This window comes from Aythya fuligula, chromosome 8, assembly GCF_009819795.1.
Source record: "Aythya fuligula isolate bAytFul2 chromosome 8, bAytFul2.pri, whole genome shotgun sequence".
Classification (NCBI taxonomy): Eukaryota; Metazoa; Chordata; class Aves; order Anseriformes; family Anatidae; genus Aythya; species Aythya fuligula.
In genome coordinates, this window is record NC_045566.1 from 16,319,416 (window position 1) to 16,441,311 (window position 121,896).

A 121,896-nucleotide genomic window follows, 5' to 3' on the forward strand; every position below is an offset into this window, starting at 1 on the left:
GGCTGCAGGGGTGGGCTCGCTCCTTCCCCACTTCCTGCAAGGGAAGGTGGGATCCTGGGCAGGGATGTAAGGGGGCAAAGAGCATGTTAGCAGGCGTCTTCCAAAGGCAGACTTCATTTGCTTTGAAGAATTGTTCTCCATTTTCTGTTAAGGCATATGGCTAACAGGGATATTGGCTGCATTGTGTCCAGGATCCATGTGGATGTTATTTTTCCTGATGCCACTAAGCATTCAAAGCAGCGTATAGCTCCCTGTAATGTGGTCTGATAGGGCATCTTCAATTTGCCACTGTAGATGAGTTTCTTTGATTGCTCTGTGACTAGTGCAATTGGAAACATATTCCAAACACAATGATGGGAAGAAAGGGAGGCCTGAATTTCCCTTCAGTGCTCCCCATGTGATTATCTGTACTCATGCAGCTTTCTGTGGTTCTTTTGCATACGGTTACTCAGAGTGAAGTAAGTCTCCCTGCTTTTTTGACATAAGAGTAGCCACTCTTTCAAACCATTTTTTTTTTTTTTTTGGTGGATTTTGCTGTACTTTTGGTCTCTTCTAGCTGAGCTGAATGGAAAGACCCTCTGCTCTCACTCCTCCTGTTCTCTGCAAGCCCAAAAGGAGGAGGTGAGGCTCAGGCCACCCCCTGTGTGAAGGCAAATGAAATGGGGGAGGAGAGCACCCTCCCTAACTTGTGTCTCCCACAGCCCTGGCACCAGCACCCTGCCTTGTCCTTCCCCTCCCCAGGCCCAGCAGCCCAGCCCATCAGTCTGAGGCACTGCGCTGCTCAACCAGACCTAGGAACTGCACATGGGAAGAGCAAGTACAAAAAGAATGCAACACGGCTGAGTTGAAGGGATCTTCAGCTTCCCCCACACCAGTTTCTCGAGTTGGGGCTTCATCCCAGACCATTACATGCTTAACCAGGCATAGTGCAGATCGGCTCTTCCTTCCTGTTCATGCAGGCCTGGGCAAAGAGGCTGCACGTTGTTCAGAAGAATAAACAGCAACCAGCATCATGGGCAGCTCATTTCTACCGTCATCACTGATCTCGATCTGTCAACTGCTTTTGCTGCTTCTTATTTCTTGGCAAAGACAGTCAAGCCAAAGGTCCTTTGGGAGATGCAAAGACAATAGAAGGAAGCATTTGCCTGATGTCTGATGTTACCGCAAAGAGCTGGCCAGCGGACATGAAAATATTGAATTTATGATGGAAAAATTCATGGGAAAAATGCAGGGATAAGACCTGCATTTCTAAGGACCTATCTGCTTCCTGATGCATGCTCCAGGTCTGACTGGAATTGGCCTTTATTGGAAAAGCTCCCACCTCTAAAGCTGCATGGCTTTGGGCTCAGGTAGGGCAGGGTATTCATTGCAGCAGCCCCCCAACTCATTCTCTGTTTTGTACTCCAGTGTGTCATTCAGATTTCTGAGAAGTGGACATTCTGAAGTGGAGTGCAATTTAAACCCAAGGCACTGTCTGTCACATCCTTCCTGGGGCTCTTCCTTCAGTGCATTTTGGCTCTTGCTCCAGAAGCACCCTTGTTCAGACACAAGTGGTGACTGCTCCGTGCATCTGCTGCTTGTTAGTGTGTTAGATCCTTTTGTATCAAAAGAGATCCTGTGAAATGAAAGGAAATGAAACCCATTTATAAAAGAACTGGAAAATGTGGATTCTCTGGGGCTAGGAACAAGGTTGTGGGACTGTCTCACACGCTGGGGGATTCATTTCTGTTTCAGTAAACAAGCTCTAAGTGGGAAATGCTGCCTGGAGGAGCCAGCTCCTCCTGCAAGAAGTAATGCCCTGAGACTCAGCATGTGTGAAGGTCACACCTCTGGGAAATACAGTTAGGGAGCACCGTCAGTACAGGAAACCTACCAAATGTTGCATGCCCAGCTGGTGAGAGTTGGAAATCCAAACTTTTTTCAGTGGATTTACTGTAGATTTAGTAAGGTTTTGTTGGTGTTTATATATATTCAGGTTCACTGATTTGAGTTCCAAGCAAAGGAGTTTGCAACGGAAGCAAATGCAGATCAGGACTAGGTATCTGGGTACCAGCAGAGCTCACTTCACACCAACCCTAAGCGTAGGGTTATGACATTTTGAAGTGTGGGTACCTATCTCGCACTTTCTATTGCACTAACTTTATTTTTTAATTTTTATTTATTTATTTATTTATTTTTGTAGATGAGCACATACAGGAAAGGTCTGTGTGGCTGTTTTTGAAGAGGAAGGAAGAAAATCTTGTTGGTAGCACGAGGACAAAGGTGGCAACACACTAGAAAGGGTGTGCAACAAGAATTTAAAAATGGGTTCAACAACAGATATTCAAACATGAAGAAGAAATTCAGCAGTAAGTGCAGGTAAGACAACCTGTTCTGTATAGGGAAAATCTATGGGAAAATGGGAGTTGAGAGTAACAGCACAGAAATAGACATTTATATATTTCCCAGAGATTTGGAAATAAAAGAAAGACATTTGGTTTAGCAAAAAAAATAGGAATATAGAGTTTTCAGTCCCTTCCAGGCCAGCATCACCACAAAATGTCATTTGGAAACTGGACAGATACCAAAAGTTCTCAAATACTAGGAATTGGGAAAGAGATGGTCATAAAGCTTATTTCAAACGTATTTGGGATACTGTTCAGTGGGCAGTGAGAATAGAGAGCTGGAAACCTGGAGCCCAAATCTATGGGTAACACAGCAGCACAGTGTACAAAAAGCACCTAAAACAACACTGTGAGCAGGCTTAAAAAAGACTTAGTAATTGACCTATCATGGGGTCCCAAAGTGTCGCTACAAAATAATGAAGTGCTATCTCACTTCTGCTGACTTGAGAACACACATGCAAACTTCTCCAGGCTGTGTTAACAAGCACACGTAGACCTGGGACTACAGCAACACATAACGCAGCTAAGCTAGCAGTCAAATGGGGGCTCAAGGAATGGCAGGAAGACTCCTGGGCACAATAGGTTATGAGATTTTCTTATTGTAACAAAATTGGGAAGCACAGGAAAACTGCTAGTGTTTTGCTGAGTTCTCAGATCTAAGCCTGCTAAATTAATGTTTTAAGTAAAATAACAAGATTTTATAATGTTTCTAACTAGTCATTTGACAGCTTTCTGCAGATGGCCTGAAGTATGCATGAAAATATAACACAAATGGAAAATTCCTTGTCTAATTTTACAGCATCCTTAAGTGCTCTCTCTCACGTGCACATGTGCACACATTCTGTCCTGCAGAAACAGTCTAAAAGTAGTGATCCCATGACCACTGGTGGTGTGAGGTGGTGATGTTTCCCAGTAAGGAAACAGAGTGGAAATGCAAGCGATGTACAAGGGGACCAGTGAAGGCTGTGTTAGCAGTACTCAGCTTATCTGGGAGAGGTTAGAGGCTGGCTGAGATGCAAGATGCACAGACACCCATCGGGAGCAGGGGCCAGCAGGGCTGTGGGTGCTAGCTGTAGCCCTTGAGGTGGAGAGGAGTCTCCAGAAAGTGCCCGGGACAATGTCTGGGTCCTTCGCATGGGAGGAAGGAGAGGGCAGAGACTCCCAGGTGGAGAGGGCACAGAGGGAGGGAAGGAGAAAGAGTGTGCCTGGGGTGGCAGGGAGGGAGCTGGGGGACCTGGTCCGAGGGGCTGTGTGCAGGGGGAGAAGTTGGCAGAGCAGAGAAACCATTCAGAGAGACGTGAGGGAATCGTAACATGCCTTTCTTGGAGAGCTTGGTGAAGGAGCCTGGAGGGAGGTGAGGATTCAGAGGAGAGGATGGAATAAGGCTGGAGGTATGAGCTATTAGGAGGTGAGAAGAGAGGCAGTTTTGGGGGGCAGCTGCATAGACGAGAGCAAGTGAGAGATGCTGCTGACAGCGTGAGGGCGCAGGAGGACAGCCTGGCTCACTGAGGGGGCTGATGGCCGTGCCCCTCACAGGGGTGGCACCGGGGCACAGATGTGTGAGCAGCGGAGGGGTGAAGGGGCAGCAAAGGGCACCGCGGTGCAAGTAGGATTTGTGCGGCTGAGGGCTGCAGCACAGAGGGGGCTGGCACTCAGAAGGGGCCACGGGCTTTGGGCAGAAGCGGCCTTCTGGCGGCGCTTTCCCCCCGCCTCGGTTCCCGTCTCCCGTGGCCGCCCTGCAGCGCTGCTGGCAGCCGGCCGGCAGCAGGGGGAGCTCGGCGAGAGCCGCTGCAGGCCGCGGCGCTCCTCCGGGCCGCGCTGCTACGCCGGGCCGCGGCGGGGCAGCAGCCGGGCAGCCCTGCGGCGGCAGAAATGGAGGGGTATTGAAATAATCGACGGGAAAAGCCCCGGCAGTCCGTCTCCCGAGGGTTAAGACCGTCAGGGTGCAAGCGTCACACAGGCCAGGCTGCGCTGCCTTCCCCCCTTCTTCTTTTTTCTTCCTCAAGGAGAATGCTGCGTGCTGAGTGAGCGCTGTTCTCCAGTCAGATTAATCTCAGAAAGTTCCGGTGACATTTTGGGAAACTAGGGTCGTGAATTCACACCAAAATCAAAGCCATGCAGTGCCTGTGCCCTGTGGCTGTGTAAATGCACCCACGCTGGAAGACAGTGAGTCCTGCCACATGCGGAACGGCAGCAACACCAGTCAGCCCGTCACAGCTCCTGCAAGGCCAGCGCGTGGCGATGACTCCCTAGCCACAGAGAGCCGAGCAGGAAAATAAATACTTTGGTCTTTACATCGCCTGTTTCCCGTGGTCCTGGGCACAGCACACGAGCCCTCATGATTCATCCCACAGTCTCTGGGCGACCCAAGGGAAAACCGCCTGCTAATTTCAGTTCCTGCTGTCGGAAAGCATAATTGCTATGACAAAGCAAAATGTTGTTTTGCATTAAGGCACAATCAGACCTACCTGCTCCCGCTACCTTTTTATGTTTGGCGATAAAATAAACTGGAGGTGTTTGCAGGTATATGTGTAGTTGTTTTCTGGTGGCTACACTGTGTTGGCAGTGAATCTAGTGCCATGCAGTACATAACAACACGGTCAGTGCTTTCTCCAATTAACTTATGTTCTGAAGGCAAACGCAGAGAAGATTTGGTGAGGCAGTAACCCGCTTGCCTGTCACAGCACATACGTGCAGTACTCCTCTCTCAGATGTATGTTTTTGAATGAGGAGATGAAGCAGGTTGTAAATGAGTGTGCTAGCTGGCATGGAGGCTGTGGATGGAAATCACAGGAGTACCTGGGATGTGTAAGGTGCATCGTGTTGGAGAAGAGTGAATAGTGTGATGCTGAATTGACAGTGGGTATCTACCTGGAGAAGCTTTAGGGACTTCAAGTACTTTGGTTTCATTGTATTTGAAAAAGTATTGTGAAGAAGATTTCAGAGCTGTAATTATATCTGTTGTTGCTATGTTTTCCCTTGGGTAGAGTCTCTAGAATGGAGCAATTGATTTTGTTTGATCTATAATATGTACAAGTAGCTAGCAGGAGGTGCTGCAGTGAAAGCAAAAAGATTAATCTAGCCATTTCAGGCAAAATCAACTCCTCTTAGTGTTGTGCTGGCAAGCCTGCCTTTTGCAGGCTCCTGAGCACACACAAAGCAGCCTTGTTTCAATTGTTGAGGTGGGAAAAGAGCCCCAAGACCCTCTAGGTCCCTGCTGAAGGACCCCTGCTTTTAAATATGCTTTCTCTCCTCTCCTTCTACAGAATGACTCAAGGTTTCTTTGCCCCATGGAAACATAGAAAGACAGAGAGAAAGAAGATGCAGCATGTAAGAAATAATATACTATTCCTGTCCCCCTTTTTTCTGCTGTTTTTGCCTGGTCTTTCTCAGCTCTTTTTCTTTTTTTTTTTTTTTTTTTTTTTTAAATGGTCCAGCTAGGTGAATCCTTAACCTCCAGCCATTTGAATGACTGAAGTCAGTCATTTGCAGACTCTGAGCACTTTGGCCCCACATATGTTCTTTCTTTTTCTTCATGCTGTTCAGAAAGCTCTTCCCAGCTGCGCACCTCATTATGCCCCTTTGGCTAGGCTATTTTAGGAAAAGTTCTTGTAAAGAAATAACAAAACCAACATGCTCTAACTATTGTAACTCTGGAGCTGGGGAAGTAAAGGCTAAGTGCTAGCACAGGTATAGCTAAGCACTCTGAAGACAACTGGCTTGCTGTTTCTTTAAAGACCGCTGTTTTCCTACATCCAGGTAGGGCACTTAGGCTTTGTGTTGTGTCATTTGTACGCAGTGCCACAGCCATTTTACAGAGAAAGCCAATTGCAATCTGAAGAGGGAAGAAAGGTTTTCAGGCATGATTTGAAGAAAGAAATAAAAGGCTGAAATATCTGGGGGGAAGCAGGGGAATAGCTCTAGCAAGGAGGGCTATGCCAGCTGAAAGCTTTCTTTGGTCTTACCCTGCCAACTCTGCCTATCCTGGGTTTTTAATTTTTATTTCCTATTCAGTCTCCATGGTCAGTGTCTAGTATTTGTGGAAACAAGGGTGAGCATGAGCAGCAGAGGTCATAGAAAGGGTTAAGTGCAAACTTAAGAAAATAGGAAGAGCTAAGTAGATTCAGCCTAATCCAGCCTGTTGGTCACAGGCTAACCCCCTCCAGTCCTCTGGTGCCCAAGAACTCTGAAAAGTTCTTGTCACCTTAGTGGAGGTACCTGGTGGCTGCTGACTCGGGAAGTGAGAGGAGCATGAAGATGCCACAATAACATGCTTATGGTTGACTCTGACACGGACTCTGTCATGGGTTGACCAAGCAATGTGCAACATTATTATTTTTTCTGCCAAGTCAAAGCCCTGCTCACGCAAGCAACAGGGCTGAAGGGCAGGTGATGGTGTTTACCTGTGGCAGAGCTTCCTGCTTTTCTGCCATGCCTCCTTTCAACTGAGATGACTGTGTGCTTTGTGGATTTATAGTCCTTTATTGATAAGCACCAGAATGAGGGAAACGGGCCATCTGGTGGTGTGTCCACTGGATGAAAAGTGAAAACACACACAGATTTTCTGCACAATCCAGAGAAGCAAGTGTAAATTGTTCAATTTTTCCTGCCTTCACTTGAAAAACTTTTCTGGACTGCAGTATGACAACACATGCTGCTTATCATGCATGCATTCACAGTTGCTCCTCTTTTTTCAAAATATGAAGGCTGTGGTAGCTGTTAAGAATGAGGCCTCATACCCCAGATCTTCATTCCATTTCAGGTAGCTGTATTGCACACTGAGTGAATGACTTTTTACTATCTCAAATGAAACAGAAGAATCGGTGAGCACATTGTGGCATTCTGGAAGTATTTAGAAGGGGAAGAAAATGCTTTTTATCTACAACAGTCATTCTCACGTTGCAGAACAGAGACTCCTCCTCTTTTCAGCACAAACTGCAGGTAAGGAGAGTGTCTTTTTCCAACCAGGAAGTTCTGAAGCAAGGAACAAGTCACACGCCGGGCACAACACACGCTTTGCAAGGCCTTTAAAGGTGGCTGGGCTTTTAACAGAGCTGTATCCTCACTTGCTGACTGTGTGCTGGGTGTTTGAAGACATGCACAGCAGTGAAGTGTCTTCAGAAAGAGTGGTAACGTGGATCTGGACAATTATATACAATGGGGTTATAAAGTAGAAAAAAGAAAAAAAAAAGAGAACCTGCCTACTATGATAGGAACAAAGTTTTGCAGCACTTTTTACAGTGGAAAAATATGTTTCTCTGGTTTGCTTGGATATCCTTGGGACTGCCAGTAAAGCTGTAGTTGAAGAGGTGACTAACTTATGCCAGCCTTTCGGAAGCTCGGACGCTGCCCGGGTGGCAGGGCACACTGTGCTGCAGAGGCCTGATGCTCCTGGGCTGGCTCTCCACACAGCAGCCTCTCCGCAGCCAGCTGCAGGCACAGGCAAAGTGAGCCCTTGCCAACGTTGTTAGACTGCAGGGCAATAAAACAGCTGCCAGTGCATTGCCTAATTTTGCCTGGAAAGTCAGACTCACCGCAGCCACTGCGGGAGGGCCCGGGGCACGGCAGTGGCAGGATCGGCTGGGCGGGTGGCAGGTGGCACAGCGGGGCTGGTGAGCATGATGGCACTGGCTATCTGCAGCCCCACTGGCTTCCTGCCCACCTGGCCTGGATCACACACTGAACTGTTTAGGACCTACAAACCCCTTTTTCCTGGGAAATGGTGGCCTGCATCCAATTCAAGTGACTCATATGCCTCCTCTGCCTTGTTTAAGCAGGAGTCTTCCCCTTTGAGCTTTGTATGTTCCATGAGGGCAAATTACTGTACTTCTGGAGAGGGGAAATCCAGTTCCCTGCCCTCTCTTCTATGCTACCGTCTGTATCTCTTCACAAATAACTACCTCATCCACTACTTTAAAGTCGTAATATTCCCCTTCCTCTTAAATCTGTCTTGGGAGAAAAATCGGCCAGCCTGCGCAAAGCCAGGACTGAAATATTGCCCAGTGTGGAGTTTCCTCATTGCTTTCCGAGGAGCCACTGGCACTCCCCACTTTTGGCACCTTCTCTTCCTTATGCTCACCTTCTGCTGGTGCCTCCCCAGCATGTGCCCACCTCGGACTGAGCGAGGACAGCTGTGGGGGCATAGCAGAGTTGTGTTGCATGGCTGTTCTGAAAGCAGCTCCCGCATCTGAATTCAGAGCTCTGAGCCATGGATCAGAACAGCAATAGGAATGTTTTTCAGATGTGAAGGGCCAACACCAGGCCTGTGCAAGTGGAAAGATGCCATTTTCTCTCCACTGTCTGTGTCTTTCTGGCCTCTGTTGTGATATGGAGCAACTTGCAGCTGGCTAACTTGTTCTTCTGCTGAAACAACCCTATAGACTGCAGTAGGAACACAGACCAGCTATGGCATCGATTCCCCCAACCAGGTTGTTATCCCCTCCTCTTTCCTGGACCACACATAAGCAGGTTCCTGAAGGGCAGGGCCACAACCAGCGATGCAGAGAGATGCCCAGGAGCACCCTGACCTGGTCCCAGAGGAGACCAAGCCTGAGACAGGGGGAGAAGACTCTCCACTTGAAAAGGAGGGAAAGAGAGAGTTTTAAATTATCAAAAAATTGAGTTACCTTTACGTATGTATCACAACAAGGGGAAAAAAATAATCCACCCAACCCAGCAGATGTTCTGTAGGAGGTAAGACTTTCACACTTGTGCTTGCCCGTCAGAAATGGCCTCTAATTGGATCTAGATCTGCCCAGCCTCCGGGTGTCTTCTGCCTCCTGTCCCCGGAGTTATGCGTTTGTTTTGCTGCTGCGTGTCCGCTCGGCGAGGTGTCTGTGATTGCCAAGTGAATGTGGATTCAGCTGGCTCTGACCAACTCTGGCATTTGAAAAAATCCTTTTTCTTCTGCTTGAATTTCCCTGCCAGCTGCCTGCGAGTCAGGACTTCCCAGCCAGCAGCTCTTGCTATTATCTGTTTTCACTTGCCTTGATGTTTACCAGATTGTAGTGCTTTTATCTCTATTAATCCTACCTCGGCCTGGAGCCCTGCTACTGCAGACCCTATGTGGCCTGGGCACTGGGTCAGAGCAAAAATAAATAGATGGATAGATAGATAACAAGTTCGCCCTACTGAGGAAACAGCAAGGTCTAAAACGCTGGCCAAAAATAATGCAAGTGTTGATGATCTCAGAGAAGAAAATAACTAAAAGCCCAGATGAAGGTATTGAAAATCAAAGCTTAAAATAAATGACAACTCATTAGACTAAATCTGAACTCTGCTGAAATTCTCTGCCAGATGAAAACGTTGGTATGAAAATAGTGCTGAGCAGCTGGGAGCAGGACAAGCTGCCCTGATTTTCTGGTCTGGGAAACTAAGTGCTGCTAAGAAGTGCTTTCATTTGTGATCTTCGATACATCTTGCCGTCAGTTAGAGGAGAAGGTCTGATTAAAAACGCAGCTAAAATCGTGGAGATTCTCAGTCTTTGAAGGGACAGAAAGCTATTCCAAACAAGCATCTAGTGATTGTTTCTCTTCCCCTCCAGTACCTACAAGTCATGGAGGAAGAAGGAAAATTTGGCATAAGCTTTTTTTTTTTTTTTTTCTGCTTTTAAATTCTACTTTTGATCAAGTGCAACAATTTCAAAAGGAAGAAGTCACATCCAGTTCTAGTTGAAGTATTTATCTACAGGCAGTTCTGGTCAGTTGTCAGCACCCAGCGAAGAGTTCGGAAGAGGGGTGCCCCTGCAGTGCAAGGAGGGTAGGAAGGAGGGTAAGGAGGTTTTGGGGCGAGCCTGGTTTGGTGCCAGCTCCCCCTCAGGCGCTGGTTTCCGTGTGTGGCGGCGCCGTGCGTGGCGCACCCCCGCCACCCGGCCGGTCGGATCCCAGAGAAGCACCCGTTTAATTTTATTTAATTTTACTTTCACAGAGCGCCTCAGCAATGAAAGCGCGGGCTTGCGGCCGCCACGGGGGGACAGGGAACACCTCAGCGCCCACTCGGCCGGGCCCGGCTCCCCGCCGGCACCTGAGAGCAGGGGCCGGGCGGCGCGGGCGGGGCCGGCCCTCACATGCGCGGCGCCGCGGGGGCCATTGGCCGCTGCCGGGCGGCGGGCGGTGCTCCGGGACGCGGGACCGGCCCCCGCCGGCTGCCGGTGCCGTCCGTGCCGCCGAGCCATGCGGGTGCGCGCCGCATGCGGAGAGCGCGCTGCAGGGCGCCGCTAGGAGCCGAGCTCCGCCCGGCCCGGCCCGGCCCGGCTCGGCCCGGCCGCCCCCCTCGCCGCATGGCAGCGCCGCGGGAGTGAGCGACCGCGGAGAAGGAAGGTGCGTGTGGCCCCTCGGCGCGCCCCTGCCCCGGGGGGGGGGGAGCCGGCACGGGCAGCCCCTCGCCGCCCCTGTCGCTGCGCTGCCCGGCTCCCCTCCTTCCCTCGGTCCTGCGGGCAGCCCACCCCAGGCGCTGCCGAGTCCCGGGGGCGCAGCCGCCCCCCGGCGCTCGCCCCCCGTCTCCCGGTTTCGCCTGGCGGGGGCCGGCCCCCGGCGCGCAGGGGCCGCGCGGCAGGTTGCTGGGGCTGGAAAATGGAGGGCGGCGGCGGTGAGCAGCCCGGCGTGCGGGGCGGCGGGGCTCGGCGGGACTTCCTGTAATGGTGGTGCTGAACGCCGGGCGCTGCCGGGCCCGAGCCGCCGTGGGGAGCCCCCCCCCCCCAGCCCCGTCGTGCCGGCTGCTCGGCGGCGGTGTCGGCTTTAAAAAAAAAAAAAAAAAAAAAAAAAAAAAAAGCAGTGTTTATTTATTTATTTTCTTCAACGTGTCTGCCCGCGGTGGTGGGGAAGGACCGGCTTCCTTGCCTCGCAGACCGAAGGTGGGGGATGGCTGTGCCCCCCGCATGGGGAGGGGGCGTTAGGATGCGGGCGGTGGGCAGGAGCGGCGATGGCATTTCGGTCCCGCAGAGCGGGGCTGCCGCAAAGCACCCTCATCCCAGGCGGGTAGGTAAGTCCCTTTCTGCCTCCCTCCTCCTCTTCCCCCGGAGAAAGCAAAGAAAAACACCTCTCTTCACGTCTCCTCGGCTTTGGAGCAAGGACTGGTGGTGTAGATGGTTGGTGTTATGTTATTTGCCCTTGATTGCCATCTTAAATTAATTCAGCCAGCCTTGCTCCGAGGCCAGGATCGTGTTCGGTCTTTGTGATTTATAAATCCCCTGTAAACCTCGTGTTGTTAGTTGAAACTGATTTATGAGGTCTTGACCCAGGAATATGCTCCTCTGGTTATATTTTCTGTGCCGTACACCATTTTCTCCCATGCTTCTGAGGAAGCGCTGCCTTTCTAGTAAACTCAGTTGGTGCCTTGCCTGTATCTTGCTTAGTGTGAAAACCACTTGTCTGTCATGTCTGCTGCCGCCGGGTTCTCGCACACAATAGCGGTATCAATTTAAACATTCCTCGTTTATTTGCAAGCGAGGTTACTGTGGTAAAGATCCAAAGTTTACAAAGTCTGGATGAGGTAAGGCGGAGAAGGGAGCTGCAGCAAGCAGCAGTTAGCGCTGTGAGATGCAGATGTGCTCAGTAGATACCCGCACCGGTCCTGGCACCTCCGGGGGGATGGCAGGCAACCCGTGCGGCGTGTTCAGACCTGGGGAAGGCATTCTGGAGCAGCAGCACCAGCAGCTGAGGAAGTCTGTGAGCTGCTGTCACGGGAGGTAATTAGTAATGGGAGCAAACCGGTGCGATAGCCCTGCAAGGAGGGTGACAGCACTTAAGTGCTTGCTGTGAAGATTAACAAGCGTGCGTTGCACTAATGCACCTGAATGTGTGAAAGGCAGTTCCCGACTTCCAGCTCTTTCTCAGCCCTGCCTTCTGTCACCTCAGAAAAGCCTCCCTCTCTCCTGTACCAGCAGGCAGGGAGTGCCGTGGAGATACCACGGCTGTACGTCCTGTGCGTGGGCATCTTTTCTGACAGCACACCCAGAGGGTGAGGAAAAAGCAAATGCTGTTGGAGATACGTTGCAATAGGTCCTGCTAGTGACAGGATGGGTGGAAAATAAATGCCACAGGAGAAAATGGTACACGCGTTCCTGTGGTCAGAAGCACTTGCGACCACGTGTGCTGTGGCTTGCTGCAGCTCTATGAGAAGTGACTGCGCTGAGCCTTCCTGCCTCAAAGCCAGTTCTTGCTTCCCCAGCTCTTCTCGTTCCTTCGTGCAGTGTGTCGAGGTCCTGTTCGAAGCCAGTGGCTGTCAATGGATTTTGAATCGGGTCCTGTGTTGCTGGCTGAGGCTTTTTGCCCTGCATGCTGCCAGTTCCTCCTGTCACTCGCTGACGGCTTCTCTGGGACCTCCGGAGGCAGAGTGCTGAGTCGGTGCCTCGGCTTCTTCCTGCACCTCTGATAGCAGAGGGCTTGGTGGGGAAACTGACTAATGTGTGGAAACTGGCTGATCACGAAGGGTTAATTAGTGTCCTGAGGCTTAAACCTTTTTATCAGTGGGGCTGGTGATGGCTGTTTTGCTGAAAAGTAGCTTGAGTCACAAATGGTGTCACGGGGGAAGCCAGTAAGCTATTTTCTCAACTAGAGGCAGACAGAAAGGAGTTCCACATAGTTAGCGCTGCTTTTGCCAAGCAGTGAACTTGAAAGGTTTTTCTCTTCTGTTCAAAAGAACAATCTGTATCTTCCAGTGAATTCATAAAAATACTGTGGATTCCTAAATATTCATAAAACATAACTAGCGGTATTTACCTGATGTTCAAATGTTACTATATAATGTAAAAAGAATAAAGCATGTTAAGCTCCTGCTGTTTAAATTTCTCCTTTTTTTTTGTCAGCATCAGAACTAGACTGCACTAGTTCTCCTTTTTTTTTTTTTTTTTGTCTCTTGGCTGTGGAGAGATTATAACCTAGCAAAAAAATAATAATAATGCTATTGATATATTAAGAAAAATGGAAATAGTTTTCCCCAGAAGCTTTGCATTTAGATAAAGAGTTGTCTGTGCTTTTGCATAACTGACATCTTAAACGTTTTTTTTCTAACAAGCAGTGAAAAGTCTGTGGACTTCACCATGCAAAGACTTGTGCATATGACTAATTATCTGCACGTGTATGGTCTCATGAGCATGCATGCATGCAAAAGGCTCTCTGGGGCCACAGCAGTGGTGCTTGATTTTGCAAGTATTTATTCTTGGCTGTGATGTTGAGCTGCTGTGGGCCTGTACCTGTAAGTATTTGCCAGAAAAGGGCTGAAATACAGAGGAGGATGTTTGTGAAATACAGTTTTCTAGCAGCTTCCAAAAAAAGCCAACGGTAGGTATTGTTTTAAAGCAGTTCCACACCTCATACCTCGAGAACACTTTGAGCCGTGTTTTTTCCAAGTTTGACTTGCCTGCATTGGGGACGGGTTTGGCTCACAATCTTTTGGTCTAAGCAAATTGAGTGCAATTTTCTTTTAACCATATAACAAAGAATAGGTACTGATTGCTTGCCAAATAATTTTTCCCCTCAGATATTCCAAACAAATTTAGGAAAGAACAAAGCCAGCATTTCTAGTGTTTGACTTGTTGAGAATCATCTTGGGGTTTGGCATGTTAAAAAGCAAAGTGCGTCACGAGTCAAGTTGGCGCTTTCTAATACCATCAGTAATACTAATTTCCACATCATTAATTTTAACTGACACTGCTTCTATCTTTCTGTTGACACAACTTTCTTTAATTAAAAGAATCAAGGTTCTTTTCAGTTATTTTTGTATTCTTTTCAACTGTGCTCTTCCAGTCTTGGAACAGTGGGTTGCTGGCCCCCTCCAGGAAGCAGATAAGGAAGACAACTCAAATGCCCTCGTGTAGCAGCTCCCCAAGTGGTGAGGGAAACATCCTTTCAAGAAGGAAGCTTGTTTGCTTGGACTCAGCCAGCAGAACGCTTCTTTTGCTCACACTTGGAGGAAAGCAGTGGTATGGGAAGAGGGCATGGCTGCACCAAGGACCTGTTTTTTGGCACTTCTCTAAAAGAAGTACCTCCCCTTTTCTTCCTCCTTTTCGTGTACAATCTAGGCTGTGAAAACCTGTTGTTCATGTAGTCTCAGAACTGTTGCTACCTACAGTTTTCCTTCTTTCTACTCGAGCCACTTTCCTCAGAAGTGGTTTGCTCTAAGGCTGGAATAGTCATGATGCTCAGGATTTCAGAAACAATCACGTTACAGTGACCTTAGGGAAGGAGAAAAGTTATCTGTTGCTCAGATGTTTTTCTCTTTTGAGACCTCTTTTTTTGGTGAATGTAGCTCTGATGAAGAAGCAGAAAAAATAACCAGGCTGAGAGCGTATGGCATCTAGCAGTGAGTGAGGATAGCAGTCACCTTTATTCCCCATGGTCTTGCATTTTGTGTTGTGTGATCAGCAGAGGAAATGGTCCAGTTCTTGTGACCTATCTTGCTCCTTCATAGTGTTAAGAACGAACACTTTCCCTATGTGGTCTCTCTGTTAAAAGTTGTGCATCTTGGCTGTTCTGCCTTACAGAGGTCTCGCTTGAAGGCCAGGAAGCTGCAGTGGAAGATTTCCCAGATGCAGGGGGTAGGTATAACAGCTAATGAAGCGTTACTTCTTTCTGTTATTGTCATATCTCTTCAAACTGATTGCCTAGTATTTAAATTTGAAAAAGCTGCACACTTCCCAGACCAGGGTTCTAAACAGTCTTAATATAAATCCCTCTCTCCTCACTTGCTCAGGATTTTTCTGCCTGGGTTGTGTCTCCTGATTTTCCCGTGTTGAGGTTAAGGTTGGGGGCTGCCTGAATGCTGTGTTATGTGTCTTACCTACAACTCCCATTGAGCTGGCAAGTATGAGGAGACCTGCAGCAGACTGTGTCCCTGAGCATCTGCTGGACCCCTCCCCTATTCTATTCAGTGGAGATAGACACAGAAAGGAAAAAGCACAGATGTGGAAGCTCTTCATAGCCTTTCCAACGAAGCAGCAGGGCAGGCTCCTACCCACCCCCATGCAACCAAATGGCTGCAAAGCCCCAGCCAAGATGCCTTTTTTTTTTTTTCCCTTGGACTTCATTCTTAACAAGTTAGCACTGAGATAAGTTTCTCTATAAAAGATGTTCTTGATTGCCCTTGGGTTCTGCAGAAGACAGGACTGCCACACCTTTGGTGTTTTTCAAGCCTGGCTGATGCCACAGATACCAACATGCCTGCTAAAAGCAGTGTGTTTTTTTTTTTCTGGGTGGGCTTCATTTGACAAACTTCATTCTTGCTGCAGTGATTTTTCCCATCTTCCGATTATAGCTGTAAGGAGAAAACAAATGCATGTGGTATGTATATAAATATGGTGACTGAATAATCTATCTGTTCCTCAGCCATCACAGGATAGGAAAGAAAGGGAACTTTTACTCTTCCAGTTGGTGTGAGATCTCGTATGAAGAACACCGGAATAACCGTGGTGCGGGCTGCGGGAGCTGTGTGCTAGGGACAGAGGTGGTTCTGTAACCTTGCAGTACTTAAGGTTAAGACAGGCTGGTAACACCAAGGAGATCTTTTGTGTACCTTGATATGTGTACCTACAAAGTTGATTTTGTCTTTTGTTAATAGAAAGTATGGGTTGTCTGTCTCGAATACAGTGATTTTTTTTTAAAAAAAAAAAAAAAACAGGCTTATACAACAGTGACTTGCTAATCATAGAAAATAACCTTTCAGTTCAAAAGCTCCCTCTGTGAATATTAATATTTTATACAGAAGTATTATGTAATAGACATTTTGTCGCCTTTGCAGTCTTCACAGAGGAACACGTTCTCAGGATTGTGTCGTTCTGATTGTTCAGTAGAAATTCGTGCACTAAACCAATGCAAATGTCAGTGAACAATTTCAAAAAGTCCATCCTGCATATCTGTACATGGTGCTTTGTGTACAGATCATGGAAAAGGAGGATGGGAATGAGAATCTGGCGGTCATTGCATGAAAACTTGAATAAGAAGTGTGAAAGGTAGCGTGTTGTCCTGCTCTGTTCCCCAGCTCCGATACGGTTACCGACCCTTTCCACATGTATTAGCAATTGCCCTCATCAAAGGTGCACAGAGGAACCAGACTTCACACTTAATCTGACTGGCGTTTAAAAATACAGACTCACAAATCTACATACAGAGTTTCTCTCAGTGGCTGTCATCCAAAAACTTTCATGTGCTTGCTTTCTGTCTAATTAAATTAAGAAATAAAGCCTAAACTGCCTCAGCCGAGAAGAACTGACAAAAGGGACATGAAGTTTTTTTATGCATATGACTTTTTTTTAAGTAATGTTTGCTGTTTTATAATCCGTACTAAATTTCTTCACTGTTTTACCTCATTGGCATTGTTAGTAGAGGGAAAGGGAAGGCAGTTGATAGTTTTGCTTCCCACCTTTCCTATCCCTCTGACAACAAACCATCGGCCCTTGGAACAAGGAAGCAGAGGAATGTGGAGACACAGGGCTCCTTGTGCTGCAGAGCCAAGCGTGCTCAGGGCGAGTGCCCCAGTGGGGAAGCAGGCAGGAGGGTGTCTAATACGAATAATGGAAGAAGAGCAGCTCTTGGAAACGAGAGTAAACTGAGAATGAGGAAGAAATGTACTGATGAAAAAAAAACACACGAGAAATGAAGCGATTTGGACAAGACTCTATTTCCAGCGGTTAAAATTCATTGTTAGAATTGATATTTGTTTGTTTTTAGTGTAATTTGATTTAAGATGTACCTAGATTGAAAGGTAAAGTTATGAGGGTCCTTATTAGCATCAGTCAGTTTAAAGAAATTGCTGAGCAAATCTTGCAGAAGAACAAAAATGGTAATGCATACAGTGAAGCCATGAAATAGAACCGCTAAAGAGGCATGCAAAAATACAAAAAAAAAAAAAAAATAGTAACAGCATGGCAAAGGCAAGGAGGTAACAGGGTTGTTGAGAAAAGTATGAGTAAATATAAAATAAGATCTGAATGTACTAGATGACATGTGCTGTTCTGTGCCCAGGAAGTGTGTGCATCGGCTGGCGTGATGAGGGTGGTCTCTCTCCAGATGCAGGGCATGCACAATCCTTGTCCCCATGGCCAGCTTCTCCTGGGTGAAAACCAGTTTAGAAGCACCTTCTGAAGTGATACAGACCAATGTGTAGTTCTAGACATCTGTTACAGCAAATTTAACTGGCTCCTCAAGGCTTCCAGGCTGGACTGGGAAGAGCCTGGCCTTGCACCTGCAGAGCTGTCCACGTGGGCGAGGCCGTAGTGCTGCTTCTCCGCTCCCTCCTCTGCGGGTAGTAGCTGCCACTGTCACCCCTCCATCGGGGGCTTCTTCAGCCTCTGATGGTTTACCTGCTCACTGCCTGAGCTCGTGAGATCCTGAATTTGGCTTGCTGTCTGGTAAAGAATATAATAGCAGCTTCTGCTCTTGCTGCCTGTGGGTCAAAGAGCGGGTTGCCGGCAGCACCAGGACGCCCTGCCTGTAGGGAGCCCTGTCGGGACCCCGGGGCTCCGTGAAGCGGGAGCAGTGCCTAAGGCGTTTTCCAGAGGCAAGGCGGTTCCAGGCCTGGCTGGAGCAGACCCACTCTGCCCTCCTGCCCACTTCTCCCACGCAGCTGGGGACAGGGCTGGGGCCTTTGAAGCTCCCGGGTGGCCTCCAGTCAGCTGGAGCCGATTGTGAAACCTTGCTCGGAGATAGCAGCAAAATCTGGTATTTATCTGGTTAGGTCGCATGCTGCTTTTGACAATACTTCTGTAGTAGGTTTCCGTGCTGGCTTGGGGGTTTTCTTCTCTCTTGGTAGCATGACATTTTTCTTCTGTGGTGGGTTGTTGTTTGTCTTTCTCATGCAGCAGCAAGGGAGGAAGATGGCATTTTAACCAAAGCGATTGTCAAATGTCGGCGGCTGGTTGCGCTCTTGGAAATGTATGTGTGTGGAACTGAGAATTACTTGGTTGTGCTGAAACTAAGCCTCTTTATGAGTGAAACTGCTTCATTTATAGTTAATTTATTAACTGAGTTCTCCCCCCTCCCCCGAAGATCTCTGCTTCTTCTGCAAAATACTGGGATTTCTCTGCATTCTCCTCTTTTTACAGAACTCACAATAATTTGCTTTGCAAATGTCATCTGATTTCTTTATTTCATTCTGTTAGCGATGATTGTTTCCATGCTAATTGCAGCAGAAATAGTATTTTTAGTAGTGGAAAAAATGTTTGATTGAGTGACTGCACCGACGAAGGCAGCCACACGTAGGCTACGGCATACAGGATGTGGCGTTTGGAGGTTGCATGTGTTTTGCCAGATGTGCCAAGTGCCTGGCCTGATGCCATCACACCAGTGTATGTAGGGTGTAAGGCTTTCCCTGTGCTGAGCAGCCTGAAAGCACAGCAAAAGACTAGGGGGAACAAGAGCTGGAGGAGAGACGAGGTTATAGAAATGGTACGAGTGCTCCCTGTTTAACCTCCTTCACACCAGCTATCCCACGTGCTCGTGCTGTAGAAGAGTGGGTGTATAATCTTGTATTGGAGCAGATGTTCCTGTAAATAGGACGTTGCTTTGTTTTGGTAAATTGAAGCTGTCACCTCAAAAATGAGAGGGGGAAGCCACTTGGAAGAATTCTTCAAACGGGGCTTGGAACAGAATCCAGAGGAATTTCTGTGCAAGGACTGCAGGGAAAATTCCTTTGCTGGCCTTGTCTCAGCACAGGCATTTCCTTACACACTGATATGGTTTATACAAGAATCTCTACTTTAATATTATTATTTTTTAACCAAAATTGGATTCTTGAGTGCTTTATTTGTCATTTGTTTCCCTCAGCCTCTCCTCCAGGTATGTTCTAGTTCCTGTGCTTGGTCTGCCCTGGCAAGGGGAGAGTGGTGGTGGACCTCAGCAGGCTTTCAGACTGAGATAGTGCCTTTGAAGACAATATGTCCTTTCCTTCCACGCCTCACCAGTGTGGTGGTGGTGTTTGGCCTCTCTGGACACCTCTCCTTAAAGGCTGATGCATTTTCCAAAAAAAAAAAAAAAAAAAAAAAAATCATTCCTCTTGCTTTGGCAGCGTTAGCTGCCTTTGCCTTCTGTTCTCAAATGCTAGCTGTTGACTTTGGGATGGCTGCAAGGGAGAGGCTGAGGCACGGCAAACCCTGCCCCAGCCCTTGTGTGGTTCTGTGACCTCGCAAGGGGAGGTTATGGAAACAGCCAAGGTGAATGGCCCTGCGGCTATCGGAGCATTTTCTGTCAGGGATCAAGTACGCTCCAAAGGTCTCTCCTGAAACCTGCTCACAGCAGACCTTTGTAAAGTACCCAGTCAGGGCTTTTTTTCCTCCCCATGCATTTAAAGACTGCAAGCAGGCTCTGAAGCCTCAGATTTCAGTGCTGCGGCCTGTGAAGTGATTGAGCGCTCCTAAGAGACCTCTTGACCACTGCTTTGCAATCCCCTGACCCTTCTTAAGGAGGAAAAAGGAAAACCCCTTTACTTTAAGATGCACTTCTTGTTTGCGTGTTCAGCAGCGCCTTCCCCATCTGCTGGCCCCGGTCTCCCCGCTGTGGAGGTGGCAGGCGCGTGGTGGCAGGTCCTGCTGGGGGCAGCGGGAGAGCCGCGGCCATGACAGGGTTTGGGCTCTGCAGTGGCATCGGTGCGCCCAGCGGCTCGCCCTGTTTGTTGATTGGAGGCAATTACTGTGAAATACTTGATTTGTAACGAGGCATACTTCACAAGCAGCAAACTAAAATAAATACTCATGAGCAACCTGTCGGCACGTGGCTCTTGGCTTTGCTGAGCCGCTGCTTTCCGTCTGCAGGCTGAGCACTGCCTGGGTGGCTGGAGGCGAGGGGAGGCATGCAGGACTGCAGCTGGGGGAGAGCCCCGTTTCTTCTCCATGTTATTGTCCCAGGGATACGGGCGTGAGGTTTCCAGGCAGCCTGCGGGTTGCTTGTCCAGCACGCGGCTGTAAGGCAGCAGTCTGGGTGGGATCAGCGTGTAGCTGGTCTGGACTGGCTCCTACAGCATTGGGGGGGTGGCAGTGTGGAAATAGCGGTGCGCTCGGTTGAGTGTGGTGGGGGAGCTCGTGTTTAATAAAATATGGGGGAAATGGCAAGTTGCTAGTTCGAGGGATCTTGGCTCTTTAAGACAACTCGTTTAGAGTGTTTCTGGAATTATTAAAATAAGGGTGTGCTCAGCCTTCCCCCAGAGACCAGGCGCTGGTGGTAAGAGGATGACTAACTCTGCTTCCGTGTCGCAGAGCGGCGCTTCTCTGACACCCCCACAAGTGCCAATACTTCACTTGGCTGGTTTGATTCACAGCAGTTTGTTTTTATACAGGAAGCGTCCGAGGCACTTACCAAAATGAGACAGTGACCACCAGCACCTGGCTTGGTGTTCTCATCACCGGAGCCTCCTGGAGCCAGAGCTCAGCTCAGCTGCAGCCAGAGGAGGAAGGAGGAGAAGCACAGCCTGATCAGGTACTGAGCCAGGAGCAGGACAAGTCCTCTGGTGCTGAGTAACGTGGAATTGTGAATGACTGTTGATTTAGAAAAATAAAAATAGAACTGTTTCTTAAGAAGTGTTGTGTGCATGCATGATGCGCCTGTGGTCTGGGAATGATATCTTCATCCCTTGTGTGCCCAGCGTGGGTACGTGGTGTAAGCTACTATTCTGTACTAGACCTGAGGTGAACGTAAATGCATGCAGCTCTTGTGTTTTTGGGGGTATTTGATTTAGACATTGAGTTCTGATACAGCTCAGTGCTTGCAAGTACCTAGGCTCCACGTGGATTGGAAAAAATTGGCTAAGAATACTCTTAATTAGTGTTTGAGTGTTGAATAGCAATTTGATGTCTTAAAGGACAGATATTTTTCTTTGTTCTTATTTGGAGTCTTAAATGCCAGCTTTTCAAGAAGCATGTTACATAGTACAGAAAGGTAGCAGACTGGTGAATTGTAGGACAAAACCAACCGTCAGCTTGCTAACCGTGTTATTTGCTGAGATTCCTGTAACTGTTCCTGGAAACTGATATTTATTCTTGTATGCACATCTTTGGTTGTTAGGCTCATTTTAGATGAAGACAGCCAGAGAAGTTCAAGGTTTTGCTTTATTGTATTAGGTTTGTTTTTTTTTTCCTTACATAACTGTACTTTTCAGTTGATGTGGAACTCGTGCTCTGAGGACCATGTTCTGAAAAGACTTGTGCATATTTTCTGTGCATCTTAAAAAATCCTTAAGAATTTACCACTATGTTTGTTCATACAGTGCTTGGGATGACAGCAGCCCACAATTTACTTCTGGAGGGAAGTCTCTTTGGAGACATATTTTTCACCTGGAATGATGCTTTGTCTTCAGAAATATCAGCATCTGTCCCTTAGGTTGTCTGAATTTATTCCAGTCACATTTTGATGCTTTTATTTATTGACCCAGGTGGAAAAAAGTGGGTTTTTGTTTAGATGATCTATTATGAAAAATATTAATGATTTGGGGGTAATTTCCAGCTCAATCTGATTTTATCTTTCCTTTTGTAGTTAGGAAAAGGGATGTCTTTTTCTAGCATGCATTTCTAGTATAGCCTTTACTATTTTGCCCTGGGGAAAAAAAAATCAGCATTTATTTGATTCAACAACTGGCTTCCTGCTTCACAGGAAGAAGAGGTAGTGGCTCATTTGCCTGCAAACATCCCTCCTGCAGAGAGTCCTTTGTCAGGGAGTTAGAGGAAAGCTAGTAGTGACTGTTGAAATAGCCACATAGCAGGATGAAGAGGGATTACTGAAGCATTACTAGAAAATGTATGGCTATGTGCAAGACCTCATGTACTCCACAGACAGGCTGACCTGAATTTTGCAGCCAGGCCGTACTGGCTTCTGCATTGATGTGATGTGGCAGGCTGCATAACCTGCAGCAGATCGTGTTTTTTTTTAAAAAAAAAAAAAAAGGAGGGAGGGGAACACAGATTTATATTTGAATAGAAACACATACAGGGCTGTCTTTATGACTCTGCTTAACCCATCTAAAGCTTTTTTGTTGTTTCTTAACCAGTAGCTGTCTACTCAATTTTGTGTACTTTTCATGTAGTCAAAATAAGGCTGCATTGCTCATTATGAAGAGTGAAGATGAGGCATTCTTTACTGCTGCATGGAGAAATATGTGGATGGATTTGCTCATAAGAGGCTTTTACAGGTGACTTAGAGTTGTGAGATAGGTTTTAGCAAAGAAATGTTAATATTTATCTTAGCAGTGAAACAGTTAACGGAACTGACACTTAATCATCTGCTGGAGGAAGTGTGGAATAGGATTAGTATCCACTAGACATAATGGATATAGCTTGCAAGTATGTTTTCGGACTATCTTAATTTGGGAAGATTACACATTATACATGAAGTATGACAAAAATCCAAATAGAAACCAAAATGAAATCCAAATCCAAATGGACACCATGTCAAAATAAAGTAGGTGATTCTGACCTGTGTGCAGACTTCTGTTGCTGTTACTTCTTGCCGTAGGATTTTGACTTTGCAGTTTAGTTTTCTACTGGCACAAGCCTGGTGTGATGGCAGTTACCACTTCCTCCCTTTTTCTGTGGATGTAAGCTGTGCTGATGCAATGCTCTCCTTTTCCTTCACCCCTCCCACATGCAAGCTTTCTTTACCCTGTCTCACCACTTCCTCCTGAGGTGCCCCTACAGCAATGAGAGATTTTTCTGCTGGTGCTGTTTAAACCAGGTGCTATGAAAGGAACAGTTTGTGCAGGCAGAAGAAAATTCGCAGCCACTAAAAAGGTTTCTACAGTAAATTTTTGCTGGCAAGAGAGGAGAGGGATTCTTGGTTGATACAGCTAAATCAGCAACACGTTAAAGTGTGGCTAGGGGCTTTACTGCGTAAGTGTTCTGGTCTGGTAACTGGGGTGAAATGTGTATGCATAAATATATATATCAAATTTATGTCTAGAAACCCCTTTTGATTTTTTTAAGAGGAATTTCTGCAGCTGCAAACTCACGAAGTGCCAGGGGAAATACTGATATCCTCAAACACAGCTCATTTATTTTGAATCACACTTCACTGATGTGCTTTTGGTAAGTTTTAAAAGCAGCTTGTCTGTATGAGCTATTTGTTTACCATGTGCATGCAGCAAGTGTCAGTGCTGATCTTCTAGAAGTAGAATGAAAGGGACCTGAGGAAGGCAAAAATTTGCGTGGGTATTTTCTTTTTTGGTTTCTTGTGTCCTGCTGACAGGTGTCACAGCATGTTGTGCATCTGGGTGATGTAAGACAAAACATTATTTCTCAGGTTTTTCCTTCTTCAATATGCTGTCTCAGAGGTGCAGCCAGTGTTGCCCGTTGGCTCAGCTTTAGCCAGCAGTGGATCCCTTTTGGAGACAGCTGGAACATAAACGTAATGCAAGGTGAGCCTGAGGGGGCTGCGGCCGGTGGAGGAAGCACGGCATGCTGGCCCCATGTCCTGCACTGCCTCACCGGAGGAACTGGGTACAGCATGTGGTGAGGGGCCTGGAGAGCGAGGAATGTTTTTCCCAAATGAGCGTGTGTATGCATTTATTTCAATACCAGAAAAAGTAATTAGAATTCAGTTAATTTATGAGTAAATGAAATTGAAATTCACCCCAAAACAGTAAACTCTTCTGTCTGCAACGGTGTTGTTGTCAAGGTTGTCTCAAAGCAGAAGAAATTTTTTTCATAGGTTTCGGCACAAATTTTATTTCAACTGCTTCTTTGCAATAAGAAGGACCTCCATGTACGTCACCCCAGGACTGCTATTTCCATGTTATGTTATCTTTTTTTTCTTTCCCACTGGTAGAGTTATATTTGTCATGCAGAATTTTCAGTGCTAGCATTAGACACAAACTGGAAAATGACCTTACTTTGGTGTTTTTTCCACTGTTTTTAGCTTTGATGCTGCTTTGAATAGACAAAAGGCTTGTTCATCAGTGACAACCAAGGCCAGTCCCCACGGCCAGACTGCTGCAAGCTGAGCTGCTTCTGGCCGGCTGGTTCTTCTGTGAGTCCGGACCTGGCCCCGCCACGGGCAGCAGTACCAACTGCAGGACCTCCGGGAGGAAAGGGTGTGGAGTATGGATATTTGTCAGCAAACTTGCTGTAGCATAGAGTGTGTGACAAAGGTCAAAACATAGCAGTTCTTTAAGCCTTTAATGGAGTAATGTCATGTTTAATGCTTTCATCTGCATAGACCAATATTTCACAGAATCACAGAATCACAGAATTTCTAGGTTGGAAGAGACCTCAAGGTCATCGAGTCCAACCTCCAACCTAACGCTAACAGCCCTCCACTAAACCATATCCCTAAGCTCTACATCTAAACGTCTTTTGAAGACTTCCAGGGATGGTGACTCCACCACTTCCCTGGGCAGCCTGTTCCAGTGCCTCACAACCCTTTCAGTGAAGAAGTTCTTCCTAACATCTAGCCTGAAACTCCCCTGGCTCAACTTAAACCCATTCCCCCTCGTCCTGTCACCAGGCACGTGGGAGAACAGGCCAACCCCCACCTCGCTACAGCCTCCCTTGAGGTACCTATAAAGAGCGATAAGGTCGCCCCTGAGCCTCCTCTATTTCTATTTGACTAAATAGAAAGCAAATTCGGTAGACTTTAGTAATTTTATCTATGTGTTTTGACACAATGTGGTGGTGTTTTGAAATGCTTATCCTTCTCTGAATTCTCCACTGGAATCTCAGGAGGTACTTTTTGGATAGGTGAAAGGAGCTCCTCAACTTGTTGTCACTCTCTCAAGCTTTGTCCCTTGTCTTAGGTAGGCAATGCTTTCTTGAGTAAGGCAGCACCATCACAGTGTGTTTGTTGTCTTGGAGGTTTCATGCTTCAAGAGCTTGAAATTGGTGTAGTGAGGCTGGCCATCAGGAGTAAGGTATGCCTGTCCTCATCCAGACCTGATTTAATCTTGCAGTGAAGTGAAATGCTTCCAGCAGCTAAGGACAGTAGAAGGGACTGGGATGGAAGGGTGAAGTTTTCCTTTCCAAGACTTGATTTTATGTAGATCTGCTTAACATTTTGTATAGTAATGTTGTACTTTCACTTCTTGGTGGTGAAAAGGACGTACTATAAGAAGTTGGTGACATTATTGTCTGGCATCTCAGACGGTAAAGATGAGGGGAGAGAGAGCGATTTGCAGCAGAAAAGCAAACAGCTCTTTGCCCAATTATTTCAGTGTTGCTGTGGTTTAGTTGTAATATTGTGTCACTCTGTTCACAGCTTTTTATAGATCCTTTTAGATTTATTTTTTACATTTAAATGAATAATACATTTCTTAGTTTTGTTTATTATTTCAAATGCTAGAGTTTGTTTGCAGTTGTAACATTCTACTTGTTCTGGTGATTGAATATTACAAACCTGGCCTTTGTTGTTGAGTTCCCAAACTTCTCACTTATCTGACTTTGCATTTCATGAAGTAGTTCTTGCTCAGTGTAATTGGAAGCTGTAGAAAAGTTTTCTCTGCATAATTAGAATTGATTTGATCAGTAAGGCATCAATCTCTTTCCCATTCCCTTAAATCTTATCTTCTGCAAGAGCTGTGGGGAAAAAAAAAAGTAATTTTCTGCTGCTAAACTGAATCTGCCACCTTTTGAAGTAAAATGTTTATCTGAGCTGCCTACAAAGTCCATTTTTCTGGTCAGTTCAAATTATGTAAGGAACTTAGTGATTATTAATGATGTTGTGTTTGAAATGTTAAAAAAAAAAAAAAGATATATAAGAAAAAAATTGCTGCTTGCAGAAGGACTGCAGCTCAGCGTCTGCCTGTAGTTTGCAGCTGGAGCTTGTGGTCCTGCATGCTTTTCAGCTGCAGGGAAGTGCTCTAGGATGTGGGTGAGTATTTGGAGTGGCAGAGGTGGGTGGGTGGTGCCACAGAGAGGCATTGGTAGGGGCAGCGGCATGGAGCAAAGAGCTGGGTAATGTATTGATCCACCTCTTGGGGCTGTGCTGTCCTGGTATGAGGATTTAGATCAAGACAATCTGGAATGACTGACAGCTCGGTGAAATAATCAGGCTGCCTAGAGCTCTATCATCTTGTTAAGCATCGTTTGAGATTTATGGTATGTTCATTTCTCTTTAATGCAACTGATTTAAGATACGTAAATGTGTTTCTAGCACTATGTTTGTAGTTTTTCTCCCTACAACTCATGTAACTTTAATACTTATGTATTTCTTGGTTTCATACAACTTCTGTCTCAACCAGTGTTCAGTCTGAAAGTAATAATAGAGGAACTGTGACTTTCACAAAAACAGCATGCATAGATTGGGAGAGATGAGGAGCTGAGAACTAGAGCTCCCATCCATAAGTATTTAGCAAAGCTTATTTCAACTACTTCTGTCTTTGTTATAATTACTCGAGTTATGCCAAACTAAAAGCTCCAAGCATGCTTTGGTTTGACATTTAGCTAAATCATACACTCATTTAGGTTGGAAAAGATCTGTAAGATCATCTGGTCCAACCTTTAACCTAGCACTGCCAAGTCTACTACTAAACAGTGTCACTACGCATTACATCTACACATGCCTTGAAGACCTCCAGGAATGGTGATTCAACCACTTCCCGGGCAGCGCATTCCACTACTTCACAACCCTTTCAGTGAAGAAATTTTTCCTAATAACTGACCTGAACCTCCCCTGACACAACTTAAAGCCATTTCCTCTTGTCTTATCACTTAGTGCTTGGGAGAAGAGACCAATCCTCATCTCGCTATAGTCTCCTTTAAGGTAATTGTAGAGCCTCTTTTTCTCTGGGCTGAACATCCCCAGTTCCCTCAGCTGTTCCTCATAAGACTTGTTCTCTAGACCCTCACATGTAATATCCTAATGAGGAGGAGAATTGCTTCTGTGCACATTGAATAGCACTTGTAGTTCTTGTATGTTGGATAACATGTACGTAGTTGGTGGAATTTGTGGTTGGTGGTTTTTGTTTTTGTTTTGTTTTTTTTTTTTTCAGTCACAAGTTTCTCTTGTTTGTGTGGGTTGCTCACATAGCTGTTAGTGGGAAGAGACAAACACTTGATACAGAAAAAGATGATGAGGCAAGGGCTGTCATGTATTATGTATATATTCTGTGCCTTGCATGCTGAGGCCCTGACCTACTTCAGGCCTCTAAGTAGTTCTGCAATGTAAGTGTTTAGTAATGATAAACTGCAGCACCTGGCAGAGGGATTCAGTGTGCACAAACAGCACCTTAAACAACCTCTTATCCTTTCCCTGAAATGAGCCAGTTTAAAGGTTTCTGTTCTTTCGGGAGGGGTTGGACGAGTTGCTTCTTTGCGGTGTGTGCTGACATGGTATTCAGTGACCAGCACCTTGGTTTAGTGCCTGTCAGCAAAGTAAGATGATAGAGCTGCCTTGTCTGACCTGTGTTTTTCTGCGTGTGTTGCAGTAATTCTTAGAGTGTATATTAACTTTTCAGAAGTAGTCAATATACTTAGAAAAGCCCTGGTCTCTAATAACGTCCGAAAACAAGGACAGCAACAAGAAAGCAAAAGACCAGAAAGTCCCCATCAACAAAATGAGCTGTAACATGGTCAATGGGAGAGCTGCTTGCAGCCAAGGGCACTCATCGAAGGGGAGGTGGGTTAGGAAAACTTGAAAGCTGTCTTGGCTTTTTCAGTGAGGACAGGGTTGGACTCTCCAACTACATGCTCAGAGTAGCTGTGTAACGTAATGTTACTTACAGCATTATATCAGGCTGAGTTTCACAGCTTGTCACAAAAGGCCTTGGGGCATGTTCTTGGCTTTCTGGAGGGTCTGATCAAAGATGACGGAACTAGGCGGGCTAAGAGGTCATGGCATTTTAGAAAGAGAGCCTCTTAAAAATAACTCAATGACCTTTTTCAGTTGGAGGTATCCCCAAGATAAGTTGTTTTTGATTGATCTGAAGCCAGGGCTATGAGTGTTTCCTGCTTACTGGATGCATTGAACGTGGATTCATGCACATGGGGTTAAAAGGCTGTGTGGATCAGCGCTTGTTGAAAATGTTTCCTGAAACTTGAATGGGTTAAACAATGCTACTGATGTTTCTTGATACCTTTTTGAAATATCACCTACCAAATTAAAAGCGTGTGTAGGGGATGGACTTGTTTTCATTCTGTATAACTGGAAATCACACCAGGAATGTGCATCTTGTTTTTAGAGCAGTCATAGACCAGTCCTCAGGAGCTGACTCACTGCTGTTTTGTAAGCAGGGTTTGCCTTTCTTTCATGTGGTTCTACATTTTTCCATTCCCCAGTCCACTGCAATTTAGATCTTCCCTGAGCATGCTGGTGTCAGAAAACCTTCGTCTAGCATAGAGCGTTGTCCTGCATGCGTTGCTTGTGCTCAGCCTGATTTGACAATAGCAAATGTAAAGTTTAGTTATTTCATTGCTTTCTAGTTGTGCCTTTGTCAAATTGTGCTGCAAGGGCACTTTCCCTGTAATTGTGTAACAGGATGGTAAATAAAATATTTTTAATCGTTTGGGAGGGGTGTATTGTGTTTAGTCTAGTGTTACGCTGTCTTACTTTTATGGGCCTGCTTTCAGTTCTTTCCTACACAACGATTGAGACTTAATCTTGAGTTTCAGATAAATCGACTTGTTCAGCTTGTATATTTTTCCAAGCTGCTCTACTGGGATACTATGGTGGGGTGGGATTGGGAAAAATGGGCAGCTGGAAAGAATAAGGGGAAGGCCAAGGCTCTGTACAGTTTGAGCCTTCAAGTTATAATTTCTAGTGTGGAGTGCACCTTGTATTATGCCACTGGATTCCGCTGTTGACTTTCAAGATCACTGAAACTTAGTACTTATTCTCACATCTTGGTAACACTTTATTTGTGGCAGATCAGGTACCTTCCTGTGATTGATAGTAACATTTTTTTGCTTCTTTGTAGTTGGATCAATTTTTTTTTTTTTGCTAGGGTAAAAGAAGGTCTGATTGTTCTAAGTGATGTTATTGCAGAACTTGTGTGGCTGTAAAACTGACAAGTGTGTGAATTTCACGTTACTTCTGTATGATTGAGATTAAGGACAGTGGTGTGCGTTGCCAGTGGAAATATTCCCAGGGAAACTATATTTGAGAGTAGGGAAGAGCACCCAGCAGAGATTAAGAAATATTTTTTTTCCTTCCTACTCCACTGTGGCCACGAGGCTGAATGTAGTGGAAGGGAAAAATGAAAACCATTCTCACGGAAAAAGGGTGGAGTGATACCACTTTCCTTGATAGAAAAGAGGCTGTGAAGAGCGGAGAAACTATAGGAAGATTTTCATTTCCTGGAAGGAGTTTCACATTTGACATGGGAAAGTGGGACTGATAGGAAGGCCTGTAGAAAGGCAGCACCTTTCCCCAGAGCTGCTGGACTTCAGTCTGGGTGTTCCTGCAGCAAACTCCACCCTCTCATTTCATATCTGTCTGGTATGTTTTCTCAGCCTTGATGCCATTGTCATGTTATTGCTGGCAAAAAAAAACCCTCCGTGTGTGGGAGATATGCAAACATGTTGTAACGTTCTGATATAACTTTAGTGCAGGAAAAGAGCAAGCTCTGTACGTAGGTATCTCCAGCTGAGCTCCAGTCTTGCAGCTGAATTCATGAAATAAAGCTGCTGACCCTGAAAAGAGGTTTAGATGGATGTGGGGTGTAGGATCAAGTTATTAATTTTGTAAGCTTATAAAGCACCTCTTTTCAAGCTACATTTTCCATGAAGCTAAATTCCTTTACAGACAGTACGAATTGTCTGCATGAATGTAAAAGCATTGGATTATTTAATGGCATTTTTTATTGAGGATTTCTGGTGATGTGAATTTTCTCATTGCTTCAAGTACTTCTATCACCAGAAGAATGCTGGTTTTGCTTTCTTATAACTGAGGTGGACTTTATCTTCTTTGTCTTAATGTAAAAATTCTAAACATTGTTTTTCCTTCTATTGTGTTTGTGTTTTTTTTTTTTTTTTCTGTTATATTCTTTTCAGGGTCAATGAGAACATAATCTTTTTGTGGGAGGGAGGAATGAACCTATTAAAATCCTTTCTCATATGCAGGGTTAAGAATTGCACTCAGGAGGGTAATGCACAAGTGGAATTGCTATCTTCTCGTAACAGTTTAGACTTTGGTAAAGAAAGTGGATGAGTCATTGCAGGGATTTGATGGATGAAAAGATTGATTAATAATTAATTTAAAAACAAGAAGGCCTTTCCTCCGTGTCCCAGATTTCAACCACTCAAAAGATTCTCACGTGTAGTTTAGCATTTGAGTGCTATGGACATACTTGTTTTGATGTCTTTGCTTAAACTGCAAATGCTCCTTTTCCTATGCTTTTGTTTTCACATTATTAATAAAGATATAAATGTCAAATTAATTTGAAGTGTCCTTATGAGATTGTGGCACCTTGAAGGAGTCAAATATTCCCATTATTTTGGGTGTGAATATGAAGGTTTATGATACTTGTTTCTTGACCTTTTTGTGTTGCACTGGTGTACTAGGTGCTTCCTGAATAGCCATAATCCCCTTTTCAGTGTTCCTGTGCTCTTGCATATGATTTAATTTGTTTTTCCACAACAAGCACATGTCAGTCCAGGCCTTACATTTCAACAGGTGTGTGTTAGAGCTGGGGGTCTAACAGGAAACCCAAGTGCCATGGTGCCTTTATGCATTTATGCTGGGTTAGTGGTAAAACTGGGGAACTCAGCAGGCTGCAGTGTGACCCTGACAGGATGACTCAAAACTGGCCCTTTGAATTCAGATAAATTAGCTTAAATAATCTCTACTTGAGTTTTTCATCTGCAGTGGTCCTAAAACAAGGGGTTGATCAAAATCGATTCATGAAAGGTGCAGCAGCTTCAGAATCCTTTTGAAATCCTTTAAGATGTAAATTGATGTGCTCTGAGTGCTTCTGCCCCGGGCAAATCTTTGATATGAGGCACATCGTGTGACTCTGATCCTTGAAGAGGTAATAAACTGAGTTTTGTCTTCTTATTAATTAAAGCCATGCTATGTCCCGTGCTGGGCATTTTTGATATCGAATATTGGATGTGTTTTGTGCATAGTGAATATAGCCAAAGGTTTTTGTTTGCTAACAATGTACAAAAAAAAAAACAAAACAAAACAAAAATAAGTCTGATCTTTTTTCACTTTTACTTTATTATAACTGTAAATGGTAAATGAAAATCTGTAATATTTTTAATTTGGGCTGTCGCTATAATTTGTAATTTTCACCTGAAATGCTTCACATTTCCAGTTCAACGGAGTGTCCCCAGTTCTGTCTAGGCTATAGCCTTCTCACCATGCTCCTCTAGAAAGGAGATGGCCATCAGATATTTGGCACTGACATGGAGCTACAGCTTTCTGGTGCTGGTATTTATGACCGTGCATCTTGTCAGATGCACAGGGTGCAGCAACTGAACCTTGCACTTCTCAAGGCCTGAGTCTGTAAAGAGTTGTCTAAATCTTCCATTGTGCAGACTGAGATACACTTTCACCTGCTTTAACCATGAACTTTAATTTACCTTAGTCAGAAGTTTAAGTTAGTTGCAGTGCCGTGTGAATTCTTCATAATGTGTATTATGTTCGGTACAGAATTACCATGAGTAGGGTTTTTAGAACAGAAAAGGAGAGTGCAGGACTGCTCTGCAAGCATATTGTTGGAGTTAAACTCCGTTTTTGTTGAAGGAATCGTTTTGCCTTTGTAATAAAACTCGTTGGTTTGACTCAAAATATGAAAGTTATGATATGGCTTTTTTTAAGGTATGGCTTTTTTTTTTTAATTTGTGTTAAACACATTGAAGGTGGATAATGTGAAGAAGATGAAGAAATCTTAGCTGTAAAGAGGGATACTCGATTTTGTGTGTGAAACTAGACCTTGACTGCTTGTTTTCCTCTCACACAGCCTCCTTGCTAAGTGCCATGTGCCGGGCTGAGTGGGTGTTCGGCCGCCGGGCAGCAGAGGACAGAAAGCGGTTTGCTTTTCAGGGGTGCTGGGGAGAACTGGATGACTTCCTGGCTTCACGAAGATAAAACTTGCTCTGGCAGCAGTACGGGCAGTGAAATTTGACAAGAAGTGGGAGGGGAGAAGGATGTGTGCGACAGGGCAATTTTTGCATTGTGGAAGGAAGAAGCGAGGCCTGGAATTTATATAGCCTGATGTTTGCGAGCGTGTGAAGTAAGCCAAGGAAGCTAGCGGGTGCTGGGCCGTAATGGATTCGCTCTAGTTTGTCGAGTTGGTGTGGATAAGAGGACAGTGAGGAATTGCAGGGCTCTGTAACCTCAGAGGCAACAAACGGTGTGACTGCTCTGGGTGCAAGGTGCCCCGGGCTGCTCTGGCTGCTGTTTGAGGCTGGTGCAGCATTCAGCTCAGCTCCAGAGCCGTTTCCCTGGATCTGTGCTGTTGGAAGCTTCCTAACGCAGAGAAGGCCCTAAGCAGGCCTAGTTGCAGTTACATTTGTTTTTCCTGTGGGATCAGCTCGGAACCCCTGGGAGGATGAGATAGGGGTCAGAGATGACCCGCATTTCCTCCAGACTTCAATTTTTCCTACTCTCAGACTTGTGTGTGGGGAGAGATCTGTGGTGTGAGCGAGAGAGCTGCAAGGGCATTGCGTGGCAAGAGGGGATGGATCTGGCAGCTGAAACTTGCCCAAAGAAGCAGGTCCCACCAGGGTAGCTTGCCTGGTACGCGTGGTCCAGAGAGTGTAAAGCAAGAGTTAACATCACATGGTAATTGGCGAGGCAATGCTTTTTGCTTTAAATCTTGGTAACTTTCACAGTGCATCTTCTTCTAATTACTTCACTTCTGAATGAGTGCTAAGGTATGTGGGGGGCTTGTTTTTAATTATGAACTGCAAATAGTTCCCATAGGTTTTCAGGCCTGGTTCCAAAAACATTACCTGTCATGTGATGTTGCATCAACCAGGAAATCCCCAGACAGTAAGCCTGCTTGGATTTTCTAACGCTTGCCTTTCTTCTATTCTTGTCACACTTCTTCCAGTCACAGTGGTGAGAAACTGCCTTTGATGATTATTCAGACTGACTCCTCTTGTGTGCATTGGTTAGGGGGTGACGAAGGCTGTGAAACATGACTCTATCCATGAAAAATAATTTTCTAAAATATTTCTTTAGCTTTTCTAATAGAATCATTTTTCACTTGTACATTTGCATTAATAGCAGTTGGCTTCTAGTTAATAAATGCAGTGCCCTATGAAAATAATTGGTTATTAGGATTGGATTGGTTCCTACGGTGCCCTTGCTGCAGCTTTTGCTGGCTAGCTGTGACTTTGCTTGTGTGCACAGCAGAGTTGTTTACATGCCTGGAATATGCTAGAGGCAAGGAGAAAGGAACAGCTTTAATGCGATGCAGCTAGATGCTCTGTGGGGGAGGCCTCAGAGTTGTTCATAACAAGATCAAATGTTGATCAGTGTTTGCGGAAGAATAAGGTTACTGTTCATGAGAAATGCAAGAACAGTATATTATGTGCTTTCGAACCATCTTTAAAACCAGGTATTTGTGATGCTGCCTAGGAAAATGTCCCTCTCCTGCTGCTGTTGTTTTGAACTCAGAGTGTCAGTGGCACCGAGGTGAAGCATCCATCCAAACCGCTCCGGTGTGGCCCCAGCTGCATCTCAGAGCTGTCTTCAGTGAGGAAATGAGCAGTCACCGGCTTCTTTCAGCTCCCCCACAAAAAGCCTGATGATTTTTTTGTTGAGGTGCTGCTGGAACATTGTGGCTACTATTAAATTTGTTTTAAAGGCAGCTGTGGGGATTTACAGTCTCTGTAGAATAAGAAAACAGTTATTCTGACATTGAGCTGTGAACATGAGAAAATGGCTTATCCCATATTACAAGGTATAAAAGCTGGGAGAGGACAGAGGGAACAGCTCGAGAGGAATGAAGAAAACAGCTGAAAACCACCTCCTCTCCCTCCAGAGCTATTTTTTGTCAGTGACAAAACTGTGGGATGAGCAAAGCTGATTTGTATCTGCAGCAGGTCGTGGTTGTGATCTGAAAATGTATCCCCAGGAAAAAACAGAGCAGGCTGAGCTGCGGGGGCGGAAGTGCACGAAGCCACGTCTGCTGGCTCTGAACCTGGAGTTCCTGTTCGGTCTGCTGCTTGTTGTCTTCCAGGTGATGCCTAAAATCCCACAACAAGGGCCCTCAGTCGCTGCTGTGCTGTGTTAGGCTGTGCACAGCATCAGCAGGCTGGGGTTTCAGATGGGCAGGTTTGTGAAAGAGAAGCTGGGGGATGCAGCTTGCAGGGAATGGGAGGGAGGGAGTAGGGAAATCTTGGAAGGCTGCATCAGAATAAGAGGCTTTAAAACTATGGCTCAGTGCCTGTCAGAAATCCTTATCTAAAGCAATCCTGGCGAATACACAGTCATGAATTTATTTACCAGAACTCAAGCTTTTATGGTTGTGTGGTTTCTTGCATTCTTAGATGTGTTTGGTGTTGAAGCAGCATCTAAGCAGATGCTGAAGCAGATGCACTGTGGTGTCTGGGCCCGTCTCCTGAGGGGGATATTTTGAACAGTTAGTCCCAAATAAATCCTGTGTGTGGTTCTGGAGCTAAGGGCTTGTCTTCACATGCTGTTGAGAAATGATTCGAGTCAGCCTAAGGTGTGAATTTCAAGTGGATTGCTTTACATCTCTGAGGAAGAATAGTTGAGAGTTACTCTGATTCTGGGAAAGAGTGTCTGGGGAGGGTCCCAAGCAGTTTAACCAATCCATTTTAAAAATTTGTATGGTTTTTCTCTCAAATAATCTGAAATGCCTTATGCAGACAAAGCCTCAAAGTGGATTATGTTATATAGGAAGGCTGGTCATAAGGATTTCGGAAGGTTTATGTGGATGCAGAAGTATTACTAGTCAGGAATAGCACTTGCATTTTAAAATCACTCTGTACTTTTCATCTGAATTTAATATTCAAGCAACCCAGCTAACCTTAAACAGGAATTATGAGAGGAATGTGGACTGACTTCAGTGTGCAATAGACCTTTGAAGCATTGCTATGGCCTCTTAAAACTATAATTAACTGTGCGATCACTGAAAGTTTCAGCAGAAACTTTTAGGTCTCATTGAATCTTTCATAGTCAATGGAATGCTCTTTTTTGGTGGGTGAAGTCTGTTTTCTGGCTTCTTGTGAGAATTTTCTAAGCTGATGGGGAAGAAGATGGAGGAAGTTGGAGGAGTACACGCCCTCTCTGTAGGTCTTGGACTTGCAGCCCAAACTGAGATTCTTCCCATCCCATAGAAAGATTTTTAGATATGTGTACAAAGCAGAGAACTTCAGCAAAATCTGTGTAGTAAAAAAAGGGCTGAAAGTTTTAGTATCAGAGGCTTTTGGTGACCTGCATGGTAATGTTTACCCCCAAGCCAGAGAGCAGGGGACAGAGGAATCCAGCTCAGGGAGTGTACACTTCACAGCCTGAACTGTCTGAGCAGAGTGTTGCTTTTGAATACCTGCTGCCTAATTTAGGGGTAATTTGTTGCAGAAGGTATGGGCAGGGCTCTCCCTTTTGCTTTTTGATGTATATTTACAGTCCATTTTCCCCTCCTTCGCTTTCCCTCTGTTCTGCTGCTTTAATAGGAAGAGTGGATGCCTGAAGTACAGTATATATTTTTCCTTAGTCAGTTTTGTGTGTGCAAAGTTGCAGCGTCTGTACAGCAAGTACCTAGGTTATTTCTTTTTCAGCTACTGAATGTAGACTTCTGCTAAACATCATAATGAATTTCTGCTCTAACTAAATGTATGTAAGTAGGTGCTTGTAGGTGCCATGCGGGACTTTTGACTGTAAGAAGTCCATGTGTGCTGGAGGGCAGAATTACATCTGTAGGCTGGTACCAATGTGCTTCTAGGATGCTTAACAGTTCATGGTGTATGAATTGTGAGTATGTTTATTTAAATCAAGTTACGCTTGAGATTGGAAGGTTCTCAGTGTTTTTCCTACTGGTGTGGCAATTACAAAACCAAATGTTGTGGTTTTCTTGGTGAGTACATCGTTTTATTGCCCTGGGAAAGATTTGATCCTAGAGGCTAAGGATTGATTCTGTACTAAGGTTTAATCCACTGCATGTGCAAATCCAGGTGGTGGAGGGTGGATGCTTCTCCCTTGGGCGGATGAGGAGTGTTGTATCTACATGCAGAGTGCGTGTGCTTTGCATTGCCTTTTTTCTCTGATGAGACGGCAAATAGGGCTGAGGCCAGTTCCTTTTGCTTTGCCTCATTCATCCAAAAGGCAGCAGATGGCTGGTAGCATGCACAGGCTTTTAACCTGGCTGAGAGTCAGGCTGATGAGGAAGAGCCTGAATGTGTCCTTTGTCCAGTTTTGGTTGACTCATCAAATTGGTGGCTTGGTGAATGCCTTACCTTTAGAGTCAAAGAATAGGAGAAACAAATACAGATTTTTTTTTTCCCCAAATATTTTTTTGTAGCTGTCCCAAGTGGCTAATCAGCAAACATACAGGTTTGCCTCCCTTAGCGCACTCTAGTTGGTTTTGTTTTGTTGACTCTGGCCCAGTTATGTAAAGGATGGATAAATAGCAAGCAATTACAAGGAAATACATACTTGATGCTTCAAAGGACCACATCTGTCATCATGGAGAGCTTAGTGAATGTTGTTGTAGGAAGAAGAGTGTGAATGGGAAATGGTGATCTCTAAGAATATTTCAAGTAGCCAAAACACTGAAATTCTGGTTTAAAGGGGGAGGAAAAAAAGAAAAGACAACAACCAGGGTAACAGCCCTCTGACTTTGGGACACATTTCAAAGCAAAATACAGAAATTTATGGGACAACGGATACATGAGAATTGGTGCACATTAGAAGTAAGGAAATAAATTGGGGAATTAACTACACATATATTCTATATTTTAAGTGTTAGGAAACAAATAATCCACGTTATTAGATGAAGATAATGAAATAGGTCATGCAAGAAAAGTAGAAATATTAATACTTCTCTATATTTGAGAAGGTGCAATATTTGATACTGTGCCATTCTAACAGAAGATGATTAATTTCTTTAAATCCTTGTTAATTAAGGATTTAATAATTTCTAGGGGTAGAGATATGCAAACTAGCAGTGCTGTAACTCAGTTGTTAAAAAGAGCTTGCTGTGAAAAGTCTGCAGGCCTGCAGACAACAATTCTTAATAACTGTTGGCATAGAGGGTTGTAGAATTAACAGTGCCAGAGAAGGGAAGGGTGGGTGACTGTTTTAGCCCTGTTCCAGGTAGGGTGGCATTTTTTCTCATCAAGATACTGGAAAAGTTAATGCTACATTCAGTTGATAAAGATGTAAGACAGACTAATGTCAGTGTGTGTTAGGTCATGGGAAATGCGTCGTAGCAAACGCAGTGACATGCTGGAAAACAAGCTTTTCTTGGGAGAGGGATCTGCATGAGATGCAGTGAAGCTACGCCTGCCAAAGGCAGCTGTGCAGCTGAAGAGGGGCAGTCCTGCCTAGCAGATGCTGCCACTCCCTTGCTCCTTCCATCTTCTCCCTGCGGTCCCTCCCTGCCTCCAGCAGAGGCAGCCAGGTAGGGCTCTGGCGTACCCTTTTGGGACTCCTGTCCACACACGTTGGTGCTATGTGGTATTGCAAAAGCGCCTGAATTAAGGACTGAGTAGCTGACGTTTACAAGTTAGTCACTGGCAGTGAATCATTATCAACTGTGAATGCTTCTAGCCATCTGCTTTAAGGGTTGAGGTGAGGCCGGATTCTGTTGAACATTTTCATTGGGTATCTGGAGGCAGGGTCAGAATCTGAGGCGCAGTCGGTAGCGCGGTAAGTGAGGGCACGGCACTGTGTACCGTGCAGCCTGGGGATTCCTGTGAGCTGTATCAATCAGAAGTGTGTTTTAAATTAGTCTGATGCAAGACCACGGGGCCTGCAGATGTTGTGCTGCAGCCCAGTGACCGAACAGGAACCCAGGGAGAAAGGTCCTTAGGGGTGCGGTGAGTAAATAAGGCACGACTGCTCTTCCTTCTGCAGGGCAGTGCGTGAGCGAGTAGGAGCAACGCGGACAGGAGGTGAGAGCGGTGTTGGAGTGGTGTATGGGACGGTTCTGGGGCCGGGAGCAGCCTGGTGGGAGGAAAGGGAGTGAGCTCAGAAAAAAGGCAGAGGAGATAATCTGAAGGCTGGGTGGTCTTCAGGTTCTACAAGGAGAGCCTGCAGAGCTCCTTCTGCTGCTGGGTCAGCTGTTTCTTGATAGGTAAATGGGGCGATTTGATAACCAGAGGCAAGCACCTTCTGAGGGAGAGCACAGCACTCTGGATGCTAAAAGGCTAACAGAGACAGGCATAACACAGCTCATGGCTGATGGCTGGGAACTGCAATTGGGCAATTAGAAATAAGGCATGCATTTGTAACGGTGAGAGAGAGTAAGCACTGGAACAAATAAATGATGAAGGGAAATGGTGGATGCTATCCAAAATGTTCCCAGGGCTTGAAAGCTTCTCTGGAAGTGTTATGTTAGGCAAACAAAGGTTTAGCTTACAGTTACGTACAGTCCTCTGGGCTAAATACAGCAATAATAGCGCATAGTGGTCTGTGTTGTCCCGTGGCAGCAGTAATTCATAGAGAGAACTATGCAAACCTGAACTAATGTTCCTCATATGCTGAAACAATTGGGTACCAGCTGGCCTTGCTGATAGAAAGTATGTAATGCATGTATGTATTTATACATGTGGAGCATACAGCGGGATGCTGCCTCCTGGCCGGAGTGGTACTTCCTCTTAACTATTCTGAGAGCTACGGGAGATGCTGGAGTCCATAAGTGGTTGTGAAGAGTTTCTTAACCATGGGATTTGGCATCTCAGATACTCTTCATCTGGAAACTGATGGACTCGGATCTGGAAACGCTTCTACTTCGTTTATGCTAGGAAGTAATTCCTGTCTGCAGGGTCGATTGACTTGTGTGCAGCGCTGCCTGAACTCTGCTCTCCTGTACCTGAAACTGGTGGTCTTGGCACATAACTAGTTTGGGTATTTTCGTGCTGCTCTTCTCTTGCTGAGGTAGTAGGTCAGATCTTTCGGCTTCTCTTACTAAAGACGCATCTGAAGAAGTGACAGGGACAAGTAGAATGGATGGATTAAGTGTAATGGGACGCTCTCCAGTAATGAGTTTATAAGCAACATGTTTTCTTGTTTTTTGTTTTTTTTTTTATAGTGGACGGTTAACCTCTGGAACTCTCTGCCACATGATATCATTATGGGTAAGAGCTGATATGATTCTAGGAAGGATTAGAGATCTCAGGGAATGTAATTATTTAGTTTAACGTGAATCTATAAAATCCCTTGTTCTAAGGTCTAAAAACATTTCGTAGCAATGGGGTCTAATGTAGTGGGCTGTTTATAACTGTTTCCTAGTAAACGTATTTTGCTGTAACATCTGTTTCTAGCTACTTTTAACAACAGGAACTGGTGATTCAGAGGTCTGTTTCTAAATTTAATATGAGAAGAAGCGTAGCGCTAGTTGAAGGAACACCGAGGGTGTGTGTATCAAGGGGAGGCGGCGATAAAGGCAGAACGCACCCTGCATGCTAAAATGTGTCATTGTGCCTCTGATTGCAGGGCACAGATGCTGATACACAAACAGAGGATACATGCGTCAGAGTAACAAACTGGTTTTGAGCATTCAGCTTTTCAGGGATCGTGCTTGTACAGTGTCACTCCATTGTATTTAGAGGAATTGATCTGCAGGGAAAATGCAAGGCCTTTATTTTGGGGATTGATGTCTTTATAAGTGGATGGAGGAAAGGGAATGAAGCAAGGAGGTTTAAGATGTGGAAGGAAGAAGGCCTGGCTGTGTTTTTTCGATAAGCAAAAGTCTCCAGTTTCCTTTATTAGCTACCTCCTGACGTGTGTGTTGGAGAAAGCTTCTATCTGCTCTTACATTGGGTTTCAAGTGTTTCTAGCTTCATTACTCATTTTTTCCCCTTTTTTTTCTGTTCTTTCCCTTCCTAAAGATATGTGCAAGAACACACATGCACAACCATAACTTTATGACACACATCTGGTAGCTCCTAATGGACAGAAATCCTTGACAGGCAGGTATGGGTACGGGCATAATGGCTGTAAGCAGGTAGGCAGGAGCAGCTCAGCCAGCCTTGTTGGCACCTCAGCCTGCTCCTGAGGTATCATCTGGACAACAGAAAGCTTCTCTGTGTTTGTTGCTGTTTGTGTCCATGCTGAAACACATCTACACGCTCAAAGAAACCCAGTCCATTCCTGGTAATCTCTTGTGACCCATGTATTTTCACACTCCACGAGTGTGTGGAAAAGAATCTGCTGATTTGCAGAGAGTTTTAAACAAAACAGAGGGTTTTAACAAAAGTTTTAAAACTGGAGCAAACGCAGGAGATCAAGCTCTTTAGCTTCTCTGCCCTCCCAAGTACAATGGTCGTTCCATTCCTGGTCCAAAAGGGACCAGTGAGTGGGCTTCCTCTAATCTGTGTTAGGATAAAATTAACAGTTTAGTGATACCTCCCTGGGCTCCCTGCCTGCCTTGATGTAGTACTATGGCAAACCAATCAAGTAGGGATACTGGAACTTTAAATAGAGGAAAATACAGTGTTCAAGTCATAGATGCTATGAATTAGCTCTGAAGAGCTGCACCAAGACATAGGGTAAGCATGATATTTTGTGGCTTTTGTATGAAGGCAGTTAGTTTCTCCCAGCATGCAGTCACTCCAACACAAATTCTTTGTTGTAGAAAACACTAAATATTTGGGAATGTTGAGCCTGAAACACAGATGATATACTGCAGCAGAAGACTCCCATGGGATTTTTTTACGAGATGGATTTTATTTGTTAAATGAGTTTTCAGTAGTTGTTCAGTACATGCTATTGTATTGCTTGCGTGATGTCTTACAGTGACACTGGTCTGATCTGGACTGTGATGACTGTATAAATTGCATCACTTACGAACTGTGGAAAGATGGCTTGATCTGTAAGAGACATCTGTGTATGTGTGTGTTTATAATGTACTCGTAAATCATAAATTAAAGACATTCAGTTAATGACACATAGAAGCCGTATTCACAGCTCTTGGTGTTCTTGTCTGCCCACAGGAGTTCCAGGAGTAAAAACTGATTGCAGAGGAAACTGAAGCTGCTTTTGTACTTTGTTTGAGGGGGAGGAGTAACAAAATAAGTTATGTAGTCTAAGACATCTTGAAAATTTGGACCTTTAAGTGGTCTTTGGGCTTTTACCAAGGAACGTGCTTTGGCATTTTGGTTTTGTGTATTAGAGAACACTAGAGATCCCTTGGCTTTAATTTATAGCAGCAAAGTACAGTTATTTCTCTATATTTCGGTCATATTGGTTTGCAACATATGGTTGTGGTAATTCATAGCTGTATACCCGGTGGTTTTCGGTGACTTAAATTGCTAAGAAGAAATAGTTTGGCCTGTGGTGATCGGTGGGACGGTGTTGTGGCTGGGAGGGAGACCTGTGGCCTGTTTGGCTCTGACAGTGACAGCCACCTCCGAGGAGGCCAGCACAAAGCTCCATCAGCTGGCTGCAGCAACGTGACCCGGAGGTTCCCAATTTCCATCAATTGTCCATGGCTGACCTTTGCCTTCGGTGTAGAGCTCCTAACTGTAAAGCTTATATGCAAGTCCAACACTGAAAGTTTGAACTTCACATATTGAGCTGCTTATGCGTCTGCTTGCTGCAGACTGTGGTGGTTTTACCGTGCTGGGCAGCTAAACCCCACAACCGCTCTCTCACTCCCCCTCCTTTAGATAAGGAGGGGGAGAAGTAAAGCAAAGAACAACTCACGGGTTGAGATAAGGATAATTTAATTAAAGGGAAATAATTATAATAATTAAATAAAGACTACCATGAACTAAACAATTTAACTAAGGGGAAATAAAAGGGAAAGGGGGAAAAAGGGAGGAAAACAAACAAACAAAATAAATGAAAGCTATATGGAAGTGCAGAGGAAAGAAATTACTCTCTACTTCCCACAAATGAGCGATGATTGACCACGTCCTTGAAGCAAGGCCTCAACGCACGCAGCCGGTGTTCGAGAGGAGGACCAACGTCTTCTCAACGAGAGCCCACCCCTCCCCTCTTCTTCCTGTTTCCACCTTTTATTGCTGAGTGTGACACCACATGGTATGGAATATCCCTTTGATTGGTTTAGGTCAGCTGCCCTAGTGATGTTTCTCTCCTCACTTTTTGCCCACCCCCTAGGAGGGTTAGAGAAAGGCCCAGTGCTGTGCCACTGCTGCTCAGCAGTAGACACAACACTGGTGTGATAACACTGCTGTTCCAGCTACAAGTACAGAGTACGGCACTGTATGGGCTGCTGCCGGGAAAGTTAACATTCCAGCCAGACCCAGTACACAGACATACTGCCATTGTAATTCTGTGTTACACAGTGAGGGGGTAGGAGGGTTTTTATTCAAATCTCTGTTCAAATTGCAGCTATTCACAAGCAGCAACTCAGAAGAAAAGTTATTTTATATAACTAGCTAATTTCAAGCATGCCATTACACAATTTTTTGGTTAACGGAAGGCAGTAAAGATTCCTTAATAAAATGACTCACGGTCACGTTGTTACTCATATTCATATAACTAAGATCCTGTAGTCTAAGTCTTTTGGCCTTTACCTCCATGAGTGTTCTGACTTTTGATGGGGGGTTTGTTTTTGTTTTAAAGCCACTTCATGATTACTCATTTCATTTGTTTCTTGTACTTACGCAGCCAGTTGTATCTTCCCCTTTAGTGTTGGAAGTACAGCTTTATTGCAGTCTATTCTTTCCTAACTTGACAGAACAAGTATCAGTGACTGTGACCAGCTTCAGCATGTAAGTCTCTGCAGAGGGCTAAGAAGTGTTATTATCAGATTAAGTGCAAGTAGAAACCTCCACTGTGCTCCCTACTTGGGATGCACGGCAGTAGCCTGTGAGGCCCTTGTGCTGCTGAAGAACATACACGGGGTCTCACAGCTAGATAAAGGGTCCTGGTGTGGTTGGAGTGAGTGAGCTGCTGTCTTAGGCTTACATTTGAACCATGTGAAACACAGATCTGAGGAAGAGTTCTGATAACAGAAGAGAAATAGTGTATTTGTGAAAATTACACCTATGTGGAAATAGCGGATTTTTCTGCTATTTTATATCTTGCGATTATATCTTTGCTAAATCACTTTCTGAAACAGAATCACATGATAAGGAATAATTGCAACACACTGCTAATACTTCTAAACTCTTTTTGGATCTCTTTAATTTGTGACTTTTCCTGTGGTCAAAATGCTGCTAATATAGCAGATAAAAAGAGATTTATTTTTGTTTTAAGCCCATGGCATAGACTTGAAGGTTTTTCCTTTTACAGCTGGTCAAGCTTGAAACTATTGCCTTCCTGAAATGCTCTGCCACATTATGTAGTATGAAATCTGATGCAATTCAACTGAATTTTTGGGCTGTAATCTTTTTGAGACAGGGTACTTTGATTACACAATGTATGATGCAGGAAGGCCTTAATACAGAATAGGAAGTTGAATCGTTTGTGCGATGTAAGTGTTAAGTGCTAGCAGAGTCTAGGTGTTTGTCCAGAAGTCACAATTCTTTTGTTTGATTATCAGGGAACTCTGACCAAGGCCCAGAGCTGAGTGCTACGCAAGGGGTTGAATGAGGAGCACAGAGCATACAATGCAAACACTGTGAAAGATGGTGGCATCTGATGCATGGTGTGATCAGACAGAGAGAGGACGCCCCTAATGAGTCAGGAACAGGATTGTCATAATGGTTTGTCACTTAAAATAAAAAATTAACCCAAGGGTAGTTCTGCTGCTCATATCAGAGCAAGCAGCACAGCAAGCCATTAGCCCTATTTCAGGACAAGGCTGCAAGTTCCCATCAAGCCTGAAGAAAGATGCTTGTCTGACAATGATGCCTGTCTGACAGCTGTCCTACTGGCCCTTCCATTTCTCAGCTCCAAACCAAAAATAACAGCCTGCTCGTGTGTGGTGAACATAGATCCAACTCTGGTATCGGTGCAAAGTCCTTTTGGTCCAGAACCAGTTCACTGTGAACATGGATATGGCTGTGTCCACATGCAAAAACCTTCAGCTTACAGCAGTAGCTCATAACCTTCTTCAAGTCACCATTTGGGGTCTGTTCTGCAAGGTGAGTTGTTGCTACATGGATGCCCCAAGCTTTGTGATGAGGCAGAGGATGGTCCTTTGCTTTGGCAAGGAGGACTTAAAGGAGGGGCATTCAGTGAATGCTTAAAGGAATGACTTAGTAAGGTTTGGTAATCCAAAGCTGGTTGCTGGCTTTACATCTAGGAGATAAGGTTTATATTATTAGCACTTGAGGAACTTGAAACAGAGATTAGAATTGCTGTTCAGCCTGAAGGGGAACAAAAACTATGGCAGCGTTCAGGGCCCTGACAACACTTTTTTCTTTTTTTTTTTTTTTTTTACAAAAGAAATGAGACATAATTTGGCATACAAAATTTCTTGGTCAAAAACAGGCTGTTGCAAAACTTTATGCTAAATGAAATGGATGTTTTTGTTCATGTTTTGGTCTGGCCATGACAAATCCTAAGCTTTCAACTGTCAGTTTATGGGAATATAGTCATATGTATATTATTGCTGTACGCCCACATTCACAGGCAGCCATCCAAGTGTTCAGATGAGATAACAGGAACATACAAATGAAGCAGCTGGCTAGTTGTCCTGATGTTCTTGACTAGATCCTTGTTAAGATGCTGTTAGTCAAACCAATGAATAGATCTGGGGTATCAAAGACTATTTGCTATACATGGCTGGGGTCACTGTGGGCACTTTGTGGCCTTTTTGTGTTCTTGCTTTTTGTCAAGTCAGAAACCTCAAACACAGAGTGAGCGCTGAATTAACCCCTGTGTGTCAAGTTGCAGGTTGCCTCTAGGCTGCCTTGTACGAGGCTGGGGGCTGTGTCCCACCACCCCATCGCCTGGGGAGTGCCAGGTAGGTCTGTGTGTGCCTGAGGGAGAGGAGCCTGTCCTGCCTGCTGCCCTTCAGCTCCTCTTCTGGGCCCTTACAAAACGAAAGCAGCAAGCAGCGTTGGCTGCATTGCTCCTGTTTTGCATATACGAGTAGGTAATGCCCTGTCCCATGGCACATGCTTCTAGAGATACTGCTGGAAATGAAGTTATGGAGTAATTTGCCTTAGGGCAAGTCCTGAGTCCTTGTGCGGCACAGGACAAGGACAGTGAGGGGCTGGCTTGTACCTCCCTTGCATTGTGCCTGGTGGAAGTCAGAGCCAGGGCTCTGAGATCAGTGGTGAGATACTTATATGAGCTCAGGCTTTACATTTACCCTGCTTTTTGAAATCTTGGCATGCTGGAGGAAAGGCTAGAAGATGATAAAAAGCAAAGAACCCTTCTCCTGGGTCAGTACGATGCTGCTGGAGGATGTGAAAATGATCTGGTTTGGCTGCGTGTGGAAACAGTGGCAACAAAACCCAGACTGCTTTCCTCCAACGACAGGGCAACTCTCCTTTTATTTCAGAAGCAGCTGGGGAGCGGCTGTTGTGCTGTTTTACTTGCCAAAACTAGCTCCAGTGGCGAGTACCTGGGGCAAGGGGGAAGCGCTGCCTGCACAAAAAGAAAAGCCTCCTCCATGGACTGGCTCACCCATTTGACCTGGTAGGCCAGATTGCATGTCAGTTGTAAAGCCCAGACGGTGAGATGGTGCATGACTGGATGTCTGCGAAGGTGGCTGCCAAAAAAGTTATTGCAAGTATGTGGTTGAGGCTGTAGTAATCGTGGCGAGGCGATAAGGTCTGGAAAGGGAGCAGCAGCTGCAGTGGGCGATCTTTTCCAGGAGGCATGGATTTTATGCTCTCACGTGTGCTGAGAAGAGCATGTAGCTGGATTTCCTGCTGGAGCAGGAGGAAGATCTGTCCGTAGATGAGATGGAATAAAAATTCTCCTTTCTGTAATCTTATTTTGGTTATTTGAGTTAAACTGCAGTACATACTCACAAATCTTCATTGTCTTTGTCAAGACTGATGTGACTGGACAAGGTAGGTTTCAAGAGCTGTTACGTTTTGTGCCTTTTTTTTTTTTTTTTTTTGAGATATCTCAAACCAATAGAAAGGAGTATATAGGAATGTTGTAACTATGAATGGGTTTATCTGGACATAATGTTTAGACTTCTCAAAAATATTTCATAAAATATTAAATTTGACTATGCTTTTAATCACAATCTTATTCCATTTTTCTGGAAGCCTGATGGTTTTTGTTTTCTTGCTTTGAGTTTTATAGCCATGAACATGCTTATCATCACCTAACAAATAATCACTTAGATTGTAAGCCTTCTGGGGCAAGGGTTGTCTGCCCACTCTGCAGGAGAGCCCATGGTGCAGAGGTTACAATTCCAGCTGGAACATTTGGGTCAAATCATAATATAAACTTAGCAGTAGTAAATATTTAAATTGGAGGTTGTATGGGTATGTTGGTGCTGGTTAATAGCAGCAAGCAACACAACTGAGCCTTACTGAACCTTTTTGCAGAGCTGGAAGCTCACTTGTTAGGGCAGGTATGCTGCAGTCTCAGGAAAGACAGCAAGTCTTTTAGAGCACTTCATTCTGTTTTTAATACAAGGCTTTGAATGGGGTTTGGGAAAAATCCAGCATAAAAACAAAGGAGATGGTTTGGATCTATGGGGAAAATTTCAAAACTCCAGCCTCCAAAAGATGTGTGGTAGCATAATTCCTTTTTTATGCTTAAGTACTGAGATTGAAGTACACACCCTGAACCAAACAATTATGGGACTAAATGGACTTAAGTAAATAGCTTACCTCTTACAGAAAGGAGCTTAAGTTTAGACCAGGAAAAAGAAATAGAGTAATCTGAAATCTCTTTAAGGATAAACACTTGAGCTGTAGGCATTTTGTCCTGGCATGAAACCACTGAAGATTCAGCTATTGGAAGCCTGGCAGGAATGTGGTAACATTAATAAGTCATCCTTCATCTCTTGTTCAGAGTTTCAGAGAAATCATTGTTGTTACCCATCTGACAGGACATCAGAAACACAGAAGATCTCTGCTCGATAAGGAGCAGGTAGGGTTGGAGCAGACTGTCAGTAAGTGTCCGGTGTCTGCTTGGGGAACAGGACAGGGACACGGTGTGGCAGGGGGGGGATCAGAGGCTGCCTTGTAGTTATCCTGAGTGGTTTCTGTGATGTGGCTGTACAGCTGGAGTGAGGAAGTCACCCCTTCTCCCGGGGGGGAGAGAAGAAGCTGCATGATGTTTGGGTATGAGCTTAGTCTGAATTTTGTCCCTTTAAAAGCGTGCTTGCACAACCTGGTTCTCAGCTGTGCTGGCACACCTTCACTCTGCTCTTGCCACAGAACAGATCTTGGCAGAAACGAGGAACTTTGATATGCAAGTAGGAGGCTGGTGTTTACATGCAGCTTTTTGTGTCGCTGGGCGCTTCTGCGTGTGTGTTTTAATTTGCCTTTGTTTTAATTTTTTTTTACTTAATTTGTGTGACCTCTCATACATCACTTTTAGCTAATGAAAGTGTCAGTGGGAGTACTTCAAATGCAGTATTTCATCTGTGGGCAAATCTTCTGTATGAAACTTCTGTTTAATATGTAACCCAGTGAGAGTCACTGTGTTTGCTGTTCTGTCTGCAGAGATGAACCAGTGCAGGTAGGGAACAATGGACCCTGTGCTTTAGCTAAAGGAACTTTGTCTGCTCTTGGCCCTCGATCTCCGTGAAGGTGCTGTAAATGTTCCAGTGCAAGGTTGCTGGCACATCCATTAGAAGTGAAAAGAAGGAAAGTATTCATTGAAAGTAACTGGCTTCGGTTACTCAGTAAACGTGCTTACTTCATTTCTAAACCATATTCCCATCAGAATGTAAACCTAGATTTTAAGTACCATGAGTCAGGGTGGAGGGGAAGCTCCCCTCTTACGAGGGACTTTTAAAACCTACAGCAAAGTGAACTGCAGTGATAAGTTTTGTTTTCTTTGGACACTCCTTCCTATTCTTGCTGTATGTTTAAGGTGTGTAGCTAAAGGTACTAATATCTCCTGTAGTAAGATTCATATCTTCACAGGCTGTGGCTTAAAATCACCAAATGAGCAACTCATTGCCAAGTTCAATTTCTTACAGCTTTTGAAGTTGCCCCAGTTCCAAGTGAAATCCAGAACAAGATGAGACAGAGGCTGGCAGCGTGTGTGGCAGTAGATCAGAAAAGAATATTTTTTCAGAGCAATTGCATGAGTCGCTATGTGCCGTTTCTACCTGAGATCAAGTAATTTTATATAACAATCTTTGTAGCCATGTGAGCTTACTTATGTTAAAGGTCTGAAACCAACATTGAACTGTTCTGCTTTTCAGATTTCTAAACTAAAAAGAAAATAGAGTTTTTGCTATTTTTTTCCCTTTTTGTCCTTCAGTCTGTTTAATGACTTTTTAAATTGTATCTTTTTTTTGTGTGTGTGTGATTAAAAGCAGGCTGTAGGGACTGGGATTGCCAGATGTGCTTTTATTTTGGTGCAGTTTGCTTTTGCATCTTGATAAATTCCCCAAGTGCTCTGGTCAGTAGAAGCACCAGATGTTTTCTGTGTGTTCCTGCACTTCTGATAGCAGTTATGAAAACACTGGAGAAACATCACTGGCTGAAAGATAGGAGAACAGCAGATTTTGAAATGGCAAAGGGATTAGATGTCTAACACCTGAGTGCAAGCAGCCGTTGTAGTTTATCATGTGGTGTAACTTTCAGTTACGTTGAATACCCGTGTCAGCACAGGTTAAATCAGCTGCAGGAACTTTGTGTTGTGTCTGTCTTTGAGAAGAGCTTTGTTGGACTGGGGGTCTTGCACAGACGAGGCAGGCTGCCTTGTGAGGATTACTGGTTGGGATGTGCCTCAGGAATTCTCTGCAGTGGGGTCCAAAGTGTCTGCTCACTGTCTTTGCTTTACTCTGTTTAGGTAAAGGAGAAAGCACTGCAGGGAATTTGATCACTGTGCCCCACTGTCGCTGTTTCTATCTCTGGTGGTGTGTGTCCTCGGGTGGGCCAGTATGATGTAATGACGGTGCTCCTAATAGTGAGCTAGGGTTTGGGGTGCTGCCATCTGCAAGGTCCATTTGTTACTTGGCTCTAAGATTTCTGTCTAGGTAGTTTTGTATTGTGAGATTCATGTTCTTCCAGAGAGGAGAAATTGCCTATCAACGTCTGTGCACTCACAGGCTATTGCTTGGAGATATGAGTAAGTTCAGTATTTAATCCTGCTGGGGTCCAGCCTCGTTATTCATACGTGTTGGATTGCTGCCTGTCACCTTGCTGGGTGGCTAGCCCCAGAATGGTAAGATCACACATGGTTATCTGACTTGAACTGTATGGAACCAAGTTATCATGGCAAGCTCTTCAGTGGCCACAGAGACCAGGAGGACCACTTGAGGACCACTCTCCTGTCCGCTCTTTTTTCTTTCTCCCATTTTGTCTCTCACGCCCTTTATGGTCTCTGATGCTACTGACTTGTAAGGAAGGAGCACAGCGTTGCTGAATGTTCAGCTTGGGATCTCTCTGAGCTTTTCAAGGTATAAAATTGACAAGTGGTGTTCTGGAAGAAGCTGAGCCCCTGCACTACATCCTGAAACCTGGGGATAAATGTGAATAAAATCATAAGCTTGTACTTCTGGTCAAAGCGGCACCTCTCGTAAGAGAATTGCTCTAGAATAGCACAGCAGGCAAGTGGGAAGTGATTCTTTTTCTGTGCTCAGTGGAAACGGAGCTCGCGTGTGGCGAACACCGAGTTAATTGTGTTAATAGCCTCCGGGTGCCTCTTGGGAAGTAGTCAGAAATGCAGCATTGGACTTCTGTTTAAGGATGACTTTCAAGATAGACCTCTGGTGATTTACAGCAAGGGCAGAATGATGTATGATTTGAGAGTTTATTGTTAGGGAAATTATGGCTGCTAATACTGTTTTTTAAATACCACATTGATTACAAAACCATCTGTGTAGGAGTGATGTATAACACTAGACTTCCAAAGAGCTGATAAACAAGGAAGATTCAGTGTAAACACTTAAATAGCAGGATCCAAAAGTAGGTTAGATTGTTATACAACCTGAAAAAGACCAGTTTTGGAGGGCAGAATTTTTGAAGACTTTTAAATTTATTTTTTTTTTAAATCATAGTACAATTTTTTGTAAATGAGTACTAATTTGACATCAGTTCTATAAAGCAAGAACCTTATTTTTATCTCCAGTGTACTAGAGCCTAACACATCTGTATGCAGTCTGAAAGGAGTTAGGTTTGGTAGTTTTTAATTTATGGAATTACTGTCAGTCTGGTCAATATTATTCATAAAGATGCTGACTCTCCAGTTGGAGAATTTATTTGCAGTCTGTATCAGTGAGATTTTATATTCCCTTTAAGGGAAAGTCCAGAATTAATAGTTGTGCAATTTGAGCATTGGGATGGAGAAGTTGAAGAGATGGGTTAGTTGCGTGTGTTTTTCGTTTTCTGTTTCTCAGTGAGTGCTAATCAGTCCTTCTCCTTAATCACGTAAGTATCAAATACCAGCAATGTATTTTTCCATGTGTGTGTCTGTGTACACATGAATTCTGTGTATACGTAAAGGGTATCGTGGAACTGTTGTTCTTTAGTTGGAATGTTTTTCTCTATAGGAAATCTACTCTCAGCTTTGTTCTTGTTGCTTTCCCCTTATTCAGTTATCAACAGTTTTGTATACAGAGCATTTTGTGGTATACCGTCCCTAAAATTCTACCTTTGAGTTCACATGCAGTTAATTTTTAAAAAGCCAAATATCACATCCTGTAGAAATTTGCTTAGCCTAAAGTATAAAATAGGTCAACACAGTGTAAGAATATGCTCAGTCAAGGGGTAGCCAAACAAAAATAAACCAGCCTATATCTTGCAAAATGATCTACAACTGGTGGATTTGGTTGATACTGGATGTCTTAGGCAGTGGGTTTAAGAAAGTAGTTTGAGTAGGAATTCCCGTCATTCTAATTTGCTGGGGCAGGGGGGGAAGGGGGAATTTTTTTCACAAGTTCTTTATGTGAAATCTGTCTGATCTTCCTGACACAAAAGCACTAACAGGGAAGTATCTGATACCCCAAGCCACACTGTAGTCCTTGTGTTCTGATGTCATTTTGCAATACCTTCAGCTGCTGAAGGAGCAGCAGCAGATTTCAAGCAGTAGGTAAACACACCTTTAAGAATATATATGTTGTGTTTTATTGTGGAATGTGTATTGGGTTTTTCATGGAACAGAGGAATTGAATGCATAAATCCATGTTTAGCTGAATTTTGGGTTTTGTTTTGCCAGGATGCTTACAAATGGAAGAGAAGCTGTAGCTGCAGTTATACTGGTTTTGTAACTTGAGTCCTGTCACGCAGAACAAAACACAATAATCCACTGTGGTATAAAGCAGCAGAGTTAACTCCTTTTTCTAAAATGATCTGCTGCTCCTCCACAGCTATCTGGAGGAAGTACCTCAGCAGCATACTGGGAGCAGCAAACCAGGCTGGGAAAAGTTGTAATATTCTGGGTTACAGTGACAAGGGCAATCTCCATCCATCACTATTAGATCCCAAAGTCTTCTGGTGTCTTGGTTAAACCTCCTTCAGTTTGTTATAAACTTCTTTTCTTAGGAAATGAATAACCAGTGCAGGTAATGCATGTGTCTGCGTGTTCAGGAAGCATGCATTCATTTAGTTCCTTTTGTGAATGCTTATATGCATTATTTTACGTGGGCTTTGGGGCTCCTTTCTGTGGGACAGAAAGGAAGAACGGTGTCATCTTGATTGTTGCAGATTGTCTGTAGATCCACTGATACTCACTACGTCCTGGCTGGGATGCTGTTCTTATCACATCCAGGGCCAGTTGGCTTAATAGGATATTGCAGAAGTAGAAAAACAAAGGAAGTAGAAATGGCTAGTGGAAAGAGATAATAAAATATACAGAGGAAATAAATTTAAACCTATGGTGGCTTGATCAAAAGCAGGAAAGCAGAGCCTTTCAGTTATGGGAAAACTTTTCTTCTCCTTAATTTCCTGTGGGAAGGGAGCAAATACGTTTGGTCACGGCAGTATTTTTTTTCTTTACGACTAGAAATGTTGTGTGTGGGCTTTGTTGTTTTGTTTTTGTTTTTAGTTAATTCTTGACCAATTGCAGTGACAAGGCTAGCTCAAGAATCCTCTTGTTTCCTGAGACAAAGTGGGCTTGTTCAGACTCTTGGGAACCTGAGGGTAAAACAAGAGGTTCATGTGCTGTGGTTCTGGTTTTGTTTGTTTTAATTTTGAAGTTGCTTTAACTTTAAATATGCTGTTAAAACAGGAGAGCCAGTGAATTACAGGGGCAGACAGATGAAGTTTTTATCAGTTAGTACAGGAAGAAGTAGGTTGTAAATAAACATTGGAGTGACATACCAATCTGCTGCTTCCTTTTCCTCTAATTTCTGTATTTAAACTAGAATGGTTTCTTAGGAAATAACCCCAGTCTGCCCACTTGGTATTTCAGCATTTATAGGCTGGAATTTCTTAGAGGAATTCAACAGGTTAATCACATTCTGAGCTCTACCATACTTTTCCTTAAGATTAATGAAAAAAATATAATTGGATAAGAAGTATGATTTAATAAATTTGTTGTTACCCCCTGCTGGCTTAATGTGGACCTGTGACTTAGAACAATTGTATTATCATCGTCAGCTCTCACTGCAGTTGTTTCTTCCTATAATGTGTTTATATAACTGCAAAATAAACTAAGTGCGTTTGGTTCTAGGGCTCCATAATGCTTTAGCAATGAAAAGGAAGATAGCACTTCTCTACTTTCAGAATTTAAGCTTTTTCATCTGAGGAGGCAGCAAGAAGCAGTTGAACTTGCAACAGTTATATGCACTTACATCACAGCAATTCTTTTCTCCAGAGGGAAACCACCCAGTCGATAGCTGCAGGTAATGGATCTGGAGCTCGGAGAAGCAGATGTTACCCTAGATTGTCCTAGAGAGTCATCTGAGTTACAGAACGGGAGACAAACGGTTTGAGAGGAAAGAGGGTCATTTGATCCTCATGCTCTGTTGATGCCCAAGGTCCATTTGGTGCCTGGTGCCTTTTGAGCTGTAAGGGCTGAAATAAACGCATGTTTTTAACATGAAAAATCAGATATTTTGGCTTTTCAGCTGCATAATACTTTATTCTTCAGTTTGCTGAGCTGCTGCCTTACAATTCTTTGTGGTTTTTTTTTTTTTTTTTTTCACTGGTGGTGTGAATGGCGCCCACACTGGCCTCGAAGGCAGAAGACACAGGACAGTGAGTCACAGCTCGTGCCTGCCAGATACAGGCTGAAATTTCCATCTGTTTTTTTCTTAGCCATCGCTCTGGCTTGTAATGAAACCCCAACCCCAGTGTGGCACCCTTGAAAGGAGGTGAAAATTAGCAATAAAAATACTTAATATCTAATCCAATAAATATTCCAGAGAGTGGGCTTAGAAGGCAGGTTTAAAAAGTTTTAAGTAGTTTAACTTTGGATAAAGTAAGCCCCGAAGCATTAGAACACTTTTGGATCTGCTCTGAGTACCTCTTAATGTTTTGACTTCTGGCCATGTGCAAGAATAAAACAAAAATTAACTTGTATCGTTAGTAACTTAGTAAAACTTCTATGGTTAGTAATTTAGTAAAATCAAAGACCAATAAATGTAATGATGGATTTAAGGGGGAGAAATACCGATTTTATTCGCAGTTTGTCAGTCAGAACATGTCTTCAGACTGTGTGTAGGTTTACAGTTAGCGTTTTGGTTTTTAAGGTTCAGAGCATTTACGTATCTCAAACGTGAGGAGGGAAACCTATTTTCAGCTCCTGGAATTGTTTTTGGTAACTAGAAGAAGGTCTGCCTTTCTTTGATGATGCACAAGGTTTTAGGCAGTAATACCACACAGGTTTTTTTAATGTGTTTTGTAACTGCTGATCTCTGCCAAAATGCAGTTCTTTCGTGAGTGCCGGTAACTTTAAGGAGAAGACACGTTCAGAGCATTGAGTGCAAAGCTCCTGTTGGATCATACTGGCTACAGCCAACAAAGAGGATTATACCAGCTCTGTCACGTTTCATAACTTTTTTTTAATTTTGTGTATGCAGAAAACAGAGGTCTGATAGAGGTGATTTTTAGCTTTATTTAAGTATAATTGCTCTTCCTACGTCTCTAGCTAAAACCACTTTGTGCTTTCTCATTCTTTCCCATTATTTCAGCTGCTTGGAGCAGACAGGCCTGCAGTGCTTGGGTTTCAGCACTTTATCCAAGCGTTCTTGTGGCAAAAGCAAAGCAAAATCACCTTCATTTTGTGAAATGTCAGGTGTCCCAAACTGCAGCGACATAACTTCCACCACAATTAGGTAGTGCAGCATTTAGGAAGAGGCTAGCCCAAGAGGAGAGCAGCAGCTACGGATATGTTACAGCAGTCACAGCATTGCTCCCTGCTCTCCGTCCTGCCACCTTTCCCTGCAGGTGGAATGGCTGTTTGTATGCCGGGGCACGAGGCAGGCATGATTTGGTCTTGCTTGGTGCTCAGCTCTGCCTCCTCTCCTGCTGAGCAATTGCACAAGCAGGTGAGGGGTATTTCTTGTTGATGCTGAGGTGAGCAAGACTTCTGTGAAAACAGCCTAGAGATCCCTGAGAGCTTGCAAGAAAAGAAATCCATGCAGGAAGAAGGTGCTGCTGTTTTGTGGCTCACCGCCTGGGCAGGTAGCAATTGTGCTAGGAGTTAGGAGGGTCCTTTGATATCTGTCCGTTCCCATTAACACAACTGACTAATGCTATTCTTTCGCCCACAATTGTTATAGTAGTTAAATGTCAAAGGTAGCAGTTGCAGGCCAGGCAGTCACAGTGACTCAGCCTAGGTAAGCACCTGGAAACATGAAAGAGAATGGGGAGTTGGCAGCGAAGTGGAGCAGGGCAAGGTGAGGCTCTGACAGCTGTGGGTGTCACTGTGCTGTGCCCCGGGCGCTGCTGCAGCAAGTGGGGAAGGTTTGGGAGCTGTGCTGCGTGCAGGGAGGGCAGTGAGACCCCAGCAGCTTGTGTCGCTGGTGGGGGAAGAGTATTGCATGTTCCTTTTCCCACTGGAAAATAAGTAAAGAAAGATCTGGAAGTTCCTTCTGCCCATTCCCTGAGGAGCTGAAACTCTTACGTTTCACAGCCGTGCAGAGAGCACCAGTGAGCCGAGTGCTGCGGGGAGACATCGGCCTCTTCTCAGGGCTGCCCCCGCCAGGCCCCATGTCGGGCAGGTACATGGCTGGTGAGAGCTCATGAGAGCTGAGCAGGGCTCTCCCTGTGGATCCCAGCGCTGTGAGCTCTGTGCCAGGGTCTGTGATGACGAGAAATGTGTGCTAGAATAATCAAACCGTCACGCTGTATATTCATCGCCTGTGGCACTGTCCTTTGGGGTTTGTAAGGTGCAGGTCTGTACAAATCCATGTGCTACGAGTTAAATGTAATAAATCTCAGGCATCTTTCTACCCCCTGCTGTAATCTTGTATTCTGCTGAGCTGCTCTTCTGTCAACCAAAGGGATGCAGACTCCAAGTGATAATGTACATCCTGTCTCCTTCCCCACTCCATGTGTGCATACAAGCTGCCTGTTTTACTTCAGAAATGGCAAATTTGGGTCATGAGTTCAGCAGTTAAAATGATGATTTTACCACATCCTGCTTGCACAGGAAGCTTTAAAAAAAAAAAAAAAAAGAAAAAGAAAAAAAAAGATAACTTGAATCCTAGATTTTGTCTAAACAAAAAGCAAAGCTAGCTATTTAAAGCTGCAAAGAGGTTTAGATTCTCACCCAGTTCACCACTTCTGTCTCTCAGTGCATATGATCACATTAAAGTGAAAGCCTTATAGCCTATTCCTGTGCTATCTTAGGGTAATCAGCTCACCAGGCTGTGATGATAATCTAAAAATATTTTCCTTTTAAAGTTAAAGACGTTATTTTTCTTCTTGGTTTGCTCTTTTGTTGTGGGTTGTGTTGGTGGTGGTGTTTTCTGTGTTCTTGTTTTTTGTTTTGTTTTGTTTTGTTTTGTTTTTTTGTTTGTTTTTTTTTTGTTTTGTTTTGTTTTTTTTTGTCTGAAGAAGGATTACTTCATGGACTGGGGGGAAGGGGAAGATTTTTATGAAGTACTGCTAAACAGGTCATAATGGTTTGTCACTGTAAAACATCCAAACACATTTAAAAAAATGAAAATAAAATTTGTGTGCCAAGTTTTCACATAGTAACTGCAAGACTTTCACTTAAGTGGTGGTGCTTAAAGACAGGGAGACGATCCATCTGTTAATCAACGTGGATGCCGAATTGCAGGGAGTGGGAGATGCTGACTGTTACTGTGTTAGACAAAAAGAAATGAGAGACCTTGCTCACAATGTAATAAGAGACCTAAAATGCACTGTGATAGATAAGCAAAGTGCTCATCTAACAAACATTGTCTACTCTGTGTATAAATGCAAGGTAATTAAAAAAAAAAAAAAAGGTAATGCTGGATTTCATATTTTCAAAGACTCAAACACTCCATTTTTACAGAATTGGATTTTGTGCAGTGGATTCAGTTGTTGCTGTTCGTGTTGTTAACACGCATAAGCTGCGGCACTTGTCTTTTAGATATTTTGGTTGCACATAGCAGACCTTGGTGCTTGTGCTGTCAGGTGGCAAAGCTACATAAATATCATCTGGCCTGAAGTGAGAAGCCTTCCTTCAGTTTTGATGCTAAAATAATGTGCTGTTTCAGTACATATCCTTTGAGAGTACCCTGTTGAATGGAGTGACAGACAACATGTGACATGCAACAAAACCTAATGAAATGTAAACCTTTTGAAGATTTGCATGTCACGGTGTGATTGTTTTTTAATTAGTAAAATAATCTGCTCACCAGTCAACAATATTGATTTTGGTTTTGTTTTCTTGTAGGAATGTTTACCCTTGCAGAAGTTGCATCGCTCAATGACATCCAGCCAACCTATCGTATCCTGAAACCATGGTGGGATGTGTTTATGGATTATCTAGCGGTTGTTATGTTAATGGTTGCCATTTTTGCTGGAACCATGCAGCTGACCAAAGACCAGGTGGTCTGCTTGCCAGTTTTGCAGTCTACTGTAAATTCAAAAGCACAGCCCAGCACATCAGGGAAGGCTGACTTTACCACTGTTGAAACAACCACTGGTCAAGGAGAAGACGCGTCAATGAGAACGGTTTCCTTTGGAAGTGCCCCTACTGTAACACCAGATGTACCTCTGAGCAGAGCTACCTCTCCTCAGTATCAACCCACTGAATCAGGTCAGGAACTGAAGAAGGAGCAGAAGGATTCTTCAGGCCGTAAAACAAATTTGGATTTTCAGCAATATGTATTTATTAACCAGATGTGCTATCATTTGGCTCTTCCTTGGTATTCAAAGTATTTCCCCTATCTTGTTCTCATCCATACCATTATTTTAATAGTCAGTAGCAATTTTTGGTTCAAGTATCCCAAGACCTGCTCAAAAATTGAGCACTTTGTGTCTATATTAGGGAAGTGCTTTGAGTCCCCCTGGACTACAAAAGCACTGTCTGAAACAGCATGTGAGGACTCTGAGGAGAACAAACAGAGGTTAACTGGTGCCCAGTCCCTGCCCAAGTATGTTTCCACTAGCAGCGATGAAGGAAGCCCAAGTGCCAGCACTCCCATGATAACAAAGTCTGGCTTCAAGTTTTCAGCTGACAAACCAATGATCGAGGTCCCCAGTGTCACTATTTTAGACAAGAAGGATGGAGAACAAGCGAAAGCGCTCTTTGAGAAAGTCCGTAAGTTCCGGGCGCACGTGGAGGACAGCGATCTGATTTACAAGCTCTATGTTGGCCAGACTATCATAAAGACTTTCAAGTTCATTTTTATTCTTTGCTATACTGCGAACTTTGTCAACACCATTAGTTTTGAACACATCTGCAACCCCAAAGTGGAACACCTGATTGGCTACACGCAGTTTGAATGTACACACAATATGGCTTACATGTTGAAGAAGCTGCTGATCAGCTATATTTCTCTAATTTGTGTCTATGGCTTTATCTGCCTCTACACGCTCTTCTGGCTGTTCCGAATACCCTTAAAAGAATACTCTTTTGAAAAGGTCAGAGAAGAGAGTAGTTTCAGTGATATTCCTGATGTGAAAAACGATTTTGCATTTCTTTTGCATATGGTAGATCAGTACGACCAGCTGTATTCTAAGCGATTTGGTGTCTTTTTGTCAGAGGTAAGTGAGAACAAACTACGTGAAATCAGTTTAAACCACGAATGGACTTTTGAAAAGCTGCGGCAACACGTTTCCCGCAATGCCCAGGATAAGCAAGAGCTGCACCTGTTCATGCTGTCAGGGGTCCCCGATGCAGTCTTTGATCTGACTGATCTGGATGTGTTAAAACTGGAGCTGATTCCTGAAGCGAAAATCCCAGCAAAAATCTCCCAGATGACAAATCTTCAGGAGCTTCATCTGTGCCACTGCCCTGCAAAGGTCGAGCAGACGGCCTTCAGCTTCCTTCGGGACCACTTGAGATGCCTTTATGTGAAGTTCACAGATGTCGCAGAAATTCCTGCGTGGGTGTATTTGCTCAAAAACCTCCGTGAGTTGTACTTGATAGGCAATTTGAACTCTGAAAACAATAAAATGATAGGGCTTGAGTCTCTCAGAGAATTGAGACACCTTAAAATTCTCCATGTGAAGAGCAATTTGACCAAAATTCCCCCCAATATCACAGATGTGGCACCACATCTAACAAAACTAGTCATTCATAATGATGGCACTAAGCTCGTGGTACTGAATAGCCTTAAGAAAATGATGAATGTTGCAGAGTTGGAACTGCAGAACTGTGAACTGGAGAGAATTCCTCATGCCATCTTCAGCCTCTCTAACTTACAGGAACTGGATTTAAAGTCAAACAGCATACGCACAATTGAAGAAATCATCAGTTTCCAGCACTTAAAAAGATTGACTTGTTTAAAGCTGTGGCACAATAAAATAGTCAACATTCCTTCCTCCATTACCCACGTAAAGAACTTGGAGTCTCTTTACCTCTCCAATAACAAACTCGAATCCTTACCAGCCGCAGTGTTCAGTTTACAGAAACTTAGGTGTTTAGATGTAAGCTACAACTCAATTACAGTGATTCCAGTGGAAATAGGTTTGCTTCAAAATCTGCAGCATTTTCACATCACGGGAAACAAAGTCGACATTTTGCCAAAACAGTTATTTAAATGTGTTAAGTTGAGGACTTTGAGTCTGGGACAAAACTGTATTACCTCAATCCCAGATAAAGTTGGTCAACTGTTGCAGCTGACTCATCTGGAACTGAAGGGAAACTGCATAGACCGTCTGCCAGCCACACTGGGGCAGTGTCAGCTTCTCAGGAAAAGCGGGCTTGTCGTGGAAGATCACCTCTTTGACACTTTGCCCTCAGAAGTTAAAGAGGTATTGAACCAAGACACAAGCATTCCCTTTGCTAATGGGATTTAAGCTGAGTTGAAATGCTCAAGTAGCTGACTTCCAAACAGCAAATGTTGAAAAGTATGGCTGTTGTGAGACCATGCATTTGTAGAACGCAGAATCCCTCAGAAGGCAGGACTACTAGCAGGATTGTAAGAGATATAACCGACTGTTCAATGTTTGCAGTGTTTTAAAAGATTATTTCCAAATTTTTTGAGAGGATAAAGAACCTTAATAATCTCAATTCTTTTTTTCCTTAAATTGTTTGTAACTTGGATGCTGCCGCTTTTGAATGTTTACAAATTTGCTTGCCTGCTTAAAGTAAATGATTAAATTTGATGACCTTTTCTTACTATGCAAGTTATTCTTTAAGGTCTGGATTGATCTTAGTGCATTATGGGAGGAAAAACAAAGATAAACGTTGTGTACGGTATGGTTCTTGCAGCACTTGAAACATGTTGGTGTGTGGTGTTAGTGTCAGCCATTCGCAGCAAATGAAACTGGTTTGGCTGTGCTTCAAACAGCAGCAGAACCACCATTCCCCTGCACTAAGGTATGTGGTTTGCATGAGGCCAGGTGTTTGCCCTCATTCTTCATCCTCAAGGCCTCATGATTTTGGATGAGACTTGTTCTGTAATCCAGTGTGACTCCTTCAGAGCTGTGAGGCCTTGTCCCATCCCCACAGCTGATCTCCCTCAGCTTTCATAACGCTCCTCTGTCCCAAGCAGCAATGGGTGGTAGAAGGGAGAGTAGTGCCACTGGGCTTTCAGGTTGGGGATAGTTTTGATGCTTGAACTGTTCTGCATGGTGGCTTTGAGAGTCATTAAACAGCAGGTGACTTCACTGCTCATGTTTTGCTCCTCTTCAGAGTTTTCATCGGGGAAATTCAAGACATTTTACAAGAGTTAGTGATTGTTTTGTTTCACAGCCCTTGCTTAGAAACTGGGCTGTCTGCTCTATTTTCTAGACTAATGACAGAGACATAAGACTTAAAATTTACCCAAACATGATTTAGCTTCATCATCTGTTGCAGCGTATCTTCCACTTTAACTATAGGACCACCCTTCTCCCCCAGCCCGAGTAATTTGATGTTTTTGAACACTTATGCACTGTTAGAAAACCCTAAATGTGTGCCAGATAAGTCATCAAATAAAGAAAAAAGCAGACAGCAGTGAGCGTGAGATTTTTTTTGTTTGTTTGTTTTTCGTGGTGTTTTTTTAACTGAGTTTGCATTGCCAAAGCCATTAGAGAAATACAATCCATTAAATCTGCAAAATCATCAGTTGTAAATCTTGGCCATTTACATTCCATGTGTGCAGAAAAGAAGTACTATGCTGGGAGATGATTACGCGATTACTCATAGTTTAAACACAATTCCCTATTGTAGTGTGGTCAGGACTGAACTAGTCTGTCATTCAAGAGACCGTTCTCACACAGAAATCCTCATGCGCAGCGATTTCTACTGTAACTTAACCAGAGCTGCCCTGACTTACACTATTAATGAGGGGATAGTTTGGGCCTAGGGGCATTGAGCAGTCAGAAGCATTTTAAAAACTGCTCTTATGAATCTTGCACATTTTACTGTCAATCATTTACTATTAGTCATGCTGGGATGACTGTTCTTAGCTGTAGGTAGCAGTCTCTGAATACATACCTGCACCATATGTTTATGTGTATCAGAAGACCAGTTTATGAACAGTGGTTTTCCCACTTCTTTTGGGGATATAATCTGTTTTCTCCTTGCCAGCTGGTAGTAAACTTGGGATGCTGACAGTTCTGCAACACCAAGTCACAGGTTTGGCAGAGTACTCACGGTTACTGATCTCTCCTCCACTGGGAAATTTTTGTGCTAATTCTCGGATTATTTTTTTTTAAGTAGGAGTTGTTAAGGCTGCAGTGAATTTTTCTGTTTTTAAGAAACTTGTGTTTATTTTTTGCACATAGATCACTTTAAAATTGCTGGACTATTGACTCTTAGAAAAACTGTGGAATATAATATTGGTGTATGCCTTGTATTTGCTGTTGACTGTCATTTCAGCTTCCTAGAAATTTTGTGTAGGAGGGAGGAAGAGTTGGAGGATGAAAAAGTCATTAATATTTAGAATAATAGTTCTATTTTTCATTTTCTCTTATTTTAACAGCAGTGTCACAGTGTGGCCACAGATTGATCCTACTTTTTAAAGCTTTTTTTGATGTTTCTGATGCTCTTACTGTCCCTACTAATGTTCAAAAATAAGCCCACGTTCTCTTAATATGAGTATGGTATGAATAATTTAGATCACTGTTTGACTAGTTATTAGCCAATTGTACTTCTTCAGACAACTTCCTCCAAAATACATACATTTGAATGTTAATTTCAGGCTTGTGATGCTTACTCAGCATAAACTCCATTCTTGTTTTTAGGAGAGTTTTCTGAGTGGGGAGGAACTGCCCATCTTCCCCAGGTCGCCTCCCTCCCCAGTCCTTCCTCCTTTTTGTGACTGTTTATAATGTTCCTGTTTCCTGCGTGTCCACTGACACAGTCTTGCTTTAAGGTCTTTGAAGTTCATCTCTTTTCCATGTAAGGCATGTGAAACATATTTTGCATTTCTATTTGATTTAATAAATAAGATGTTTATATCTTCCTCTTATCTATTTTTTTTAATGGGGAAAAATGTGTTTGCATAGTAAAGCCTCTGATTTCAAGTGTCTTATGCTGAACTTGCTCTTTGGCGCCTGTAAATTTAAAGAGGAGAAGGTATGAAGAGCTGCTCCTAGTAAATCCTGTGGGTATGGTTTCTAACGACCACAGTGTTTCAGAATAGATGGGATTCTGTTTTCATCTACATAATCTAAACGTTCTCCTACCATTTTGACTTGACTAGTGGAGTTTTGCACAATATCTGCACAGACCTGGAAGAAAAATGGTTGCCCCTTTAAATGAGGGGAAGTAGGAGATGCTCACAACTGTCGCTACAACATATTTCTGTGAAGATCCTTGGGTTTTCCAATAAGTTGTCCTTTTGTAAGATGCAAAATGAGCTATTGCTTTTCTGAGCAGGCATTAAGTCTCTGAGTGTACAGGAGGATGCTGACACTAATGAAAGGCTTTCTACTGCTAAATAAATGGTGTTGCAGTCCTGAGCTGCTTTCTTTTAGCAAGGAGGGAAGCCCAGACACTGTAGGTCGTGTCTTGTAAGGGGCAGTCCACTCTTCCCACCCACCCCTCCTCCACCCCACGTATCACTTACTGGGCTGTATATTTTAATCTCACAGAAATAGCTGTTCTTGCTAACATGGTTCCATGTGCTCAGAAATTAACAGTGTTATGGTTGTATGAAGGCAAGAAGTTAGACTTCCTTTTACTTGAAGTCAAACAAATGAGGTGCTCGTACAGGTATAGTGTTGGCCATCATCCTGATCTCTTGTAGGATTTCAAATTTCCTCCATTCTCGAGATGGAACTGTGTGCCGGAACATGACAATCCTCAGTAAATCTGTAGCATGTTGTTAACATGCAAACATGAGGCTTCTGTCAGGTGTGGGTTGTGAACCTGTGTGGGTGCTAATAGTGAGAAAGAGCCTTGAATTTGCTGAGGCATACCAGTGTGGCTGGCAGAGCCCATAGGGTGCAGTGGCAGTGAGCTGAGGGTGGCTTCTCGGGGCTGCTGTCGCTCTGTGTGATGGGATTACTGTCCCGCAACAACTGGCATTGAAGATAACGCAGAACACGGCAGGGCTGTTCGGCCCTCACTGAGGAGGGAGGGTAAAACCAGAAGGGCGCTGTGCCCATGACTTGTAGCCTACTCTTGGTTTTGCCCCAACCTTCACCTTGGCTGGGGGAACGGACATCAAAAAGATTCACATTTCCTGTCTGTAAACCAAGGCTTCTTTAATAAATGTAAGTACATGAATAATTGTAAAAAGCACAAGTGCTGTAGCAATGAGCCCCCATTTTGTTACAGGTGTAATGCAAAAAGTTGCATTCTCCTATGATAGCAAGGCCATCGGCAACCACCCTGGTTTATGGCTGCTCTGCCTCCTTGTAGGCTGAAGACTGACATCAGTGTACTTCAGAGCCTGGGTGGTCTGTTCCTTCAGAAATAAATCTTGTGGAGGTTCCTAAATAAAATGCTCATCAAGGTGCTTTTCTTTCTTTTTTCTTTTTTAGGAACATGCTAAAAGGTGGTCCTTAAGGTTACCAGACTTGAAAGAATCGAGAAAAAAAAATCTTTAGTGTTTTTAAGCTTGGCATTAACTCCTTTTCTACCATGGTGAATTGTTAAAATTGTGTCGTGGACTACCCATTAGTTCCCAGGGTACCCTGAATGACCGGTGATTTTATCAGAAGCATTCCCAGTCATTCCCAGTTCAGGCTGTCCACTTGTGCTTGTACAGTGTGTTCAGCACTTAAATTAAAGGCATCAAGCACTAATGTTGCAAAACCCTGAGGGTTTATGCTGTGACCAGTTTCCCAGGACAGCAAGTCATTCCTCATGCTGTTAAAGGGAGGGAAAGCTGTGTTACTGAGTGCAGTTGTTTCTGTAGCAGAGACGAGGCTCTAGAATTAAGCTCAGAAACAGATTTTCCAGGCTGATTACAAACATGCACCCATTCCACGATAAAAGTCAGGGGAGATGTTGCTTCTGGCAGAGAGATGATGAAAACTGCTCCTGTGATTCAGCCAGGCATGGGTGCAGAAGTGGCAGCTCTGTAACTGTACACATCCACACAATGCAGCTGAAGTGGGGGGGTCGCTAAAACCACAGGCACTGGAATTGGGCCAGGCTCCATCTCTCTCCCTTCCCTGAAAAGAACAGCCCCTAAGCTCTTTTACAATTGCTAGAGCCAGGATCTTTGTTCTGTCTTGTCTCCAACATCACGTTGCCCCTTGATGCTGGAGGTAACGTAGGGTTATTGGTTTAATAATGACTGTTTGGGAAGAATGCCATCTTCTAAATTAACACCACAGTCTCTTGCAGGAAGCCTTCCAGCACAGAGCAGGTCTGTTCCCATGAAATGAACATGTTGTGCCCATAAACAACAGAATCGTGGATTGGGATTGGGTTGCACAGACCATTAGGAATAAATGCGTGAACACGTTGCTCTTCTGGTAACTGGTTCTGGGTAGTTCTGCTGTTTCAGGTGGTTTTTAGAAGTGGATTTTCCCTAACACCCTCCTGCCGTGTCTCTGGAGCCAAGATTGCAGGCATGAGGCAGACTGGCTGGTTGCCCCAGCAGATACGGGCTGGGAGAGGGCTGGGGTGCCACAGCTGCTGCCAGAGGGGCTCCTTGCTGCTGCTGGACTTACCTTGCTCCTCCCAGCATGTCATCTCTGGGAGATGCCACGTGGGATTGTGTCCCCAGCTACAACATAAAGGAAATGCTGTTGGATGCAATGTGCTGCCAAGTGATGCATTTGGTTTGGAAGATGGAGGTCATGATAACAGCAGGAAATGCACAATAAGAAAAAAAAAAAGGGGGGGGGGGGCATCAACAGTCCTTATGGAATATCCATATACACAGAGCATGAAACTTCAGAAGTTTTGGAAAGACTGCACGAAATCCTGCCTGCTGCGCCTGCCTAAAGGCAAGCTCAGTCACTGGACAGCCTGAGATTCTGGTTTTCATTTTATATGGGCTTTTACATTTCTCTCCCCTCTGTCTCTCAGGGCCTTCGCGTGCCTGTGTGACTGCTGTTTACATGCTTTCCTGCCCCATTGTCTGCGATAAGCTCTGCCCTGCAGAGCCCCTAGCACTTAATGCCACACGGCTGTAACCCCGCAGCCAGGCCTGGGGCCGCCCTCATGCCCTGTGGGGAAACCTCTGGTGCTGTCAGGGCCCAGGCCTGATCCAGGAACTGTGGCTTCCCCTCAGGAAGGGATTGTCCCTGCCCCAGCTGGCAGGACCCTCGTGGGGCAGAGCCCTGGAACCCAGTGAGGCCACAGCTCCCACCCCAGGGAGCGCTGCAGAAGGGGACCCACAGGGCCTGGGCACCTGCAGTTCTCACAGCCCAGGGGAGCTGCTGGGAAGGGATACTCTAGCACCTGTGGGCAGCAATTTCCACAGGTTCCCACTGTTTTGTGTCCTAAGGGCTTCCCCGATGCTTGTTGAAGGTGGGGCTGGGCATTTCTTACCCTGTTCATGATGGGTGTGGAGAGCACCTGGTGTCTGACCTCGTCACAGCCCCTCTTGCACTGAACACATCCTGCGCTCCTTGGATTTCTTCTTTGCCCCAGATTAAACCCGTTCCTTCAGCCTTTCTTCACATGTTGCTTGGGTGTGTTTGTTTCCTAACACTCGCCACTCCTGCTGCTGCTCCCCTCAGTTCTCTCAGTTTATTGAGTCTGACAAATTCAGTGCTGCTGATGGCAGGGCCTCAGCTGGAGGCTCCCTGGGGACAAGCAGTGCAGGGCCTCTAACCCCCCCCGTCCATCTCTGCTGCCGAGCCTTCCTGCATACCCTGGGCTGGGCGGCCCTGCAGAGACCCTCACTACACCCACTGCCCAGTATCCCCGTGGGAAGGGCTCAGACTTTTTTTTTTTTTTTCCCATCCTGACTTTGGCCTGAAGGTTTGCAGGGAAAAGAACCAGGGTGCTGCACGTCTCAGTGCCTTCGCTCAGGGGCAGGTGACTGATACTTGGGTTTGCTCGTTTGGTTTCTCTGCAGCGTGTGGGACATTCCTGAGGGGGTGGCCTCCGAGCTCAACTATTGTGAGCATTTTGTCATGGACTTCTTTCCTCACTGTAGTTGGATATAAAATGCTATGCAAGCAGAGGCTCTGGGTATGGGCCCAGGTTTGCAGGACTGTAATGGATGAAATAGCTGGAAACCAGAATGCCTCCAGGACTTTGGGTTTTAACCTATTAAAACTGGGAAACGTACTTAACGAAACACAAAGGCAAACTCACACGGAAATTGCTCCCTGTCACTGGAGATACTTATATGTATTTGAGATCTAGGAAAATCTCAACACGCTCCGACCCCAGGGGAACAAGATACTTTCCTAGGATTTGTCGTGGTTAAGAAATTGTCTTTAAAATCGAGTGTGTTAAATGTGTGTGAGGCTGTGCTGTCCCTGCTAGCCAGCACTACCGTGGGTGAATAATTCACATGCTTACTGTTTGGGAAAGCTCCTCAAACCTTCAAAGCTATTTTTGCTCATGTGGCGACCCAGTCTGTGTCCCTCTCACCACAGCGGTCAGCCTTCACCCACAACATGGCTGGTTTCCCCCCATGCTGGTGGTCAGAAACTGCTGTGATCCTGTGCCTCTGCTGCTGACAGGTGAGCCCGTTCCTGCCCGGCAGAAGAGGAGCACCGATGGTGAGAGGGATGGGCAGCTTCCAGGTCACCTCCCCACCCAGGCAAGGTCCTTGTGCCTGCGGGGCTTTGTTTAGCTTTGTGCTCCTGTTGATCAGCCTCAGCCACATGTTTAACTCTGAATGTATTTGTTTAATTAAATGCTTTTAACATTCATTACAGGGCTCCTAATTGCTGACTAACCCAGAGGAGCTCAGCAGCAGGCATGGAGTGTGAAGTGCACATGAGTAGCCTGTGTTGAACCATGTAGTAGTTTCCCAAAATGTGTTTTGGGAAGAACACTCTCACTGATTCTGTCTAACACCAGGTCTCTCCAGAGCGTGGTGCATGGCAGGGCCCAAATGTGGCTCCTCCATCTTGTGCTGGGGCAGTGCTGTGGCTCCAGGCGCAGCCAGCCAGGCGCTTCAGAGCTGCCTCCGAGGTGTAGGGGTGCTCCCATGCCTGGAGCAGTCTCTGTGTCTGGGGACATGGGGCTTTATTCCTTCTCCTAACTTCTCACACAAAAGGTAAAAGATGGGGGCTACATGGCTGTCGAAGTAAGGGCTGGAAATCTGTTTCTAAATGCCATAGAATTGAAGTCAGGCACAGTTTGTGAGATTAATGCTAAGATTACAAGGAGGTTGGAGTCGGTCCTAACACCACAGAAAGCAAAGAAACCCTGCAGGTCAACATGCTGGCTGTTCAGCCTCTCCACCACTGAGTTTTTGAAGCTCTGTCATATAAAGCGTGGGGTTAAATGAGCTCCACTGAGGCCATCCTCCGGAACACCTGGGGTGCTTCTCAGAGCCTGATCAATAGCTGGGGTGGAGGTAAACTGCTGCTGCTCTGCCCCCTCTTAACATTTTTTTTTTTTTTTTCTGTTCCAAAGATGTTTATTTTCCATTCCTTTGGCTTTACATCCAAAGTGATTTTAAGCCTGTTTTTTCCAGATTCCTCCTTTGAAAACTGCACACTTGAGCCATTGTACACGGCAGCTCCTATTTCAATCTGCTGTAAGTTTGACAACAGTCTTTGCTGTCTTTATTTTCTCTTCCCTGTGGCTTTTTTTTTTTTTTTCAGAAATTTCTTTGTCACAGTCAGGTTGACAGTGGCCTATGACGTTTTTGTTGGATTAAAGTACATATGGCATTTGGAGTGGTCTTTTATATATTTCTGAATTTCAATTACTTCCCTTTAAGAAACTACAGGCTGTCCTGAAGCTGCTGAAATAAATCACTTGAGCAAACGCTTTTTCTTCTTTTCTGCTGCCACTTTGGAACAGTAAGGACTCTGGCTAGATCCTTGCTCCCTATTAAAATCCGATGCAAAACTTCCACTGATTTGGAGGAATCATTTTACTGCAGCACCCTATTGACCCACAGGGATAATTTTTTCCTGAAAGGATTTTACTGCATGTTTATGCTAAGTTTATCAGAAGAAGGTGCTCTCTGAAATACAGGGCTGAGACCCCCGCTGCTTTGGAGATGCTGCCATCCTTCATTAACTAATTTACTGGTTTACTGAAACCACAGACTCGTGGGGAACATTTCTGTGCCAGGCTTTCTCAATGGGCCGTTTGTGCAAGAAGGTGCTTGGTGTTGTAAGAGTTGCACAATCCAGCCCTTCAGATCCTGTAAGAATATCGTTTTACAAGCTCTAATATCAGAAGTACCTGCAATATTTATACCTCTGTGCGGTTCTCTGTGGAAATGAAGGACTGTTTGTATGTGATGTTTACTGGGCAAACACCATGGCTTTAAACTCCTGCAAGTGAAACTGCTGTTATTGATTTTTCACTGTCCAAGACATGCCAAGAGCAAATACAAATACCTTACAGAATTTGGTTCTTACAATGCCATTTGGGTATAAATGTTTACAAGGACATGAGTAACAGGCAAAGAAACACACTTGTGCCCAGAAGATGTCAAAGCTCTGTGCTGTCCCTGCCTTTGCCGATCTGGTTCAGCCAGGGAGGGAGCAGCAAGAGGCTGGCCACGCAGCCCTGCCCTGGTGCCTGGATCCAGGGGTAGGAAGAAGCCGGGCGTGGGGCTGAGGAGGCAGTTCGTGCTTTGTATCTGCTCTGTGTGCTGTGCACAAGCTTCAAGAGGAGAGCCAGCTAATGCTATTCACTGTGGTGGCATCAGGAGGTGCACACTGGCCTGCTGGGAAAAGGTCCAAACCATCAATTCATTTTCATTTCCCATGCAGCAGTTAGATGGTGAGAGTATCGATTTAATCTGAGAGCCAGAATTGACAAAGCCGTATCCATAGTCGCTGATCTGTAGCCATGTCCCTCTTGAGACAAAAAGCACCTGGGAACTAGCTTTAAATGCAGTTTGTGTGGCTGCTTCGAGGAGGACAGCGGTGAAGGTCAGTGCAGAGACAGGTGCTCTGGTGCAGCCCTCGCTGGGCTGGATGTATCCTGGACAGGTGGGGCATCACCTCGGTTGTTGTGGTCAGTGTACAAGAGTCTTTAATTTGCTCAAGGAATCAGGCCTGGCAGGGCTATATGACTTCAAAAGCAACTTTGGTTTTCTTCTTCCCTATCCTTGCTCAAATCTTCAGGTAAATATGATCTGAGGAGACGTGAAGTCCTGATTCAAAGCCCCACATCCTACAGCTGACATCCTTAGCAGCCCTGTCCCATGTGGAACACCGGTCTGTTTTCTGTGGCGTTCATAAACACATGGGGATTTCTGACCTTTCACTTGAGAGGCATGTGTATGCCAGGGGAAAGGACAATCACAAGGCAGGGTGATGTCCAGTGCTGCCTTTCATTTGCCTGGTCTGACTAGCAGTGGCAGGGGCGTCAGCAAGGAGTGTTGATAGTCTCTGTGTACTTCAAGTGTCTGTACAAATACCTTCACTAATGGGACTGCACACACAGGAACCCCACCTTCACTTGCTGGGAGGTGGCTCCCATTTCCCCTGCCAAGGGATTTTGCAATTTTTTTTGTGTAACTTGGACAGAAATTGGTATTTTGTTTATTCTGTGATTGGAGCTTTCACTTTCCTTCCTTTGGTATACATCTTGGAGAGTTTATACATCCTATATGAAATTATGCAAAAGGGAGGGAGGTGTTGCCCAGAGGAAACAAGAAAGGAAAATAAACAAATAAACAAACAAACAAAACAAAACCAATATAAATGTCCAGAAATAACATGGGAAAGCAGAAGTGTGAGCTGGTTAAACCCCCATGGTTCATGGGACAGCCAGCTCACAAACAGCCCAAAAAACAGAGGGGAGTTCAAGCGGGCCTCTGCACCTGCGTGCAAACTACCCAAGCACTGGGGTCCAGTTTGGGGTTTTGCGCATAGCGGGTCATCTCCAGTGACTGCAGTAGAGGTACTTCAGTGTTTGATGATTTTTTCTGTCATCTTTGAAGCGAATGGGAAGTGGAACGCGTGCAGCGTGAGCAACAGACTGCCGCTATCTCGTTCTCTTCTGAATTCTAAAGGATTCTGCATAAGTTCCTTGTTTTTGAAAAACTATGCACTGGTTCCCCTGTTGTAGCTTATTTCCAGTAACCTGGAAATAAACTGTTACATGAAGGTTTGATTGTATCCCACTGGGTACACACTATACCATAAATCTGGCAAAAGCAGATGCCAATTTTCCCTTCCTGCGTTATGGGAATATACCTTCTGCAGACCAGCTCCTTCAGGGGTACTTACAAGCATAACACAATTTAATGAGAAAATGCTGAGCATTGGCATGGCAGGATATATTGAGCCACATGGAAATTGCTCTTGAAGCAGACTACATTCAAAATATGGGGGAAAAAATACCTGAAATGTTATGTTCAACCAGTATGTTGACATTCTGGTGATTTTATCATGGATCCTGTAATACCTACTATTTGCTGAACACCTCTAGAGCCTGACTCAAGAGAGCACGGAAACCTGAGCTTTAAATAACAATAATAATGGTAAGTTGAAAGTGAGAAAAATGTCACTCAGTCACAGAGAAAAGCTCAAGAATGAAACCCAAGAGCAAAGTCTCAGAAAGTGACATTTGAGTACAAATAAATATACCATTTTATTTTTATTTTATTTTATTTTATTTTTTTTTACTTATTTTTAAAGTTTGTGCCTTAAAGACAGTTTTGAGGATGGAGGCACAAGAGCATGGGCAGCTCTTAGCTTTTTGAACAATTACTGTAGGGAAGCCTACATCCTAAAATCTTCTAAGCTTGTGGCAGCGTGGAAGAAAAGGAGCTATGGTCTCTTCTATCCATTTCCCTACAAAACAGGAGTAATAAATGTGTTACTACATGCCCCTAAATGCCCAGAGAGGGAAGGCCAGGTGTCAGACTGAACACTACAGCCTGCTGTAGGTTTTCTTCTGTTCCCATGACAGAAATAAGTTTTCTATTTCTGACAGATCTCTTTGGGGAGATTGCCTGGAGATGGTCCCCACCCATCTGGTGTCCTTCTCTTCAGACTTCTCTTTTTTTTCTTTCTGCAACAATCCCATGGATTTGTCTATAAAACCCATATTCACAAAGAGGACTAGAGGCCAAGATCTTTGACTTTAAATGTCTCAGCCACTTGAGCTGCATGCAAAAATCACCTGGCTTATTTATTTTTTTTGCTAGAAGAAGCCAAGTGCCTTCACGTCTCTTGTGTTCATCCTTCTGAACACAATAACAGCATCTTAGTTAATGGTGACTTTTATTTTAAAGGGAAATGTGTATAAGCATGCTTTTATATTCTGAGATAAGTGTCTGACTGCTGCTGTGTGCTGCAAGTGTTATTTATCTTCATGGTTTTATCTGCTTGGAACCTCACAGTTTCTTATACATGCTTCTATCTAAAAAGCGTTTCAAATGTATATGGTAAAACTTTCTAGGAAAACAGCGTGAAAGAAGTCTTGCTGTGAATGGCACATTGCTTTTTCAGCTACTCTGTGTGTGAGAGAGGTAATGTGCATAAAATCTGCTTAAATGTGAAGTTCCTTGTGAGGGAAAAGTTACCAGGTTTGTGCCCTTTCTGGTACATAAGTACATACACAGAAGGTTTGAAAAACATTTGGTATGGATATGAATGTTTGTGTTAGTTGTATGTCTCGCTTGTCTTTTTTTGTTGTTGCTTTTGAAGGGCAGGGGATGTATAGGCAGAGGTATGGGACAGACATCTCTAATGTGGAAGTTAATAGTCCACTGGCTGAAGTGCTCCAGGATGTTGATGGGCTGGCTGACAGTGCACAGGCAATGAGCAAGGACAAGTCCAGTTCTATCTTTGCTTGGGGCACTTATGCAGCTGTGAGTTGCCTGGTGTGGAGCATATAGGGCAAAAAGCCCATCTGAGTCCTACCCACCTTCAGCAGCACTCTCCTGCAAGATTAGACAACACTAGAGCTGGCCTCCAGAGAGGGTAAAGGAAAAGTTGTAAACCTAAAAAGCAGTAGGCATAATTGCTCATAAATATTTGTATGCAAGAAAAGTAAAGCACTTCACTGATAGTTTGCCAATTACTAATAGGTTGCTCTGCAAATATCCTGTTTCCCCTAGGGATGTGTGATAATGAAGCTGGTATCCTCTTTTTCCAACCAACCAGTTGCTGGAAATCATGCCAAAATCAAACCAAAGCCTGAAGTGGGTTCTTCTACCCTCACTTCTGTGTGTCATGGTGACCCCAAAGTTGCAGCAATTGCTCTTTCTGGTGAGTGCCTGCTGCTGCTTGAGAGGCTGCCGAGGCACTGGTGGGGCCATAGCAGCACACAAGCTCCAGCAGCTCTGTGCTATGGTACATCTGAAAGTTTCTAGTTGTTCCTGTAAAGGGGCTATGTGAGAAACTTCTTAAGTTAGCTTTTCATCTGTATTCTGAGGTGTTTTTTTGTCCGTTTGTTTGTTTGTTTTCTGTAGGTAATGAGTAACATGATTAGGACGCTTCTGGATGTTTCTGCTCCCTCCTGTTGAATTTTGGGACATTTTTTACACTTGTGCTGTATGATATATACATACAGATGCCCTAATATTTCAGCTTTGGAAATATCTCTGATTTCTGCTGTGATGACAGACATTAGAGCCCACTGAAATCAGCGTGGCTCTGGATGGTTACCATGGTTCTTCAGCTAGGCTCAGATGGAAGGATCTGCTTCTGTGGTAACATTTTAGAAGAAACAAAGGGAACTAGATCTTGTATTCCATAAAGAATCAACAGTGTTCTCATGTCCCTGTCCCGTTCCCCATTGTCCTAAACAGCAAAGAAGGTTGTCTCCTGAAAATGTCATGTGTCAGCATATATTTTAATACGTATATAGATATATTCCACTGCTGTGAATGCTGTTTTAGCACCACTGGGTAGGTTGTAGAGATGAGTTCCTGTAGATTTAAACGTTATGTCAATCACACCTCCTCCAAGCAGAGTTAAGAGACAGACAGCTTTCATCAAAGGCCAGAAGAGCATCTCCCTATCCCAGTATTGACAATAAGATTTAGATCTACTCCACTGCATTGAAATACAGAGGATTTGTTACCATTAGGTCTCCACAATTGCTAGTACCTGTTTGCTAGCCACAGTTAGCTGCAACTGATAGGCATTTTACACAATTTTCTTGAGTTTTAGACAATACTTTAAACAAAAGGGTAGTAGAAAACAACACTTGGAAAGAGGAGGAGACGGAGTGGGTAGTTACAGTACCGAACTACAGAAGAACTTTATTTCACAATAACCATGCTGCTGTGTGTGGATAAATCACTGATTGTTCTCTTATCCCTGTACTGCTATGAAGAATTTACCAAAAAAAAAAAAAAAAAAAGAAAGAAAATAAAAAAAAAAAGCCACCAAACCAAACCAGAAAAACAAGGAAGCAGCAGAACGTGAATTCAAGAGCAGAATGGGATTGCACAGGGAGGTTCTGCACTGAACTGAAACATTCATGTTTTGGACCATCAAGAACGAATGAAGTACAATACAGTTCTGTTCCCTGTCTCTTTTTATGTCTCCATTTTGTTTGGCTTTGCTTAGCTTAGATTTTTCCCTTTTGGAGTCCTGCAGGGAGAAAAGAAGGAGCCTTTGTTTTAAAAAGACTCAGATCAACAGTGGGCCATTGATCATAATTAAGTCTAAAATAATACGCTTTTGCTGACCTGTTTGTATTGAGTCCAAAGAATTGTATGTTATACCTGCTGTAGCCTCGGTCTGCCCCCAGATCCAGTTTCTTCTCCCTGAGCTTCTGGTTCTGGGACAATAACTTAAAAATCCCAAATATACCCATGTTTGCAGGGTTGCATGTGAAAGCACCTCCTCCTCTGTCTGGTGTCTGGAGTGCTAATTTGGTACTAGAATGATTTCTTCATCATCAGATGTTCTCTTTGTCATGTGCCCTCCCTGACAGACTGCAGTCCCCATAACAACCACCTCGGTTGTCAATAACTTCCTCAGATGGCGAAATGACCCATGGGATAGCAGTAATTCTCATAATAACATCTGAGGGTTGCGTACAATTTATGTGTAACCGTGCCACAATGTGCACTGACACAATTCAGAGCTTCCTGAAGTCTACATGAATGTCTGGGCTGATATCAGTGGTTTCTTCAGGGACTACACCTAAACTTTCATAGCCAGATTTTTAGTATAACAAAATATAGAGGTTTAACTCTGTGACACTTGGCAGTAAGCAAAAGAGAAGTATGTGTTCTTGTAATTTGATTTGCAATTATTACTGTTAATGTCCTGTTGAATTTTTCTTAACTGTGTTTTGCATCTCCTATTGCATTTTTTTTCCAGGATGCTCTAATGAGTAAATGTGCTGATGGATTAGTCACTGAACAAACGTGCTTTAGCAGAATATTGGAGAAATTCACAAGAGGATGCCTCTTTTGGCATCAAGTCCTACAAATGGGGAGTGTTAGGTGCCTTGGTCCTACTTTTACCCATTCTCAGTCTGTCAGGACACACTTAGTGCATTCCTTAGCAGCACATCTTGCAGCATGCATGCAATTCCTAAAGCAGAGATGATTCTTTAGTTTTGACTGTTGCTTGTTTCAGGCCATCTGGGAGAATCAGTTTATTCCCACTGTATTTGTACTGAATTGTTACCTAGGACAGCTTTTGGCTTCTGTGCACATATATGCATTTGTTTAATTCCTCACATTTACATTATTTTGCATAGAGCAAAATGTATACAGCTGTGCCCATGCATTTTCTTGCATGGGGAAAAAAAATTTTGAATTTTGAAGATTATGGTAAGGGGTTTGCAGGCTTTTGGCAGGCTTACTAAAACAGACGGCCCATGGCACTCCCTGCAGGTGCCCTCCAGCAAAACTGCTTGTACTGTACATCTGTGCACAGATCTGCTCATTCCAGTTCACAAGCACAAGGCCACAGATCAGGATGAACAGCTAGTGTCTAGTAGAGCAAGAAAGGTTGTAGAAAAGGGACTGCTATGTTGCAAACATGAGACATACAGCCTTGAATGTACAGGAAAATTCCCACTGTGTAAATCTCTTATTTAGTGCTAGAAACTTGTCTGGTTTGCACAAGGGTGCATGTGTAAAGGGATGGGTCCACAATCAAGTTTGTATCTGGACTGTTTGGCCCTATAAAATCACTCTGTTCTGCCCAAGCATACTGTATCCTTGGCTGAGAAGTCAGTGGTGAGGCTGGAGGAAAGCTTCCCTTTGGCAGGGAATAACCATTTTCTCTGTGTGTCTTTCTCCGGTGATGCTGAAACAGGAGACGAGGTTTAGCAGAGGAGAGCTCAACAGGGAAATGAGCACACTACAAGCTACAGTGCTTTTTGCTCAGCTGTATCCAAAGTCTGTGGCTCGAGTATATTCGCATCTGCTGCCATCCAGAGCTTGGGGAGGGAAAATGTCTGACTGCTGTGTCAGACTCACGTTTTAGCTTAATAAAAAGCTTGGACTCTGGACCTAGGTTAGTCAAACCTTCCTTTCCCACAATGGGGTTTTTATTACTTTTCAGATGTAGAGAAATTGGCAGTTTTTGATTCAAGCCTGTTAGCTACTGAAAAGTGAAGTCCTGTTTCCCTGACAAAAGCAAAAATCAAAATAGTGACTTTGGCCACCATTACAAGTAGAAAGTGTGTCTCTAGCTCGTCCTCAGAGACAACGCCCTAGCTTTTTTGTCAGATCTGCTCACTGCTGCTCTCTCACATATTCCTCCCCCCCTCCCCATTCAGGAATGTATAAAATATTAAGAAACAAGGAATGAAACATTTCTCAGCATGTGAGTCTCACATAGGTCTTTGTTTTTTGTTGCATGATTTGTGTTTTTGTTTGTTTTTCTCTACAACGTTTGGCTATGGGAGGAGAAAAGTGGTGTCTTACAACTAGCTTGAATTGAATGAAGCCTGTGTTTACCTTTAGCCTGTTTCAGCTTTTCAACACGGCCTGTTACAGAAACTGAAATAGCTTGTCCTGGGATTCACGGATGAATTGGTGTTAATGGGAGGTTCGTGTAAGGGGACTGTCGCAGGGAGGAGACTGCTTAACTGAGTTCTGTTGCCTAAGGAAGAATACACTTCAGCACAGGATTATGTGCGCTCGCTATTTTGGGGGGAAAGAGTGAATATCGAGACCTATTCCTAGCTATCTGCGATGCTCCTCCTGGCAAGGCCCCGAGGCAGCCCAAAGGGCCGGTGTGGGCACGAGGGCAGTGCTGCCATGTCAGCAGCCTTGACGAGGGAGCAGTGCAAGTAGCTCCTCTGCATAACACCACCGAGCTGCTGCCCTAGCACAGCCATGCAGGAGATGGGCACAGCCACATGCTCGCACAAAGCAGCAGCAGCCCCTGTGCTGGGCTGGCACGGGACGAGGCTCCTCACCGCGGAGCCGCGGGGACTCGCCCCTGCCAAGCACTGCCTGGCCTCCAGCTCAGGGTAAGGGCACGTTGTGGTCCTCGTGTACAGAGAGCAGCGTTTGCTGTTTTTGCTTTCACCGGGGCCAAAGGGCGTGTGGGGCGACAGAAACCGTTGGGACTACAGAAGGCGCGGCGAGGACGCGGCTGTTTCACCGCTGATAACCCCGCGGCGCCTTCAAGCGAGATAAGGCCCGCTGCCATGACGCAAAATGGCGGCTGCCAGCACCTAACATGGCCGCCGCGCAGCCTCCCTCCTCGTGACCCCGCCGATCCGGGCACCGGGCGCCGGCGCTTCGGGCGGCCGCGGCCCCTTTCTCCCTTCGGGCCGCGCCGCTCACGTGACGCGGCGACCGGGCCAATCGGCGCGCTCCCCGGCGGCGCGCAGGCTCCGCCTGGCCGCGTTGTGGCGGAGGGCGCCATTGCCAGCCGCGGCCGCCAGCCGCCGGGAGCGGGGCCTGCCGCCATCATGGACTACGGGGAAGGTGAGCCCCCGGCCGCCGCCCCGCATGGCCGCGGCCGCCTCTCTGCGCGCAGGGCGCCCCCCCGTTCCCCCCTTCCCTGCACGCACCTCCTCGTCCTCCTCCTCGCCGCCCCTCCTGGGCCGGGGGAGCTGCGGTGGCGGCCGGCGGCGGGCGGGCTGCGCGGGAGGAGGGCAGAGGAGGGCTGAGGAGCGCGGAGGGGCCCGAGGGGCCCTCCCGGGGCCGGGCGGGCGGGCGGGCGGGAGGGGCGGGGGGCGAGCTGAGGCGCCCGGGGGGCGCGGGGAGAGCGGGGGGCGAGGGGGAGGCGGCGGCGGCGGTGGCGGTGGTGGTGGCGGCGGGGGGGGGGCGGCGGTGGCGGCGCGGGCAGGGCTGGGGGGAGCTCGGGGCGAGCTCCGTGAGGGGTCGTGCCAGGAGAGCCGCCAGCAGCGAGAGCCGCCTGTCGGCGCGGCTCCCGGTGTCTCCCCGCGAGCTCTCGCAAAGCACTAAGTCATTCTTACTGACCCATCCTCTCCAGCTGAAGACAGAGATTGGAGGTTCCCAGATACCCCCATGCATTGTGGTGTGAACATGCCCAGTGGGTCAGTCTCAGGTATGAGCTATAAATACGTCTAACCTCTAAAAAAAGCGTTGGGGCTGAGCAGTCAGTGTTGCCAAAGATGTTAAAAAGGGGTGTTGAAAGTACGTAACGCGGTGTGGCTGCACGTGTTGTGTTCTGGAGGAGTTGTAACTGGCGGGGAGTGAGACTGCGTTCTCACCTTGGGCATGTCAACATGAGCTCCTGCACGGTCCGAGGCAGAACGATGAGGTGTCGGAGGAGCAGGGATGGGAGGGAATGCAGGCTTCACTTATGATGTTGCTCTTTGCATACATCGGTATTTTTATGTTCTCATGGACTATACTATATTCAATTCGTGCTGCTTAGATTGAAAAGAAAGCAGCAGAAACGAGGTCAGAGGATGTTTCCCTCTCACGCGGGCATGGGAAAAGAAGAACCTAGATTTTCTTTTGTAACTGACTTTAAGTAAGGGTGTGGGAAGGAATATACAAAGCATAAAAATAAATGTGATAGAGCAAATGTTAGCTTTTGTTTATGTGCTATTAAAATACCTGCAACTGAAAAGAATATGGATTTTATGGGTAAGGCTATAAACTTAGCAAGACTCAAGAAATGTTTTGAAATCTCTTGCCAGCGTGCAAACAAGTACCAAAAGGTCGTTGATGTATCAATATAAAACTTTTACAATAAACTGTACCTAAGCTTTATTTACAGATGTGACCAAATAAATATTTGCTATTGGATCTCTTCATACACTTGCTGGCTGTTACGTGGAAATAACATGGATTACAGAAGCATCTGCGATTGCAGTATGACTGTTTTCATGATACAATCCTTGAGTCTTAGCTCTTTTGCCAACAATAGTGTTCTGGATTTATTTTTCTTCATAGTAAAATAATTAAAAACTCTGAACTTGTTTTTGTTTTTTTAAATCTTCTATATTGATTTCTAAATAAATGTCCTTTATGTATTTAGTAGAAAAGGTTCTTCTTAAGTTGTAATTTAAATTCTTACTGGAATGTTAACTGGAGTCAATAACCAGAACCTGCTTTTCTAATATCTGATGACAGCAGTATTAAAATGAAACTAGGCTCATCTTATGATAAGTTAATGATGAAACATATTGTACAGTTAAACTATTACTTTCATGTACCTCTGTAAGAATCTGTGATAATTGTTTTTTGTTACTTATATTTATTCACAACAAGTTTAATTATGATGTTTGCAGCTTGAAACACTTGACGTTAATGTTTGTGCATTGCATGTATGTTAGTAAGTAATGAACGAGCCTTTGTCTTGCCCTGATCCTGTACAGTGGGCTAAAGGCTATTTTGTAGGGGTCCAGTAGATGGCAACAGAGGATGAATGTTGAGCGTTTTCTTCTTTGCCCGGTTCTTGGCTAAGTTCTTCCTGTTGGAAATTTTTAGCCAGTTTGAAGCGTGCTTTTTGTTGGATGGCTGATGATGGCTGTGATTCCACCGTTGTCCCTTGCTCATGGCTTGGTTTGAGGCCAGATGATGTAGCCTGTAGAATAAACTTTGTGACAATATATTGAGGTTTTGGTTACTGTAACCATGTCCATTTAACTTGGAAAGGAAAATGGCTTTTGCTGCAACTCCTAAAATTCATTTAGTTGTTGGATTGGTGCCTTGTTTTGCATGGGACTCAATGCATTAAATCTTCTGTATCTATTGACAAAGTTGGGATCTTTAAAGCAGGCATAAATTCTATGAAAAATACAATGTGTCTGGAAAAAATGCAGCTTACAGTTGCACAATGGATCCTGAAGTTTGTTGTTATAAATTACAAATGAAAAATACTCTAGGCAATTATAGCTTGTTTCAAGCCTCTAATTCTGTGTTTTTTTTTTAATTATTTTGAGATTGATATTACGTTTTACTAAAGTTTTAATTTTTATATTCATGATTCATTAATGTAAGATCTTTCTCCTTTCTTTCATCCTCCTAGGCTTCTTACATGTTCCATGTGGGGAACGCTATTGGAAATGATTTAACTTCTTGTGCTGTGAATGTTTTCAATACCTTCTAATCTTAATTTTTTTCTTTAAAAGTGTGTCTCATAGAGTCCTCTGTACCAAGGGAACCTGATTCTTATCTACTACATGTTTAAGTTCTTAGTTCTTTCCTAAGGAAAACAGGTTTTTCATTACTTTATAATGAGGTGTCATCTTGCAGCAATTTTAAGTGATCTGTCTGCTAGATCAGACATTTTTTGTTGTCGTTAAACTTCAGGAATGCATATAAGTGAACATTTTAATGTGTAAGTTGATCTCTTCTTTTAGTGGCCTATGCTTTTTGATTTTAAGGTTAATATATTTTTTCCCCTTTATCATAACTTTTCTCCCTTACTCCGAGAGCATTTAGATACGGTTTAGAAATGGAAAATGGAATAATTCTTCTCTGTTCTGTTTCTGTACTTTAGTTCAGCAGCTCGTTCATCAACACTGTGTGCAAGAAGCTGCAGATACCAAAACCTGATTTATTCCTCTAACAAACGCTATTTCAGATACCTCAACTGTGTCAAAGATTTGGTTTCTTTTTAAACTTCAGGAGCAACAATGAACCATTTTTTTTTTTTCCTCTCTGAAGTATTTATAGATACACAGAATACTTCTTCAAAGGTTTCTTTGCTAAACAGTTACTTTTTAAACTTAAGTGAGACAGAAGTACCAAATTTCTCAGTTGTTTTCCATTTGAAGCAGTGCAATGCAATTCCTAACTGTTTTTTTCCTAGCATTTGAGTACACATTCTCTTAGCGTGTGAAATATTTTCACATTTAGTTTGAGTGCTGTACGCAGTCAGCTTCTGTGCATCTCCACCAGCAATGACGGCCCGAGCTAACAGAAGTGAACGGGGAGCAGGCTATAGGCTGAGAAAGTTGTTTTGTGCAGATGCAGCTTTTTTTTTTTTTTTTTTATGCTCCATGTCTGTCTCTGGCTTTAGTGAGTAGAAGAAGAATCAGAAGTGTGAAAGAGGCCAGCACAAATAGGTTTTCATGTTGGTTGTCAGGTTTGGGAACTAATAGGCTATTTACTGTGAGACTGTAATAATTAAATCTGTGCAAGTGATTCTCATTCAGGTATATTCAGTGAACGCTTATTGCCTTGTACATTTATTTTCTCTTTTCCCCTTTTAGAATAAAGCCTATCTGGAGAACAGACTTGCAAAGTAAAGAAAAGCTCTACCTGAAGAAATATTACACTGGTTATTTGAATGCAGTATCTTTATCAAGTGCTGGTCATGATTCATAAAGTCTGTAAATTTTTTATTAAGTTTACAGCTGGTGAAAAGATCAAGTGGGAGGCCAGTGGTTTGGACAGTAGGTTACTGCCCAGCAGTCTGAAACAGTCAGTGATGAAGCTGGAAGGTGATGGTAAAACCAACTTTATTAGGTCAGGTCTCAGATGCTTCTGTTTCCCACCTTGCCTCCTATGTGTCACACTGTCCATTTGGGGGTGTGGAAGGAATAGTATGAGGGCCCCTTTGGTATATTTAAATGTTTTGGCTGATTAGTAGGTTAGGGATTTTCTGAACTGCAGCCAAAGTCTTAGTGTTTGACATCCTTTGAATGTCTTGTCAGTGGATTTAACCAAGTCCTTTCTTAAATCCATGTAGGTTTTTAGTAACTTCTTGTCACAGGGCAGTGCTGGGACTTGGATATCTATTGCAAAAAAGCATCCAGTTAATTTTTAAGCTTTTTTTTGAAAGTTTTGTTTGCTACCTCCAGTTTCTTGTAGTACAAAACCACCCATGTAATAGTCTGTCACTTTGTAGCTTTTGTGTCCCTCTGTTAAATCTTTTTTCCAAGAGGAGCATACTACAGTGTAGGGAAATGCAGTGCAGCGAGCCTGGGCAGGAGGAGTAAATTGGTCAGTTAGGGAACAGGAATTGCCCATTTGGGGAATGGCAGCCACACTGCTGATGGTACAGATATCCTTGCTGATCCAAGGGTAGGATGAACCTTGGATGAGTAAAGGGAGCATTGAATAGAAACAGACATCAGATGCTGTCCTGGGAAGCACATTTCAATGTTTGCTTTTGTGCTGAAATTTTTAGGAAAAAAAAAAATCACCTTGGTTTGAAGCATAGCTTCAAATAATTTTTTGGAATATTTTTTTTCATGTGAATGTAAAAGTTGGTGGTGTTCCCTCCCCACACTGGTCACTCACTGTACTAGTCAGATTGTGTTGGCAGTGATCTTGACAATGCGTTTTGTTCTTCCATGTTGAATGATGTGATTAGCCTGCTTAACCTAATTACCTTTGTGCCATGAGAGAGACTGTAGATGATAGGGAGCAGGATAAACTGAGGTGAATTATTGGTCCCCTTCAGGCTGTTTTCAAGATGTCAGTGTCTTCTGATTTGATAAACTGCACTTAAAAAAAAAAACTTTGGATCTGAGATTGAACACAGGATCAGCTGAACTTAAAAAGCTTTGCAAAAATTACTGACTTTTTTTTTCTTACATGCCCATATCTTTATGTGGACAGTCTTCAGGGTATTGCCCTAAATGTAAGGAAGTAGATCAGTCACACCAGAGAGGAATATGAGATCTTCATATTAGAAGGTTCAGCAAGTTCTTTAAGGAGTAACATCCTGGAGTTTAGACTGATATCATGTGATGCTACATGATTAGTATTTTGAGAGTTTTTTTCCTACTTTGCTCAATCTTATTGTACATCCCAAATATGGGAAGATGCAGTGCAACTTCCAAGTTCTAGAAGTATCATCCTCAACTTCTTAGGAAGTACGTATGATCACTAAAAGGAGAACAAACAAACCAGCAAATCTTATTTGGAGATTCGATTCAGGCTTGCTAGGGACACCCGTAACAGTGAAATACTCAGCTAAGTACCATTTGCAGTTTTCCTTGCAGATAAAGAAAGTAAATTACAATGGCTGTCTGGTCTAACAAAAAGCAGTTACAAATGGGAAATAATGTATATACATGTACTTATTTTCTACAAAACTGATAGGCACACAGAGGTACTGTATTTTGTTAAATGGGAAATATTTTATTACTTTGAGTGGGCTTATTGCCTGTTCTGGAGAAGTCTTGGGATTTTCTTTGGAATGTAGGAAATAGTGGATAAGTCTTTGTGTGGTTATATTTTTATTCTTTCCGGGTTCACTGATTTTCCTTTTCTACCTTACTTTTTAATGAGGCTTGACTTGACAGGCTTGCTTTCTGTTACCCAGAAATTAGTGTTGGCCAGTCCTGGGAAACAGTGATCATCACTAGAATGTTGATGAGGTGCAAAGCGTGCACCTTACAGAAAGGCTGTGGCTCATGTTCATTATGCAGATCTACATTTTTGTCTTAGAGCTTTGAATTTTTGTGTGGTTATTTTAACCATACTTCTATATAGGACTTAGAGTGTTGAGGAGAAACTTGGTTCTTTTGGCAGACTTCTTTACAAGATACAAAGGTGTCATGAAGTGACATCAGTTCAGCAATGAGGTACCACCCTCTTAGCAGAGTTGGTCACCTGCAACTCAGTGGTGCTGTGGTGGTTTTCTGTTGGTGCTAGAAGGGAGAGTTAGATTGGAGCCTGTATGCAGCGTCTGCATTGCAGCGTGACATGAGCTGTAACCTTGAAGCAGTGTCTCTGTCAACTTCTGAACATTTTTTTGTGGCATTGTTATAGCCAGGTGTCTGAACTGTGTGTGTTATCAAAGGGAGGAAGTGGTCATCATTCTTCACTAACTTCTGATGCTCCACGTCAGGTTTTTTCCATTTAGTTGTCTTAACCTGCGTCTGAATTCCAGCTGACAGAACAATAATCCTGACCTGTCCATTACTGACAAAAAATGTCATCTTCATTTCAATTAAGAGGTTCTCTGATGATGACAAAGACACATGGTTTCCCTCAGCACATTGTTGAAATTGATTCAGAACTGAGAGTGCTGTATTTTGTTTGTAAGCTCTGTGGCAGGTTAAACATTTTACTTAAGAATTTAAGCTAGAATGCTTAATGGGACTTCTCTCTTGCTTTCTTTATAAACATTTTTCTGCTCTTTTTTAGACATGGACCGTGATTATGGGCATGGAGGCTATGGTGGCCCACGATCCATGGACTCTTACCTTAACCAATCCTATGGGATGGAGAGTCATGGAGGTGGAGGCGGAGGAGGTGGTGGTGGTGGTAACAGGTAAAATAATCCTTCAGTTGTCCCAAGAATTGATCAAATACTATTTAAGTTTCAATCATTCTGTTTTCTAACTTAAGTGTTCCTGAGGCATGTTGTTATGATTTTGTATGAACGCTTTTGTTCTGAGTCTTCATGTTCATTAACGACTGGCAAATCTTAAACTGTAAAAGCTAGATTATTGTAACAATTAGCGTTTTTGTGGAAAAGTTCGACACTGAAACAATACGTCTGTGACTGAAAATGGATCAAGTTTTATTTTTTGGTAACGGTTAGTAATTTATAACTGATTGGCCTGACATACTGTTTCTGACATAGCAGACTAGACCTAATTGGCTTAGTGGCTTAGACTGAATCTATCAACATTCCGTTTTCAAGGAACATTTAGGGTATGTGCTCTTTGCTTTGAATGTGCAGTGCTTAAATGGTCTTCCTATTGAATCTGAAAGTCATGTCCAGATTATTTCTTTGGCAGGTACTGATTACACTAAAAATTGTGTGCATGTTCTGGGCTGCTTTGCAAGACGGATTAGTCTAAAAGTAAAATTTCTGATGCAGTGGTCTTAAAGTTGTGTATTTAATGCTAGGATATTATTCCTGTTGCTCTTTCAGATAAAAGCAGTAAGGAACAGCTGATTTGATTTATCTTTTAATATCACATTTGAAGTAGTATGCGTTTCAGAGTAGTGATTCTATCTTGGAGGAAATGAAACATGAAGAAAACTTGGATAATCTGATGGTTTTCTTGTGTGCGCCCTTGAATTCTTGTCTGGCTGTAGCCAGACTACTGTATGGTTCTTGTTCATAGTCACTGTAGTGCCACTGGGCGAGGACAGAACTAAGTAGGGAGGCTGGAGAAATGTTGTGTTTTGCTGCATGGGTCTGTTAAACATTTTAGTTCATTATAATTTGTTTAATGATGAAAATAAGATTGACTTAAAAGACTGAGCAGAGATTGAGGAACGAGCTGTACCTACCATACAGTAATCTGCATATGATTGAGTTTGAATGACTACTTGAACACAGAAATGTCTCTTGCCATGTAATGTTAATATTATGCATGGACTCCTTTAGGTAGCACTATTTTCTGTTTACTTCTCGGTCTTCCAAGACTAAATGTATTTTAAAATGAAGGCATTCAATTTACTATAGATCCAGGCAGAACTTTGAGTCTGTTCTAGTTTATATTTTATCAAGGGGCTGTCTTTCCCAATTCCTGCTTAATCACCTATTATAACCCTGTAGGGACACTAATGTGTTTCCCTTCCAATGGTGTACACATACTGATGGATTTCCAGCCTGACTCCTGCTAACGTAAATCAGACTCATAAATAGCTAAAGATTTCAGCTCCTTGTTACTATACTTAGAAACTTTAAGGACTGTTTTTGTTTCCATTCTGCGTGTATTGAGATAGATTTTCAAAATCTGGAGTTGCTAGACTTAATGGTCTGCAAGGAAAAGATACATGTGCATTGAAGATCATGATCTCTGATTGGGTGACTGAATATTACAGGGAAGATGATTTCCAAAAAGTATAAACTTGCATGGAAGAGCACTTATGTTTTCCTTTAGAATTCTGGGGTGTTTAAGACACAACTGTACCACTAAAAATTATTTTATTTTTTTACTCTCAGTTGAGAACTAAGCCGCCTTTTAACTGCTGTTTAACTGTTAAAATATGAGGGCATGATTTTGAAGAAAGGAGAGTTTGACTAGCCTGTGAATGTCTGCAGGTCATTATTTTCGTCAGACTAGGGCTGGGCTCTAATAATTTAGTAAATGTTGCTGAAAATTTTAATTGACCAAAGTTCAGGCATACTGAACTTTAGAATTGTTTGTAGAAAAAATGGCTCAGATAGCTTTCTATCTGGTCATAGTGTCATTTGCCCAGCCCTAATCAAGATTAAACAATAACACAACTGTACCGACCAGTATAGTAATAAATTGATTTTAGTTGATAAATGTCAACTGATAACATGTCTTTTTGAAATGTATAACATTAGTAAGCTTACTTTTTTTTCTCCTCACTGTGCAACTTTTCCAGGTTTGGACCTTATGAGTCTTACGACTCCGGGTCTTCTCTGGGTGGGCGAGATCTGTACAGATCTGGCTATGGTTATAATGAACCCGAACAAAGCCGCTTCGGAGGTAGTTATGGTGGTCGATTTGACAACTCCTACCGGAATAGCCTTGACTCTTTCGGAGGTAGAAACCAGGGCGGGTCTAGCTGGGAAGCACCTTACTCCCGTTCAAAATTGAGGCCTGGGTTTATGGAGGACAGAGGAAGAGAGAGTTACTCTTCCTACAGCAGTTTTTCTTCACCCCATATGAAGCCTGCACCTGTAGGCTCTCGGGGGAGAGGAACGCCTGCTTATCCTGAAAGTGGATTTGGAAGCAGAAACTATGATGCTTTTGGAGGACCATCAACAGGCAGAGGCCGAGGCCGAGGAGTAAGTACAGAATCTTTTCAGATTCTTTTCACTAGACACTCTTTTAAACCCTTTCAAGACCACTGCTTTAAAATTAATACACTGTTCAGTACAGTGTGTTTTTTTGTCCAAGCAAACTATCATGGTTGACAATGTTGTTTACCCCCTTGAAGCTGTCTTCAAGTAGAATGCAGTCTCTCTTTCGCTCTTGAAAGTAATGAGTAATAGAAGACTAGTTGATAAGGTTTGTTAAATCTCTCCTTTTGTTTGAAAGGCGACGATAAAAGTCATAGGTTTGGTCTAAAAGGGATTAAAAGGACTTGCATTTTTCCTTGTAAGCACTAGCATCCTCATTGCTGGTGGGGAAATTCTTGAATATTGTGAAAGTTTAATTCAAAGCCATTTGAAGTTTTTAGTAGGTTAAAGGTGCAATGTATATGCAAAAAAATAAAACCCGGTTGTGAATGCCAGAGCAGCTTTCATTTCCTGCAAAGGTAAAACTTCAGCTAATTCTTTAGTATGTTCAACACATGCTTTATCAAACATCAAGTCTTCTCTTAAACTTAGTTCTTACTCTGACTTGTGTATTGAAAGAGTGATGGGGAGGAATTTGCAAAGGTAGGTGGCTAGCACTTATAGTGATTCGTATTTAAAATTAAAGCACAACTAAAGGGACATCATCAACTTGAAATCAAGTTCTTTCGCAAACTTCAGATTGATTTCCTGGTAATGTGTCTAACCCTATGGCTTGTATTCATTTTGTTTTGGTGACATATCTTCTACCTCGTTTTCAGTGGATTCCTTTCCAGTGTAGGATGTAAAAACTGTCCAAATTAACTGGACACAAAATAGTAGATGACAGTTTGGAGAAGTAGTGCTTAATGTTTAATGAGCTAGGGAAAAAATACAACAGAAGAGAATAAAAAATAATCCTGACAGATGCACTAACTTTAAGTTGATGGTGTCCCTTTACTTTGGTTTTATAATCCCAATTCTGATTTTTTTTTAATTGCGAAGAGTTCAGTGAATGCTTTTCCGCCTATGCCTCTAGGTACTACTTAACTTTTAAAATTCCTAAGTGTGCCATATCTCTTTGGGAAGCAATTCTTTAATGTTAAACCATACAACTTGCTTGTAGCTTGAAGTCTAGATGAAGATCTTTTTTTTTTTTTCTGGGTCTTTTAAGTGCCTAATTGTCTGGTGGTCTTGTTTCAGAAGGTCTACTTTGGAGCATTCTTGAATACTGTAGTTGTCATATTCAAATTTTAGCTCAGATTTACACATGGCTACTAGCTAGCATGTAGCACGGTATTAGAAATAGTCTAATCTTTATATTTCTCTGCTTGTAAAGCTGAAAGTGTTTGATTCTTAAGCTTGGATGCCATCCTTTCAGAACTCATTTGGATCTGAAAGTTTTGTGCAAAATGGTGACCAAGTAGCCTTATTTCTGTTCTATTTTTGCTTTTGAAATCTTTTTAGTCTTTTACGTTATCCTTTATTACATAAAGGCTAAAGTACTTACCATACTTAAAATGCATTGCACCTTTAATAGATACTGTTTTTAAAAAAGTACTTGAAACTATTCAAGTGCCTACTTTGTTCCAAATTTATAGACATACAATGTAAATGTACATGCTAGGTAGTTCTGTAACTGTCTCAACTAAGTTAATTAATGTGGAGATCTTGTGCATGGACTTTTGATTAAGCAAAGTGCCTGTTTTGATGCATTCAGTCTGTCATATAAAATCTGCTAATAAAACGGGTATCCCTTTTGTGAAAAGTATTTTGAAGTTATTTTCATGTTCTTTGATAGTGTAGTGCTAATTCTCTTCTCACGGTGATTCAAATATTTCTGCTTATCCAATTCATCCATCCAGTTAGTGGGCTGTCTTCTGACCTTTATTAATCAAATAATTGAGCTAATATTAAGAAATGTGTTGGTGTATTGAAAAAAAAAATGCAGCTACCTAAGTTCTCCCTCTTCAGATTACTCATTTATTCCATGCCTTCAGAGGTTGCTTTCATAAATAAGTGTCCACCAATGTCTGTACAGCACTTCAGACGTAACAGAAGGATTTAGTCTTTCAAGTGAATTTTCATTCCTGTTGCTGATGTTTTTTTATTAGACCCTCCAAGCCCAACTTCTGAATTCACTGTTGCGCATTGTCCTGGAATAATTAGTAAAAGACAGACTGAGCTGCCTTCAGTTAATCACTGCCTCACACTGAACAACTTTCTTTATTCAGTTTTCAAATCACTGCTAATAATTTAGAGTAAAGAAGTCTCTCTCTCTTTCTCTCCCGGCTGCTAACTAGAGTGTAGGAAAAAGTAGTTTGGTTAGCTCTGTTTTTTCACCAAGGGGAAAGTCATTCATCATGTGGAGAATCTGAAGAGAGGAGCCAAAATGTTAGGCTGAGATTGAGCTTTGACAGGCATGTTCATCATCTGGACAATGGCTCTGAATAAGCAGAAACATGGTTTATATATGTGTGTTCTACTGGACACCCACAAAACCATTGCACAAAACATCAAAACTGGGAACTTAAATTTCCCCTGCATTTTGTTCCAGAATGCAGAGTTTAGTATAGAGTTACATTTTAAAATAAACACTTGTGCCGAGTAATTGTTGTATTTCTATTGATGTCATATACTAATACCTTTTTCTTGATTTCCCAAATTTCCAGCATATGGGAGACTTTGGAGGAATGCACAGACCTGGAATTGTTGTTGACTATCATAACAAACCCAGTCCTGCAGCAGTTGCTGCAAGAGGAATAAAAAGAAAAATGATACCACAGCCGTACAACAAACCTGGTGGGACGTTTATCAAGAAACCCAAAATGACAAAACCTATTTTGAAGCTGACTCAGAAAAAATCACCTAGTAAGTAAAAAGTGCCAAAATTAAGTTAAAATTGCTATTTTTTAAAATTAATTTGGAGTTTAGTTTTAATATTTAGAAAAAAGACTGTGCTTTTGTAACTTTTTCTACCTTCGAAGTAGTCTATAACAGACCTTTTGAAATTACTTTTCTACTCTTCTAGCTCTTCTACTGCAAAGATAACTTGCTGAATGAAAGTGGACATTTTGATGTGTTTAAATATGTACTGCTGAGAACTGCTTCATCTAGACTTCTTTATAAAGATACTTCATGGGTGCAAATTTTTACCACTGAAAATATTTTCAGATTTTGTGTTCTGTTAATTGGTGATGCCTGACACACCTTAAAATGTGCACCTGTATGAGACTGGGCCTGGTTGCCCAAAGACCTTGATATATGGATGAAATAGAGCATCAACTGTAGTGCAGCTACAATAAAGGCATAAAGTGTGGATGAAGAGGAGAGAGAGGGGAAGGTGAAATAAGAAAACAGTGGAAAATTGTTCTTCAACAGTGGAGGGTAGACAAGAGTTGCTCTTGTAAGTGAAATTCTGTAGTGAAGGCAAGAACTGTAAAGATGATAAACTGGAAATATAAATTACAAAGCATTAGCGACACTTGACTTTTGTAGTTTCCTTGAAGATGTCCTAGAACTCTAATAATTATTGTATTGCAGCCAAAAGTCGAAGGTAGAAAACTTGCTAATATGGTTTGAATAAGTTACTTGCTTTGAGGCAATGTAAATTTCACTTGAAGTATTAGCAACAGCATGTGCAGTGGGCGAATTTTGGTTTTGTGTTTGTAGCTTTCTCAGTGATTTCTCTCTGCAGTGTTTTATATAGTTTTGTTATAAATCACACCTGAAAAATGTTTAAAATCATTTAAGCTCAAAGCTAGCAAGGTAAGTGTGCAAATTTGGGAGAAACTATGATTTATGGTTCTTACTTGCTCTATTTTATATTAAAAAGCTGTTAGTTTTGAATTCAAAGCTAAGATAAAATTTTCAACAAGTGGGCATATAGAACAGATTAATTTGCATTTTGTACAGGGACTGTAATATTGGACTTGCTAATTTTGGTGTTGTGAAATAGGTCCATAAAATACACATCCAAATATCTCAAAAGACTTGCATGTCAATGGTTTCTTCTCTTAGCTGTTCTCAGTATTTTTTATAGATTCTACTTTCCTAACCTACCTTCAGATAGACCAGTTCTAGCACATTATTTGTTTCCATTCACTAATTTCCACAACCCAAGGAGTGTTATATACCATGTAAGATTGAAGCTATGTTAATGGAGTAGGTGGTACCTACTAGAATGCACTATAATCAACTTGTTCTGTGGTTCTGACATGGGTGTGGGGGAAGACTGAGTGGCTTGGTACAATTTTCCAAGACTTGAACTGAAAGATGCTCTAAGTGGTATTGTGTACTTGAAAACTAAGAAGTGGGTATCAACTAACAGGGTGTACACAATGAGCAATATATCTCGAAATGTCTTTTTATCGTTTTTATTGTCTCATCTATCTCAAAAAGTCATGACTGTCCTTTTTAGTCATGACTTCTTTGTTTTGTGGAGTTAGATACCAGTGATTGTTTTTGAAAGACTGGTTAGCTTATATTCCTAAGAATACCTGATTTTGCTTTCAGGGTTATTATTAAAATATGATAAATTGTAGATCTAGACTGTGTTAGGTGCAGAATAAGTTGACTTTTTTCCTGAATATTTTATTGCTCTAAAATTAATAGACAGTAATATTAAACAGCATTTTTGTATTACTTATTTCTTCCTTATTTTATGCTTATAGACATGAAGTCATCTTTCCAGGATTCCACGATAGAGGTAAAGACTCTAAGAACTAGAAAATGCTTGATTCTTTCACAATTTGGATGGTATACCTTAAGACAAATAATAAAGTTAGAGGTACAAAAACTAAGGCTTAACTATGTAAGTTTCTTTGCAAACTTGATTTTTTTTTTTCCTTTTTATTTGAAACTGTCTTATTTTAGTGTCAGTTTGAAATCTCGCTGACTTCAAGTGAAAGGGGTAGCTTGTGCAAGTAGTCTGGAAAGGGAACTTTAAAGTGTGTTTGTACACCTACCGACTATTTTTGTAATACACAGCTGTCACGTGAACACTTCTCACATCTTCATAGGCAGACAACTTGATTTCACATACCAATGACCTTTGGCTTGGGTGGGTTGAGAAATGAAGTATAAAATGACAGGGAAATTACAGCAATGAGGGAGAATGGATAGATGAGATGTCAGTAACATTAAGGGGAGAAGGTAAATGGAAACAGAATCGTTGTTAACAGATGTTTTCTGTTAAGGTGCAAAGACTAGTTCCCACCTGCAGAAAGATTAGTTGCCAATAGCATGCAAGAATGAGATTAAGCTAAGCTTGTATATATCCTCGTTCCATGTTAAGAGACTGAAATGTTTTTCCCTTGTCGTTGAGTGGAAGTATTAACGCATTCCCAAGGAAGTATTTAAAAGTCTGAATTGGCAATCAGAAGGTTTATGTAGAAGACAGTGAGAATTTTGACTTTGAAACTAGTTTATAAAGATATTCTGGCATGAAAGATAAATGCATAGTTTGTGGTAGTTTTACATTGAGCCTTTTGTGGTTGCTCATTTCACTTTCATCTATTGTTATATTTGATTAAAAATAGCAGGTAACAAATTAGTGGAAATAATTCATGTTGTTTGCTGGATGTAGGATGGCATTGTGTTTTTTCCATTTGTAATTTGTGGTTTTGACTTAGGAAATTGAAGTGGACACGAGTGGTGCAGTTGTTATATATGAAGACTTTACAAGAGATGCTTATGATCTTGGGTATCAGACTTTTGGAGGTAAGTCAGTTTGCTTTGTCAGGTAAGGTTTTATAGATACCGTATTTGTATGACTTTGGGTGAATAGATTTAGTATGCATGTATGTATGACCTCTAATAATTATTGCACAGCGTGACTCTTTTTAACAAATCTTATGAATTTAGGCCGTGGAGAAAAAAATTGTTTGTAATGTCCGTCGTGTGTTTTCTTTGTTACGTGGTTATAGGACTTGCTTTAATTCTGAATTTCCTTTCTTTTATGCGTGTAATCTAGACCCCTACCTGTTGGAAACAGGTATTTAAATTTGTCATTTTTAATGGAGGAAAACAAAAGAAAACTTCTATGGCATTTAAATAAGCCTTAAAACAATGTTGGTGTAGGATCTGCGTTTTGTGACTATATAAAAGGTGTTTGTGGAAGAGACAGGGAAGACTAACACTGCCCGGAATGCTAGACTTTTTGGGAATATAACACTTTAAAATCATTCTGTGTTTTAAGATGGCAAAGGAGAAGTTAAAAGCGAAGAAGAAGAAAAGAGACGAATTGAGGCCAGAAGAGAGAAGCAAAGGCGTAGAAGGGAAAAAAACAGCGAAAAATATGGTGACGGATACAGGTTTGTGTTATAACTTGTCTCGTGGTGTGGTTTTCTCCTGCTTTATCCTTGTTTTGTAAGAATATGCCTTCATTCCTGAAAGGCCCTTATGGACTGATTTCAAAAGAAAAATAAATGAACAAATGAGCAGAAATAAACAGCACCTTGCACGTTCAGCTCTGGGACCTGCAGCATAAGGAAGACATGGACCTGTTGGAGTGGGTCCTAAGGAGAGCAGTGAAGATCATCAGGGAATGGAGCACCTCTTCTACAAAGAGGTTGAGAGAGTTAGGATTAGTTAGCCTAGAGAAGAGAGCTCCAGCAAAACTTGATAATGACCTTATAGCAGTCTGTAGGCATTGAAGGGGGTCTACAGGAAAGATGGGGAAGGGACTCTATCAGGGAGTGTAGTGATAGGACAACGGGTAACAGGTTAAAAAAAAAAAAAAGAGTAGGTTTAGATTAGATATTTGGAAGAAATTAACTCGGAAGGGATTGCACAGATAAATTCTGGATGTTGCATCATTGGAAGTGTTCAAGGCCAGGTTGGATGGGGCTTTAAGAAGCCCGATCTAGGAGGTGTCTATGCCTGTAGCAGGGTTGTTAGGACTAGGTGATCTCTAAGGTCCCTTCGAACCCAAATCATTCTATGATTTGCACAACATTCACGCAGGAAATGCACAAGTTACTTACATGTTCTCACTGACAAGTGTATCAGTGCGCACTTGAGAAGCAGCTTAGAAGGGTACTGCTTTTGAAATATGTAATCTAGTGAAACAAATTCATATTCAGGCTGAGCTAAGTTGTTAGAAATTGACCTGGTTCTGTTTTTTTGTATGTATGGTGAGTTATTTTGTAGCAATAATAAGTAGATAGTTCTGTAACTAACTTCAATTTTGCCACAGTCAAGCTGGCTGTTGGCCGGGGCTGTACAAAACTATTCTGCTTTATGTGAATGCAGTGTATGATTGTTGCGTTAGTGCCTCAGTAGTACTGAGGAGGCCACATTTCCTTGTAAGGATTTAGTTTTTGTATGGAAAACGAGCTTTGAGTTAGTTCTTTTAATAGTCTGTAGTTAGTAAATCATTGGCTTGACTTTGGTAAGTACTACAAAAGATAACACAAATTGGAGAGCTATGATAGATAAACACACTGAATAATATGGTTTTACAATAGCTAGCATCTGGTTTTGGTAGTTTTTCTTCTGCATAGATAACTTACTAGTCTCAGATTAGCCTTTTTTATTTGGTTCTTGTAGCAGGTATCTTTCCTAATGGTAAAGTAGTAAATTTTTTTTCCATTTAGGCTTCTTTAAGGAATACTTTTTTCCTATTAATTTTCTGGTTAGGTTTGTCAAGTCCTCATTGTTTTGAGGGGAGAGGGAAGAATGTTTCTTTAATTGTAATATTATTTATTGTATTTCTCTTCCTAGAATGGCATTTACTTGCTCATTTTGCAAATTTCGAACATTTGAAGAAAAAGAGATTGAGTCCCATCTGGAGAGCGCAGCTCACCAGGAAACATTGGATCACATCCAGAAGCAAACCAAATTTGACAAAGTAGTGATGGAGTTTCTTCATGTAAGACAATGGATTTTTAAATGTTATCTAATGTTTTTACATTAGGATGTTATTAGAAAGTATCATTTAGTCTTCAAAATATGCTTAATTCATTATCATTCTTTTTGGAGAAGACTTCTGGTGCAGTGTGTATTGTTGAAAGTGAGGCAAATATAGTCATTAAAATAATGTTACAACTGTAACTTCACCCAGTTACAATTAAAAGTAGTGACTTAAATGCCCAATTAATTGCTATTTATTTTTACTCTCTTTTCTTCAGAATAAAGCTATTCCAAGTAATATTTTAACTATGGGTTCCTATTGTAACATAAACCCTCAAACATCAGCCATTACACTTTCTTTTTTCTGATTCTCTCTAGGAGTGTATGGTAAATAAATTCAAGAAGACAGCTATGCGTAAGCAACAGACAAGTAACCAAACAGACAACGCTCAAGCTGTTGAAAAAGATATAATGGAAGGTGAGTAATGATAGTGCATGCTATGGAGATCAGTTTCCACATCTTTTTTCTACCTGGTTTGTGTTCCTTGACTCATTTTTGATGTTCTGTGAAATGTAAGCACAGTCAGAGATAACAAACTTTAGATTTCCTGCCCAGGTAGCCTTGTCATAACACAAGATAATGTTTTGCTAAGTACTTGACAAATAGAATTATGTAGGCCTCACCACAGTCTTATTCAGTGTTGCCATGAGGAATGGCAACAGGTGGGTGCAGTTAGATTGAAAGAGATCACTTAATAAAGTGGTAACATGATAATGATTAATATGATGTCAAGGTGCTAGATGATATCAGTGGGATAATTGTGTTTTTGAGGCAGGCTGTGACAAAAGGAGGACTTGGAGCACTTTCTAATCCATGGCTACCCAACATGCATCTTGGCCTTGACTTACGTTTTTTTCCCCACTTGGCTGCTCTACAGACTGTTTTCTAAAGGCATTTGTGTCCCTCTACCTTCTTGTGCCACATCCCTCTGCTTTATCCTTTGCTTGAGAGCTTTCAAAAAATGCACTAGAGCCAGAAAAGACATCTTTGGAGTCCCTTTACTTCAAACAATAAATATATTTAAGTATTGCATTTGCTTGAATTTAAACTTTGAAAGTTACTTAATGGATGTAGCCAACATCTTAACAGTCTCACGTTATTTTTATGTATTCTGCTAAAGTACAGGAGGGCCTGTTTACCTTTATGATCAGAATGCTCTGTTGGGAAGCTAACATTAGAACTTGGAACAGATTTACATTGGATTCATACAGTTTTTCTTGGTGTTGAGGGATTGGGAGACAAGGAAATACATTAGGTGCTCTTATGAGGGGTGAAGTTAATTCAGCTGTTTTGGTGAAAAACTGATTTAAGGTTTGGTTCTTGTATTAAAATGCATATTATTAAGAATATTGGTCATTGTAGATCTTAAATAGTAGACATTTTGTACATTCAATTTATGATTTGTTCATCAGTTTTATTTCCCTCTATTTAGGCAGGTAAGGTGTTCATATATCATAACCTCAGGCATCAAGCATAATTGCTTGAATCTCATACATGGTCTGTGGAATGAAGGAATTGGAGTATCAGGTGAAAAAAAAATCTCTACCAACATTCTCTTCAGCAAGCCTAGTTCTGATGCCTGAATTTGTGTGAATATTCCCTGTGATTCAGTTTGACATGTTTACCAATTGAGAGCTCTAACTTACTGGTATAAAACATCCAATCCTTTCTCCCGTTCCCCTGGTTTAACACTTTTTGTGTTAATGATTTGTTGCATGTTCTTTGGCAGGGGTTACTGCTGATGACCACATGATGAAAGTTGAGACTGTTCATTGCAGTGCTTGCAGTGTGTATGTTCCTGCATTACACAGTTCCGTTCAGCAGCACTTAAAATCTCCTGATCACACAAAAGGAAAACAAGTAAGATATGACATATTTAAAAAGAGATTTAAAAAAGGCATAGTTTCATAGTAGGTGAGAAATGTGGTACTCAGTGTAAATAACTTCTAAATTCTTATCAACACTATTTATTCTGTAGATATCTAGAATGTTCTCTGTAAACGTAATGTCTCATGAACTAGCTGGCACTTTAATCCCCACAGTGAATAAAAGGTGGTGTGCTTCATAGCCAACAATAGTAAGTTCCAAGAATGTTAATAAGAATAACTTTGTTTTTATTTTAGGGGAATTTTGCTGCCATTAAGTGTCAGAAAGATTGTTACTCAAATCATAAAACATAATATATATGTTTCCAGCAATTTAACAGTACTGGTATCCTTTCTTTGATTGGCTATTATCCTTTTAATATGAAGAAAAGTGAGAGCAATTTAGAGTTAGAAGTAGTATGGAATTGGATCCTATTACAATTCATGATAATCTTCCAACATTTCCAGCAACATTAGAAGAATAGCATGAATGAAAAAAAAATCCCAGTTGTCATAGTACAAAAAAGATTTCAAAAGTAATGTTTTTTTTTAATGAAGTTCTATAATCATGAACCATAGGCAGTTGTGGAAAAGCATGGGTATTATCTGTAAGTGAGAACAGTTAACTGTGGGAGTAGATAAGTGCATGGTTATATGTAGTTCATTATATGACCAAGACCTGAATATATATCTTAATCAAACTAAAGCAACAAACTATAAACACTATCAAACTTAACTTCTAGCTGTGTAATAAACTGAATTGAATGCCAAGAATGAGCATTTTGTGCATTATTACTTTCACAATTTTCCTTACAGAAACAGACTACGAATTCAAATATGTGACAGAATAGGTGTATAATAATTATTCACTGTTACATCTGTTTCTTAGGCCTACAGAGAACAAATAAAAAGGGAGAGTGTTCTTACTGCTACCAGTATCTTGAATAATCCAATAGTCAAGGCACGGTATGAGCTGTATGTGAAGGTAAGATGTGAAGAGTACAATACACTTTACAAATGAGTTAATCTTTGTTTAGAAGCAAGGGTTCCTGCAGGTGACTTTGTACTGTAAAGTACTGTACATGCAACTTGTCTAATTCTGTTTGATAGAATTTCTAGGATTCGTGGCAGCATACAGACAGTGGAAGCTTACAACATTACTAGTCATGGTCAGAGAATTTAAAAGATGTGGCAGCCTGTGTTACAAATTCACAGCTTGAGAAATATGTGAAATCATTTTGGCAAAATATTTTTTCCTTTTCTGGGCCAGACGTGACTTTCTGTAGTAACATTTTCCCTGTGCCTAACCAATAGATGATTTCAGAAAAAGCAATACTGTATTGCAGAAATATGACAAGATGGTAGCCAATGCAGTATTTAATTGTAATTTAAAAGGTTGAATTTAGTCATGTTCTGCAGAATTATGTACAATTGAATGCATAATTCAGTTTCAGACAGCTCTTCTATATCTGTTAAGAAAAGATGGCAACTACCAGCTACCACAGCTTAGAATATTTGACTATTTTCAGCTCTCTGCTGGTATTCCCTATGGTATGGCATGCATGTGCATTGTCCTTTACAGCCCCCTAGTGGGAAACTGGTGAAAAGGGGATTGGAAATGTGCCATTTGCTAGTTGGAAAATTGAAGATTGTCTTCACAAGGAGGTCACTGCCATTTTCAGAATGCTTGCCATTGGTATTTGCCAAATGCAATACACTTCTAGCAGCACCTGCTCAGTGAGATATATCTAGCTTCTTGGTTATGCTAATCCCTCTCATAATTAATGCATAATCAACTGCAGACCAAAGGAGTCAGTAGTTCTTATGCAGTATGTGATGAACCAGTCTATGTATTTGGTGCCTGCAGTTTTTCAATAGAGTAGAAAATCCTGCTGACAGCTGAAAATCAGTTGCTTTGAGATGATAGGCAGATTGGCTTGAGGAAACAAAAACACACACAAAAAACATTCTTTCAGAAGGCTTTGTGTATGCAGCATATGCAGAGTGGAAAGAAGAAATTTGGAGCAGGGAGGACCTGGCAGGCTGAGTCCTGGCTGTGTTGACTGCCTGGCTCTGGCAAATACCAGGCAAGCAGTTTTGGGGATATTTGCTGCCTTTTGCATAGTGTAAGGCATTTCAGGATTGAACGCTCTGGCTAATGTTTGACGGAAAATTGGGGGTGTGGACTGACTTCTGGTCTGGAGTAAGCTAACTGACAAGCAATAATTGTCTTGGAGAGTCCTTGGCTACTTTTGAGCAAAATGCCATTTTTTCAGCTGAGGCTGAAATGGTAGTTTGGGGGCTTTTTGGTAGGGTTGTCTTCAGATGGACGTGTAGAACCCACATCGCCCAGGAGAGTGGACAGCTTCAGGGAGCACCTTTCCACACTGAGCCACGGTCAGGGTTTGGAGTGGTGCCTGCCCTGGGTGCTGATGCTGCGGCCTTGGCTTGGGAGGGCACAGGTGTGCCTGCAGTGGGGCTCTCCCCAGCAGCAGTGAGCAGGAGCTCACTGGTGGGTCTGGTGACTGGGTTCAACTGGGTGACAGCTCAACATGTGACTTACTCCTTTACCTAACAATTAATGGAAAATGTTTTCTGTTCTTTGATTTAATCTTCTTTCCATGTAGAAGACTATTCCACAGGTTGCTTGCTATATGTGCAAAATGAAATAAAACAAACTCAGCAGAAGGACTGTTTATCATATATATTAGTGGAGGCATTCTGAAGTTTACCTCTGAGGTAGGCAGACTGCAGGATCTTGGATCAGGTTTGTTAGGCCTGTTACAAATAATACTGAGGCTAGTTTCTTGGGTCACTTGAATCATGAACACATTTTCCTGTAAACACCACTTTAGTTTCAAGCTTTCAGTGCAATTTAAATATTCTAGAGACAAGGAGCTCAAAGGATGCATCTCTTGGGAATAAAATACTTAACTGCTTACATTCTTATGCTCCATAGATGTGTGAGTGTATATATATATTTAAGCCATCTAGGAAGATGGTACCAGTGTGGCTGTCAAAATCAACTAGCATCAACATTGTTTCTATGTTGGATGTGTTAAATGCTACATCATTGGGAAGAAGAGTGCAATCATTAGGATCTTCCCTGGAGGGTAGTAACTTTTGCCTTAGTTTGAGAATTTAAAATGCTTTTTTTCTCTGAAGAAACAGTAGGGGGAAAAATCTTTTTTTTGGGGGGGGGGAGGGAGGAGGGTGATTATTGTGTAGAGATCTGTTCAGCTAGAAATAGTGTGCTTAATCCAGTTCTTGTAGGTTAGTTGTAAGTTGCATACTGTTCTCACAGGAATTAACAGTATCTTTTTTCTGTAGCTTGTCCTCAGGAGTCAGGAACAGTTGAGTTGTCTGTGGGAGTGTGAAAGTAGTTCTTTCAGAAGTACATTCTTCAACTGCAATTCATGATCATACCTAGCCCAGACACAAGAGTATTTTAGTTTTTTCCTTTTGCATCAGATATATAGATGTACTTTTAACATCCTTGTGAATGTGTTACAGATACAAGCCACGTTTTTGTTCTTGTACTAGGAAACAATACTATTTTCTAATGAAAAGCTAATGCTAACAAAAAGCATTAAAAGTTTACAGATCTTAACGTAACTGTTTTCACTCTGTTACTGTTCGAGCGTGTATTTGAAGCTAACCAGGTGGAGTATTCTTAACTCCATTTATTTCTGTGCCCATCTTTGGAAATCCTTGTTGCTGTGCCCAAATGTGATTGAAAATACTTGCTTGATCCCAAGGAGGATAGTACCAGAGGCTTTTTAGTCGAGGTCTTTCTCACTTCTATCCAGAAAGGGAAGTAGATGAGTACAGTTTGGAGAGTTACACAAATACCAGCTGAAGTAAGTTTTGGATGCTTACCTTATTATTTCACAATGCTTTCCACTGATGCTGGAGTTAAACTGGTTCAAGCATTCTCTTTTCTTTTGCGAGCCAGTTTACTGAGCTAATAGGTATCCTTGGTATTTCACTGTTGGACAGTGTTACAGATTGGGTGAAGTAATTCTTGGTGCTCTGTAGCCTCTCAGTGCTTGCATACTAGTGGTTCACCTAAAAAGTGGCCTGAACTTTAACTGTCAGATTTGGGGTTTTCTTGTTTCCCTAGGTCTCTGATAAGTTGTTATACCAGCTTTCTATATACTTGGCCTTTACCTTTGAGAGTCTACTTCTAAAAAAGCGAAACACCAGTATCTTAAATTTAAAATTTTGCCTTATTCATGGGGCTTTATATGTGGCAACTATGGCTTTGATTTGGCAATGAGTTGATTGGACTCAGTAGATACTACAAACTAAGAGCTTTCCAGTCACTGGAATTAAAAAAACATTATTTTGTACTGTTTGAAAAAATAATATTTAAAATGTTTGTTTTCTGTTTTCTCCTCCAGGGTGAAAATCCATTTGAAATTAATGATCAGGCTCAGGAGCAGCAGACAGAAGAAGAGGACAAGGCTGATGAGCCAGCTGAAGGTGAGGAAGAAGAGGAGGAAGAAGAGGAAGAAGAAACTGAAGAACAAACTGACTTCACCTTAGACCACACTGAAGATAACTAAGTGAAAGAAAACACAAATGAAAACAAATGAGGGGGGGCAAAACAGCTTTTTATTTCTGCTCAAAAGTGGCTAAGACTCTTTAGTAGTCTCATTTGAGAGTTGTTGAAGATTCCCCACCCTATGCATGCATTCCATTCTGTGGACAACTTGTTTATATAATTCCTCTGTGTTTCTGATTTTGTTTAAAATGAAATTAAGACTATTTTAGTTGAGCTTTTTATAGCAAACTGACTGTTAAAGCTGATTAAAACATTGTGTTGTATATTTTTTTAAGCATCCTATTTTTTTGGTGTGTGTACTGAAAGTTGGATATAATAGTTTTTTGGTCTAATCAATTGAAAAGAAAGGCTGGTCTGTGGGGTAAATATTTTAAATGCTGTACAGCATAAGCTTATCATATTTACCTCTCGATATGGAATGAGTAAACTTCAAAAATTGTGCTGTTGAGTGTGGCTGTTTTGGGGACTGCATTGCACTCTGTATAATAGAGTATGTGTAATAGTATGCCTTGTAGCTTTTTGTGATAAGATGTACCAATTTGTAGCAATAAAACACTTAAATGTTATTGTTTAAAGTGTCTATGGTTAAGTATTTCAAGTGTTTCCCTCTGACTACTAAATTTGTTTTGAATCAAATCTTGATTGATGCTATGATTATTTAAAACTTGTAGTTACATCTTAGCAACTCACGTTACTTCTTTTTTGTTGTTGTTTTTTTTTTTTTTTGATACATTCAGACTACATCTACTAGGACAGACGTAAGGTACTGTAGCCTCTATGCTGTGCCCGGGAAAGTATACTTTTAGTATATGTACATGCTGTTTACTGCTGGCTGTCTTACAAATTTCTTAGTGCAGTGTGTTTTTTCAGTTCCTTCTAATGTAGCTTTTGACTAAAGGGAACTGGAAATGTTTGATATAAGTTTTTCTAACTACAGCTAAGTAATTTGCATCATTTTTCCCTAAGTGGCAATGTTTAATAGAAGTAACTATGCAGTCTTTTTCAGAAATTATGGGGAAATTCTTTCAAAAATCTCTTGTGTGATTTGAGCACCTTTCCTTTGGAGAATATTCGTGTTAATTTGTAACTATCGCTGTGTACAGGTGGTCTATGCAGAGTGGGTAGAAGTTAGGGAGAACTAAAATTCTTCAAAATAGAAGATAGGAAGAAATAAGATTCTTAAAAAAAATATTTTTTTTGGTGATCTACTGTAGATCCTTGACTTCTTGTTTCATGCATGGTTTATAAGTTTGCATTAAAAAAAAAAACCACACATGTTGCATTATGTTAGACTTGATTGTTACATTTGTAAGTGGATTAGCTTTAAACTAGTTAGCATGGGCTGGTTGGAAGATGTGTTGAGCCTGAAGCTGGTTGAACAATATTGTTTTTGGATGTGTAAGTTTAAAATAATGAAGTATTTCCTAGATCACTGAACATTCATTCTCCATTTTAAGCTTAGAAATAAGGTTCTTATTTGTAATACTTAGTAAGGCAGAAAGATTATACTTTAAAAGTAGTGATTCATCTCTTTGTGTTCTATTTGTAGACCTCTTGCCCTACAAGAAGAAGATGCTGATCCCTTCCCAGACAGCTTAACAGGAACTGTAGCAGTGTTCTAGAAACTGATAAGTTTTAGCATGAGAACTTCTGTGACAGTTAAGAGAACCAAGATGCTGCCCAAATTTCTGCAAGTGTATTTTTTTTTTTTTATTGCTGTATAATCTCAGGACCTTTGAACTCTATTCATTTCTGATTTAATTTGTAACCTAAAAGATAACTTTGATTTCTTCCTTATACTGTCATTTCTAACTGATGTTAAGTGATAGCTTAAATGACCTTTCTTCTAAGGCAGCTGCTAACTATAATGGACAAAATTGCTTTTTTCTATAGGCTTAGAAGGAACTTTTAATGGAACTCTGGGTCCCTTTTCATCAAATTCAGTTAAATTTCTTACATCGTTAACGAACTATGGAAATAATTTCAGAGGGAGAGATAGAAGGCTGTTCTATTCCAGATATCAGATTCCTGGTAGGCCATGGGGTCTGGGGCCTTGGTGGGAGTTGGTGCCCAGGGTCCGCCAGGAGGTCCAGGGGCTCGGAAGGAGTCGGTACACAGGGTCCGCCATGGGTCTGGGGCCTGTGTGGGATTCGGCACCTGGGTTCTGCCATGGGGTCCGGGGCTTCGGTAGGAGTCAGAGTCCTGGGGTCCACCGCAGGGTCTGGATCCTCAGCAGGAGTGCGTTCCTGAGGTCCGTTGTGGTGTCAGGGGCCTCGTTGGGAGTCAGCGCATGAGGTCCACTGCAGGCTCCAGGGGCTTGGCTGGTACCCAGAACTAAATGTCTCCTAGGAAGAATCCCCAGCATTTGCAGAAGCTTCCCTGGAGGAGGCAATGGTAGCTACCAGGCCTGTAGCTACCTCCAAACTAGGGCCAAATTTTTTAGAGCCCTGACCTGCAGATATATCCTCAATATCATCTGATATTGACAAGCAATTCTCTATTTGGTGCTAGCCAAAAAGTTTTGCACGACAAAATCAAGTAGAGGCAAAAGAAATTTCAAGGTGTCTAACTCCCTCCAAAGTTTGCCAAAGTTCTTAGATACCTACCCTGAAGCTGTCCGAGGACAGGGTCCACAACTAAATCTGTATCTGTGATTCTGTAATGTGGCTCTTACCTATAAGAAGGGTCAGAAGGAAGGTATGGGAAACAACAGTCCTCACAGCCTGACCTCACTGCCAGGGAAGTTTATGGAAGAATGTTATCTTGAATGCAGTCACGTGTGAAACAGCTTGGGGACCAGGCCCAGTCAGCAAGGGTTCATGAAAGGCAAATCCTGCCTGACCAACCTCGTCTCCTTCTATGACCAGGTAAGCCATGTGGTGGATGAGGGAAAAACTGTTGACGTAGTCAACCTAGATTTGAGGCAAGCCTTTGACATTGTCTCTCACAGTGTTCTCCTAGAGAAGCTGTCAGCCCATGGCTTGGACAGGTACACTCTTGCTGGGCTAAAAACTGGCTGGACAGCCAGGTCCAGAGAGTGGTGGTGAATGGAGTGAAATCCAGCTGGTGACCGGTCACCAGTGGTGTTCCCCAGGGCCCATCCTCTTTAATATCCTTATTGATGACTTGGATGAGCGCACCCTCAGTAAGTTTGCAGATGACATCAAGTCGAGGGGAAGCTTTGATCTGCCAGAGGGTAGGAAGGCCCTGCAGAGGGACCTGGACAGGTTGGCTCCATGGGCAGAGGCCAAGGGGATGAGGTTCAACATGGCTAAGTGCTGAGTCCTGCATGGTCACAACAACCCCAGGCAACACTACAGGTTTTGGGGCTGGGAAACACTACAGGTTTTGGGGCAGCGTGGCTGAAAAGCTGTGCATAGGAAGAGGATCTGGGAGTGTTGGTCAATGCTCACCTGAACATGAGCTGGCAGTGTGCTTAAGTGGCCAAGAAGGCCAATGGCATCCTGGCTTGTGTCAGGAATAGTGAAAGCAGCGAGACCAGGGAGGCGATGGTCCCCCTGTACTCAGCTCTGGTGAGGCTGCACCTCGAGTGCTGTGTTCAGCTTTGGGCCCCTTACTACAAGAAGGAGTACAGGGGGACGATCACCTCCCTGGTGAAAAATTACTAGGTTTGTCTGTTTTGTCTTCTTGGAAAGGAAGTACCATTTAAAAAAAAAAAATAAATTAATTAAAAAAGCTTGTTACAAGGAGAAGTTACAGAGATCCGCCACAAGGTGGAGTCGTATGTCCGTCATGAAATGCTCACCGGCTTTACGTCGATGACAAGCGAGACGCCGTGCTCCAGCAGCGTGTCCAGTGCAATTCGGGACACAGTCGTTTCAACAAGGAACAAATTAGGCCTGATATCAACTATGCGCTTGTATCAACTATGTACATAGTTCAAGATCTCCCTTTCCTGCAGACAGAACAACGTATGGCAATTACCTAGAGCAAGCCAATCTGGAAAAAATAAATAAAATGTTCAGTATTACTTTTCTCATTTATGTATTGACCTTTCCTACAGAAAAGGGAAACCATCTCTCCAGAAAACACCATCAGTTTTCCATTGTGCACATTTCCCCACCACCCAGTTTGTCAGTGGTTTGCTATATGCCCCAGTCAGGCATGAGGGCATGGTCCAATGACTGTCCAAATGTGGTGACTTTGCTCCAGTTGTGGACAGCGGGCGGGCTCCCTTGGATGCTTGCAGGTGCCTAGTGCTAGGAGATGGGGATACAAACAGGATTTTCTTTCATATCCTCAGCCACCTGCAGTGGTTAAGCTTCTGTTCTTTGCCTGTCAGTATTTGTTTCTGATCTGAAGTTATTTATGTTTCTTTGGTGCTGCTTTGATACAGGGTTTTTATACCTGCAAGTTGGACGTTCTCAGGAGTATGTTACTAAATTTGAGTCCAGGTCCCTGTTACTCCTGTTGTGTTTCTGCTTCCGTACGTATAGAAGCAGCATGGTCCCTTCATTAAGAAGTCTTGCTATGTCCTTCAGTGAGACCGTAATTCAAGTGAGCTGTTTTGTGAGTGAAATCATGCTTGCTTTGCTTGGGCAGGGCTCCAGCTGAGTGCCAGCATGAGTTTTGTGCAGATAAAGAACTTCTGACTGAAGTGCTGAGGCAGATAATTACTGTTCCTCGCTGCCACTTTCATTGAGTCACTCACCATCCCTGAATCTGGTTTAATTCTGTTACCGCTTCTCTGCTGATGCACAATATTTCCATCTGCACATTTTATTTATTACAGTTTGCTTCTGCATTCCACACTGCTTTGTCCTCTGTCAGTATTTCATTTTCTTCTTAAATTACTAATGACTCACTTGCTTTGTTTTCCACTTCTCACTCTATGCCAACTTCCATGTATTTTCCTGTGCTGGAGCTCTTTCCTGGTCCAAGCCATTGTGCTGTTTTCATTCACATTACTTCTAAAGATTGGCTTCCTGACATCAGGAATGCTGCATTTGTCATTTTTCATGTTTCTGTACATTTTTTGGTGTTGATAACCACGCATTGCAACATAATTATCTGGCAGGGGTGAGTGTGTCTCAGAAAATGAAAAGTGTATTTGCTACCTAACACAAAGAGCAAGTCTGAAGCAGGGAGTTTTTCTTGGGAGAGGCACGTTATAAGAGAGTTACCACCACCTGGAGGTTGATGATATTATTAGAGACAATTTTAAAAAGCTGTAAATCTGGGGCAAGGTTCTGATTCGTTCTGTCCCCGCTGGCAGAGCTGGGGTGTCCATGTAATGGCAATGTTGCATGCTGGAGATGCGTTGCATTTTACACACTTGTTGATGAGGGCAGTGGCCTGAGCTCTGCTTCAGTATGTTTAAAGGGATGCTGCCAGAGAGAGCTGAAAACTTGCGCTTTTTTTTTTTTTTTTTTCTTTTTTGGTGGTTTGGCTGGTTCCAAACCCAGCAAATTTTCAGTCTTTTCAACTAACCATGTCATACCCTTACAGGATGGCACTCAAACCCTGAAGTACCCCATTTATGGGGTGTGAGCTGCACCAGCCTTTGGCTCCTTTGCCAGTGCCATCCCCATGACCCTTATTGGGCTTGTGGTGACAAGGGCTCTCTGCTCGGCCTCTGCAGGCTTCTCTGCATGCATATAGGGAAGTGTGTGTGTATACATGCAGGAGAATTACGTGGCTAGAAGTGGTTCTCCTCATCCAGCTGTCAAGCAGAAAAAATTCTGTTCCCATGCATAGTTTTATTTGATAATATTGAACAGTGCTGTAGCATTTGTCATCCTCAAAGTAGTTTATAAATCTGACCAAGTGGTTAAAATATAGCCTGGTGTAAGTGGCTTTTTTCTGGTATTTCTGCTGTTTAGTGTCACATTGATCCTGTTCAGGGGATGCTGCTAAAGTGGCTTCTGACTTGCAGGATGTCTCATTTGTCACAGTGATCCTGATGCATCTGCAGAGAGTGGATGCTGCAGGCTTTAGCAGAAGTTAATAGTTTAGACAAGCCTGAAATCTCAAATTCCAACAGTTTTAGGCTGTGAAATTAGAAATGAAGGTACTCCAAACTCCCTTTTGGTAGTTTTCATCTTTACTTCAGTGTTTGCTGTCCTTTTTTTTTTTTTTTTTTTTTTTTTTTGGGGGGGGGGGGCGGTATTTTACCTGGTCCTGGTACCTAGTTTTGTTCTGTTGTTCTGTAGCTTTCCTAATGGCTGTCTCCAGTACTTCCCATAGGCATCAAACAGCTGTGAAGTGCTTTGTGATCTTTGAAATACGTGCTAGGCTGCGGTGCTGTACGTGGTGGTGTGTAGCTCATTCTGTCTGAGGCTCTCTGTCCTTTAAACAGAATAACCAATGAAAGCAGGCAATGCCCATGTAAAAGCAAGATATCCAAACTCTTCTTTTGCTTCATCTGGTTGTCTCCTATGTCTGAGCAGAAATCTTGCTCGTATCTTCTCAAATATTAACCTTTTCAACACATAGCCCTTCGTGAGCCTATATTGCTGTTGCAGATCCTCAGAAGAAATGCTTAATTTTAAATATGCTGCATGGACCTAGGAGCAGGTCTTTTAACACTTGAGGTCCATGAGGAAAATACCACCTTCATGTTCATCTATCTGTTTAATTATGTGAAAACATCATCCTGATACGGAAAGTCCCATGATGTGGATACAGTTAGGAACCCAAAACATGCATTGAAGAAAGAAAGATGCCCCTGCAAAATATAGCAGAGGGAGATGGGAATATAACTATCATTTAAAAAAAAATAGTTTCACATACTACTAAAATGCAGCCGTCTCTGGGGCAGAGGGCACTAGCTGTTTAATAGTGCTCCTCAACACGGCATAAATGTTTGCAGGAGGAACTGGAGAGGAATGCTATAGCCAGTTAAAACCCCAGGGGAAACTGACGTGGTCGGAATGTAATTACTCAGATTGGAAGTTAGCCAGATACAAGCCATATGTTGTGCTCCTGGGTGTGTGGGGGGAGAAGCATGATGATGAGGGTCATACATCTTTTTAAATCCAAATATTAGCGAAAATCTGATATTTCTTCAATATACAGAGATACTGATCCATCCCAATGTGGCCAGTTTGGAACTCAATGGTCTGGTACTGGTTTTACTGATTTTGACTTGGGGTTCTGTGGTTTATGAAAACGTCTTTTGGATGCAAAGTTGCATGAAGAGATTAAAGCCTAGCGCAGTAGTAGGCAAAAGCTGTTTTTCTGGAGTGTGATTATATGGAAGTGTAGTCTGTCTTTCTTCCATTGACTCAAACATGATCTACTCCCATAGTCTGATACAAGTGCAGTTCTGTTTGTGTGAGGGAATGTGGTGCTTCCCCCCAGAGCACTGCCCTCTGTACAAGAATGGTTTCTTTTTTTTTTTTTTTTTTTTTTTTTTTTGCTGCTGAAATATGAGTGTTGAAATTCTGTTGCATTTCTTAGTATGGCTTGGTTCAAAATCTGTGTTGGAAAGCATTTTACACATGACTTCATTCAGTAAGAAGTTTATCTGAGTTCAAAGTACAGAAGAGTCACATGGTCCTTAAACAGCCAGAGACCTGAAGTTCTTGTGCAGTTGTAAGATTTTATAAAGAAGCAGCAGAGAAAGCGAGGGAAGAAGAAGAATGCTCTTCCAAACTGCCAACAAACACGTCCACACGGACCGCGTAAACCTGAGCTGTTGTGGAATTACTTGGCTCTGCACTCAGCAGGCTGAAGTTGATTTGACGTGCAAGGTTCAGATCCCTGGTGCTGTAGGAGTGCTGACTCACATCTCCCCAGTGGAGCCCTGGTATTTTGCGTTCTGCCACCAGTCCATAAAGATTAACAGGGATTTAGGTCCCAAGCTTGGAATGGTTCCCACTTGAGTTTGTTTGAAAATCAGAGCCTAACACAACTGTTTCACCAACTTTTCCTCACCTCTCTTGTCAAGCCTCAAATCGATTTGTTGTCAGCTCAGTTCCAGAGGTTTTGCAGAGTCCCAGTGCTTGTTTCCCTTTCTCTATCTCTACATCTAAAAAAATAAGTATTTTTCCCTTATTCCTCTATCTAGAAGGGAATGCAAAAGAAAAAAAAGGCAAAATTTTGCTAGATCTTCCATCCAGGGATCAATTTGTGGTGGATGAGCAGTGGCAGGCTTCCCACATGTGTCAGGTTGGAGTGTCCATCAGCTGGGCTGCTCATGGGTGCTACCTGCAGGGAGTGCAGTGTTCTGCTGAGCTGGACTGCAGCTCCGTCCAGGGGAAGGGGTCAGAAAGCAGCTCTGAGGGGCAGCATCTCCTGAAGTAGCAAGGTACTGCTGGAGCTTGTGTTCTATGTCCATCTTATTGATCCCCACTTCTTTGCCTGGAAACTACTGCTGAATTTATTGGCAGTGTGTATAATCTCACCCCTAGCACCAGCCTCAGGGCAGAAAAAGGTGCTGGCTGCAGTGAGTTTCAAACCATGCTCAGCTGGTGGGCAGCAGGTGAGCCACGCTGGCAAATTTTCCTTAGTGGGGATGCTTTTTTTGGTCTCCACTTTTTTGCTGATACTTCCAGAAGTTAGTAGGAACTCTGCATATTAGTGACCTCTGCCCATTTATCAGCTGGGTTCCGTGGGCTCACATGAGTCAACGAGTTCAGAAATAACACATAACAGCAGAATTGGGGCAGGAAGACAGCAAGACTATATATGCTTTGTTTATTTAGGATTTTAGGCTAATAGCCCTGCAGAAACAGGAGAAAAAAAAAAGAGAAAGCTGATGCAAAAATAAGTCTTAGCCAGAAGGTCTCAGCATGAATTGCCAGAAAGCTGAAAATAAAAAAACAATGGAAGCTTTGCTGCTTCTTTTTGAGAGTACTGTTGATTTGTTGAGTACTAAAGCACTACACATTACCAACTTACTGCCAAATCATTCTTTGTAGCTAAAAATTGCTTCCTATGTGCATGAACTTTAGAAGGGATAAATGTTGTGCTAGGGATATGCACTGAATGCACTGGGAAATGAAGCTTGTTAGAGCTGAAGCACGGAGGTGTAGCGGCCTGGGAGCGTGATGTGCAGGGGACTGAGAGTGACACCAGACAATTAAGCATTTCAGCCATGGCATTTCTGAGGAATTGAAATTGAAAACGAAGCCCCTTCACCTTGGCATCAAGCATGGGAAAACCTGTTGCACATTGTGGATGAGTCCTGGCAACTGTAACAAAGGGACCCTGATTTCCTAGCTCATGTGCTGTTAGTGGGAGCAACTACAGCAGGCAGTAGAATAGGTGTCCAAGGAAAGGAGTTCTGTCTAGAAGCTGCACAGTCATGAATCAGGAAGACCAGGCAGTCTTAGCTGACATCTCCAGCACTCCTCAGACTTCTGTGCTTCTTCCCTCCAGAATCCATTGCATCTGTTCATGGTTGGTTGTCATCAGGTAGGTACCGGTGACTAGGAAATGGCAATTTCACAGTATGTTGCTGTTGGATTAAGCCAGGATTAGCAAAAATAGATGTGCAAAATGCTAGACTGGCTCATGAGCTGCTTACTCTTTGGTTCACTTAGTTTGCTTTAGCTAGTCTATGTAGATCTCTGTTCAGCTTGGTTATAAAAATGTCAAGGCAAATGGCTGTAACTGGTATCAAAGTGTTTTCTAAGAATTGTGCTGTTCCTCTTGGTGCTTTTCACTCCCTAGTAAATGAGCAGACATAGGAAGGAGCCCTTGAAAGACTTTCTAGTCTTGAAGGTACACATCTGAGCGTAAAGCCACTTAAGAAGGCATTGTGAAAAATGGGAACCTGAAAACACAAACTGAAGAAATACTAATGTATTTCAGACTCGGATTTGATTTGCATGTGAGAATTCTAGGCAATGTCCTAATTCTACCAAGTCTACACATGTGTTTAAATTAATAAGTACCAGGGCTTCTGCTAATGGCACTGGGACTGTTTATGTGCATGAAGTTAAGCAGATCTATAAATCTTTGCAGGGTATGGGACTGGAACAGTAACAGCTGCCAAAGATGTTTTAGTTACTGTGTGAGGGAACGTCCTGGCTGCAGAGGAGGTTGGTTAACGCTGGAGGAAACTTGTCAAATTGATACCTGCTGTTAGTCTTACAGATAGAGTCTGGGTCAGTATGTGGTTGGACAAAAAATGTAAATACTCGTTAGTAAAAAAGATATGCCAAATGACAGCTGCAGATGCCACATTTCTTTGTATGTTCCCCAAATAAATTAGGATCCAGGATTTGCAGTGGTACTGGTGCCCATGTTCAGCACTTCCTGAGGCTGGTATGGAAGTTCAGCCCCTTTTCCTGAAAGAAGGGCTCATCTGCCTTCCTATATCAATTTTTTCCAACTTCGACAAAGTTTTCAAAACTGGGAGAAGTGAAAAGCACCGGGGTGCTTAGGCAGTAACCTGGTTCTGTTTGATGGAGTCCTATCTCAAGGGCCAAGTGTGAGCTTTGCTATCTAAGAGGGATGATTGTTTGTACTTCGTGTGTGTTCATATCTCTCTCTTTCAGGTAGAACAAAGTTCTTCAAGCATATCTGTGGAGAAGACAAAAGTGTCGAAGGTAATTCTGCATTAGTTACGTCTTGTTTCAGTGTCTTCTTCCCACTTGCTTACTCCTGCACACTGCTGATAGTCTTCACTTTTTCCCTTTTGTCTTGGCTTCATTTGCAGCAGTGCAAAGGATCTGGTACTCTGAAGTAACAGGCATAATTCACTACCTTGCTTTATCTTGGAAAACCCTGCAGTTTTGACTGGGTTTGGAGGAGGTCCAGCTCATGAAAGTGTCAGTATCAGTTTTCTGTTGAAAGGAAGAATCAATTTCTTTTATAACATTGAACCTGTTTCCTCTTTTTGCCAATACAGGTAAGAGGGAAGGATGTTAGTTGTGTTGGTGAGATTTGCGTGGGGAGGTAGCAGGCGCCTCATCCTGCAGTGTGAAGCTTGATGTTATGTACTTGTCATGTGCCACCTGCTGCTCAGGGTTTTCCAGTCATCTCTCTCTCGTATAACTTTGTCTTCCTGGCCAGGTAATGCTCCTCTCAACCCCTCCAAGGCCTTTGGATTACTTCAGTTTTCAAAAGAAACAAGCTGTTTTCTAAAGAGCACTGATCCACAGTATCTTGCTTAGTCTTCTGACTTTTGTCTTTCATTCCTCCTCTTTTCAGAGAAATTATTCTTGCAGTTTCTTTTTGGAATCTAGCAGCAGTGCTCTGAGAAGCTTTCCTGGGTCTCTACGGGGACACTCCTGGGGACTTCTTTGTTCCTGTCTTCAGGACTTGAAGTATTTATGCTTATGACTGCTTCCAGCACATCGGCAGGAAGGGGACATTCATGTGTGCATTTGCTTTCTGATTTTTACTTTTTGCTTTCTGACTTTTACTTCATCGGCTCTATCTGTAGGCAAGTGACAGATTTCCTAAGCTTTCACTCAACCTTTCCTGGCTGGCCTACAGCTTGCACGCTCTGACAAGGGTGAATGATCAGAACCAGATGTTTGTGTGCTCGGCTTTCAGGGAATCATGTGGGTACAGCGAGTGAGAGTTGTTTGCCTTATTTTCCTGTATAATTATCTCCTTAAAGGCCACCATGTTTCCAGTTTATGAAGCTCTGAACATACATATATCAATCTATTGTGCTAGAAAAATACTGTCCTCAAGTCTGCATTCTTCTAGGGAACAGAAAATGCAATTGCAGAAATTGATATAAGAGGTCTTTTGAAATTATGTGCAGTTCTTTAACTGGAGACTGATGAAGAATATGCGCTATTGGCATCAAAGGCAGAGTGAAACTTGACATGTTACTTATCAGTATCATCATTTCTGGAGGATACTGATACTCTTATTCTGAAAAGAGTACAAAACGTCAAGTTTCACTAGACAGAAATTGGTGGTAGTTTGGCTTTGGTTTTGTTTTGTTTGTTTTCCTGGCTGTTGCTGAAGGATGGATTGCTGAAAGTTTGGTTAGTGGTTTGCCAGTTTCTGTATATAGTTCATATGTTGCAGATTACTTCTGTGCTAGCATATGGGAAAAATCTGGCCCTGTTTTGATTGTCTTTGCAGACTTAAAGTGTAACCAACTAGATCATAAAAATTAAAAAAATGTAGTCCATTGTTAACTTATTAAAAACTCCATCTGTCAGATTGTTTTTCAATATATATATAAAACAGTCAAGAATGTTATTTAGAAAGATTGAAGTTGTCTGAATTGGGCAGAAGTAAAAACCAGAGAAAATAAAGAAGTAAAACCAGAGAAAATGAAAGACAAATGTTTTCTGTCTTTAGAATATTGGCCATCTTAAATAAAGCAGGAAATTGTTGAGTCAAGAATAAGCGATAAGCCACAAAGCAGGAAAAGCCATCAGTCTTTCTTCATGCTTCGTGGACTCTCGTGTAACCTTGAGATACCCACCGTCACATCCATTTGGGTAAGCTGGTGAATCACATCCACCCTCCTGACAACTTTCTCTATGAGACTCATTTCAGTGCTCTACCAATGCTCTGCCTGCTCACCCTCTCAGGACAGGCATGCACTGACCTCCTGATGGCTCTTTGGCCAGCTGTTGCTCAGAAGGTGAATAACAAATAAAGGATATTTAAGTGCCATAGGGTGAATGGGTTAAATTTTAGGATAGTACGAGACATGAGGAAAAAAAAATAGAGTCTTGTTTTCTTTTTTATTATTATATATATACATATATATATATATATATCCCCTTCCTCTGCGTGTGGTCACAGTACAGATCCTAGGTTGAGAAATTCTTCCATATTGCTTCTGAACTTGTTAGCAGTATGCTTTGATTTTCAAACAATTTGACAGGTTTCCTCAACCTGTGAACCTGTGGAAACAAACAACCACCAACAACAAATCAATGAACTTGCCAAGAGAGCCTCTGTAGACAGAAATGGAATAAAACGTAAGTTTAGACATAGAAAGAGGGGAGACTTTTTTTTAAAGTTAAAATACTTCTGAGCTTGGTTCTACTTAACAGACAGTTTTTATAAGACTGGAAAAATGAAGCAAGTCTACTGAGTTGGCTGCCACTCATGAAACACATAAAGTATGTAGGAAGAAGACATTAACAGAAAATACGACTGAGAACTGCTATTGTATGGCACAACTGCTGGCACTATGCCACCATTTGTCTTTGTTCTATTTAAAATGAAGATGATCCTTGGACTCAAAGAGCCGTATTTCATTCTTAGAAAATAGCAGTTCAGAAAATAATTTGAGATTATTTTTTTGAGATTATTATTGAGGGTGGTTTTCAGAAGCATGGGGCTAGAGAAAAATTTACCAACTAGTTGGGTAAGTGTTGTAAGACAGGCAGAAATGTTCATTTGTATTTTTGTATGAACAGTGTACATTTTCTAATTGCCCCAGTGTTCTGTCCTGTTCTGATCTCACTTCTACTTCTCTAATTTAGGGCCACTTCTTTTCAAATAAGAGTTGCACTGGCATGAAAGTGTTGAGTTCTGACTCTGCTCTGCTAACACTACAAACTAGGTGCATCAACATTAGGTGTGCAATAAGGGGTGGCAACATCCATCGCCTCCCCCTTCCAAACCAGTTCAGAAGGGGCTCAGATTGTTGTTTCAGGCAGGTTGCATCTCTGATCTAGTCATTAAAATAGTAGAAGAATGGAGAAAATCACTACTATTTCTCTGTTTAGTTGACCTATGTTATTTCAATGTGCAGAGATGTGTTGGCTAAATAACATGATTCAGGATCTGCTGGTCTCTAATAGAATAAGACTTTTTATAGTGTAGGAAAGTCTGCTTTCAATTTCTATTGTAAGGCATTATTTTAGTCAATGAAAACAAAGTGTGCTTGGGAAGCTGCCTAGAAGATGTGATTTTATGGCATTGCTGTTTTCTTTTTGATGAGAAAAGAGCTAGCTTTTTTCTTTTATGCCATGGCTGGATAAAGTGATGCATTCTGTGTGGATGACAGGAATTCATTTAGATTCCTTTGATATGTGTAGGGCAGCTCTACATGGCCACTGATTAAATAGGGGGAAGCTATTTCTGTGTACAGCATTGAGCTCTCTTATTTGGGCTAATTACAACTCAACGTGAACTACCTAAATTCTGTTAGTCATTTCAAGGTCAGGTAAAAATTGCAAGGTGAATTAGTAACTTGTTCCAGATGTGTCCGTTGTGTGATTTTAAGCTGGTCCTTATTGGAGTCATTTAGGAGAGAACCAGGCATTTTATGGTATCATTGATGGTATCCAGACAATGGGAAGTGAAGCTTGAGTTTCATGTTATTTGCGCTGCTGACTACCTTGGGAGGTGTTGGGAAGTAGAACAGGGAAGTGGATGAAACAAAGAGAAATGTGGGAATATTGCTGGCTGTGGAGTGCCTCCCATTCCCAGGATACAGAACTTCCTTTCTCTCCCTTTTCTCCCCCTTCTCCCTGCGGTAAGCTGCAAGAATCGCATGACCTCATTTTGTTGCTTACGTGATTTCTTGACTAAATCTGTTGAGGTTTCCTATGTTCTCAACTTGGTGTCTTGTTTTGTGGTGTTGGGCGAACCTCAAAAGGTTCAGATTGCAGATGTAGATCAGATAAGCACGGAAGTTATCTATACAAATTAAATCTCATGGGTCAGCAGTCTGGTTCTTCCTGCTTCTGGTTACGCCGAAAATACCTCAAAGCCTATGTTCTGGTATTTCTGTCCAGATATTCCAGACGCTGTAGAAGGTTTAATGCTTGCTAGTATTTTAGATTGATAAGCTTGTAGCTGAGGAATGTCTTTTTTTTTTTTCCTTTATTCTGAATGAGATTATTTCCAAAGCATTGATGTCCTGTTATGCTGTAAGACCCTTGTTTCAGGACTCGTCGAACTTACAAATACCAATGGAATGGACTACCCATCTCTCTGAGCTGTGTCTGTGAAATCACAGTGCCAGCAGCAATCAGTATCATTGAGAATCCCAACCCTTTACATTCACTGTGAAGAGCAAGAAACCAAGGTACAGGTGAGTTACTGACTGAGCCAGGAGAAGAATCCATAGTTTTCCAGCTTTGTGTCAGCAGCAAGACTAACTTTCCTCAGAACGGCAGTTTCCTCCATTGCCCTGATGTTCGCATGTGCCAGCTGTTCCCATTACAAGCCAGATGTGCTGTAGCACGAACCAGAAGTAAACACAGTTGGTTGCTGTCTTACATCCCCCCAGATTTGGTCCTTATAGAAGTACCTCAGAGATCTCTGTCTAGATCAGCGTCATGTCTGGGGGGAGGGAAGAGGAAAAAAAGACAAAAACAGTTTCAGACACTTTGGAGAATCCCAGCCTCCCATGTAATTTGCAACATCAGGTGGCAGTTCCTGCCCCAGGTCTGACAGCCCATTTGGTTGTCCTTCTAACCTGCATACTGCAGGTTTGATTTAAGTTCATATAAATGTCAAATTCTTGAATGAAGCTTACTGGTCCTGCTTGCTGCAGCTTTGCCTTTGCCTGGAGTCCAACTCTGCAGCAGAAAGCATGGTGTGTTTTTTTCCTTATGTATACACATTTGTATGCTTTTAATCGATGTTTCTTTACACAGTTTGTGTTTGGATATTTGGTGTTTTTCATTCTGTATTGCTGCTTGTGTGAAAAATAGCAGCCTACTTGCCTGCAGGTATTGCTCTGCTGGCTCCTGGGAGTGTTTGCACTGCCCTGTGCAACAATACAGAGGTACCTCTGCCTGCAGTATGCAGTGACTGTGCTTGTGGTTGATTGCTGAATGTGAAAAGACAGCCAGTGAGGTGTAAGCCCCTCACCTAGTGTACAAGGGAGCATTGGACGAGCTGGGGAGGTGTGCTGCTGATTTCCTGGTTCATCCACCACAGTCCCAAAGAATGTAGCCTTTTGGGAATCCGCCTCAAGGACTCCATTTTCCTGTGTGCGATTATTTTCTGCAGGCGCTCACCAAGGGGAGGAGCTTCATGCTTTTCCTTTCTGAGTGACACCAAAGTGCTCTCCTGATCATATCCTACTTTGCTTTCAGGCCTGTAGTTGGCAGAAGCTCTGCAGAAAAGAAGGCTCTGATCTTTACTGCCTTCCTTGCTGTGGCCAGCTGATGCATCGGCAAGGTGGATAATAAGTATGTGAGTGAAGGACTCCAGCCTTGTGTTTTGGGAGGCAGAAATTCAGTTCACAAATTAACATTTGGGCTTAGACCTCCCTTGACACTGCATGGCTTTATGTACATGGAGCACTAGCCTGGAAAACAAAACCTCAAATTAACATGTCTTCAGCTGTTAGCTCCTAATGGCTATTCAGGTAGGAGCATAAGGATCTGAGGGCAGAGGAGTGTGACTGAACACCACCCAATGCATGGTTTGTGTCGTGGTAGAAAAGCATAGCTCCTTGACTGAACCTCTTGGCTAGGGCAAAGAATGGCACATCGTTTCTGGGATTTATTCCCAGCTCTCGCGCAGAGCCAGTCTCTCCCTGTGTCTTAACTGCCAGGATTTCAGTTTTTGTGCCGTAACATTCATCCTTGTAACATTTCATCCTTGGTTCTTAGAGAATCATGGGATGTTTAAGTCAGTAAAAATCTGTAAAATGTGAGGAGACCTAATAAAGGATGCAACAAAAGTGGTAAATGTCAAGAGAAAAAAAAGCAAGGTGTAAGGTCCCAAACTGTGCTGGAGTTAACAGTGGGTCTTTTGTGCTCATATGGTTTGTCTACCAAGTCAGATCATAGTAGAAGGTAATCCATTGTTCTGTACAACCCTTTGATGGACTTTAATGTGAAGTATAAAACAATATCCTTCTAAAAGAGAAATTAAAACAGATTTGATAGAGAAAAAAGTACATCTGGTATTGCTGGCCTTTTGCAAACAGCTGAGGCTTTTATATCCCAGAGCGGGAGAAAAATCTTGATGGGATCTAGGAAATGCTTAAATAACTAGAATTTTCTTTTTCTTTAGGATTTCAAATGTTTTAGCAGGGCTGTGTCTGGATTTCTCATCAGCACTTAAAAATACTTCGGGTAGTTCATAGCAGCACTTTCAAAGGCAATGCAGAGCTGCTTGTGTGTGTCTGTTAGGTGTGGTTTTGATCCTTGATTTTATTTATATATATAAAAAATATATAAAGGTTGCAGGTGGGTTTTGACAGATATGGGTGCTACCTAAATGATCTCTTCTATCCCTATTTTAGGTACAAATGCTCGATAACTCAATCTGTAAAATGCTGTGTCTCCATTTTGATACCAGTCTCGAAAGCACCAGATGAGATATTTTGCTGCTTCTGGGCTTGCATGGTGTGTTGTGTTACTTGCTGTGCACAGGACACAGGCATTTTCTGCTCTGTAGAGCCGCAACTCATTGTTTCCTCTTCCATGGTTGTAGTTTCTGCTAGTACACAGAATACAGGATAGCTTTATGTTAGGGGAAAAAACAAACAAACATTCTCCAATTCCAAGTTTTGGGGGATAGGTGTTTTTATAGTCCTATATTGGTGACAATTTTCTCTTCTTTGTTCTGCTCTTCTAGAATAATTTTTTTCCCTTCTGAATTTAACAAGAGAAAGGACACTCTACATATCTGTATAATTTTTTCACTAAGAAATAATACTCTTAAAATCATCTTGTTAAAATGCTCAGTGAAAGTAAATTCAAAATGCCTGATGATAAAAATTTGTTATCAAAATAAAAATGAGTAGAACACTGCATGGGTGGCCTGGACCTGTGTTCTGTTCTGGGCCAGGCACTGTACTGAGTAATGGAAAACCTAGATTTCCACCCAGTGCACGCTTTGTGTTGTGGTAGAAAAGCATAGCTCCTTGGCATGACAGAAGACTTGCTCTTTTAGTTGCTTTTAACGATTTTTAATATTTATCTCTGTAGTACCTTCAGTCTGGCAGTTTCAAAGTACTCTACAAATGGGAATTAAACTCTTGGTGGGTGAGAGAAGTATTTTTGTGTTTGTTTATAAAGTGTCTGACACAGGGTTGGTTTTGCTTTATGGAGTCCATCATAATAGGCATTAGAAAAAAGAGTATTTTCTCCTTGAGAATGAGCTATCTTTCTTTGTGGCCTCATGGCCAAAGCTGAAGAGTGACCGTCTTGTAGGCAGAAGGATCTTTGGGATAACATGCTTGCTTCCTCTGGTTTGGAAGAGGGAAGGGAAGGTGGATGACCAGACAAGATATACATACACTTAACTGTGGATATAAATGGGCTGGTTCCCTATGAATGGAAGTCGCCAACAGATGGTGTGTTAGTTCGGGGCTGTAAACTGCCATGAGTTTGCCAGTTGCAGTCTACAGCCCCGTTCTCCTGGGCAAGCCTGAATTCCAGTTCTGCAAAACCTTTAGGGTCTTTAATTTGATTTTTGGTTGTATCCAGAGTCAACGGTGTCCTAGATCCCCTTCTGTTTTGGTCAATATTTGGTCAATACTTTGGGCAATTAAAGTGGACAATCCTTCTGAAAGATTTCCTAATTTTACTTTGCTCCAAAACATTCTCTCACTTTGCAACAATATTTTTGAATTCTCTCTAATCTCAAAGCAGTTTTGTTTATTGGCCTAAGCAAGGGAAGATTAAGTGAGTGTACTTTCTTTTAGCCTGCAGTTCAGCTGAATCCCAAATCACGTTCCAGATATCAACTCAGCTTAGCAGCATGGTAGGGGTTCCCCAGGTAGTAACACATAAAATCAGTGCCTGGAGAGAGAAGAGAATTGCTTTCACGATCCTGCTGTGAGAATGGCTTCCCGCTGGAGCTCCGTTTCCTCTCCCTTTCCTCCAGCAGCTGGTGTGAGCACACTGGTGGAGCAGTGGTGGTGGCTGTGGGACCTGGCTGCAAGGCAGGGACGTTTGGCTGGGCTGTGTGGGAATGAGGGCAGGATCAGGGCTGGTGTGGGGGGGAAGGAATGAAAGGACTTCTGCCACAAATCAGTAGCAAACGAAGGTTCATTCATTCTTTCCATCGTGAAACTGATTTGTTTCAGTTCTTGATGGGGTTTCAAGACAATGAAAGTCTTCCTTCATCCCTCAGCAAACCGTTAGTCACCTAGACTAATGTAAAGGGTTGGGTAGTATCAGCTAGATGTGATTAGTGATGAGAAATGATCACAAAGGTCACCTTTCCTTTAAAGGAAAAAGGGAGCAAAGCTGGAAAAAAAAAAAAAAAGCAAGGCTGGAGTGTTATCCATTATCAGTAAAAAACAAATAAATATCATTGTCTGAATCCAGTTTTCAGCCTTGCCTGACTTCTCTGGAGATTTAGCTGTTGGGTTTCTCACAGAGCCCAGCTATGATCTCAGATGCTTTGCATTTTGAGGTTTAAATGTGAGGAAGTTAACAAGTACTGTACAGATTTTCAAATTAAAGGCCAAGAAGCAGCCTGATTTAGAATAGCAGGTCTTCATGGCCGTAATACTTGGATTAAATGTTGGCTTTCTTCACACACATAAAGAGACGTGTTTCTTGGGCGGGAGGAGAGGATAGTCAGGACAGTCTTGAAGCCTGGGGAGATGTGGTGGTAGCTGCATAGCCAGGATGGCTTTTCTGCAGAGCAGAAAGGGTTTAAAAATAATCTCTTGGTGTTCAGATTAAACTGGACAATAGCCTTCTGTGTCTGAATGACAGCTGTTAGGATTACAGCCACGTAATTATCAATCCCATCTGGCAAACTCCCCCTGCTTCCCTGTACAAGAGTGACATGAACACAAGACTCTGAAGATAATGAAAGTGTTAATTTTTTATTTTCTAGGTGTTAATGGAGTTACTGGGGGAGCCATGTTCAGCTGTTAGAAGATAGAAAATTATTTGTCTTTAAATGAAAGTCAAGACTCTTCAGGGAATAATCAGGAGGTTCTTCAGGGAAAATGCTAACTAGAATAAAATAAAGATGTATTGCAAAGTTGCTGCCTAGGTAACTTCTATCATGATGCGTATTTGGCCTAGAAAATGTAAACTCTAGCCTCAGCACATCAATCAGGTGGTGATGCAGAACATATATTTGTTGCTTTGTGTTGCTGTTGGTATTTGTTAGTGCTGGAGGCTGGGTTCAGGCTCAGACATTGTAGTAGCTGCTGCTCAAGCCCATTGCCCAGACCATCTCTGCACAATCTTTACAACAGGTCGACTTCTCTCATTAAAGCCGTTGTTCCAGTTGCCACTTGATAGGAAGCTTTTTCCACAGTTTGGTGATTGTTGGCTGGGGTTGTTAACAAGTTCTGTGTTATCATGTGAGACTGGATGCATTTCTTTAAAAAAACGAGCTGAAAATAACATTGTACAGAAGTAATCACACATTTCTTCATCAGTAATTCTTCGTTGGTTTCAGCCTCTGTTTGTTTTTGTGAGGAACTGTTCCTGGGCCTTAATGGAGAATAGGAAGTCACTCCAGCTGTTTTCCTCGTGTTGGCACTCTGTGCTGAACAGGAATTGCTGAGCAAAGAACATCATTTCCCCAGAGAGGTTTGCTGGGGTAGCACAAAGGCAGTCTGGATTTTTTTTTAATTGAAAGTTCCTGCCAAATACTATCATCAAGGAGTGGGGGAGGGAGGAAGAGAAAGAAACACATGAAGTCTGGAGTCCACTTGGAAGAGCAAGAAACCTGCTTGGGGAAGCAAAAGAGTAATGTTTTTCTCTGCTGAGCTCTTGGTTTTTAATATATAACCACTTACCCAGAAAGGAGGGCTGTTTTTTCTTGTCTTCTGTGAATCTTGATTCTAAATACTGCCTCTCCAACAAACTTGGAGGGATTGTGCAACTTTGCACTTGGTTTTGGACTGGCTAGTGGAACAAAAATAAGCAGAATTCTTTCTCTTAAGAGGGTGCCAAATTATCAACTGACACATCACGCACATTATGGTGATAAATGCACGTCTGGTTGTGGATTGCAGCAAGCTTAAATTCTCTTTCTTTAATATTATATATATTTTTTAAGAATTTTAAAGCAATGGCTTTTTTTGCTTCCTTTTTGCTTTGCAAAGGAAAGGTTAAGAAAACAAGCCATAAAGAATTCTTGACAAGTATTTTGGCAAAGAGGAGGATAGAGTCATTTCACTCCTTGCTTGCTAGGTTTCATCCAGGATAATCTGCAAAGACAGAAACATGCTGCTACCTTATACTGTCTGCTCC

At 42.8% G+C, this 121,896-nt stretch overlaps 2 protein-coding genes across 7 annotated transcripts; both read left to right on the top strand.

Annotated features, from left to right (window-relative positions):
- Nucleotides 1-10,597: 10,597 nt before the first annotated feature.
- LRRC8D (leucine rich repeat containing 8 VRAC subunit D) lies at nucleotides 10,598-62,375 on the top strand. 5 transcript variants are annotated; one of them, XR_004253529.1, is made up of 2 exons: nucleotides 10,598-10,702; nucleotides 20,646-20,780. XR_004253529.1 is itself a non-coding variant. In XM_032192114.1 (2 exons), exon 2 carries the CDS (start codon nucleotides 57,211-57,213, stop codon nucleotides 59,779-59,781), a length of 2,571 nt encoding a protein of 856 aa, XP_032048005.1. In that variant the 5' UTR covers nucleotides 10,603-10,702; nucleotides 57,209-57,210; the 3' UTR covers nucleotides 59,782-62,375. The 5 variants fall into 5 exon arrangements, 4 of the variants coding, with proteins under 4 accessions (XP_032048005.1, XP_032048002.1, XP_032048004.1 ...); XM_032192114.1 differs by lacking the exon at nucleotides 20,646-20,780 and adding an exon at nucleotides 57,209-62,375 and having other exon boundaries at nucleotides 10,603-10,702; XM_032192111.1 differs by lacking the exons at nucleotides 10,598-10,702; nucleotides 20,646-20,780 and adding exons at nucleotides 39,482-39,501; nucleotides 57,209-62,375.
- A 14,889-nt stretch (nucleotides 62,376-77,264) lies between these two features.
- ZNF326 (zinc finger protein 326) lies at nucleotides 77,265-101,430 on the top strand. 2 transcript variants are annotated; one of them, XM_032191964.1, is made up of 13 exons: nucleotides 77,265-77,339; nucleotides 77,851-77,925; nucleotides 83,940-84,066; nucleotides 86,109-86,514; nucleotides 89,178-89,376; nucleotides 91,179-91,213; nucleotides 92,139-92,226; nucleotides 92,705-92,819; nucleotides 94,231-94,378; nucleotides 94,738-94,837; nucleotides 96,150-96,280; nucleotides 97,175-97,270; nucleotides 100,689-101,430. In XM_032191964.1, the coding sequence occupies exons 1-13, from the start codon at nucleotides 77,324-77,326 to the stop codon at nucleotides 100,851-100,853; spliced, it is 1,701 nt and encodes a 566-aa protein (XP_032047855.1). In that variant the 5' UTR covers nucleotides 77,265-77,323; the 3' UTR covers nucleotides 100,854-101,430. The 2 variants fall into 2 exon arrangements, with proteins under 2 accessions (XP_032047855.1, XP_032047856.1); XM_032191965.1 differs by lacking the exon at nucleotides 77,851-77,925 and having other exon boundaries at nucleotides 77,267-77,339.
- The last annotated feature ends 20,466 nt before the right edge of the window (nucleotides 101,431-121,896 follow it).

Coding starts and splice junctions, on each gene's coding strand:
- ZNF326 (XM_032191964.1), top strand. Junction 84,067..86,108: donor GGTGGTGGTGGTGGTAACAG/GTAAAATAATCC, acceptor CAACTTTTCCAG/GTTTGGACCTTATGAGTCTT. Junction 92,227..92,704: donor TGGGTATCAGACTTTTGGAG/GTAAGTCAGTTT, acceptor CTGTGTTTTAAG/ATGGCAAAGGAGAAGTTAAA.